We start from the raw sequence: 144,179 nt of genomic DNA, 5'->3' as shown, positions 1-144,179 counted from the left end.
AGCAGCTGCAAAACCGGCGTTCTTTCAGCTTTGCTTAGCTTGGAAGATGGCCTCTACTTCGCTTGAACTGATCTGGCTCATGTGTCTGTGCTGTGGTTACCATGAGAGTAAGCTATTGTCATGTACTCTACATATGTCTGTCCTAAAGACCATTCTAACTCTGTTTGGTACAGAATGCTGCAGCCCAGCTGCTATCAGATGCAAAGCAGAACGTGCGTGTCCTACTCATTCGGCAGGCGCTCCATTGGTTATAGATCAGTTACCAGGTTCATTTCTAGGTTCTGGTTATTGACTACAAAGTCCTGAATGGCCTTGGACCCTCAGATCTGTGAGACCGCCTATGAGACCCGATGCTTCACCACAACAGCTTCATTCGTCTAAGTCTTCTGAAGGTGCCACCCTGTAAATGGATAATATTGGCAACTCTCATTCATAGAATCATAGAGTTGGAAGGGACACCAGGGTCATCTGCATTCTCTGTGGTGGCTCCCACTCTGTGGAATGGCCTGCCTGAGGTGACACTTCTATCATTGTTCAGAACGTGGGAAACAAATGTTCAGGAGGGCATTTTTATAAGGGGGTTAAAGCGATAATATAATGAACAGTTTGCTAAATTGCTTCTACGAGAGACAGTATTGTAGTCAATTGCAGTATTATTTGTTGTACACAACACCTCCCTTTTTATCACCTTTGCAGTAAATTTAGCAAAAGGTACCTGTCGTCTACAGGTACCTTTCTTTGCTATAGTATGTCATGCCTCAGGCAGTTTTTCTTGCCTGACAGTTTTTTGCTTGCATTGTTTTCCAGTTCTAATCCAATCCTACTGCGTTGTTTATTGGAGGTCTTTGCTTTGGAAATTTTATATTTTGTAGTCTGCTTGAGTCTCATTGAAAAAGTCAGGCTATAAATGAAGTTAATAATACTAACAACAGTGCTTGGAGAAGTGACAGAGGAACACTTTCCTTCCCTGTCATGATTGATAACACAGTTGGCAAGGGATGGCTGGCCAGCCAGTTAGATCAGGCAGTAGACCTTGCTACTCCAGTCATGGCTGGGGCCACTGTCTGCCTGGATAATGTCCAAAACTATTCAGGGTCAGGCTCCAGAGGAGACTAAAGTCTGTAACACATCAGCAGAGATGAGTGTTTAAAGTGGCCATGAGCCTAGGGAATGGGTGTGAAGCCTCCATTCCTCTCTAGGTCATAGGCAGTATTTTTTTAAGAGCAGGAATAGCCAGTACACACATCGCTGTTGTGAGTGTAGTGATGCAATAAAGTCATCCATGCCTTAGCACTGATGCTTCTGCCTAAATATGGCACCTGGTGAGGTGTCTCACCTCAAGCTTGTGCAGTTTCCTTTAGGACAAATTCCATGACGCATTGAGCTCAGGCTAAAAGCGGGCAACTGTGTCTTAGTCTCTCTGGTAAGTTTCCACTGCCTTGACCACTCCATCCTGAGTAGTTGGCAGATGTAGCTTGGGGCTCTCACTCTTTGACATGGTGAAATTTTACTATGTCTGTAGCTTGTTGTCCAGAGCTATGCCACTGAGTTCAGTGGCCAAGCCCTGTCATGTAAGATTCAGGGTAGCTTCTGCAAAATGTTCTAGTAGGATAGTGTTTGACCGCAGCCCCCAGTTATCAAACTTTGTTTCAAGAGCCTTCGAATGCATGATGGGAGGATGGAAAAGGTAGCAGCTGACCTTCCCATGAAGATAACAGAGCATTCCTTGTGTGGTAAAGGTTCCCAAAGCAAAGCATTGGTTATTTTCTTTTGCCGCAGATAACCCTTTCTCTACTTTCACAGGCTACTTGGGCCAGATGACTTAATCAAGCTTGTAAATAGAAGTTTGCCTAGTTCCCTATGGACAGTAAGAACAGTGGTGTGCTCCAGTTTATTAGCATGGGTATTTGTGAGCAAATCAATTAGTGACTTGCATGGCTGTTGCAGTGTAGCTGCTACTGCTCCACTGCTGAACAGCGTAGTGTAGCTTGTGCTCACTGTTCCTTCCTTTGCTTTAACACTCTGCTCTAACACTGGCCATGGAGCAGTTGTCTTTGTGCCCTCTTCCTCCTCAATATGTCCAATTTGTTTGACGATTCTTTAACGCTCTAGCTGTGAGCCAGGGAGCCCTTTTACATGAGCATGCCCATTTGGGTACTCACAGGATGCTTCCCCCCTTTTCTCTTCTGTATTCTCCCCCACTATGCCCCAAATAGCAGTCTCTTTGCACTGCATTGCAATTTTTTGTTTTAATCTCCTAGGTAGGTTTTTCAGTCATGTATTGAATATGTCTTCCTTCTTTTTCTTTTGACCGGAATCCTCAAAGTGGTTCATAATATTTGGGGAAAATTGCAACATCTTGCTTTTCAGTTTAAACAAACAACCCCCCTGGGAACCAAATATAAACAAAATGCCCTTCTCACAAATGGAAAACCTGGGGGGAGGAGGGAAAAGTCAAAGGGACAAGTGCAAACTGAGCCAGGAGCAGAAGTGTGCTGTCTTCCTTCCTCTCCTGGCTGTCTGTCGTGTGCTGGAGAGCCATATATTAGTTTCTCTGGACTGCGGCCTTTCTCTCTGTGTTGTCTTAACTATGCACTCGGCACTTAAGTCTTGTGCATCAGCAGCAGGGCTGCTAGAAAAGAGGTGTGTATGTTTTACACTCGTGGCACTTGAGCCTGGAAAGTTTTTACATTTTATTATAACTGGATTCAGAGTTGAATAGAGTTGAAGGTGGGTTTCTGAGCCAGGAATTCCTTGCCTGGCTTTTAATCTAATTCAGAGGTGGGGAATGTCAGGCCCGGGGGCCATTTAAGGCCCTCAAAGTCATTTGGTCTGGCCCTTTGTGGGTCCTGGCAGATCTCTAGCTCAGAAGGATCTAAGACTGGCGATCCTCCCCTCCCGCGGACAGGAAAAGCCTCTATTCAAGGCAGATGTGAGTTTGTTTTGCCAAGAAAAGGAACCCTTTTCTCCCCCTTGCAGAAGAATCGTTGGCTATGGAGCTGATAGGGCCGCCCAAGAAACAGAATGCATGGGGTGGGGGGAGTTCTTAGCCACTGTGTCCTCATTTCATCCCAGCAGGCGGAGGTAGCAGAAGCCGGCTGTAGAATCTGGCCCCGACCGTGCAGAGCAGGAGCAACTCTGGCATGCAGCTGGACGGCTATGCCCTGCTGGTGCAACAGACCATGCTGTGCCACCAGGTGGGCAAGTGTGCCACTGGTTGGATGCCTGCCTGCTTGCCCATGCGGGGGGGTGGGGATCATCTGGGGCAGCTGCCTTCTTGGGGCTTTTAAGTGATAATTTTTAAGTGATAAATTTTTAAGTGATAATTTTGTATGGCCCACAAATGATGTTACAAATATCCAAATGGCCCTTGGCTGAAAAAAGGTTCTCCATCCCTGGTCTAATTATATAGCGTTTGGCTCATTGTTCTTTTCACAGTCCAGTTGGGAGAGCAAGAGTGCTGGCTAGGAATGCATTCTTTCCCTGCATGTCTTTACGATTATGACGAGCATCTGACATCAAAGTGAAAACTGCAAACGCCATTCGTGTCGTAATCTTAGCTCTGCATTCTGTAACTTTGACCCATTTCAGGCACTGCTAGTCAAAATAGTTGGCTTCCCTCCTAGCTAATATGGATTCATCCTAAACCTTGCTCTGTCAAAAGAAGTTCAGTGCAAGGCCACTTCCAAGGGCCGTGCATACGTTCTAACAGGGGCAAGGAAAATGTGTGTCCTTGTGATCAGCAGTCATTGTTCCACAGATTACGGCTGTTAGCCATAACACACAGGCTGGCACTAGATCTTAAATGTAGGCTACCAAAGGTTGTTTTGTTTAAAGATCACGTTTCTATCACATATGGTTACTATAAAACAAAATCAAAACCTTCAAGAAGCCTCCCACACTCCCATCCTTCTATAGAATGCATAGAAAAGAATTGTTCAGGAGGGCATTCTTATTAAGGTAATAGGGTTGAAGTAGAATGGAATTGTTCAGTAGGATGCTTCTGTAAATAGAAAAAGGCTGCAGTTTATTTCACTGTTATGTAGCCTGATCTCACCAGATCTCAGAAGCTAAGCAGGATCGATCCTGGCAAGTATTTGGATGGGAGACCTGCAAGGAACACCAGGGTCATGACGCCGAGGCAGGCCATGGCAAACCAGCTCCGAACGTCTCTTGCCTTAAAACCCCCACCAGGGGTCACCATAAGTCGGATGGGACTTGATGGCAAAAAAAAAAGGACGCCTTTTTTATTGCATGTAAAAAAATTTTTTTTTGTAATCCGCCTTGAGTTTTGGTGAGAAAATTGGCCAACAGATAAGATAAATGAGAGCTTTCTTACAGTCTTTTCAAGGAGTCAGTGCTTCATTGTAGGCTGGTGCTTTGGGTGTGTAATAAAGTTTGAGGTTCCTGCAGTCTGGTAGCTGGGAAACAGTAATTGTAACTGGGCTGTTTAGGTAATAAAACAACAAGTCCTCTGAAACCTTTGTGTAAGTTTGTTCAGCAGACAATCTTCAGCTCCTTGCGCCCTCTTTAACTTCTTGCTTGCTGCTTTTTCTGACAACATGTTTGCAGAGGGAGCTGTGTACTCTTGTAACCACTACAAACCTCTTATCTTGCTTCTAGGCCCCTTAGACCTGTCCTGACCGTGAACGTGTGGAAGGAAACAATAACGTGTGACTATTCCTATACTAGTCTGAGGCTTACGGATACTGTTACTTACTTGGGTAAGAAGACTACATACTTTTTTCTTTGCTCACTGGATGGTTTTAGCATTTCTATATTTGGTTGATTTTGGCATGTTTCTGCATACTGTCATACCAAACTCACCAAAGCAATCATTCTCTTAGTTCCCTCTTCAGGGCTGGTTGGTATGCCCTGTGCCCCTCTGGAGGAGGCATATAGTTGCCTTCTCCCCCTGATGGTTCTTAGAAGAAGCATTGTCAGGTGGTGATCTGGGAGATGTGCATTCCTAGTCTTCTAGTATAATTTAACAAATTAGTCTGCCTCTTTGCTTTCATTTGGGTAGGGTTAAAAAAAAGGTCAAGTATTTTTTATAGCATTCATCTGTTTTAAAACACAGACGATACTTTAGTCATCAACCAGTATGATACTTATGCTAATTCCAATAATTAATTTCAGCTGTTGTTGTGAAAGAACTCTTTTAAAATCTAATCAATTTACGTGAGCAATTCTGTGCAGTGACTGATAACTGCTTGTGTTATTGTTTGCAGAATCCTGTACATATAACGGGACCAATGAGGGGAGCTTTGCTATGATGCTGCTAGGTTTGCACCCAGCTGCTACAAGGCTGGGAGGCCAGCAGCCTCACTCAGGCTTTTGTTTTGTTAACAAATGACAACATGAACTGAATGGGGGGGAAAGGAAAGCTTGCACTAACACAGTGGCATTTTTGGCTTCAAGAATACTTGATAATATTTGACCACAGTCTAGTAATTAATCAATTGCCTAGCAGGCCAGCTGTACTTCTCCCTTTGTGCATTGGGGTTGGGGGTCTTGCTCCCCCTGTCTTGCACTAAGATTGAGCGGTATAATGAGTAAAAAAAGCTGCTGCATATGCTAAATAGTGTGTAATTCCTGCCTTGAAAGCAGGTAAGAACAGGCCTGACAGAGATCAGCAGATCTTGATTTGGCATCAATTCTTAGCAGATCCATTTATACTCTTCTGGTGAAGAGTTGAAAAATAGCCTCCTGCAGACTCACATGCGCAGAAAAAGTTTCTGATGCACACATGCTTATAAGGTAGAAAAATTCCATTTTGCTCTGTTCTCATTTGCCCAGTAGAAATCATACGGTGTACTGATATGCATTGCCTCAGGCCTCTTCCAACTAGTGTGTCCCTAGCCGGATAGGTACTGTGCAATCCTGCTTCAGTGATTTTTGGATTAAAAGCTCCCTTTCAAAAATAGTCTGGAACATAGACCCATCTTTCTGTTTGCACAGGGTGATTCAGCCTGACCTTTTGCAAGCCAACAGCAGCCATTCTGTTTCATTCACCTCTTTCTAATCCAGATGCTTGTACGCGTCTGCAAAGCAAACAAGTGCTAAGGAAAATTTGGATAGCCAAATATTTAAAAGGAGTTTACAAGAATCTACTAGTGTAATGACTGATGTTTTCTGCTGCCAGTATGAAGGAGGCTAGGACGCAACTGTCTCTTAACTTGACGACAGTTTCTTAGTTTTAAGGAGCAAATGCAGTCCTGGCTTCAAGATGTAAGTATCTTGGGATAAACAAAAAGGAATCATGGCACCTTAAAGACTAACATTGCAAGCTTTTGTGGGCTAGAGCCTATTTTGTCAGATGCATTAAATGAAACCTCAGCAGAAAAATATGCACAGCAAAAGGGGGGGAATTATGGATAGTAGGATAAAAGGTCATGAAATTTCTGCGTGATAATTGTTCACAGCAGCTGTGACGATTGCTTTTTGAGTTAAACCGTTTTACAAGTGTGAAGGCTAAGGGACAATCTACACAATAGTCTTTTTCTCCATTAGCATTTAAGGTGCCACAAGGTTCCTTTTGTGTTTGCTGTGACAGACTAACATGGCTGTACCACTGGAATTTGTACCTTGTGAAAGCAGCACAAGGAATAGGAAAGGTATAGAATTGCTGGTGATCTTATTTATGTTGTCCTGGTACTTCGTATATTCAAGGATAGATGCTGCAATGGGGAATCTGGCAGGATCTGGCAACATTAAGGATAGGATACCTCTGATCTTTTATTGGCACAGCCAACGGTTGCCATTAAATACAAGTGTGTTTCGGATTGCAGGGACTGTGATGCAGCGAGCGGCAACGCTGATCCAAGAACACGTCTGTTTCTTTACATTATCGTCATGATGTTTCGGAACACCGGACCCCGAGGACACCTCCTCCAGCTTTGCCTTCTGACTTTTGCTTCTTATGCATGGGCCGGCATAGAGGCCTTGTCACAGCCTCCCATCACAGCTGCCTCCTTCGTGCAGGACCTCTTCCTCCGATATGGAGAAAATGACAAGCTCACTCTGCAGCAGCTTAAAGCTCTGTTGAACCGTCTCGATGTGGGAGTTGGGCGGGAAAACATTACCCATGCAGAGCAGCAGCACAGAAACCTTTCCTTGGTAATGTACTGTGTGGCTGCTTTTCTGTTGTTGAGCCCAAATCATTTTCTTGACCCATCATTTCTTCCTTTGTCATCCTTCAGAGCCCTCCAACACTAACAATGCAGGCTGGCAAATCAGATGGGCATATTACTTACCAGGACACCCTTTTAACATGTATGGGCTCTGTTATCTATGGGAAGGGTGTGTAAAGTCTCCATATTTGGACGGTGTAAGGGAAAATTGTTATGGGGGCAGCTATAAAGCATATGTAGGAACTTTGGGTTGGAGTCAGTGTATTGGTCAGTATTGGACCTGGGCTAGGGACATTTGGCCTTGAATCCCTGCTCAGCCATGAAACTTATTGGGTAATTGGTTCCAAGTTAGCAGGGAGGATAAAAGCAGATAACTGTCCCTGTGTTCCCTGCAGATTTAAGAAGTAAATAATAGAACTTGGTTTGCATGCAAGAATGTTGCTTAGTATGCTTGCTTAATTGTTCATTCCCCCCACCCACCCACCCCTTGCAAATGGCAGGCATACTCGATTAGTCCACTTGGAAATCAGAATCACCTTATTGAACCCAACTGGGTAGCAATCTAGACCATAGCAAGCACTACCTTGTATTTTATTTTTTGAGCCTTTTGTAAGAGCTCATGTACGCACAGTGATTTCTGGGACTCAGCTCTACTTATTTAGCCATCACACTTGTATCATGCTGCCAACAGTAGACTGAATGTTCATGTAGTGTACTGCTGTGGCGGATGGATTCCTGGCTCCTGGAATCATATTGAGTGTTCTGTAGTTCCAATCCCTACTTCCCAGGTAGTCTGCCTTTCCTTTATTGAAAAACCCAAACATTTGCTACCTACAGCTGGTTCTCCTTAGGTGACCAGCAGCCTTATATGAAACTGAACGAGGAATAGAAGAAAGCATGTTATTTACAGGAATCCAAGCCCATAGTTTGTTCTCCTTTCTGTTTGGGATTGGTGTATCCAAATCCAGCCCAGTTTATCTTGATTACTTGACGGTCCCCAAATACAGATGGGATTCCTTTGTTGGCTCTCCTTAATTCAATCCCAGTGGCAGAACTTTTTGGCCACTGGGAGGATTTCATTTATTGATAGACTTTGTAGCTGTGGGACAGGGAGCCTTGACATCTTACCCCATTGTCTATTGGACTGTACAAAATTTCATAGGCATAGAACCATGTTTGTCTCTCCCTTTCTAAAGGATCTGGTTAGCTTTCCAGTCCATTGTAAGCCCCCCCCCCCCATGTAATCAAATCTAATAGTTAGATATGGGCAACCTGATGCCCTAGTTGTATTTATTATTATTTATTTTATTGTTTTGTTAGAATTGTTAGTTCTCAAGACTGTAGTCATAAGAGCAGAGAATAAAAGAAAGAAATGAAAACGCCATATCCTGACTGGTGCCAGATGTAAATCCAGCAGGATTCTAAAGCTTACTTTGTGTTGTAGAGAGAGTCCCTTTGTGTTAAGTATTCAATCTCCCAGGAAGCCATGCGGTCTGGCTTTCTAAAGATCTTGAAGCACATCTATTCAGAACACAACCACAGTTCCTTCAAAAATTTTAATATACTTAATGTCTCCTCCGACTAACAAGAACCAATCTTAAACAGTTCAAGAGACAGAAACCTTGCATTCTGGATTGATTTGAGAGAGTGTCTCTTTAGCTAACAAGAGAGAAAGAAGAGACAGCCAATCACAACAAAGTTAAGAAGGCAACTCTCCGCCAAGTACTTGTGAATGGCTGGGCTATCTATATGATGAAAGCAGGTTTTTGATTGTACATATCAAGTGCAAGAGGGTCTTTCTAGCACCCTACAAAGGATTGGTGAGAGAGATAGGAAATTCCACATGTGAGAGGCTTATGGCTTTTAGACAAAATGAGGTGGAAGCTGGTGAAAGCTAGTTTCTTGTACTGCGTTGGTCACCATGAACATAGATTTCTTACATAGTTCATGTGACAGGAACATTATTTCCATTTATTCATTCAGTTTGTGCAGAGAGGGGAAGGATGGCTGCATGGACTGAGGAGTTGAAAAAATGGTTTGAGAATTGGTCCTTGGTATCTGCCACGGGATGGCAGTCAGAAGACCTGAGAGAATGTGGGTCTGTAAGGATGGCAGGGGAGCCCCAGGGTATGTCCATGCTGCCTACATGCCCAACTTGGGTGTTCTCATCTTGTCTTTCTTTCAATGCTGCAGTGTTTCAGTTCCTCAGAGCTCTTTGCCACCCACAATTTGAGTGAAGGGTCCCAGCTTGGCCAGCGCGAGTTCAAGGATTTCTGCCCAACTATCTTGCAACAGCTGGAGTCCAAGGCCTGCATGTCGGAGAACCTGGAGAATGAAGAAGACGAACAGACAGAAGAAGGGAAACCTAGCTCTGCAGAAGGTGTGTAGTTACAAAACAACCAGAACTAGCTGAAACTACCTCTTATCTTTGAAACGCAAGCTACCTGAGAGCATCTTTCAAATGCTGCTTGTCACTGCTTCCATGAGGCATCAACCTGAACTGTAAATTACTCTTCTTGATGGATTTTCCTCATTCAGCTGCAGGATAGCACTTGCCCTTAAATCCTGTCCTGTTGAAGCATCAACAACAGTATCAAACAAATCATTAGGACTGGGAGAGGCATGGTGGTGGAGCGGGGCTTCTAGACCAAAAGCAACTGAATCTTTCTCTTAGACCTCATAGAGTCCAGTTGTGCCCATTGTTAAAGGTAATAACTCGGTTGCTTTGTATGGTCATAATATACAAGGTATAAAGGTATTTCCAATAAGAATGCTCTAATACTGGGAGAAGGCAAACCTGTAAGAGTGCTAGTTTGAGACAAGGTTCCTTTCGGACCCCCCAAAATCCATCCTGTCAAACTGACAAAAGAAGCCACTGTGATATAAGGGGAAGCCATACCCCCCCCCCCAAATCAGAAGTCTGTTCTTCGTGGGTCAAATAAGCTTTGTCCATGTTCTGGATAGCTTGACTTGGAGGATGTGGGAACGTTTCAGTCATCAGTTTTGGATGTCTTGCAAAGAGAAGCTTCTGGGAGCTATACAGAGTTGAAACCCCTGAACTCCCCAGTAAAAGTGTATGTTCTGTTCTGGAGACACATAAGATAGCCATTGCCTCTCCAAGGCCAGAATAGTTAGTTTGTTTTCCCTCTTGAGGCTACATAGTCATGGCATTTCATAATGCCACAAATATGGTTACCAAGATTATTCTATGAAGAATGGCCCGTCTAGACATTACCCTTGCTGCCGAATATGATTTGGAGGTTTTGTGGTTTTAATTTGTGCCAAGCAATGCATGCCTTCTATACCGTTTCACAGTGCAGAAGCAGAACAGCAAGTCAGCTTCAAGGGATGGTTCGCTATACTTTGAGGCCTCTCGCTCTTCAGTTTTTACTTGAGCAAGAGCAACCTCCCTGTCAATCACTGAAGAAGGTGCCGGTAGCTAGGAAGTCTGTAGTTAATAAACAGCACCAACCCAAGACTTTTATCCAAAGCCTTTTTGCAAATTGCTATATCAGTTGTCCTTTGTCAGCCAATGAACCGTGGCAACTATGATGTGAGACTAGCAGTTGTTTAACAGCTGTATTAACAGAGTTGCCGTGCATGTCAGGGCAGAAAGCAAAGCGATTAAAAATATTATATCTCAAATACATGGGGGGGGGGGAAATATAATAATAGGGTTTTTTCCCCAGAGTTTGGTATTAGCAGGGAAGCCAGTGATTATGATGGATCTAATCTCTTACAGGTGATTGAGTCAGCTGTGCAACGTGAATTACATTTAAATAAAAAAGGGAAGGAAAAGAACAAATGCTGTTTTGGTTTTCAGAAATAGGCACTGATACTGATTAAATATCTGTGTTTTCTTCAGAGTTTACTTGGTGCTGGTGAAACCTTTGAGGTACTGTATCTACTTGGGTTGCCCCATTTCCAGAAAGGTAGAAATAAGCTGGAACTGATTCAGCCAAGAGTAATATAATAGATGTGTATGGCATATGGAAAGGCAGAATCAATTGGTCATTTAGGTGCTGTCCATGCCAGATCCTGTATAGTGCCTCATTTCCAGGGTTGGTTGTTGGAATGAGAGTTCCTTTGTAGATGATTCCCTTTCAGGGGATGTTTTTGCACAATGTCTGAACACATGTTGTGGGAACATTGGCTCTATTGCCTCAGAAGGAACTATGCTGGGGGATCTAATCATGATTGAGCACCCCAGCTTGGTACTCTTGCCCAAAAGCAGGGAGGAATAGCTCCAGCTTGCTACAGGGAGGAATAGCTCCACCTTGCTGTTAGAAGCAGCAGAGTGGAGTCCTTTCCAGCCAGTAGTTGTACTGAGAAGGGATTCCAGCCACAGGCTGCATCCCTTCACAAGGGGGTAGATCAACTGACCAGCAGCCTGCCATTATAAGCAGCAAGCTGGAACCCTTCTATTCATAATTCAATGCTCCCAGTTTGGATTCTTACTGATAAGTAATTATTCCATCCTTTTGAGAGTGGAAGCATGCCTGCAAAGAGCAGCAGTTTAATATTCCATCCCAGGCAGAGACATGGTGGGAATTTCCAACTCCTTAGAAGATCATCATAGGAAAGAACAACATCAGGAGTGTTGAAGGAGGACTAAGTAAGAACGGGCCCAGCATGTAGCTAAAGAGATTTAGTTGGGATATCGCAAAGTGCTTCCTTGAACGGCAGCGTAACAAGTTGGCCAGTGAAGCTATGGAGCCTGTCTGGAGGTTTTTCAGAAGGCTGTGGTGGGGAGATATCTATTGAAATGTGTGAAAGTCCAGGGATCCCTTATTGAAAGGATTACATTAGATTACACTTCATGCTTTGATTTTTCCCCCGAGGACCAGATGGCACCTTATGTAACAGCCAAGAACATGATTACATCATGTATAAAAGAGAGCTATAGTCAGTCCTAGATATGTTCTTCAGAACCTTTCGAATGGGTTGTGTGTGCTTCTAAAGTTACTCTGCCTTCTGGAGCACCTGCCACTGCCTATATGCCCCACAGATGTCCCTGCAGCAGTCTTAGCATTTACATTAGAAGAGGTACAGAACTGGTTCTCTGACCTCTTCCAAAAATCTTGCACAGGGGGCAACTAGGATTGCCAACTGTCTGGAAATAAAAATGGCCAGTCCCTTTAATAGAGGCTTAATTGGATGTTATTTACTAGGTGACATCTATCTCCACGCAATCAAAAGCTTCAGCTGCCAATTTCCACACATTAAGCCTCTTAAAAGGACAGGACATTTTTCTCCAGGCCTGTTGGCATCCCTGGAAACAGGGTCTTCAAAAGCTGCTTCCTTCATAAGTCACTTGAGATGATGCAGTAACGAGGGTGTGGAGGTAATCCCCAAAAATCTCATGTGAATCCATGACCCGCATCTTGGCTGATAAGGTATGAAGGCACTACCTGCCTCAGTATCCTTTCTGTCCTTGGAGTCTGAGAATCATTGGCTTGCCTATAAAATGTTTAATGTTCCAAGCAACCCCAGATAGGTGTGCAACATGGTAAACATTCCAGAAATGAGGGGAAGGATTATTTTCTTATTGTTCTTTGGAGCTTTTAACTTCAGCAACAGAGACTTGCCTATCATTCGCAGTAAGTACCTGTAGGAGGAGGCGTGTTTCTAATTAATGGAAAAACAAGGATTTGAACTTTCTATCTCAAGCATTTGTTACACAAATCACTCTTTGTCATGGTTCTCTGGCTGACAAACTTCAAAATGGCTATTTCCCAAGCATGCCCCCCCCAATTGAGTTCACCTGAATATCAGTGGTTTGTTAGAATTCCAAAGCATCTGTTAATTTTTTTGTCTTGAGTGTCAAAGTCTAATATTTACGCTGCCTGAAATCCTTATTCACAACTTCTATTTATCGGCATTATTATTTCTACCTTGTGTATGCCAGAATAGCTCCTAGAACAATAGCTTGTTCTATTCTGGATATCCAGAATAGCTTATCCTAGAACAATTCAGTAGTGATGATATATCAGCGGAGCTTGTGCTAGCTGTAGCTGTTCTGCAATTGTCCCTTATAAACTCCCAGTAAGGCCATATATCCAGTGGGGTCATCTTAAGTCTTTGCAGCTGCAAGCGTATCTAGAGGGCCCTCCCGTTTTCACTTATGTGGGTAAACTGGCCCTCCTTTCTTCTTGTTTCGCAGTATGGGGCTTTGGCTTTCTCAGTGTTTCGCTGCTTAACGTGGCTGCCCTCCTTGGAGTCTTCATCGTGCCCTGCACCAAGAAGGTCTATTTCGCCCGGGTCCTAACTTATTTCATCGCACTATCCGTCGGGACGTTGTTTTCTAACGCATTGTTCCAGCTACTCCCAGAGGTGCAGTAAAACACACATACACGCTCAGATCTAGTCACAATCACTCCACTTTTTCCAGTTCTTTAGGTAGCTAGGTTCTCTCCTGATCTTTACAGAACTGCTAAGAGAAGAAATAACTTTCCGCCTCCCCATGAGCTCTTGAGGATGATCTTTCCCTTCTGAGCATCAGGAAATATTCTGAAGTGAGCTTAGAGGAAAAAAGAGCAAGCTTTTCATATCTCATGCCCTTGTTCTTCCTTCTCTTCCTGTTAATTCAGCTGCCTAAAAGAACACTGTGTCTACAATGCACCTTGTGGATTTTGCCAATTTTGGTTGTAGCTGGTTGTGATTGTGGTGAGAGTTCTTTTCTTTTGTGTGTGTGGTTATACTGAGAGGATCTAGCCTTTTCATTATTTCTGCTAGAACAGCATTTCTTTGGAAGTGTAGCAAGGCCTGCCTTCAAAGTTGTAGGCATTTCTTTGGAAAATCCTTTTCCAGCCAAACCTTGCTAGGTAAAATGTGTGTTGCTTACAGCCACCTTAAGGAGGAAGTACATGTTAATGTAGATTCAAGAGTGACTCACTTCTGTGGACTGAGGCTTGCTAGCACTCAAGTTTCTTCTGTGGGCTAACTGATGGCATGTATCCATCCACGCACAGATTTTCTGCAGACCCTTCTGATCCTTGGAAAGTTTTTCCCTGATGTTGCAGAATCTGTATGGAGGGACAGCCGTGTGGCCAATGGGCTGGGCTGAGAAGGAACAAGGGGATAAAATCAACCCCTATTCCTTGGTGGGGTGACAAGTACAGAAGAGGAAGGAGTAGCGATTCCATCCCCTTGCTCATCCTCACTCTAGCCCCCCCTCCCCTGCAACCTGCATGCCTATTCCTTTGCATTGGTTCTGTGATCCTAGAATTATCTTTCTGGTAGTTGGAAGGGGTGGCAGTAAGGCTCTGTGTTCTGTGCCAGAGTAGTAGGATGCTGCCTAGTGACATTCAATGGGGAGAAATATGTGGTTGGAGCTTGCAGAGGCTTTTATGGAAGTGGAAGGAAGGAATGCAAATGCAGTGTGTTTGAGAGACTATGCTAGAATTGTAAATTTTTCTCCTGTTTTTTTCTTTTAGCATCTGTGTAATTTGTACAGAAGTTTCCTGTTGCCTTGATGGGCTTTGCCAAATATAATTATGAATTAATTTTTGGTTTAATTGTAGGCTTTGGGGCTGCTTAAATACAACCATGAATTCTACTGTCAACTTTCAAAGTGCTGTTCTGTATTTCCCCTCCACGGTCCTTTAAATTTGCAGGTGTGACACTTGTCTTTACACTTGCTATAATCTTTGGGATTATAAATCCAGTGAGTTCCTCAAACCTCCAAAATGGGAGGCAGAAATCAGTTCATTTAGTTGTGCCCTTTTGGCTTTCTCACTTCTTCCTTTTGGCACAGATAATTTCGGCCTATCCAAGGCATCAGGAGCCCCGTGGCGCAGAGTGGTAAGCTGCAGTACTGCAGTCCAAGCTCTGCTCACGACCTGTGTTTGATCCCAATGGAAGTTGGTTTCAGGTAGCCGGCTCAAAGTTGACTCAGCCTTCCATCCTTCCGAGGTCGGTAAAATGAGTACCCAGTTTGCTGCTGGGGGTAAAGGGAAGATGAGTGGGGAAGGCACTGGCAAACCACCCCGTAAAACAAAGTCTGCCTAGTAAACGTCGGGATGTGAATTCACCCCATGGGTCAGGAATGACTCGGTGCTTGCACAGGGGACCTTTACTTTTTTTTATCCAAGGCATCATTTAGTGCAATCCCTCTTGTAGAATTCTTGGTAATTTCAGTTCCAAAATGGTAACCCTGCTGTGAGAATTAATGTTTGAAAACAAGATAATTTTTGTGATCTAGAATTGGAAATAATTGTATACATTTCACCTCCACTGTAAACCTGCCTGCTCTGAGCATGGAGGCTAAGTGTATGGGATGCTGGGAGTCAAACTGTAGCATTGCATATGGCGCTGGAGCTATGACACTTTCCTATGATGCAAGAGTCAGCTGAAAAGCACTGTGAGTGAGCTGGGCTGAAGACAACCACACTGGCTGTGTCTGGAGGGCAGTGCTTTCAACTCTGCTGCTTTCTGAAAGCTCCAACTCTGTGACTAATGGAGCTTGTGAAGATCCTCTGTTGGATGGAGGTACATGGTATAGAGTGGCGACAGCAACCATTACTCAGCAGAGGGTGTACAAAATCTGAGAAGAAGCTGTTCTTTTCTGAATACTACTTTGATACAAACGTTCTTTGATAAAATATTACAAAAACATCTTATAAAATACTTAAAAGGGCCGAGGTCCTTGTGATGCAAATTACATCATCAGCTGTTAGAGCTACTCGATCGTTGGTTTCATTTGGTGATGTCTGTGTCCGAGTTCCAGAGCCATAGCACATCAGTACACTTCCAGCATGCCTGATTGGTCCCAAATGGATATACAATCGCTAATCGTTATCCTTTTTTCTCTCCCCCCCCCCTTCTGTCTTGTGTGAATTCATTCCTTCACATTCCTGTACTAATTCCGCTCCCTTGGAATTTTTTTCTCTCCTGTGGTTTAACTGGGTTGGGGTTGGGACTTGCACTGCAGTTTGGGGTTACGGTTTCCTCTGTGTGACCGTCATCTCCCTCTGCTCCCTGGTTGGAGCCTGTGTGGTGCCTTTCATGAAGAAGACCTTTTACAAGCGGCTGCTCCTCTACTTCATAGCTCTGGCGATTGGAACTCTCTACTCCAACGCCCTCTTCCAGCTCATTCCTGAGGTATGATCCAAGGGCCTTTAGGCCTTCCTTGTTTGGCTGTCTGTGTCTGTCTTGTGCTGCCTGTGGTTTGAGAAGAAAAGTCAGGTGGGGCTCTGATACAGTCACTTTCAGGGAGAGTAATGAGCAGCCTTTGATGGTGCCTTCATAGAATCATAGAGTTGGACCAGGGTCATCTAGTCCAACCCCCTGCACAATGCAGGAAACTCCCAACTACCTTCCCCCCACACACACCCAGTGACCAGAAGATGGCCAAGATGCCTTCCCTCTCATCATCTGCCTTCGTTTATTTCTGACATGTAAAATAGCTTGGCCTAGATGGGACCCTGATAAATTGTGTGCAGTGCTGGGGTTAAGCTTATAGATGTGTTGCAATCACCTGTATAATTCTTTCCGAAAGGCTTCCATTAATTTGCTTTATAACGAGAGCAGTAGGTACTCAGCCTCTTTCTTTTATCTGAGACTTGAATTCTGTACTAGAGAGCAGGTGCCAGATAAGGCAAGGAAAAGGTTTCATGTGAGAGGTCTGAACTAAGGATGTAAATTTCATTTAATAAAGTAACCATTTAACTATATTCATCATTTAAGCATTAAGCTCGCAATATATTTACCCACATACATGTTTTTACACATTCTCAGCTCAGCTGCTGATTTCTGTTGGTTTTGCATGCAGATGATTAACTGTTAAGGCAAGTAATGGCAATTCACATTCTGCAGCTGCAAACAGTCCTGGAATGTACAGATAACCCTTTGCCATTTTTCCAAGCCTCAGAAAACATTAAGGTTTACAGCAATCTGTACGTGAATCCTTATTTTAAATGTTTTTAAAAAGTGAGAGGCAATCTGATTGTTCTGGAGTGTGCCTGTGATGTGGATTTCTCCAGTGCTTGAGCCTGACCAATTCCAGCTTGCTCGTGCTTGTGGTGTTTTCCATTTGTATTGAAAGTGTCTGATGCAAAGCAGCTGTCTGATCTAGAACAAACAGAGCCTGTTTTTCCTCACTGTATTAGTATAAAGACTATAGCACATGACACCAACATGAACTAGTGAGTGGGGAGAGCTGGAATAACATTTGCAGATACATCAACTGGGCTGCCAAATGAAGGGGCTGGCCAGATGGTTTCTTGCTTTAGAAAGCAAGTGGAATACTTCCAATGTTCTCAAGTATGTAGTTTCATATAGTGGGTAATTTGAATTCAAGGGACTTGCTGCCCGCTACCATCAGAGGGAATGCTTTTGTATGTCAAGTGACAACCTCTGCAAAACATTTATGTTCCCTTTCAGGCCTTCCCTTAGAAAAGATGAGGACAGAGAGCTAAACTGGGGAGGGAGGTCATGTAGAACCTATACACGTGATATTCTTTGTGCTTACCTCCTCTTTCTGCTCTTCCTCTTATAGGCCTTTGGATTCAATCCTCAGGAAGACTATTATGTCTCCAAATCTGCAGTGGTCTTTGGAGGCTTTTACCTGTTTTTTTTCACAGAGAAAATACTGAAGATGCTTCTGAAACAGAAAGATCAGGTGAGGTGGGGCTGGTTCTGAGGGGAGTGGACCATTATCCCCTGGACTGAGAAGATGGAAATTGCTTACTGATGACTACTTTTGGAGAAGATCTCCAGTTCAATACAAATGGTTGCATGTTTGGTTAGCCTCAAAAAGAAATAAGAAAAGCTAAGTGGTTTTTTTGAAGAGTAGCGAGGTAAAGCAAATAGCATTCTGTTTTCCCATCATAATATAGTAGAAATAGGAATCCTATCAGGAAATCCATGTAAGAAGGTGGCTTACAAAATGCTTAACTACACTGAACTCATTGATGGCTGTGGTTAGATGCTGGAAACGTGCCATGAACAAGCCCGAAATCTCGGGACTTGCATATTCCCACCCTTCTTTGTTTGCAGAGCCAAAGTTGACAACCTCTTTGGTTAGGAACTCTTGATTCTAATCACAGTTCGTTGTCACACAAATGGAAGTGTTTGCATCTTTTCCATGAACTGGGATTCTGAATGAAGATTAAATCCATGTTTGTAGACAGGAAGCAAACCCCAATTGTTAAAGGGCCCAAATTTCAATATCACAAAAATTATGGTTTGTTTGAAGACTTCCTAGTTTTGGAAGTCTTCAGTCTCAGCAGCGTATGTGCAAGGAGATGGCTGGGGGTGAGAGTGGGGAATGAGCTCATGAGCTCAAGGATTTCAGATGTTCACAAACAAATTGTGGTTTGTTCATAATTTTATTTATTTTATTTAGAACATTTGTATCCCAACTTTCTGCCCTTTCAAGGGGCCAACAAGGTAGTTAACAATTTAAAACATACATGATAAAAACACATTTTAAAACTTTTCAAACTAACCCCTCAACACACATCATTAAACAATTAAAAACAGAATTAAAATACATACAAAACATAAAGGCAGCAATCAAAACATTGGTTAGGAAGGAAGATGATTGAAGGAATGCCAAACAAAGCAAAAAAAAAAAAGTCTACACACGCTGGTGGAAGGCGGCAACAGAAGGGGATAGACAAATCTCCCTGAGGAGAGAGTTCCAGGGCTTTGGTGTCGTGACTGAGAAGGCCCTCTCCTGGGTTGCCACCTGCTTGTCTCAGAAGGCTGGGGTACCCGAAGCAGAGCCTCTTAATATGACCATAGTGGTCAGGCAAGTTCATAAGGGAGTAGGTGGTTCTTCACATATGTTGGTCCCAAACTATAGGGCTTTGAAGGTCAACACCAGCACCTTGAAATGTGCCGGGAAGCAAACTGGGAGTCAGTGTAGATGGGCCAAGACTAGAGTGATATGGTCCCTATGACCCACTCCTGCCAACATCCTGGCTGCAGCATTCTGTACTAATTGAAGTTCCTGAACATATCTCAAGGGCAGCCCCGCATAGAGTGCATTGCGGTAATCTAACCGAGATGTAACCAGGGCATCTACCACAGTTCTCAGATCTTTTCTGCCCAGGAAAGGAAGCAGCAGGCTAACCAGGTGAAGCTGGTAAAAGCACTCCTGGCCATAGCTGCCATCTGCTAATCCAGCAGTATGCCTGCGTCCAAGAGCACCCCAGATGGTAAACCTATTCCTTCAAGGGGAGAGCAGCCCCATCCAGAGTGGGTGACACCTTAAATCCTGGATCAGACTTTCCGCCTGCCAGTAGCATTTCCTCCAGATCTCTGAATGCCAGTGGTAGGAGTTAACATCAGGCAAAAGCCTTGGCCTCTATACCCTGTTTATTGGCTCTCCAGGACAGCTAGTTAGCCACTGTGTGAAACAGGATTCTGGACTAGATAAACCACTGGTCTGATCCACCAGGGCTCTACTTCAGAGTTATGTACATGAGTTGCTTTGAGTAGGCTACAGACTGGATTGGACCCTTATTTTGAAGTGTTTGATTCAGCTCACCTTATCTCATTTCAAATGTTTGCAGCTCGTAACAATCAAGTCAAAACAAATGTAAAACAACCAGTTATGGGAGCTGAACAAACCACGGTAACAAATACTGGATGGACCAGTTAACATTATTTTTTGCAAAAACAAATCTTACCTCATAAGCAGAATTGTGAGATAAAGAGTTTGATTCAGTGATTCAGCAATAATTGGTTCAGTGAAAAAGCCCTTGATGATCCTGCCAGGATGTCCTTTAAAACCTAAGTAGTCTTAGCACAAAAAAGAATATCCTTTGTGGGTCTGAGTGTAGGGATAGATCCCCCCCTTGTAATTGGAAAGCAAACAAGTGCCCCAAGTTTCAGTATAGAGATCTAATCTTATTTATTAATGATCAGGAAATAGTTATGAACAATGATGGCCAAACTTGCAGATACCGAAATATTTATGGGAGTTTCTTTAACTGAAGAACCAGAAAAGGATTTTGTTTGGTGTCACAAGGGAAGCAGCAGCTCATTATAGGCAACTACAATGATTGACATTGAGAGCTACAACCTAATGGTGATTGCACAGTATGGGTTCTGCTATTTTTTTTTGTAAAATCTGTCTTATGTGATCTCCAGCATCATCATGGTCACAGCCATTACAGCCCTGAGACCCTTCCTTCCAAGAAGGACCAGGAAGAGGGAGTCACTGAGAAACTTCAGAATGGGGATTTGGATCACATGATCCCTCATAGGAATAGTGATCTAGAATGCAAGAATCCATCCGTAGATAAGAAGATTGTTGGTTCCTTGTCTGTTCAGGTCAGTGGATATCTAAACTATTACTGTACGCTGCTTCGTTCTCAGCTGGAAGGAAATTGGATTATTTTAAAGAATGGAGGATTAAAATGGATATTGGTCCAAGGGAGTGCTCTGGTCCAGCTTGATGGGGTCTAGTGTTCCAGAGTGTGTTCTGTTAGGTAAAGGTTTGGGGATCCTGTCATGGTATACATCATGCATTTGGTGTGGTGCAGAAACCTTTCTGGATCATCCTCACTGTGGTCTTGTGATCAGGAGTGTACGCTTCAGGTTCTCCTCTTCCTCTTCTGCAAGTTCCCCCTCCCTTTAACCTCCCCTCCCTTTAACCTCCCTTTAACTAATCAGGTTCCCCTTTTAACCAGCGTTTAAAATGAAACTTTCAACTAGGATTGCAAACCATGGCTATGAAGGAATCTGGTTAGTGTTAACCATGGTCAGTTTTGATATAAAATGCCGTGTAAGTTCCATTGTTAAACTGCGAGAGGAAGAGAAGAGCATGCATGTTCCTTCCTCTCTTCTAATAATAACTAGGAGACTGGGAATGTTACCTCCTATACTAGCCCTTTATAACGTTCATGATGAGTGCATCCTGTTCAGTGTACTCCAACAATATGTTGCTGTATTGGTCAATTGCGAGGGGCCTAGACCGACAAGTACTAGCCTGGCAGTGGTGTGTGGTTTAGACTGATGCCACAATGGTTACGCGTATGCATATTGCTTCAACTTTTCAGATCTGATTAGCTTTTAAGTCTGTACATTTTAATGTTCATTTAGTTAGGATGCTAGCATTTCACTTCTCTATTCCACTTTCCTTTCTGTGAGTTAACCTAGATCTGTGTTTCAGCATCTCCTATCATAAGAATGAGAAGTCATTCTTTTTTTGCTCTGCTTGTTGCCACTCCTGTGGCAGTAGAGTGACCATACGTTTCCAGTGCATTTGACTGTGTGTCTGATCAGTTTGCATGAACTTCAGTTACTGCAGCCTGGGCACAAGGAGGGAGTTTCAAAAGATCTGTTCTACAACTTGCCTACTTGAGCCTTGCCCTTTTGGGTTGGTTACATCTACCCTGAGAGGGGTTGATCAATAGGGACCAATAAATTATAAATGCTTCTTTAAGAGAGGGAATGGTCCCAACTGACTTAAGAGGGGCAGTCAAGACCTCTTCTGAAGTCCTTTGTGAACTCAATGTACACAAAGGCTGGTTGCAAATTTACTCTTTTGAGGTAAAGTACTTGAGTGGGTGCTGAATGACCATGAGTTTTGGCACAGAAACAACCCTAGTTACTGTCACAGCATATATTGGGAGAGACATAGTGATACCCTATTAATTCTGCTGGATCTGTTGGTGGCTGTGGTAATTCTTTGGTTAGTATGCCAACAGTATCCTTTAATGGAAAGAAATTACCTTGCTGAGATTATCCTTGACATTGCCAGTGCACTGTTAGATGACTGTAAAGCACTTTACACGGGGCTACCTTTGACTTCTTGAAAACTTCAGCTTTGTTTCTCAAGAGCTCTTTCATATGCAGATGTATGTAGATTTAATCTGTTAAACTTTAGTCAATTAACTGCATAAATCTTATTTCATTGGATAACAGCCTACATTTTTCAGATACAACATTCATATGAGCAAAGTTGGTTCATTCCAGCCGTGTATTTAAGATATGCAGGATTCTGGGAAGCTCTATTCTCAGTTACTAAGCTCCTGTCTATATGTTGGTTTTTTAATATGCCCTTTCCAGGACCTTCAGGCTTCTCAGAGCACATGCTATTGGCTGAAGGGCGTGCATTACTCTGACATTGGCACCCTGGCCTGGATGATCACCTTGAGCGATGGCCTTCACAACTTCATTGACGGCTTGGCCATTGGTGCCTCCTTCACTGTATCAGTCTTCCAAGGGGTTAGCACCTCGGTGGCCATTTTTTGTGAAGAATTTCCTCATGAGCTAGGTATGTATTCCTTAAATTATACATTGAAACTGAAGGAAATAAACTTGAGTGTGACTTTCAGAAATTCCATTGATGTCTACTGGATATAAGCATGTATGCAAAAATTCCTAAGTGGCAGCATTGTTTCTTAGTAATGGTTTCATGAATTTATAGTTGGGCTGTGGAGGGCTAGGTGTGGGGAAAGAATATATCTGCCATCTTAGAGACGGATGGATCTTTAGCCTTGTGATCCAATAAAGCCTGGGCAGAGAGCAATACTGAAGAATAATACTGAGCAGGTCTTATTAAAAGCAGGGTTGCTGCCAGTGGGAGGGGAAAAAACTTGAAGTTGATTATTTTGAGGCTAAGGTCTTAATGTGGCCAGCTGTTTGAGAAATGAGGGAGGGGCAGCACAAACTGGTAACCTCTACTAGAGAAACCGATGTGAAATAGCGATTTCTAATACACACTTTCTCTAATAAATTATTGTGTCCTGTGCCTGATAGGAGTGCACCTAATGTATTTCTCTTTAAGAGAGAATAGAAGTGTCCTGAATATCTAGGCAAACATCAGTGGTATATAAGTCACAGGGGAAATGAAAGTGGAAAATAAAAGGTGATAAAAAGTGACAGCTTCTTTCCAACTGCCCTTCTTAAAATGGTGTTAGTCGAAACAGATTACTACTCAGGGCTGAATGGCTGCATGAGTCAAATATTTTTAGGGGTGCCAGTAAAAAAAAAGTGTATGAACAGAGAAATGTACTCCAGAATGCCTAGTAATATCAGAGTACTTGGGAGGGGGGGTTACTGGGCAGCTCCCAGATAATATGGCAAAGTATACTGGGGCAGACCTGACTGTACTGTGGAATGTTGGATTGTTAATGCTCCCACCTGTGAGGCAACTGATAAGATAAGCAGATTTAACGCTTGTGTCTCTAAAACCAGGTAACTTCTGCTATTAAAAGCTTGCTCTGTGTACCTGAGATGATGGTAAATCTATCTCTCTTTAAGGCCAGGCAAGCTTAAGTGGTGGCGTAAAGGGGAATCGGACAGTTGCCCCAGTTTGAAGATTTGTCAGGATAATTAGTAACACTTAGCAGATACAGTGTTTCAGGGTGAAGAGACATATAATACCTCCCCAGGAGCAGATTTTCCCACAGTGAGCTGGCTCTGGATCTCCCTGCCCTTTCTTTCTTTCTTTCTTTCTTTCTTCTTTCTTTCTTTCTTTCTTTCTTTCTTTCTTTCTTTCTTTCTTTCTTTCTTTCTTTCTTTCTTTCTTTCTTTCTTTCTTTCTTTCTTTCTTTCTTTCTCTCTCTCTCTCTTTCTCTCTCTCTCTCTTTCTCTCTCTCTCTCTTTCTCTCTCTCTCTTTCTCTCTTTCTCTCTTTCTCTCTCTCTCTCTCTCTTTCTCTCTTTCTTTCTTTCTTTCTTTCTTTTTCTTTCTCTCTTTCTCTCTTTCTCTCTTTCTCTCCCTCCCTCCCTCCCTCCCTCCCTCCCTCCCTCCCTTCCTTCCTTCCTTCCTTCCTTCCTTCCTTCCTTCCTTCCTTCCTTCCTTCCTTCCTTCCTTCCTTCCTTCCTTCCTTCCTTCCATCGACACACACAAAGACCACCCAGCTCCAACTCAAACACTTAGGCAGATGATTGGCATTGTGATTTTCACATTCAGCTAGCACTCAGCAGAGCTAGCTTCCTCTGAGCACAGATCACTTTTGAAGTTTCTACATCATTTCAAGGGGATGGGGCAGGAGATGTAGACTCCTTGCAGGTTCATCACTCTATGTATCTAAGAGTGAAAACGGACTGGAGTTCTGTTTTTGGGCCTGCTGGCTAGCTACCAAGTGACTTGGGGCCACCTTCCTTTTATTCCGCAGTGCTTGCCCAATGTGCGTGAAATGGGTTGATGAAACTCTTGTGGATTTTGAAGTGTATAGGTTATATTTTAAACTGTCAAGAGACATCATCCAAGGTTTATTGTTTGACCAAAAAACAAATTATTGTTTTTTGTGATCTCACAAAAAAATCAAAAAGTATATTAACAACATAAATGCTATAATTGGGCAGGAGACTTCTTTAAAGTTTGATCGTGCTGGCACAGCTCTTGCTAACTTCTTTTGTTTATCCTGACCCTTGCAGGCGACTTCGTCATTCTGCTGAATGCTGGAATGACAACCCAGCAAGCTCTCTTCTTCAACTTCATCTCGGCTTGCTGCTGCTATATTGGGCTGGCCTTTGGGATACTGGCTGGCAGCCACTTCTCTGCCAACTGGATCTTTGCTTTAGCTGGTGGGATGTTTCTCTATATTGCGTTGGCTGATATGGTAAGTGACAGGCAGACCAGGCTGACTGCTTAGCTATTTGGCATGCTTCTTTGCAGCTAAGTCACGCTTCTAAATGGTTTGCTGTGGTTTGGGCTCTGTTGGGCTCATTCTTTCAGGCCGTTTCAAGAAATGTCTTCAGGGTGAAAAGAATTCGTTTGCTGCTTTCATTCCTGAACATTTCAGTTGTGGGGATTAAAAACAGAAATGGCATTTATTTGACAACCCATAATAAGTCATCCCTTGCTGTTCTGGGCATATGCATGCTGCTCTGTGGGGTGGAGCTTCACATGGGTGAGCATCCCTGTGGGTTACTGATATTTGCTTCCAACCTGCTACTGCCATTACTCTCTGCTTTTTTTTTTTTTTTTTTTGCCCTGCCATTCCTGTTATGGTAAATTGTTTCACTTCTGCTTTAAAAAAATCACATTAGTGGGTATTTTCCTAGTAGGTAACATGCTCCTATAAGAGCCTACGTTTGTTTGCTGTTGCTTTGAATTAAGTGACCCCTCTGCAGGTCTACTTGTAATTCTATAAAGCATGCTGACATGCAGTGTCTTGCACTGAGACAATTAGCTGGATTGGGGTCATATTGTCCCAGTCAAACAGGACACCACTCTGCATTCCTTTGTATTTTTGAAGTCATGACTGTGTCCCATGGAAAGCAGTAAAACCAGCAAATTGCAGTCTTGGCCTTTAAAGCTTGTGCATTTGGTCTGTATCAGATCAATTCCTAAATAACGTGGCAGGAAATGCTGTATAGGGTTTGCAGTACAAGCTTGTTGGAAAAGCATGTTATTGTTATAGAAAAAAATGTATAATTTTTTCCTTGTCCAATAAGTTCCCAGAGATGAACGAAGTCAGCCGAGAAGATGAAAGGAACGGCAGTGCTTTGATTGCCTTTGCCATCCAGAATGCAGGACTGCTGACAGGATTCACCATCATGTTGCTGCTCACCATGTATTCTGGACAGATCCAGATTGGATAAACGATTGCCCAGGTGCTTGGGAAGATCTTTCTCCCTGCAGGTATATGGACCATGTAAACTTGCAATGCCAAGGATTACTGAAGAGGGCCCTTTTGTGAAACCTGCTTCATAGACTTCTTACTGACTGACCTGCAGTGATTGATGAAATTCCTTGCTGTGGGATTAAGTGACCTAAGAACCATTTCCTAGCATAGCAGCCCTTTCTTTCATTCTCCTTCACTGCCCTCCGGGTGTTTTTTAAGGGCCTCATCCACAGGAATTAAAATTCTTGCATCCTTTTGGGACTGACAGTAGGCAGCAATAAGCAAAACCCTTTCTGTTCCAACTGGTATGCTAGTCTGAAAGCTGGAGAGCTCACCTCCCTCTTCCTTGTCCCCCCATCTGTTCACAGTTAATGAGAATTGCTGAAGAGAATAATATTAGCTCACAGCTCTATTTAAACATCTATTAAACTGGTTCAAAATGTGCCCTAGTTGAAAAGGTTTACTGGGCAGGTGTAATACAAAATGCCTGCTTAAAATACATTTTCTTAAAAGACTAATTGAATGCCTCTTCTCCAGTGGTGTTTGCTGCTACACACGGGTGCATAATCCCCCCATACTTCCTTTAAAACTAATGTTTATACAGATTTGTATAAATTTAATTGGTTGAACTTGTACAATTAATCAAACCTAAGATTTCTTTTACTATATGATAGCACTAGCTATAAACCCTTCAGGTCCAAAAAGGAAACTAATGACTGTCCTACATGGCCAGTTTCTGGGTCTTTTTTAATCTCCCCTCCTCCCAAGTTACAAGGTTTGTTTAGGAATAGGCTTATTCCTTGGTCACTTATTTCTTTGCCACTTGTTGTGGCAAAATCAGCCTTCCTCTTAACTTCTTTTGTCTTCCTTCAAAAGATTCACACATGTACTGGTCCTTTAAGCTACTTCTGTAGGGTGAATCTGACCAGTGGTGGGTCTCCTAATGTCTAGCAAGTCCTAGGTTATATTAAACAGTTCACTTGTACTTTCTGGGGCCTCCACATCAACCAGAGCAGTCTATGAAAAGGTAAGCCCAAATTGGGGGACCAGGTAGGTTTGTCTTGAGGAGCTTGACTCCAGGACTAGACTTCCCAGAATCACTAGGTGAACTGATGTATTATTATCACATTGATAATATTGAACGCTTCAGCTTTGGTCTCTAGTGAATTAATTATTTTGAGAGTTTGTGTGTGTTGCTTGATCAATGGGAAGCCACAGTTCCTTAGCAAGTAATGGACTTTCCATTCTTTCTGGCTGCTTAAGTTTGTTTGTTTCCCTCCCATGGCAATGTGTGTGTGTAGATTGCTGTGTTCTGGTGCATAAGGGAATAAATATCATTCTTTCCCCTTCCACCCAATTTGGCTTGCGATGCAAGAAACAGTGGCACCACCTCCATTATATTTTCCTGCTATGGAGATGCTGGATAGGAGCTGGATTCCACTCACTCCAGAGCTAGGCCAACATATATAGATGCCTGAGGCAGCATGTCCAGATTGCACCTCTCCATGTCTCTCATTTCCCTTGCCCTCATGGGCTCTTCCAAGAAGTTTTTCTTCACAAATAGAATATAATTTGAAAGGGAGCTATATGGAACCCTTAGTTTGTAACACTTTCTGTAAGGTGCTCCCCCATCAGTCACAGGAAGCTGAAAGACCAGATAATCAGTGTATAGTAGCACGGGGTTCAACATGCCTCTGCTGATGTGAACAAGATGGGTTACCCATTACTTGCCTCCCAAATAATATACTAGTTGGCATTGCTGACATCTATGTAGGACTTGGATGTGATTCTGGGATAGAGCTTGACATCATGAGTGGGGCAATTTAGGGTAAGGTTGACATTTCTAACTTGCATGAGGAAATCTTACCATGGAAGGCTGCTGGGGCATTCTAGCTAGTGAAAATTGAGCCATGGTGTTTCATAGGTTGCTTCTTTATCCTTGTTATTTGTTCTGTTAAGTGCTTCGAGAGATGGTATATGCTCTTCTTTATAGCTCCTGGAGTTAAAATCCCAGAGAGCTGGAGCAGGGGAAAAATATGGTACTGATACTAGAAGGGCCCAAATCCAGTGCTGGGGCTCCCTCAACAATTTATTATTATTTGGATTTTAAAAAATAGCATATTTAATGTCTTTACAGTTCTCTTTCTAAAGAATTGTAAGCGTAGCTGCTGGTGATTAGCTCTGTTCAGATACTTCCACATATACCATAGAAGACATGAACTTTGTGCTTTCTGCCTTGAATCCTGACTCCCTAAGCATGCTCAAAGCAGCCTTTGTAGTGACACCTCCTTAATATTGGGGGCAGTAATTGGAGTTGACTGGTAGGCTACATGGTAAAATGCTACAGCACCACTGGAGCCCCCCCCCCCCCCCGGTAGTATAGTTCATTAGTTTCTACCAGCACAGTTGGCCCTAATACAGTGGTTATAAGGGTCGTGATATGCACACAACAGAACTTGTAATGCTTACTACTTTGTGGCCCTTGTAGCCATTTTGAATAAAGAAGCTTGAAATTATGTTTCTGCATGCTCAGATAGTCGTGGTGTGTTGAACCAACTATCTCAAAAGCCATTAACTCTATTTTGATAAATAATTACCAGTGTTATCACATGGTCTTTTTATAGGCGTCTTATTTATGTTAATTTAAGGAGGACTTTATCTGGTCTTTCTGGTTTGACTCATCTATGTGTTTCTCTACTCAGTTGGAACCCTAACTCAGACATTCTAAGTGTCCACATCTCTGGCATGCTTACAATCATGCCAAAATTAAGTTGGAAATATCAGAAATGAACAGCTTATTAACAAATGTACAATTTCTGTTCTTTGACTGAAGTTGACTAAGTATGGGCTTGGATCCCACTGAAAATCTCCAATGTTAGAAAGATTTGAGCATGACCTGTCTGTGTTTCCCCCTTCTGCTGCTGCACATAATGCCTTCTAAAATGTTGCTCCTAGGGGACAAGGGGACCTGCAGGAACTGTATGAAGGGGAAGTTGGAGGTCTGCTGCAGGAGAGAGGATTGGCAAAATTGTTGTGGATGTTTTCCACAGTGAAAATGATTGGCCGGTTCCAAGCCATGATGTAGTCTTACATGTCAGTTAGTGGCTTTAATCCTGGAATTTACCTTTTTGACCCAAAACAAATTTCCCACATCTTTACTAGCTCCCTGAATTATTGACTGACAAGTCAGTATTTTATCTTATTTCTGAAATTAAACTGGATGACAACCTGATCCTGTTGTTCATTGTCTTCACCTCAGCATACACATCCTTATTCTGTTTTCTTACAGTAATTTATTGTCTGAGTCCTCTTTCAGTGTGGGCCTGAGTTAATTAATTTGTAGAATGATAGAGAAATTGTGTCAATAGGTACTATATACAGAAGGTAACTATAAAATCATTTACAGGAAATTCATGTGCTCTCCAGTCCTATGAATGTTTATGCTAAAGTAAGTCCCACTGTATTCAGTGGCACTTATTCCTGTGTGTCTATAAGTCTGCAGGCTTAATCTGCTTGCCACTTTGGGACCTAAGGAAACTGCTGTTGTAGTCTTTTATATATGTCACTTTAAAGGAGGAAGGAAATAACACCCCTTGCTTGAGCTAGAGTTGTTATCCTTTGATGATAGGGGTTGAAAGAGGGGAAAACCCAAAACTGACCAATGAGCAAGCCTGGGCTTTTGATTGTATTTCTTTTGATATGTCTGATTTTAAAAGGTTGATTTCCCTCCCACCCCCATGTCAGTATTTTAATAACTCAGGTGTTGTAAGAACTTGTTGAGACAAAGAACATGTCATGTGACCTTGCAAAGTTATTTGTAAAATTCCATAAATAAAATATATTCTGTAATGACATCTGAAGAGTGATTTTTTCCCCCCTGGGTATACATAGAGCAGGGCTGCAAAGATCCCTGCTGTTTCTTGCTAAGGCATCTAGAAATTAAGATTCCATTGCCTAGAAATCTGATCTTTCCTCCCAGCTTTGAAAGAAAGACACATCTGTAGTGGCCCACTTGAAGGCCACTGTAATGTAAAAAGTTGCATTAAAAAGGAGTATTCCAAGAAGAATGTACTTATCGAAGTGTGCTGAAGCAAGTCATTAACGGACATGATAAAGCAATGCAAGTTTTATCCACTTCCTAAAAACTTCTGATAGCTCTTTGCTGTCCGCACAGATCTTGACCTCCCAATGCAATGCTATTCTTGAAACAGAAGATGGCAGTGATGCCTGCTATAATGAAATTTGTATGCTCTGGGCCAGTGTTGCTATTCATGTACCCACTTAATTGTGTTTTACATGTTAAGCAGATTCTAGGGGTAACGATGCCAAATTGTTTTAGCAGCTACTGTTATCAAAGTGAAACAGTAAGTCTCATAAGAGGTACCTGTTATCAACAAGGGTTTGGAGCTACAGCGTACTCTCCATTATTTCAGAAAAGGAAACTGGAATGCTTGACAGAGGTCGCTGTCTGAGTGCTTCCCCCATCCCACGGTTGCTTATTGCAGAAGGTTCTCCTCTGCCCACTGTATTCAGTTTCTCTGTGCCAGTTTCTTCTGCACAGATTTAAAAACAAAGCATGTTCTTGTTTAAAGTAGTAGAAAATCGTAATTATCCTGTCATGTTATCCTGAGTTCAAAATGCAGCATGTGAAAAGACAAGCCATGTGCTTGTGTTGTACCATGCATTAGAAATAAGATCTCTATTGTCCCTCCTTTCAAAGTTTTAACTTTATGAGATGCGGAGGACTGAAGCTTTAAGATAAATATGGGAAAGCTACCAGAAAATCAGGGATGTTCCTAGTGATTATCTGAGATTATTTGCTTGGAGTGCTTCCTTCACTCTGTCAGGGTAGCAGTGTCATTCAGAAATATAGCACGAGGAGCCTGAAAATGCAAGGTTTGTCACTAATTCCGCACCCTGCAATAAGGATGATACCGTTACTCTATGCTGTCTCTCTTGTGGTTCTTGTGTCTTGTAGCATAACAAAACAGCTGTTCTCCTGGAATGTTCAAGGATTATTATTTTTAAAAATTTGATTTCTTTCCTGACCAAGGTTGTTCAAGGATTATTTAGTTACTTGTTCAAGGATTATTTAGTTACTTTATTTCTATCTTGCCCTTTCCTGACCAAGGTCAGGCTCAGGGCGGCTAGCAGCAAAAATAAACAATTTAAAACATACTACATAGCAATTATACTTAAAATTATCTTCAAAACCCTCAGTTCTATTAAAAATTCTAGATAGCACCCTTAAAACCTTGTACAATAACGGTAAGCCGGTCAGAGGGGGGAGAGAGAAAAAACAACAACGGCTAACCAGGACAAGAAGATAGGAAATAAAGTAGGTAAAAAATAATATAGGTGAGTTGGGTAGGGAGGCCAGCTAAGATGGAGCCATCACTGCCCTCAACCATAAGCCTGACGGAACATGTCCCACTGGCCCTGAATTGAGCCAGGTCCCGCAGGGCCCAGGTCTCATTTGGCAGATTTATTGCTGGCATGAGTGTTTTGTCAGCTATAGCCACTGTGTGGGCCTATATTCTAGGAAATGCCTTTCCAGCAAAAAGTCTTGTGGTAGCCTTTAAAGACTCCTTTATGCTATGCTGTTCCACTTTCTCCATTGTTTATAGTACACCTTGCCTTAGACTTTGCACTATTTTCAACCCCTGTAATTCTAAACCAATTGAATTGGTCATTGTTTTACAATATTTGATTGCATTGTTTCTTATTCTATAATCTGCCTTGAGTCTCAGTGAGACAGTCTATAAATAATGTAAATAAATAAACACGCGCTGTCAATGTATTTCTGGTTGGCAATAGCCTAATTCCCCCAGTCTGCTGTTCAGTCATGGCTAGACTGTAATTTTACACATATCTTCCCATTCTTTCTCTTTTATTTGTATTTATGATTATCTCATGAAGTGGGTTCTTTGAAGGTTGCTGCTACAATAAATGTAGTACTTAAGGAGCTTTGTTGAGGCTGTAGCCGACTACTAACGTTGACCCTCCAGATGTCACTGTTATTACCTTTGTTGCCAGATGTCACAGGCTGTGCATTATGTTCCTGCATACCGCCCCAGTATTCATATTAAGTGGAAAGAGCGTTTGTCTTCAGCGCTCTTCCAGGCCCGCTGTAGGATACTATAATTCAGGGGTGGGGAACCTTTTTTCTGCCAAGGGCCATTTGGATATTTATAACATCATTCGGGGGCCATACAAAATTATCAACTTAAAAATTAGTCTGCTATATTTGGTCAAACATTTAGCCAAGAGGCAGGACCGGAGACGGCTCCAAGTGTTTGCCACATAGCGCGACTCACTTTTGAGCTCTGCTGTCCCCAGCTGGGCCCAAAAGATTCAGGCAGGGCAGCATCCTTCTGAGCTAGAGATCTACCAGGACCCATGAAGGGCCAGACCAAATGATTGTGAGGGCCTTATACGGCCCCCGGGGCCTGATGTTCCCCACCCCTGCTATAATTGAATGGGTGGAGGGCACCGGATAAGCAGGGCATGTCCAAGCTGCCCGTTTGCGGCAGTTTTCCCGCCTCTAGGCCTGCTGGTACTTTGTACATTAGGGCAGGCTTTGGAGCCGCCTCTCCGTTAACACCCTTTTCTCCCCTTCCCCCCCCCACATCACTTTGCTATCTTCATTCTGGCTCCAGCTGTTCGTTTCCTAGCAACTCTCCTTCCCGTTCAAAATGGCGGCGCGGAAAGGGGGGGGAGGGAAAAGGAAAGTCCATTGACCGCAACTCGGTCACGTGACCGAAGGGAGCGTAGGCCTCTGTTTAGTTTCCCTTCCCCCTCTTCCCACGCGCAGGCGTAGCGACGGCGAATCACACCGCACGGAAGGCGGAGTAGGAAAGGTTCGCTTGGCGCATGCGTAGCGAGCGGTGGAAGTGGGAGGGCGGGCGGCCTCGGGGGGATGAGGGGGTGCCCGCGCCTGCGCCCTGCAATCAAAGAGACGGCGGCCTTGACAGCTTGTGCCTTGTGTGCCGTAGAAGGAGGGGAGGGGGGGAGTGAGTCGCGACGCTGGCGCATGCGTGGTAGCGGGCGGGCGCGGGGGGCTCGGGTGGAGAGAGCCGCCGCCGCCGCCCGGACCCTGAGAGGATTCCCTTGTTCTTGCGCCTTTGCTGCCGTCACCGTCGCCGCCTGGGCCTGCTAAGCCGCCGCCGGAGTCCCGGCCCCTCCCCTGGGGAGGCAGGAGGGTCCCGGGAGCCGACGGAACAGGCGGGACCATGTCCGGGCGCGGCCAGGGCGTCAAACTGCCCACGACGGAGCGCATCGTGAAGGGTGAGGGGGTTGCGGGGGCGGCCATGGGGGAGGGGTGGTTTCCGTTACCTGAAGGCGGGGAGGGGGAGGGGATCGAGGGGGACGCCGACCCGAGCTTCACCCTTATCCTAATCGCTGCAGAGGGGGTGGGTTTTATTATAGGTATGATGGTGGCGGCGGAAACATCTCGTGGCATCCCTCAGGCGGAGTGGGAGAGGCTCAGTGGATATTAGCTCTATAAATCCGCCTTCATATCGCAACTGTTGTTATTTATGAATAGCGGCCGTAGCATCCCGTTTCAGTGAAGCAGAATGGATTTTATAAGGAAGCCAAGCCCATCCTTTTTTTTGCATGGGGCGGGAAATAGGGGGGCATCCTCTTATTTCGGTGGGAGCGGACCAAATTGGGTGGGTCTGTAGAAGACCCAAAGCACGCGGGGTGCGATTTGCGGCATCCTTTCATTGGTAGGTGGGGAGCGCAATGTGCGTTTCCGTGTGTAAGAGAGAGCACTAGTGACAGAGACTGGGAAGGGAAGGTGGTCTCTGTTTAGCCTCAGGACAGAGAGAGGTTAGACCGAGTTGCATTGCCAAGACAAATGGGACGGTTAGTTCTGTGGGTGCAGGAGGAATCTGTGGTCCTGAAAGGACGTTGGAGTGAGGAGATGCATGGATTGAGGGTGAATAATGATGACAGCCTTGTGTTATGACAGTGAAAATTTCAAAGACCTGTCCCTTTTGGCTTTCTTCTGTACATGCGTGTGTGGTTTTCTGGGAGGATGGTGTCTATTAAATGGGGAGGCAAAGGGCTTGATTTTGGAGAACTCCATAAAATATTAGAGTTGCTGTGCTGCATTTGTCTAGGTCAGCATCCTGGTTCTTGCAGCCCACCCAGATGTCTTTAGGAGCTTGTAAGCAGAGTATGAAGGTGATGGCCTTCCTTTATTGTTTTTCTCAGCCATTTCATATACAGATGTATACTGTCTCTATACATGGAGGTTCCATTGGTTGTCATGGAAATATTATAGTCAGTGATAGACCTGTACTCCATGAATTTGATTGATCAGTTTTTAAAGTCATCCATAGGTTTATGCTGTCAGTAGAGAAGAGACCACACATGACATAAAATTATTAGCTGTGTGTCTGATAAGCAGAAAATGACTCTAGGAACTGTAAACTGTTTAATTTATTTCCTCTTGAGGTTATACGATTGCCCTGTGTAGTTGATTGTACTTGAGATGGGGACATTGTATCTCTCATTACCAAGTATTTCATATTTACCTTATTCTCTTTGTGGCCCATAGGGACTTACTTCAATGTTTTTTTTTTAAGAAGCAGCTGTGTGACTTAAACTCTTCTGATTTTATTCCCTTTGCTTGTCTGTCAAATGACTGGTGATCTCCTTGGTCCCCTGTCCACCAGTTTGTTTGACTGAAATGGCACATGCTGTTTTAAAATAGCTGTTGATACTGGACGTAGTTAATAAGCATGAGGGCAGAATGTTAATCGAGGAGCCATTGGATTAGTGGAAGGCTTTTACAATGTAGATTTAGCTGTCCTAATTAATCTGGTGCCGTCTATCATACCCGTGAATTGGAGAAGATCTGTTTTATACACTTGTTTAAATTTTCACTTAGCACCTAGCTATTCAAGATAAACAACTCCAGCAATTATGAAGGCCAAAAGAACTTGGACCTATGAAGTAATTTTACAGTCTTCCAGCTTGGCCTCAATTTGTTCTGTTACAGGTGTTAGCTAGACCTCTGTCAAATTACAGAAGTTTAAATATCTTTTCTGAAAGTTGTTGCCCATCCCTCTGAACCTCTTGTTATGTGTTCTTCTAGTCCAGGTCTGGATATTTTCCTTTGTGTTGCATGCCCAGGTTTAGATCTGTGTATTTTCTTGAAAGATAGTGGCTCCCTGGCATTTGTGGTTTAAGTGAATTTTGTGTTAAATCATTGTTAATTGCACAAAGTCTTTGAGTAAGGCTACTGTTAGGTCAAAAGGAGCCGAATCTCTGATAAAAGGGCATCCTCAAAAAGCATGTGCATTTTTATTATAGACCCTCACTCTCTTTCTTCCGGTGCTTCAGTTCTGTTCTTACCATAATGAAGAGCTGTGTGTATGTATTCTCCTAGAACAAATTGAGACATACTGAAAAGGTAGATTCTCCCCATTCCCTTTGTACTGGTTTATATTGGGAGTTGTGCTTCAAACTTGTGAGTAGTAGTAATTCAAGGTTCATTTGAAGAATATGTACTTTTGCTATGAATGTAGATTTTGAACTCTCACTTCAGCATCTGTTGGAAGAATTGTAGAATTGGGGGGGTAAGAGAGAGACCCTGTTCACATTGATTGTGTGACAAACAGCAAAGAAATTGTAAGAGCTGACGTAATCTGTGTTCAGCGATTTTATGAGTGGCCTCCTACACTGAGAGCTAGTGTGGTGGAGAGGCAAAGAGAATGAACTTTGAGCCAGCAAATCCCCCAGTGTGATATAGTAGGTAGAATGCTAGTGTAGGCTGGGGAGATCTGGGTTGAGCTGTGAAGTGACCTTGGGCTATTCAGTCAGTTTAACCAATTCACAGGGTTGTTGTGAACACAAAATGTTCCCTCAGAGGAAAGGAGGGAGGAAAATGTAACATCTTGGAGTGCTGTATGGACAATCAATAGAAAGGATTTAATACAGATCCTTTAATCAGAAGGACCACTTTTAGAAGTAACCATTGGCAAATAGACTTTTTACCAGGTTTAACCCTACTTCATTCACAGCATATTTGAGCCATACCTTTCATCAGACAAAATAGTATCCCCAATACAGAGATAATCTTTAAATAGTGAAGCCAAGGGGCCATGAAATGCAGGATCAAATATAGAAGATAAGCGCAGTAATCATTCACAGCTGTATTAATTGTCAATACAATATTTCTAATTCTACTGAGCTACTTTTTCTTTTTACAGTCTTAGTTTTGCTATGCCAATTTAACACATGTACAAGGTGAGAAATTCTTGGTCTGTACTTAATCCGAAATGGTTAAATTCTAGATCGGCATTTTCATGCTGGAGGATCTCTTGGAAGTTCCTTTGTTGAAGGATAGTGAGTTACAGGCCAGTAGCAAAGGGACTTGGGAGACTGAAACCTTCTTGCATCACTTTCTGGATATTGCCATTTTTATGTATATCAGATCTGTGTCCATTTATTCTTTTTTCATCTGTATGGACAGAAGGGTACTGCTGGCAGGATATGGGATGCATCATATTGAAGGGTGAACAGGAGAATGAACCCCCAGAATTATGGCTGATGTTATTAGGTTCTGTAATAGGATTGCCTGAGTAGATATGGGTAGACTTGAGTTTGTTTCAGGACCCTAGTCCCTGGGTAGATTTATTACGTGGATTGTTTTGCCTCTGTACAATTGAGGCAGTGTCTGAGATCCAGAAGTTTCCTTATGCTGCTTCCCCTTTTCCGATGGTGAGCACAGTGAAAGACTTAACTCCCCTTCCAGTGCACATCCCACCTTAAGTCATTTTGGGTGCCTGCTGTTCTATTTCTCTTAAGCAAAATGATTGCAAGATAGTTTAATGTATTTGCCGTGCTTTGTTTGAGACCTGAAGATAGAGTCACACTTTGATCACTTCCTGTGCTGCAAATGTCTCCATCTTATTAAATATGAAAAGGCTGAGTTTGGTCCATAGATTTATTTCTGCACAGCCTGTGCAAATATTAACTCTAGTTGGTATGGTGTTAGCTTGAAGCATCATTAAACTTCTTCCTAACTGTGGTGTTTATAACCTTTATTAAAACTGTTCGTCCAACCAATCCACTTGGAGCCCCTTTCAAATCACATATGCCAAACATTGCTCTTATCCAACTTGAATTCTGGTGATTGGTATATAGCTTTGCCAGTGTCTTGATCACAAATGCAATTAACCACTTTGAGGAATATCTCTATGGAAGTTTTCAGGATCTAACTCTGAACTAAATTGGTTCCATGTCCTTGATTTAATTCTTGCTAATTGGATACTAAAGATCCCTGACTTGCCAAACATTGGATACAAGAAAGCAACTCAAGAACAAACTTGAAGCAGATTTTTCTCCTCCATTGGTCAGTAGCATAAATTAGGTTAGGAGCACATCCAAATCATTTATTAGGTTGGGTGGAACTCTAGCATGGTTCCAAAGCTGGTGAAGGCAAAGCGTTAGCCAGATGTGTAAGCCCGTTACAGTGGGTTTAGTAAAGGGAGATGTTAATACCAGTGTGCTTTACTTTTTCAAATACAAAGCTTAAGAAGTGCATCACCTATGAATCTGGTGTTTTTCCATTAATAGTGACCCTTTTTCAGGTAAGGAAAATATTGTAGCAGCCATGGTTTGCAGTCAGTGACTTCAACAATATCCAACCCATGGCAAGATGATACTTGCAGGCTGGTGATACTTGCAATGTTCAACCTAGAGTGACTCTGCATGCCCTTGCAAAAGTTTTCGACAATCCATGGTATGACATAATTGCATAATCAGACTTTTCATATGGGGTGCAGAAGAGAACCAGTAGGTCCAGTAAGTAGTGACATGCTGGGACATTGTGCATTTATATTCTGCGCTAAGCCAGCAAACTCACTGGTTGACCTTTGCCAGTGACTGCTATGCAGCCTAACATAACTCACAGGGTAGTGTGATAAAATAAAATAATTTAATTCTTTAAATAATTAAAAAAAAATTAAACTGCCTGCTACATGAGGAAAAGATAAGCAGGCTTTTGAGAATTACAGACAAAAGCAATATTTATTTACTTCATTTATACCCTGCCTTTCTCCCCAGTGGGGGACCCAAAGCAGCTTACATTGTTTCCTCGCCTCCACTTTATCCTCACAACAGCCCTATGAGGTAGGTTAGAGGGTGTGAGTGGCTCAATATCACCCAGTAAACTTCCATGGCAGAGTGGGGATTCAAACCTGGTTCTCCCAGATCCCATTTCAACATTCTAACCACTATACCACACTGGCTGACAGTGTTGCCTCATCTTAAAGGGTGGCCTTCTGGTGCATTACATCGTCCATCGTATGATTCATTTATTTGGGCCTCAGAGTTCCATTGTGAAACTGTAATTTTTGAAAATATTTTCTGAATTGTTCATCAGAAAAAGTCATTTGCATGGGTGGTTTTCAGTTTCAAGGCATGTGTTCTGGAGTGAGGTGGGAAATTAATGTAGAGAATATTCTGGCTACAGATTTTATATGCAAAAATTTATATCTTGACAGGTGTTCTGGTTAAGTCAAGGTAGGTTCTTAATCTAAGGTTTATATTATTTCTCGGAAGAAATTATATTGCATAGAAGTGTAACTTTCATCTAGGGCCACAAGGAACAGTAGAGCTAAACATGGCAGATTGTCTAACTTTTGGCATTGATTCCTAGTGTCGTGACTAGCAACAACACTTTAAAATTTATAATTGCTTATGTAATGTCCTGTTGTTTTACAAGCACTGTACAGTGTAGCCTGTTTTAACAGTGTGTAGAACCCTTATGTTTATAAAACATGAAATGCAGATTTGGTATCAGTTCTCAAATTATGGGAAAAAGTGGTTTGACAGAATTCTCCAGCGAGCTAGAAAGATCATTTTAGCTGCAGGGATATATAATTTAAAAACAAATAAACATGTGTGCTGCAACAACTCCAAACATATTTGTAATTTAAAAGGTCTCAGGTTGTAGCATTTTCATTTATACCTTTATTTTCCAAAATGTATGAAAATTGTAGATTGTACTAATAGTTGGGTCCTTTGTAATTTTTAGAACCTTTCTGTCAGTTAACCCTTTCTGTGGCTTTTTGTAAATGTGCTATTAGTTGTAAAGATTTGACTGCTATAAGTGACTGCCACATTTATATGTGGATGCTTTAGGCCTTTGGCTCCAACTGTCTATGTTTCCAAGTGCTGCTGCTTTGCTAGTGCAGAAATGTTAATTTGTAAACCTGTCATACAGTCTCCTACATGATGGCTGTAATGCAAATTATCTGCAAGCAAAGCAGAATAGTGCTCTGCAGTACAACAGAGTTTAAGAATTGCTGGTATGTACCAAATAACTGTACAGCAGCAAGTTTCTAATTTCAAGTGACTATTGAGGGGTTCTTGTGGGTTCCTGTCCATGATCAAGTAAGACAGTCTTATGCATTTCCAGGGAGTAGGTGAGGATCCTTTGCATCCTAAATCAGAATGCTCTGTTGCAGAACTAGCTTTTTCTCAAACCTGAATTTTTTTTATCCACAGTGGGTTGGATCTTACGGAAAATTTCTGCTAATAGATGACGTTTGCCTCAAAACCACCCCCCCATGTTTTTCTTGGGATCTTTTGTTTCCCCAGAGGAGCATTCTGGAGGTCATTTGAGGCTGCAGTGGGAAGAGAAAAGTTAGGAAGTTAATTACTGCAGACAGTACCACCTTCTGTAAGTGGAGACGTATCTCCTTTAGGGATGGCCCCATGGTAAATCAGTTTGCTCCAGACCTCAAGGAGCATTGCTACACACCTCAGTGAAAAACAGGTGATCCAAAAGGCTATGTTAGATACATCAGAGGGCTTGCATACACTTAATGGGATTTTTGATCTTTCTGAACAGAGACCCTTTTCGTATCCCAGTATGTTCTTGAAACTCCCCATAAGTATCCAAAGTAATTTACAATGAAGAGAGCAGCTGCTGAAGGTACAAGTCCAAGGTCCCCTTGAGCCAATATGAGGGGGTAGGGTGTTGATTTGTACTGTGGAGACCTAGGAAGATTCCTGCCTAGCTACTGCTAATGTTAAAGTTTTATAGACTGTTTGGTTTTTGTGATTTTGTTTTATAACTATGGTGTGATAAATGCCTAATAAAGGAGGAGGAGATGATGATGATTCTTGCCCAGCTGTGAAACTCACTGGGTGACCCTGAGCTAATCAGTGACTCCTGGGTGAAACTATATATTACAAGGGAAACACTGAGCTTCCTGTTTCCCTCATAATGCTAGTGTGTGTTTGTGTATGCAAATATTTAGCCTTTTCCCCTTTTCCACCAATTCTCCTTTGTAAATCTCTCCCCTAGCCAGGCTCTGAAACTGGATGCAAGTCTGGCTGAGGGAAGGCTAGACAAGAGGGAGATATGCAAAGGACAATTGTCAGACCTGGGCGAAGTTAAGCTCCATTTGTACTTTCTGATCCTCTCCTGTAAGTGCCCACACACCTTCCTGTAATCTCAGCAAATGCCAATTTAACACCTAAGTCTGCCCTTAAGTTCTCTACCAAAGAACAGCTCATTGGACAAAGAGTATAATAAATTGGCTGTGCAGAAGGAGTCATACGGTTCTTTGGAACCTTTCCATTGAAGCTTAGAAGGAATCCCCATGAGTCACATCCAGTGTTCTGCTCTAAAGATGGTCACCTGTGCTCTGTATACTCTATGACAAAAATTCCAGACAGGTTGTTTTAACTGTTGTGGGGAAGGGAAGGTGATTGTAAGCCGGTTTTATTCTCCGTTAAGTGGCAGAGAAAGTCGGCATATAAAAACCAACTCTTCTGCTAAAGAGTAGAAGAGCTGTTCAGTTAGAACTGTGAAGCCCAGAGGGTGCTTTTCAATGTATGTGTTCTGAACTGGAAAAGCCATAAATGTGGATCAGAAGAGGAGGAAAACCCTCCTCCTCTATTCTATCTAATGGTTGTAATGTTAGTGCTGATAGTGTTGTTCCTGCATTTGATTAGATTATTAAACAATCAGCCTTCTTAGGACTTGCTTTTAGGAAACTACTTCCAAATGTTGTGGAATACCGAACGTCTTCAAGCACGGGTAAATACGTGAGTCTGCCAAGTGTATTGCACCTACAAGTTGGCATGGCCTCTTATTCTTATATGCGTCAGATTCCTCCTCTTCTGCCACTTGCAAAAGCCAGTGAATGCTTGAAAACATGAACAATCATTGAGCAAACAAACATGAGAAAAAGTTGAGAAGCTAATTTTGCTTTATGCACACCTATTTTCTGATGGTTATGGAGCTCAAAGTGAAAGAGCTTTCAGAGACTGAGTTTTGCTACACTTTGCAAGGATAGGTTATGTACTGGGATGGAATGGCGTACAAACTAAAAATGCATTTGGGTTAGCTACTACTGTCTGTAGCTCCTATGACACTTGCTGTGACACTTGCTAAAATGATGCCATTTTAGAGCTGAACCTGGCCATTTTAAAATGCCTCAAGGGCCTGATTGGATGCCGTAACATCTAGTTTGACCCTGACCAGGTGGAGTTCAAATCCTGGCTCAGCTGTGAAGCTCGCTTGTGCTAACCACACACTCCTTCAAGAATCTGTTTAAGGATTCTTGAGAGGGTAAAAGAGAGGAGGGGACTCATATATGCCTCTCAGAGCTCCTTAGAGGAAAAGTGAGATAATAATATGTGTATTGCATGTATATTCCCCTCCCTCAATTTTCTTTTTTTCATCTCTTTTTGGGAGTGCAATCCTTGGGTCTTTTCCCATCTCTTCAAAGTGTCTGGAAATGTTATGTGTGTGATGCTCTAAAGATCTCCCTGCTACTGGACGTGTTTCCCACCTCACCTTTGTTTGCTGACCTGAGAAGCTTTGTGTCAAACCTAGATTCTGTACTTTCTTTGTGAAGCTACAAATTACTCTTCCAAATGATGTCTGTTCAGCCTTTACTCAAAAACATCCTGAGCAGAAGCTGGAAATCTCTAAACGGTAAACTATTAAAGCATGGTGAGCTGAAAAGAGGAAATTGGCCAAACAGCAAGCATCTCTAATCATCTGACTGAAGGGAAAGAAGTCCCAGAGACTAGTACTAAATGCAGCCAATGAGAAGAAAGCAATAGGAAATGTCACCAGAGGAAATTGCAAGTAAACAGCTTTTCTGTTTACAAACACATTGATCCATATATTTATGAAAATTCGACAGTCATGGTGTGGCAGTTGTAAAATGGTGCAAGGACCCATTAATAAGTATAGGTTTACTGTATTCTCACCATTGAAACAGTTGTATGGAAAAGTTAATAGGCTAGTGTTAGAACAAATAGTTTCTAACAGCCCATTCCTGAGGGGAGGGGCTGCGCTGGAGGCAGCGCAGTGGTGCCACCTCCAAAGGAGGATTCAGACCCCCCCCCACTGAAGCCGGGAAGCTGCACTTGCTTGCAAGCCCCGTGGAACCGCTGCATAGCATTCCACAGGGCTATGCCACCTAAAAATGGCGTAAATGCAAGTAAGGGTAAGGGGGGTGCCCCCGGCCTGAAGGGGGTTAGGAAGCCACCTAAAGGCGGCTCTGCCCCCGGAACGCTCCCTGGGACACCAGCTGGACGCCAAGCTGGCGTCCTGGGGCTGTGCTGCTGTGGCAGCACTGGAAGGCCGGTATCAATGCCCCAAAGCCGGCGTCTGTGCCAGTTGTGGCGGCACAAGTGGCTCAGACACCAGTGCAAGCAGCGTTGGCATTGGCGCGGGCCCTTTCGCGCCGCCTAACAACTTTCACCCTCCCAGGTCAGGAATGGGCTGTAAGTGTCCTTCCACATCCTTAGTCTAATACCAAAACAGGGAAAAATACACTAGACTAGAATCCATGTGAAGTCTTTAAAATTATGGTCTGAAGTAAGTCTGTATGCTGTCTGTAGTGAACAGTCAAGTTTAAACATGCAGGGTGAAATTACCAGATAGGGAGGATTGTCTATGGGTATCTGGTTAATAGTAATAAAGTCCTTGCTTATGAAGAACCTGTAAAAAAAGTGAAATATGCAATCCTTGTTTCAATTCTTGAAGATAAACTTTCTACATATTATATGCAAACCTAGGGACAAGGACAGCTGAAAAGAGGAAAAATACTTTGAGAATTTTAAAGGTAGTCATAAAGTGGTTTGTTGTGGGGGAGAATATGCAAAGAAACATCAAGCAAGTTCTGGAATAATTTTCCATAGTATTTACTGTGAGTTTAAGCAAACAGAAAACTACTTTAAATTTCAATCATGGCTACATTTGTTATACCAAGAAATGGAACTTGGACAAAGTTCCAAAATATGACTAGGTATGATAATTTATATGATCCTGTAAGAAAACCTGAAAAGTGTGACAGAAAATTGTATTATGGAATTTTTAATTTAACAGGTACAAATGTGGATATTGTATATAATTTGAGAATTGTAAGTCAAAAGCACTGAAAGAATAGAGAATAATTTCTATAGTAGTGAAGCTGACATATTAGGTAAGAGCACAAGAGAAGGGAACATTAGCCCCAGATAGATTTATATTGTGTGACCTGCATGTAGAAAAATAATTATCTAAACAAATATGAATGTCATCTAATGAGAGGCTGAAACCTTTATTATGCCTGTTTGTAGTATATTAATATTAATGTATAAGCCACTCACAGCTGACAATCACCTCTCATTTTTTGTCCCACTGGGATTGTTCAGAGCAGGTGGGTAGCTTGATTTTGGGCTTGTAAGGATGTTTTGATAAGTGTTACAAATTTCCCCAATCTTGATTTTTACATATACTGGGTTAATACGTGTCTGTTCAAATACATGTATGTGAAACTGAAAACCAAGTTGTACATCCAGTTTTGATTAAGAGTGTACCATGGGAGCAAAAGTAGATATTAAAAGGCTATCTCCAAACATAGCCAGTTGCACAGTTCCTAGGTCATTCAGTTTAAATTATAAACTGTTTTTCTAGTTAAGAACAAAACTTTTCAGTCTTGAGCTCTACCAAATGTTATCTTTTATAATGCTGTGTGTTGATCTGAGGTTAATAGTTAAGACCTTGTTTTTCAAATTTGAGGGAACATGCAGGAAGAAATAAATGCTTCAGCTCCGAGAAATTGATGATCAAATGGCGCAACATGGAACAGTATGAAAAGATGAATCTATAATAAAATGAGCTTTGGATTCCTGTATGGGAAGTTCAGATGCTACATCTGGCGGCATAATAAAACCTAGCAACAAATGCCAAATTGAAAGAGTTGAAGATGTTCTAGGTGTCACAAGTTGAGTTCTGATAGAAAGTCTTGATTTTGTTGAATTTAATGATATCCATTCTTGAAATAACTTCCAAAAGAACACATTAGTAATCCAAACCTGAATGTAGAAAAAATGGAGGTGCTAGTAGGGTGCTTTTCAAAGCTAGACAGATTTTTGTCTGTTCTTTGCATGGTAACACAGCCGCCCTTCCCCAAAGGATCAGTTTCACAGCTTTGGATTGCTTTTAGATGCTAGTTTGTCTTTATGTGCTCAGGTAGCTTCCATAACTCATTAGGATATTTGTAGAATTGTCTGCTCCTATATAATCTTGTCTATTCACTGAGGCCATCTTCTGAGGCCCTGCTCTGGATACCCTTGTCAACTCAGTTGAGTTGAATGGCAAGCAGGGAAAGGGCTTTTTCTACAGTGGCACCACAACTTCAGGAGAATCTCTCCCAAGAGATTTACCTCATACCACCTTTACTGCTGCTTAAATGGCACACTTTTGCCTGAGATGCTGGTTGTTTTTGTTACCTCCCCATGTATTGGTACACTCTGATTTTTTTCTGGTTTTATCTTCTTGGTGGTTTTTATGTATTCCTGTGAAATGTGTTTGATCTATGTCTACATTGCTTTTAATTATATGTTTGCTGTTTTTAATTTGTGTGTATTTAATGAATGTTACTTTATTATTAAGTTGCTTTGTACTTTTGCGGAGGGGAGGGAGTGATGGGATACAGATAATTTTAATAAACTATCTTGACCTAGTGCTTGGTTTGTTATAGAAATCCTGCTGAGTCCAGATGATCCACTATCAGGTGCTCTGTTGCAGTGTTAAAAATTGTTTTTCCTCCATATAAATACTGCTTTGGGGAAGGTAAAGATACTTTGTGCATGTACATGTTCATTTAAATTGCAAATGGTACAGATACATAGTGGATTGAGACAGATTTTACGTAGGAGACTTGTTAGCCACATTCTTCAAAATGTACAAAAAAGTAATATCAAAATAAAAACACCAGTATCTCACAATGATCAAACCTTGTCAGATTGTGAGAATCAGAGTAAAAACAGCTGTGTGAAGCACTATAAAAACAGCCCAGGCCAAAAGGTTTCTAATCAAAGGCCACAAAATTACAAGCTTTAAGATAGAATAATGATTCAGTGCAAGGTAATTAATAAAGCTCTCTAAGCATTAAAACAAGTACACAACATAATTAACAAGGGCAAGAGTCCAGTAGCACCTTAAAGACTAACAAAAATATTTTCTGGTAGGGTATGAGCTTTCGTGAGCCACAGCTCACTTCTTCAGATACACATTCTAGCTGTATCTGAAGAAGTGAGCTGTGGCTCACAAAAGCTCATACCCTACCAGAAAATATTTTTGTTAGTCTTTAAGGTGCTACTGGACTCTTGCCCTTTTTGACTACTGCAAACAGACTAACACGGCTACCCACTGTGAATTATCAACATAATTAACAGTGAGCTTGGGCAAATGCAAAGGTTGGCACCGAAAATTTAACTAAGGGCATGGCAAACCTCTGTAGGGAAGGTGTTCTAGAGCTGAATTGCCACCACTGAAAAGGCTCTACCTTTTTCATATGTAAAGATGTTTCTTTTTCTTCCTCTTTTGTCCCAAGTTACAATCCAGTAGGAAGGTCACCTGAGCAAGCATAATATAAATGAATGGGAGCTATGCAAGGGTATTACTACATTCTTGTACAGTTTACGTTGGGTGTGTCTATTGTGCCCCCAATATTTTGTAGAGTCTGTCTTGGAACTGAACTCATAAGACTGTCATATTTTTAAGCATGATATGTATTGTAAATGCTTACTGAGATTTTAAACGTCTGCTGCCTTATCTTGCATGATAAGATAAATATTGTATGTCTTATCATGACTCCTAAAATGAGGCATATACTTTAATGCATTCCAATATATCAAGCTGTCTGGGGCTTGAACTGAGATTCTCATGGAATCTCAGCCTCCTGCTCTGTCTGGGACTCTATCCTCAAGTCTCAGTGCCCTCTTCTGGTGTAGAAGAGAGCAGTGTTGTACATCATTGGCTCCTTTGATTTGCTGACATTATGAAGCTGTGGTATGGCCAAGCGTGATATAAAGACAAAAAGCTCCTTGCATACTAGTTCTGGCTTTAGTTTGTTCCTAATTCTAGCAACTACAGAAGTGACTCTGGGTAGGGATCCCATCCTTATCCCAAGGCTGGATTTGGATACATCCACCCGTGTTGCCAGCTGGGCTTTGAAGCAGCATGCTAGTTCTGAGGGAAGTATGGTTGTCTGGCAGCTACAGAGTGAATTTCCTACTGCTTCCGGATTTGGAGATTCCTGCCTGTAGTTGCCTATATAACTTCAAAAGGTTTCTATCTCTCCCCTTTTACAGCGTTGGAGGAATACCTGACCAAGGTATTCTGAACATATTTTCAGGAATAGCATGCAATAACACACACACACATACCTGAAATGATTTTATATAGCCAAGAAATATGCTGTATCTGGTTCAAGAGATTGAGAAAGGAGGAGAGAATTCCTGTGAAGGTGGCATAAGAGTTTGATTGTGTAAAATTGTACAGTGGGGCATTTGGGTCATCTGACTGTGAAATGCTGCTGGGGAACAAAGTGATTATTTCCCCCCTTTATAGTGGCGAGTGGAAAGGACTGAACTTGGTGTCTGTTGCTTTTTACACTTTTACCCTGCCCTTCCTCCAAGGAGCTCAGCTTGCATAATTCTTACATGCACCTGTTTTTATTCCTTACAACAGCCTTGTTAAGGCAAGGTAGGTAGGCTAGGCTGAGAGAGTGGCTGGCCAGAGGTCACCCAATAATAAGCAATGTGGATTTTTGAATCTGGATATCCTCATTCCAATCCAGCACTTTAATCAGTATGGTATAATGACGCAATTAATGCACAACTTCTAATTTTACAGTTACCATACAATTGGGTAGCTTGAAGGGTTCTATCGCATAACATATCACATGGTGTTGGAATCTGTTTTTTGTTGCTGGAAGATGGTGGTGTGGTATTAGGGATTTTAATTCATTATATAGGTAAATATTGTAAGCTGATTCTCTAGTGTCAGTAGAGATGTGGGATATAAATGTTATAAATAATAATTTGGGGACCCATAAGGACTCATGGGGGTGTGGACGTTCCATCTGTTCTATTCCCTTTCTCTTCTCCCCCACCCTCTGGTTCTCTTTCAACTTTCCCCAGTGTTATCCCTGCTCTCCCCCCTCCCTCGCAATGAGGTAATGACTTGGGTCCTCTAGAGCATTTGTGTGGATAGAAAGATTTCCACCCATCGTCTCTCATTTTCTTGCCTCCTCATTCATGCTACAGAAAATGTCTTCCCGAAATGCTGCAGGGGGCATTTGGGGCTGCAGTGGGAGAGAGGAGATGAGAAAGTCACACACTGTACACAGTGAAATGTTTTCATCTGCAGAAATGCTCCACTGGACTCAAGCATCAATAACTGGAATGTGTTGGGGGTAAGGTATCCCAAATTTGATGGCAAAACCTTTTGTATTTTTCTGCAAACCAGTGTGTTCCCTTGGGTCTGCAGGAACCTGTCCTGTAGCCCCACTTATGGGTTGTTGTTTTTTTGTTTTGTATTTTTGATCCTCACATTGTGGCCACCCATAGCTATTACTTATATGGGTAAGTCTTCACTCATTTCCTGAATATTTGTAAAGAGTGGGCCTGCTAAACCTTTCTAAGGTAAGGAATTCTGCAATGAAGATACCACCACCCCATGGCAGTCATCTAAACATCAGGCTGCCTTACAAAATCTAGTTTAGGATGGCCTGCTAATATTGGAGTCATTTTAATGAGAGACTTCCTTATTCAGTCACATTGATCTCATCATGTGTATGCAATGGCCAAAGTCACTGTGAAATAGGCAACAAACCTGCTGTTTCTCAGCTATCCAGTATTTAGCCATTTCTCTTTACAGAATGAAGAAAGAAAGGCTTGTGGCTTAGGAAGTGAGCCTGTAGGAAGTAGGGCAGGGTGCTCGCTTAAAATAGTCCTGAAGGCTGGCCTGTGTTTGTGATGAACTGAGCTATTTAGCTAAATCCTGGAGTCACGGTGGGGGTAGAACGACATACTGATCTAAAGATATTAGCTAGTAGATCAATACAGTAAAGGCTGGGGTTTATCCCCACTTGCTTTTTGTTGAGGACTTTCCAATACACTTAGGAATACTGAGTGCTCTTGGCTATGTGTTCCCGTTCAGTAAGGTCTTGAATAATGAAGGCATCAGGAATGTATAATATACGGTACTTCAAGCAAAAGGATCAACTTATGTAGAGGCAACAGCATTAAGTTCATAATGCAGCCCCTCTCTCTAGGGCTAGGATGATCATCCAGTGTGGATGATGTGCTGCACTATGAAAACAGTGTGGGCAAAGAACATGGCAAGCATCTCGAAGGAGAAAGGGGTGCTCTGTGTACCTGAGCAGTGGTGAAGGCCTTTGGCAGGAATTCCAAAGCTTGGTGGGATGATGAGATGAAAAGCAGGAGTGGGAGGGAATTTAATGTGAGCAGAAGATACTGAAGGATGTGGCAGAAGTTGGGAGGAGGAAAGATAAAATGTTTCTCTGCTGCTGTTAAATTCTTTAACAAGTAGTGAGTGGGAGTGTTACTTGTGCTATCTAGATTGCTCTTCTGTTTTCCAGTCACTGAAGGGTAATAATTCCCTGACATATCTAGAAACATTGTCTCTTGCTTGAAAGCTAGACTGGATCTTACTGTTTTCTGGGTTCCTGCAGTGAATGCTGCTCCCCCTCCCCCTAAAATACTGACTGGCTCTACTTTTTCATTCCTACTTTTTAATGTACACATTCAAAACCTAACTGAAGGTTGAAGAGCAGACACAGTAATAATCAGGGGCTCTTCTCAAGTTCATCTATAGGAAATTGGTGGTACAAACAATCACTTGCTCATCTCTAGTATGTTGTATTTGCATGAAGGAAGACCCACAAAGAAATATGGCAAATAAATGCAAAGAGTGTACTGCAAATGCCATGTTCTCCAAGTGAACACAATATGCTTCTAGGCATTCATATGAGTCCTGCTAGATCAGATGTCCAGCATCCTTCCTCCATGGCAAGTCAGATGTGGTCAGAAAGCTTTCTTGTTGCTTGTTCCCCAGCAAGCTAGTGTTCAGGTGTATGGCATCTTTGAATCTGGAGGATCCATTTAGATATCAAGAGTAGTAGATATTAATACACTTATTTCTCCCATGAATTTGTCCATTTCCTTTGTTAATTGCACCGGGTCAGTGACCATCACCACATCTTTTATAAGTGAATTCTGCCTTTCAATTTCATTTAAGTTCTGATGTTAGTATTAATAACTGCTGCTTTAAACATTAGTTTAAACATCAAGATTGCCACACTGAATAAGCAGTTCCTGCACTAACTGTGAATATTCTGAGTGTTATAAACAAAGGGCTGGGTTTATTTACTTAATTTTAATTCATTTGAGCTCAGTGTCTGGACTATTATTAGTTTTTGCTTGTGGGGGAGAGTCTTGATTTGACTTAAATTTTGCACTTTATATGTAGAACACTGTCCTGACTAAAAGCCTGTGAGCCTTATTGACATAAGTGCTAACAAATCAATATTTTATTTATACTCTGCCTGTCTCCCCAGTGGGGACCCAAAGTGACTTACATTGTTCTCCTGTCCCATTTTATCTGGACAACAACCCTGTGAGGAGCATGATGCTGAGAATGTGTGACTGGTCCAAGCTCACCCTGCAGGCTTGCATGGCAGAGTGGAGATTCTGCTCATGCAAGTATGACTTCCTGATCCCCATTTCAGGCTGTCCACACTGTTCCTGGTGGTGCACAAGCCCCCGGAAGTATGAATTTGGGGAGCACAGCAGGCTGCAGAGTGAGGGGGAATTCAGAAAGTTCTGATCCAACAGCATAACTGTACTCTCAGTGTATAGGATCAAACTCAAGGTCTTTCATGTGACCATCTTCAAATAGGTACCAGATAGGCCTCCCTTTCTTACACTCTAATGTCCAGAAACCATCTCCCATTTGTGTTATGATTCCTAATTCATATATATTCTTATTGTGGAGGTTCTGTTACATTTTTCATTCTTGCTTGCCGTGTAGATGCAATTATGATTGTATACCAATAAAGGTTGGTCCAGTAGAAGAAATTGTTTTGAACTGACCTTTTGATATGGGTGATCACTTCCCCCCACACTCATGCATTCATTTAAGAATGGCTTTCTCATATTGGATCCAAGAGTACTGCATTAATTGTTGCATTAATTGCTAGTAAATATTTATACTGCTATGGTTCTAATGATTGTTAATTTGGTCTTTCTAAGATAACAGTTTTTGACAGAATTATCCCAGTTCTTAGAGAGCTGGTACAGGTTGAGTATCCCTTATCAAAAATGCTTGGGACTGGAAGTATTTCAGGGATACTCAATGGCAGGAAGACATGAAAGAGGCTTGGAGTACAGGGCGCTAGCCTCCCCCCTAACCTGTGGGGAAACACTCTCTTGCCACTTATGAGAAGCATCTTGTTGTCTCCAGAAACCCCCAGCACCTGGGCCAACAGAGGAGGAGAAGTCCAGCCCTCCCCACAAAACTGTGGACCCTACGAGGCACAGCCTCTCCAACCTACCTGCAGCAGCAAAGGGAGGAGAAAGAAGAGGCTGACGGAGGGAGGAGGGAAGTGCCGCCCACCCTTCCCTGGTGAGCTTGGCACCCGCAACCCCAGGAAGCCAGGGCTGGTGCGGGCAAAAAAGCTTCTGGCTCTGGGCCCAGAACAACCGTGCGAGCAGCCCAGGGGGACAGGAGAGAAGCATTTCTGGTTTTAGATATCCGGTTAAGGGATACTCAACCTGTATAGCATAGAGGCTGGAAAGTTGATCTCTGAATCAAGAAATCCTTGGTTCAGACCTCAGTTCTGCTGTATTCTTACTAGGTGACCTTAGGCATGTCACTCTCAACCCCCCTCTCCTGCTTACAAGGTGGGGACAGTATGGACCTAATTTAAGGATGACAACAGGATTATGTATATGAAGCACTTTGAGTGCTTTAAAGTATTATTTAATAGTTGAGTAGTATTCTTATTGTTCATTTCATTGTATACTTCTGATCCTTATGGTCATAGAGAAAAGCCAGCCAGTATGAATTGCCGCTTCTGCTAACTACCCCAAAGTCCAGCATTCCACAGAGCACAGATGAAGTAACTCTCTGGATCTCAGACAGTGTCATGTTGTGGTAATCACATGGGTCCATAAATGGATTCACCAGGTTGACAACTGTTTCTTTTGAACAGGTAATCACAGTACAGGAGTTGGATGAGTAGCTCATCATTGCAGTTAAGATAGGCTTTAGAGGGGTTTCTTGTGGCTTTCTCAGTAGCTCTGAAGCTTTGTATTGGAGGCATGATCCCAACTTGGGGAGAGGCACAGGTCTTGTCACACTCTGCTAACCATAACTTTTGACTGGCCAGTAAGCCCAGCCAGCATTTGTGAATCCCCGGGTTATACTGTATTTTTGTGAACTATAGTCCCTTTAAAAGCTACGTTGGTTTTTTAAAAATAGTTAAAATAGAAATTGGTCATTTTTAGCAATCTATATTGCTGGATTTTGTCACTGCTCTTTTAAATGTTTCCACCTGAGCAGTAGTTCCATCAGAAGTGATGATTGTTGTGTAGGTTGCTTTTAATTTAAGAGTTTGCTCATCAGGGAACTCTTTCTTGTAGTGCTTCCTAAAGAAGGCAATTTGTTTAAATTAGTGCAGTGTGTCCTGTTGTAGCATCACCTCAGAGAGATAAATTATATAAGTGGTATGTGAGTGTCAGAGGTAGTTTGAAATTCATATACTTCTGTTCCCAATATGATATCAATACTTTAGTTTAAAACTCTTGCTCATCATATGGTGCAGTCCTTCTGAGCTGATATGCTGCAGGAAGTATGAAAGCTCCTCTAATGTCACATAGTTCAATGACTTTTCACAAACAGCACTAACAGGTGTGAAGGCAGTTTGCTCATCCCTGTTTGGTACCTACATAGGTTACTGTTAGTTATACCTACCTGCCAGCATCACATTGCCAGGGTCAGTGGGTCAACCCTTGTTTACTTATTCAGTATTTAGAAGGCACCAATGATGTGGGAAGGACTGTACAGGTGATGAGGTCTCTGACCAAAGGGCTTCCAACCTCCGGACTTCAGACTACAGTCAAAATTGATGCCTTAGTATTTTAGAGGGGTGACATTTCTCTTCTTTCAGGGGGAGAATGTTAAACATTGTATTAGTAAGAGAAATCTTGCACAGAGCATGGGGAAGATTGACAGTACCATAGAATGCTGAGGTAAAAATGATGTATATTTAGGCTACTTCACTCACTCACTGGCTGGGTATTCTTTATGTGCAGTGGTGAAGTGTGCACCCACACACCTAAGCCTCAGGCAGGTGCTCTGTGTAGAGCACTAATTCACAAAACTGTCCCTTTTTTCAATGGAAGGAATTGCATGAATTGGGTCCCCATGTGGAGAACCAATGTGGTGTAGTGGTTAGTGTGTCTGACTGGGATCCAGGAGCCCAGGGCTCATATCCTACGCTGTCATGAAGCTCACTGAATAACCTCAGGCCCATAATTCACACTCAGCCTAATCTATTTTGGAGGATTATTGTGAGGATAAAATGCAGCTCCTTGAAGGAAGGTGGGATAAAAATCTAATAACAGAGCACCTGCTTTATGTATTTTATTAGGCATATGGCAGAAAGAATGTGTGTGCATGCTTATTCTATCATGCAAAAAGAATTACCGCTGAGTGTGTGAACTTGCCCTCATTCCCAGTATTATTGGGTTAGAGATTAAATGTTGTAAATGTACAATATGCCGAAAATAGACTTTTAAAAAACACAGCTTTTCAGTCCCTGTTTGAGGGCCTTAAGAAATGCCAGGCATGCTGTGCCAGAAAGAGGACATCTCCCTTAAGGCTTCTTGAGGGGTTTTTCCCATAAGTTGTCATAGGAAAGCTCAACCAGCTTTTTGAATGTTGCACAGTTAGGCAGCCTCTGAACTGTGAAGCTTGACACATGATCAATGTTTGAGGGGGAAAGGAATTAAGATCTCTAGCTCAGATATGCTGCTATGTTTAAAAAAAAAAGGTTAATGGAAGCCTATTGTGCCACATGCTCGGCATGTTTCTTCAAGGCTTGCAGGCTGGTCCCTGCCTCTTTGCTTCACATTTGGCACTGATCTCTGGAGTTCGTGCTGTTGACCATTGCTTTTGTTTAGGTTGCTTGTACAGAACAGGTCAGTGTACGCTTTCAAGTTGGCTTGGCTTTTATGACAAGTACGCTATGTGCGAGATCATCTTTGCTTAAAGTACCTTTCAAAAAGCACTGTTTCTTCTCTCTCCCCACCCTTGCCCAGCTGCCAGAATTACATTTGCTAGCAGGTGGGGGGAAATTTGTGTGTGACAAACAAGAAGCCCTACTAGGTTTTGTATAAATAATATTAATGATCTATTATTGGGCTAGCTGTCAGCTTGCTAACCTTGTGAAAACAGGTGGTGAGTTTCCCTGGCTGCTAACATCTAGGAATCCCCTCTGGTCTCCTTTGGTTAGCTCCCTTTATAAAGTAGATGCAGCTGTTTACTGTAGGCACTGGGCAGTGTCGTTCCCACCCTCCAAGGTTAAAGAAGTTAGCCAGGGCAAGTGTCCAATCAGATCAAACTGATGAAAGGAAGGTGATGGATTTGACAGTGGCTGGCATGCTGTTGAGTGACTGTTTTAGAGTAATCGGTATATTTTTAACTACTAAAAGGTCTTGGAATCTGTGCTGTTTCAACAATTGTTTTAAAACCATGCTTCAGGGGCTGTTGTGATCTTGTTTTGTTTGGCTATGTTTTCCAGGAGCAGGTGGCAGTTTGCTATCACATCCTAAGCTTTTGAGATACTGTATTTAGGCAGGGGAAGAACCCAGCGGTGATCATTAAAAAAGCTTCATCCCAAAATTCAAAATCATATTAAGACAATATGCTTTTACCTATATGCAATATGTAAAAATACCACTGTAGAATCCTGACCCCTCTGTGAAAAGTACACAAGGAAGTAAAATCAGAGAATTCCCTATGCGGTATAATGTTCTTATTTACAAGTACCACTCAGATTTCTGAAGCCAAAGCAACAAATACTAATATGGGCCTTCAGTGATGACAACTTCATGTTCTGAGCTGTTCTTGGCCTTTTTCTGGGGTGCCCAGCTGTGCTGGCTTTCTAGTCCCTTCTGTCTTTCCTTTCCCCTGTCCTTGTCAAGCAATTCTTTTAGTTCCCAGAATTTTTTTCTGAGTCTGCAAATTTTCTGGGTATCACGGAATTGAGGTTTCCCTGATGAGGGCATTTTGTTTTGGGGTGCAACGTGTGCATAGGTTATTGACCAATAACATATTTCATAATCATCTCCTCCTAAGAAGAGTGGCTTGAAGTTTTGTGTGCAGAGTTTGTGCAGTGCAGAGGAGGGGCAGTGTACTTTGTACTCCTGGCAAATGAGATGTCATAAATCACATAGTAGGCATGGCAGAGTTTTGCATGCTTTCAATGCTGTAGCTGGAAAGACATCAAATGAGCAAGGATATGTTCTGCAATTGATTTTCCCCAAGGGTAAAATGTCCACACCTGCGTTCACTGGAAGATGTCACTCTGTAATTTGTCACTTGCATAAGGCAAGGAGCAGTTACCACCAAGTGAGTGTTCAACTGTTGAACTACAAAATGCTTTGGCTGGTACATATGGTTCCTTTTCTTTTTGTAGCCTCAAAGATCTACTGGCTTGAAGAATGCTGAGGCCACTGTGCAGAAGTCATGGGGGGGGGGGAGTACAAGACAGGCATCTGCCTCCTAAACTGTTTGCAAGGTTAAAAGATTTTGATTGCTGCAGGTTACTTTGTCATCAAATAGAACTTGGAAAGAAATTGCAAGGAAGGAAACTTGGGATGTGGGGGTTCGGGTAGCTGATGGTGGAGGAACACAGGCGTTGTATAGGGTAGTAAAGCTTTTCTTGCTGCTGCTTTTGACTCTTGGGCCTGAAAGCCAGTGGACAGTTCCACAGGCAGGAAAAGACACAGGTAAGCAGGAGGCTAAAACGTACAGAGAAGCAGATCCAGGCAGACAGAGAAGCAACTCTGTTAAGTGCGTAGTGTTTTTTTAAAAAAATATCCTGACCTTGGGCCTATTTTATGCTTTTAAGGTAGTTCATTGTATTAAGACACCATAATGATATAATAAAATGCATAACAATAAACAGTTAAAACTATAAATAGTAGCACCAAATATCTGCCTTAAGTAGGTTGCCTGGAGATGTAGCGTAGAAATTTTCTAAATAAATAAAAACAATTACATACGCCCTTCAACACTGATGTAAAGTCAGGAGGACCATAACTGCACACTTATCCTCTTTATCTAATTGAAATGCAAGGAATGCTGATCTGCAAGTGAGTGGTTTGTAAGAGCTTGAACTTTCTCCATTCAAATAAGGGTAACTTGCTTTCCGTTCCTCAGGTGGTGGTTCTTATGTCTTTTTACTGACCAGCTTTCTTCTACATCTTCCCCCAGGATTGCAATTAGAGTTCTCAAAATGAGAAATTAATGTTTATTCTGCAAACTTACTCTGTATGATTTGACCATGGGGAGAGGGGGAGTATGTATTACTTTGGTACATAACTTAGTTCTGAGTGTGAGTGTGGGTTTAGGAAAAAATAATGTTTGCTACAATAAATCCTAGTGCGTTAAAATGCCACAAGTTTCCCTTTTTGTATTTGCTGTAACAGATTAATGTGGCTTCTCCTCTAGAGTTTAGTAGTAGCTGGGCTGCTGGTGTAGTTTATGCATAGGTACTGTGTGTTGAAATAGAATGTGCCTACAGCCCTGGGCATATTATAATTCAAAGTATACTTTATATTAGCTGGTCTACAAAATAATTGGGCTTTAGGAATGTGGGGGGAATCTCAGTGTCACTGTTTAGGTGTTCTCAGCAAAAGAAGATGTTGGATGAAAATCTTAATCCCTTGCCAAGGCTGCTGGATTATTTACACCCAAGTAAAGAATAGTGGGAGAAACTGTCTTGTAGATTGATCTTTATTTCTTCCTCATAGTCATTGGGAGTAGCCAGTTGCCAAAATCCTGACATCCTCAAGTGATAGAAAACATATGAGCTGGAGGACTTCAAAGTACAAGTTTGGTGTCATACAAAATCTCTTGATTCTTAGTCTGTATGGCATTGTCAGTTCACTTTCCACTGTGCAGGCATAACAACTAAAGCCAGGTTTGTAGGCAGCCACTGGCTTGGTTGCCTATAGGGCATAAGATGACCAGGTAGGGAAACTTTTTTTCTTCCCCCTTTCAGACCATCAGATTGTCAAAAATTACTAACCAAGGTTTGCGTATTCAGTCCAGGTAGTAATAGGAAAACTTTGTGAGCTAGTAACTTTTGTAGACTTCGATGTGATCATCCTTTGAAGAAATAACACATGCTGGGGCCAGGTGTAGCCCACGCTACCCCGATCTCATATCTCAAAAGCTAAGAAGACCCTGGTCAATATTCGAAAGGGAGACCACCAAGGTCACTATGCAGAGACAGGCAATGACAAGCCACCTCTAAATGTCTCTTCCCTTGAAAACCCCACAAGGTCGCCATAGGTCAGCTGTGTATTATGTGTGAAAGAATATGAATTCACGGCTTTTTAAAGTAAGTTCTTCAAGAGTATCAGATGAATATAGGGGCTGCCCTCAGAATAGAAGAAATCTAGCCATTCTACACAGTGACTCTTACTGTATTTACTCAAAAAGAAGACCACCACCCCTAAAATGTTATAGAAAAAGGTTATAGAAAAAAGGTTTTTAGTACTGGACACAACTGTAATTTGAATTTTATGACACCCCCTTTTTTGATGGCATACCTGTAAAAAAATTTAATCTTGCATTTGAGTAAATATTCTGTGTGCTAACAGTTGCTTCGAAAGGTAAAGATTATTCATGGATAGGGAACTCTAGCTATAAATACAACAGCAAATTAAACACAGGTTTGAATCTGATCAGCTTAAATGTTAAGGGTCAGACTGGGTTCAGCTCATTCTTTGAGTCTGGCAGCACTAAAGAACTTAATGTGGTTTCAAGTTCTGCGTTAGCTTGTAGCCCTTGCTAAATATTATGACAAGCTATTGTCTGAGAATTGTTTGAAGAATTGGCTTTTAACAAGCATCTGATTGCTGGGCCTCTTCCATGGCTGCTACATGTAGCTTCTTTTTTATTTATAACGTGTAGCATATTGTAAGATCCAAGATAAAAAAAGAAACATGGAACAAAACAAACAGTGCAAACAGCAAAACGCACCCCATTCTTCCAAACAAAAAGTATACTTTGGAAATCCAGTATGGGGGTTCACTAGACAATGAAGTAAGTCATAGAAGAACAAAAAAAGAAGAAGAAAAGAAGAGGTGTGTTGAGCATACCATTAGCTGTAAAGAAGAGGAAAACCCAACCCTTTATTAAGTATTTCCCTTTGGCCCTAAAGGAGTAGAATAGCCACAAAGACGTGAGAAGAGGATAATAGAAGAAAATCCAGGAAATATAATTTTGCTAATTTTACCGTACATACTAATTTCAGTTTCCCTTTCCATTCAGCTGGGGGTAAAATGAACCTGAAATGCTGTTTACAAAAAAAACCCTACAGGTGGCATGAAACACCACAGGGCAGTTGGCCTCATTAAGGCTGAGGAATACACAGAGTATGGAATTGCAAAAGGTTGAAAGCAAGTTTTATCATTTCCTCCCATTTTTCCAGGTCACTAGGACACCATTTTTGGACTGCTAAAGGAGAGGTGTTGAAAATAGTTACATTTGAATTTGTACTGGGATTCTAATTTTATCTAGTCACTTATTAGCTCAGTAGTATGTAAAGCAACATATTCAGTATGAAGAGAAAGTTTCAGCAGGCATATTCAGGTGTGTATCCTGGAAACCCTACCCCCAAAAGTAAACACTTGCCAAAAAAAAAATGCAAATCTTGCCCAATCAATGGTTTTCTGTTAGTGTCTCTGCAGAGGTGCTAGTTAGCTACAGTAGTAACTGCTTTCAGATTCATTTCAAAATACTAAGCTATGAATTTTTTCAGACCTTCTGCACAGAAAAGGGCCAGTGAAGTCTTCAAAGGGATGTTTACCTGGGAACTCTTCAGGGGGGGTGTTCTCCACTGAAAATTCTGATCTGAGGCATGGTCTTTGCAAGTGTGTGTGTAGAGTATGAAATCTAAAACCTGATGGCCCAAGTGGGATAAAAAGGGAATATTCTGTCTGTTAGATGTGAAAAACATATGCCCAGTATAGTCTGTGTATTGTGATGATAATTTACCATATGTTATCATTTATTTATACATGCTCACATCTTTAGGTATTTTTTCAAACATCTCATATGCCTTTGGTTTCACACAGGTGGGTTTGAAACTTTAGCTTTCTATATGGAACACGCACCTATAATTTCTTCTTATGAAACCCTTGTTCTTCCCTTCAGATATTTAGTTTCCAAATTTCACTAGAGGGGTCTGTCTTGAAAAATCTCTGTCCATCTTACAGATTTTAGTGTTTTGATGGATGGGGCTACCGTGCCAAAATGTTAGAACAAAACATTCTTGGTATGTTGGTCTATGGCCATAATAAATGGTTGATTGATTTTTGGTTCTTCTCCTAGGAATCATAATCTATATAGCTTTCTCAAGTATGACAGATCTGTGGATATCTAAATCAGTAAATCAGGCCCACACTGAGAGAAAGGAGATTTTTCTACAAAGTTGGGGGACCACCCAGTTTTGTAGAATAATCTAATAACTTACCAAAAATGGATGGATTTAAAAAAAAATCTTTCCCCCCTCCGTCAAACCAAGCTGTCAGTGCCTGCACAGAACTGCTGCTTCTCCCAGCCCTACCTCTTCTCAGTAACCTCTGGGGGAGCCACTGGCGGAAGTGCAGCTGGCAGGGGAGGAGGAACTGATGCCAATGTCGCCATGAGCCCTACTATAGTTCTCTTTCCTCACAAGCTTCTAACGTGGGGGAAGGAGAAAGAGATAAGGCAGGAGCCCCTGGGTTCAGCACCAGCTGCAGGCAGAGTCTGGGAGTCATGCTGGGCTGCCTCACCAGCGGTGGATCTCAGGAGCCGCACCGTGCTCAGTAGCTGCAGACTCCGTGAGGTGTGTGAGGGCTGGCTGCACTGGCAGACTCAGGAAGTGCGTGGGGCCCAGACTCAGTGACAGGGGACTCCGGGAGGTTCACATGGCCTGGAGGTGGCTGCAGTGATGACTGGGCTGCAGTGGCAGCAGACCCCGAGAGCCGTGTCAAGCTCTGCTGCAGCAGCTGCAGACTCTGCAAGGTCAGTGGGGCCTAGCTACAGCGGCAGACTCCTGGAGATGCACAGGGTCTGGCCGCAGTGATGGTGAACCTCATGGGGCTCAGCAAGGAAGTGGGGGTGGGCCCCCACATTTGTATCTTTTAATTGCGAAGTTAGCCAAATGTGAGGATACTTAAATCCGGTGATTGGAGCTTTGAACAGACAAGACAGATCTTTTTAAAAAAAAAAATCCATTAGGGGGTTTAAAAAAAAAACCAACATGATAAAAGGAGTGGCTGTAGCTTTAAGAAACGGATGCCTTCAGTAGCTGTTGCTGGGCAGCCACAGCATTCTAGGCTTGGTCTTTGTCAGTAAAAGGCAGGAGGTGGGGGCAGGGCCCTTTCCAGTGAAGCTGACATTTGTAGGAATGGTTAAGCTCCCACTTTGAGAACTCTGGTGTTAAAAAAATTAAAATTTCTTGCAGTTCTTGCTTTGGTGAATGGGAAATGGTTGTGCATAGTAATGCGCGTATGTTATTGGTATGGACTTTGGCAGATTGCTTTGTGTATCTGCCTTGTTTCCCCATCTGGAAAATGGGCATAATATCTCTCAATATGGATTGTTTTGATGAGTGAGAATTGGGAAAGTCATTTGCCAGATTAAATACTTCTATAAAGAAAAGGCTAGCTCGTAATACAAATGTTTTAACAGTGTTAAGCTGCCATCTAATATTTGCTGTCCAAGTACTTGTTCTGTATTAAATACTGCTAGTTTATGTATTGCCAAAAATTTCACTCTCCTGCTAAAACTTCAGGAGGCTTTTATCTCTTTTTCAAAGCAGAGTGAGGTGGGTTAGTTTAAGTTTCCATTTTTTTAACAAGATTCAAAATTATTTGAACTTGGATAGTCACTCACGGCAGAATATAAACTTGGAATTTCTGTGGAAGCAAGAAATCTCAGGATATGGTTCTTTTTTTATTTGTGAGCCCTGACCTGGATGGCCCAGGCTAGCCTGATCTCATCAGATCTCAGAAGCTAAGCAGGGTCAGCCCTAGTTAGTATTTGGATGGGAGACCACCAAGGAATACAAGGGTTGCTGTGCAGAGGAAGGCACTGGCAAACCACCTCTGTTAGTCTCTTGCCATGAAAACCCCAAAAGGGGTCGCCATAAGTCGGCTGTGACCATTTTGATAATAGGTGACTGGTGTAGGATTCAAGCAGAGGAGTTTGACAAATACATATATTTTAGCACACAAAAATAAGGAGTTCTGCACACGTTAAAAAGACAACTTGATTATAGCAGTCCATGTTTCTGGGTCAGTGCTGTGATGCACAACAAGAAATATGAGGCATGTCTTCATAAAACAAGTTTCCTTTTCCTTGGCATATCTGTGTATTCCAGATGAAGTGACACATTGTGTGGTGTTCCAGTATTCTTTCTCCCATTTCTTTTCTATCCTACAGAGTCTGGGGCAAGCTGCATCTGAATAGGAAAACAGTATACAGAGTATATTGCTTTTAAAATCTCATGCATGCTTCCCACCAGCTCCTTTTTTATCTGTAGGAGCAAAAGATATGAGTTATCTCTATTTTCTTCCACGGGCAAGATGATGATTTTGAATTGCAAAACAGGAAGAAGAAGGGTTAGGCAGTTTTTCCTGCTCACCCTTCTTCCACTCAGATGTAGCCTGGTCAAGTTTGCTTGGGTTTTTTTTTTTTTTTATGTATGAAAGGTAGCTTGTGTTTGGCAATGAAAGATGGTGGTCCACTTGTCTGTATAATATATCAGCTACTCTTCAAATCTAGGGGTCCTGTACATTTGTTGCATGATTACATCTGAATTTCAGGGTTGCAAGTTTAGACACAGAGTTGGTGAAATTCTGTATTTTATTGTGTCAGCTTGTTCAGATTTATTTCATGCTTGGTTCACTTACCTGTGTCTGTGTTTTAAAGAGATCAGAGTTCAAGTCAAGTAATGATAAATGAGTGGCTATCAAATACTGACATAAGGCTTAGCTATAATAAAAATAAACAAATAATCCATGAAAATCCAAACACTTAGACACCAAGTCTAAATAACCATGAAAATGGTAAGATTGAAAACCATGAGTGCCAGTAACATTGCCATAACTATGGTCTGCTGGAAGTAAGTGTATAAGAGAGAAGTAGGCCTATGCTGTATAAATAAGAAACACTTCCATTATAGTTAAAAATACAGGAGTGTTTGTTGGGATTGCTCAATCAGATATAAACATGAATTAGAATATAATGTTATGGAAATGGGTTTGCTCTCCCCCTGTATTGGAGGGTAGATATTGAAATGTTTTATACATCTTGTGGTTTTATGTCGATGAAAACTATCACATTTTTTCAAAATGGTAAACTGCAGTTGCTATCAAACTTCTAAGGCAAACTTTCTTCTTGCAGTGCAAATATAGTAAATACTTAAAGTAACCTCTCTGTTTTTTGTTTGTTTGTCCCTTGTCCATGCAGACTTTTAAGATGCAATTCATTCAGCAAACCAAGCTTTGTTATTACAGGAATGAACCTTGGGGTTTGCTCATTCTGCTGACCTCTCTTCACATACAGATTAGAAAGGAATCACTTCTACAGCAAACCAAGTTGTCTTGTATGAATCACAAACTGTGGATTCTTCTCTTACCTAGAAACTGATTTGGAATCCTGGTTTGAAAGGAAGAGAACAAACTGTAGTTTATGTTTTAGGTAAAATAAACTGTAGTTTGCTGTCACAGTGGAAGTGAATGATTTCCTATCCACAAGAAAAGGGCAGAGGAAGTGGAAGCATGCAAGCCAGAATATCTTCACGGCTCATTCCCATAATTACAGAGCATTTTGTGTGTGAGAGCCATGCCTGGGCGTCTCATGTTTTAGATTATGCATTGTACCACCAGTATGTATTTTAATTTGTAAACTGCTCAAACTACAGCACACAGTGGACAGACATTATTATTATGCCTAATTACTACAACAAACTGAAAGAATATGCTGTGGTTGTACAGAGGCAGATCCCTGTTTGGAGTGGCAACACAATATGAGGATAGCTGTGGAAACATTCTACAGTGGTTAAAATCCTCAGCTTTTGACTAAGACAAAAACCAAGTACAAAAATCCTGATTTTACAAAACTGAACTCTGCAGCTCTGGTATAAGCAAACCAGGCAAACTTGAATTGCTTTACATGTTTTGAGTTGCATTTCTACAATAAACTGTTCAATGCAACACATAGAAAACAACATTTTTGTTATGCATAAATAGATTTTTGTACATTTGGACACTTCCTTCTAATCACAGAATTGGAGGATAAAAAAAATTAAGCCTTGTATTACATAGATATGCATGCCATCTGTCTGTCTCTTCAGCAGTGCTTTCCTCTGCTTTCTGTACCAGCGTTGGGGGAGGGAATGTGATTTTTGCACCCTGAGAGAAATAGTTGTCGGATTAGTAATTGGAAGAAGAAATATTATACCCTCTATATGCATGCAGACTGGGTGTGCTGCATGTAGGTGAACTCTGAGCCCAGTCAGTGGGAATGGTAGGCCTAGTGTAGAAAAATTATTTGTTTAAAAATTTGTATCCTGCCAAGGTGGCTAACAATTTAACCCAAACATGATAAAAATCACATTTTAAAACCATTGAAATACATTTTGTGGGGATTGTTTTTTTTTAAAGTAGCAGGCCTGACAGTTTTCCTGAGCAATGTTCGCAGCACAGAGCACCGTGTAGGTGCAATCCCTCATTCAACTAGGAGCTGGGCTAAAGGGGGTGCAAGCTGCTTGCTTCCATCTCCCTTGTAGGCCTTTGTTTTCTTAATGGAGCAGCTCTTCAAAAACAGTCGCAATGGCCCAATGGATGGTTGGTGGGCCCTAGCAGATGCACTGTGCCATTGGGGGAAACATTCTTGGTGCCAAATCTGCATTTTGTCACAGTTAGTGTAGTGGAGTGGTTACATGTTGCTGTGTAATCCTTTATCCTGCATGTTTTTTTCCTTCTATATATTATCAGCAAGGCTGCAGTTTAGAGGGAAAATCGGCTGGGGGATGGCTTCTTTCCCTTTGCCTGGTTTTCCTCCTGCAGAGGATTAAAACAGCTTGGACTGGCAGTTTTGGATGGAGAAGTGAGATGAGGGGGAGGAACTTAATGCCCTCATCTTCCCAGATTTCTTGCAGGTTCAATCAACAGAGGAATAAAATAGGGGAAGTGGTTAAATGTTTCGTGGAATTTCATGTAATAGTACATCCTGATTGTCATCCATGAGTATTGTGAAACCCAACAAGAAATATGGGAAATGTGTCCAAAAGGCAGGTTCCTTTGCCCCTGGGATAGCTATACATTCAGGCTGAAGTGATGTGTGCTGCAAAGTTCCATTATTCTTTCCTACATCTTTCTCTAACTCCTGAGGGTAGAGCATATTTATGAAGTATAGGGAAATTATCTCACTGTAACTTGCTGTGTTAAAGGTAATAAAAAATTTCAATAAATTGCCACCTAAAAAAACCACAAGCTGCGTTCCTCTCCATTGGTTTCAAACATATTAAAACTCTAATGTTTGGAACTTGAAAGTGGGGGGAGACACTGGGGGGGTAATTTTGAGCAGAGAAGCAGTAGGTGGATAAAAAATAAGCTCCTTCTTCCCTTTCTGCCACTTTTATGTTCCATATCACTGAAAGTGGCCTTTTCACTACCAAAATGTTACACGCATGTTTGCGTAAAGTGTATGTAAGCTCTTCAAGTGTAAACTTGAAAGTCATTGGTTCAAATCTCAGCTCCACAGCTATGAAAAACTTAGCTGGCCTTGAGCAAGTGATGATCTCTTAGCATATTGCACCCTCCATTTGCTTTTATGGTAATAATGTAACAGTTGCTTTAGAGGAAAGATTTGCTGTAAGGATTATGGAAAATTTGGATGACACAACAAATTGTGGCTAGATCAAAGATCGCCTAAAGCAGGAAGTCTTCATTCTCAGCTCTGCACCTGACAGGAAGAGTAATGCAATGTACAAGCCCAAGAATAAACCAAACATGTTGTTGTCATAAATAAATATTTGATATCTGAATATAACCTGGATGATCATGCTTGCACATCCCAGAAGTCATCGGTATTTATTTATGCTTCTAGGAAAGTCTAGAAGACAGGCAACACAACTTTCACTTTGTGCGGTGTTGTGATATCATCCTGCATGCTTGGCCTTGATCAGCATTTTATGTTAATAATAATTGTATAAGGACAGAAAAATAGAACAATCGTGTTAGGTATTTGGAATGTCCAATGACTTTAATTTCTATTTAGAGTTAAAAATTGCAAGCAGGCACATTCCATGTTTACTCTAGGGTATGTTTGCTGATACAAATTAGAGAGGAAATGATCACATTCTTTCTAAGGAAGGATAAAAGAGGAACTATGAAATCTAAAAGCCCGTGTGTGTGTGCGCACACTCACACAAACAAAATCATACACAGAACTGAGCATGTAGCACACACACACAGTCTAATCAGCAGGAGTTATAGGTTGACATCTCATTTGGGGTTGGGCACGTGGGGGGGAGATACAGGCAGAGAAGAAAAGGGTGAGGATTATATTGTCAGGTGAGTTAGAGGGAGACCAAATGACTGGTGCAACTGACACATCTTTTTATTTAAAACATTTATTAGCCGCCTTACTACCTGGCAGCACTGAAGGCGGCTTAAGATATAAATAACGCAACAGTTATAAAACACTCAAACGACAACATTTTAAAATCTCAGTTACAACTGCCAATAAAGTTAAATGCAGTCCTAAATAAAACCTTTTTCAGCTGCCCTCTGAAGACCCTACAAAGTTGAAATTAGGGTGGGGGTGAGGGGAGAAGTGATAGTTGCTTGTTTACTAAAGCCTTGTCTCTACAAGGTGTAAAGAAAAAATATTAACATTCATTTTTGTTAAATCCAGGTTATTAACGGTCTGAAAGCCTTTCTGTGTAGGCCAGTTTGTTAGTGATCTTATCTAATTAGGGAATAAAGTGCACCTTTGAGATTCATCTCTCAGATGCAGGGAAGAGTACATTTGAAGAAGGGGGAAGATGCATCTGAATCTTACACTTAGATGCCTGGCTGTCTTAGTTCCTAGAATTGTTATTGGGAAATTGAAATTTGAGCTAGGAATTTGAAATGTTTGTTCAGCTCTCTGAAGGACCATTTCCTTAAAATAAAATTTGTTGCATTTTTCTGAAAACATGTAGTTAGTCCCTAGGAATTGATAAATTTTGTACACCCTTGATTATCTTCATACTAGTTATCACATTAGCTAGAAATGTTGAATTTTATTTTCTTCAAGCCAGCCTAGATCAAAACAGTATTCCGTGTGTTCCTCAGTGCCAAATGTCTTTTCTCTTGCTGCTCAGGTTAAAGAATCAATGCTAAAATCTGATTACAGGTGGGTTGTCCCACTTTGAACAAACTCATTGTTTACTTTTTCTTTGTTCTCTTTCTCTCTAGCTGTTCCATTCCCTCCCACACAGCGGCTAACCCTGAAGGAAGTTTTTGAGGATGGGAAACCCAGATTGGAAGTATTAAAAAACCACTTGGTAAAAGAAGGGCGCCTGGAAGAGGATGCAGCACTGAAGATAATCAATGATGGAGCTGCCATTCTGAGGCATGAGAAGACAATGATTGAAGTAGAGGCTCCAATCACAGGTCAGAGTGTGCTTTCTTGTCATCGTTTTTGCCTTCTGAGGCCCATTACTAGAACTCGAAGCTTCCAAAACCAGGAGATTTCCTGTTGCATGGTTTTTCAGCTCAGGATTTGAAAATTCTTTTGCTACCATGGAAATATGGCGTGCAGGATCTGGATATACAGGAAAAAATTAGGTGGAGGCAAAGTCATGCTCCCTGCCGGTTCTGTGACCTTTATCTTTTTAGCATGTAATCCTATTTTTTTTTTTTTGCTGTCCTTCCTCCCCTAGTGTGTGGTGACATTCATGGGCAGTTCTTTGACCTGATGAAGTTGTTTGAAGTTGGAGGATCACCCAATAACACTCGCTACCTCTTCCTTGGAGACTACGTGGACAGAGGCTACTTCAGTATAGAGGTGACAATTCAACTGAGCCTTTGGGGGTTAGCGTGTTAAAGTCTGGATTAAGCCTGTGGAACTTCTGCCCCTCGTACCGCTTTGAGAGGATGGTATGGTTCTTAAATGTCAAAGGTTCCATCAACAAGTCTTCTCTAAGAGAAAAGAAAATAACCCATACAAAATTACCTTAGATAAATTAAGAATCATGATAGCATAGTAGTTAGTTGGCAGCAATGGACAGCATGGTTCCAGATCTGCCAATCTCGAATGCTACCAGTTCGTTCTGCTGCGAATGGAAATGTGATGTATCAGTTCATAAGAGTCAGAAAACGTGAGACTGAAGTTAATTGTTTCTCATTTGTTTGCCTGTTTGTTTATCATAGATTGTACAGGTCTGAATAACTTGTGGCTGCTTCCAGCATAATACAGTATATAATATATAAGCAGAATCAATCTTTATCGTATGCATTTTCATCCTGGCTATCCTTTTGAATTCTGACACCATCACTAGACTAATCTGAGCTTGGATATAGTTTATGACTTGTCCAAATGGCTCCATGCTTTTTCAGTCCTACAAGTTGGTCAAGGAAGTCAGGATTGATTGTAAACTAAAAGGTCTGCATCTGGGATGTCACTTGCTAGAGCTTGTGGTTCTTTGCAACGCATTTCTCTAGCCAAAGCAGTGCTGGGCAATTGCCTGCTTTTCATTCAGAAAATCCCAAATTCAATCTCTGGCATTTCCAGTTAAAATGTCCAGGTAGCAGGTGATGTGACAGATCTCTGCTTGAGATAGCCATTATCAGTCAGAGTAGGCAATATTAAGCTTGATAGACCAGTGGTTTGATTCAGTACAAAGCAGCTCCATATGGGACTCAGTGAATGGAAAGAACTGGTCAACCTTAACTATCCTTGGTGATAGCTTTCTGTACAGTTGTTGGTTGTGGAGCCCATGCTGTTTTCACGTCAGCTGGTGAGAGAAGTGAGTAAGAAATTGTCTTCTAAGTAAATGTTGCTGACCCCCTAAGGGACTGTGATCTATGTGTACAACAGAGTTGACTAGTAAAGGAAAGCCCCCCCCCCCCAAAAAAAACATTGTATTTTCTGCGACATTTGAAAGTTTTCATAGGGCATAACGGATGGCTGAACCACTGACATCCAGCCTTTGTTTTCAAAAAGTAGCAGAACAGATGTTGGAAAGGCAAAAGGGTTGCACCAGTTCTAGTGGAATAAGAATGAAGTACAAAATAAGAATGAAGTACAAATACACATTTGTGGAAGTCACAGGAAGAGGGACCTTAAATAATCCAGGGAAGGATTCAGGAGGTTGTTTATTGGGATACTAATGACATATTGTGGGAGGGAAGGCAGCATGGTACAGCCCGATCTCGTCAGCTCTCGGAAGCTAAGCAGGGTCAGCCCTGGTTAGTATTTGGATGAATGACCTCCAAGGAATAACAGGGTTGCTATGCAGAGGAAGGCACTGGCAAACCACCTCTGTTAGTCTCTTGCCATGAGGGTTCGCCACAAGTCGGCTGCGACTTGACGGCACTTTACACACAAACAATGACATATTGTAATATAGCAGCTTTCTGATCCCTTACATTATAAAGCTTTCCATGTAGTATAAAGAAATGTAGCCATATTAGTCCATTATAATATAAACAACAATGTCTTGTAGCACCTTAAAGACTAACATTTATTGCAGCGTAACCTTTCATGGGTTTATGCCACAATGAATGTGTTCACATTTCAGGTGCTCCAAGATGCTCTGTTGTATGTATTCTGTCCGAGCCAAAGAGTTACTAGACAAGATGACACACCACAGGCTGGGTTTCTGAACATGGAGCCAGGGGGTGTTTTGGAAGATAGCTCAAGAGACAGTGTGGCAGATATGTGAGAGCAGAAAAGATGCCATTAGGTTGGATACAGCCAATTTGCTCACTCAATCTAAGCCAAATTCCCTTCTTATTGCAGCTCCCTTTCCATGTTGTTTTTGTCCATGCAGGTCTGATGATCCCCAACATAGCCTTTTTGATGATCTAATGGGACCCTTTTCTCCCCTTTTCACCAGTGGAAAAGCTGGTTGGATCCAACCCACTGTGTTTTATTTTTTGCCTGCTTATTTCTTTTATTTTCCATCTCATCTGTTCCCACAATTTGGGAAAGACTGTGTTCCTCCTTGGTAGTTGTGTATGTGGTGGGGAAATTGGCTCAGTGAACACATGATTCACCAGGTGTTTGTGTTGGACAATTTTAGTTAGTTTTTGGTTCGACAGTCCTCACCTTATAGGTGTAGTGGTTAAGAGCGGTGGTTTGGAGCGGTGGACTCTGATCTGTAGAGCTGGGTTTGATTCCCCATTCTCCACATGAGCAGTGGAGGCTAATCTGGTGAACTGGATTGGTTTCCCCACTCCTACACATGAAGCCAGCTGGGTGACCTTGGGCAAGTCGCACTCTCTCAGCCTTACCTACCTCACAGGGTGTCTGTTGTGGGGAGGGGAAAGGTGATTGTAAGCCGGTTTGAGTCTCCCTTAAGTGGTAGAGAAAGTCGGCATATAAAAACCTACTCTTCTTCTTCTTTTTGGTTAGGGTTGTGGTTTTTTGTTTGTTTTACTTTCAGAGGGCCAGCAAGGGATCCAGCCAATAGTGAAATACCATTATAGTGCCAACATAATGTAGCAGGTCTGTTACCTTGTACTAGTTAAAGAATAATTCTGCAATTTAAGCACGTGCAAAACTTACCTAAAAATGTCACTGCGGTTGGACTTCCCTCAGAACTCCTTCTGACGTTTTGCTTGAGAAGCCTCCAGATTGCTTTCTGAATTTTACTTCAGGCAAATCCTGTGACAACCTAGGAATGTGAAGAATCACTGTCAACCCCAGCCCTAACCCCGCATCTGTGATTCTTTAAGCGAAACTCTCTTGCCTTCCCTTGAAGTTCCTCAGTAATTTTGCCAGAAAAGGAATGCCCAAATTCACTTCAGATTTTACTGAAGGTAAATTTTCAATGGTGACATTAATTGTGATGGCTAGAACTTCTTTTTAAATTAAAATAAAAGCTAAAATTCTCAGGATTCAAAGAACTGTAGGTTTCACAAAGCTTCCCTGGAGGAACCCTGCATGTTTCCCACCTACTTTACTTACGGGCAGGAGGACAGATTAAAAAGGTGGTTGGGGGTGGGGGGAGAAAATAGTGCTGAGATGCTTGAAGTGCCACTCAGAAATTTTTATGTGATGTGGTACAAGCAAATTCATCCAACTTATTATAGGGTTGTGCTGTAATAAAACTAGCATTTCCAATCCTGGAAGTTGCTCGGAATCACCATCTTTTGTATGCTGCCGGCATGGAGCCCTTTCATGCTATTTCATGACCCCCTTTCCCTTTAAATCCACAATGGAGAGAGAGCCATGATATGCTCTTTTTATTCCCCCCCCCTACTGAGCAGGCATTCATCTTTCACGAAGCAGGGTGGGCTTTGATTAGTACATGCGGGGGTTGCTCCAAATGTCACTGATAAAACAGAATCGAGAAGCTTTGCTTTGGTTGAGTGCATGGAGATATGCATTGCTTCCTACTTAACCACAAAACATTTCTGTATGCATTGAAACATTTCTGCGAGAGTATGCTTGTTGTAGGCTTAGAAACCAGAAAAGTGTATTGGCAAATAGAAGGCAATATAGCCCAAAAATTTAGTTTGTGATCAGTGTAAGACAAAATATAATCAGCGCTAGTTTTTTGTTTGTTTGTTTTAATAAACAGCTAGTATCTTTTATATGGAAGAATCTCACGTTGGCCGTCATGGCCTCTTATCTTAGAGTTTCAAGGGCTTCTTGTATTTAGTTTCCACTGTTGCTCCTTCAGTATTTCACGGAGGGGGAGAATGCAAGCATCTATAGGGCTTGGAATCACAGTGTGAGCCTGCACATCTGGGTTGGGGATATTAGGGAGCATCTGCCAGAGCAGTTGATGTTAATGACCTTTTAACAGAATGGAATAGGAGGTAATTTTTATAATTGCAGCCAGGAAACAGGATGCAGAGCCGGGGGTGAGGGGGTTACGACCAGTGTTAATATTGTTAGCACAAAGCGTAGTTACCTGCATTGACATGAGCATTTCTGTTAGGGTGTTATGATCCCAATAACTGAGCTTTCATTTGGGAGAATCAGATTCAAATCCACATCAGCCATGAGGCTTAGTAGCTTGCCTGAGGTCACTAAGTATTACTCTGCCTAGCCTTGACTCAAACAGTGGTTGGGAAGATAAAATGGGGTAGCAGCATTTACATAAAATGCTTCAGTGTGCTTAAGCAGTACTGTGCCCTGACCTTTTCCCCTACAGGGATACCCATCCATTATACAGTAGCCGCTTTGTTATCCAGCACTTTATTATCTAGAACACTCAGTTCACTAGCATCACCTAGAGAGCAAGCTCCTTTCTCTAAGCCCAACATATAATCATAGAGTTGGAAGGGACCACCAGGGTCTTCTAGTCCAACCCCCTGCGCAATGCAGGAAATCCACAACTACCTCCCCCCACATCCCCAGTGACCCCTACTCCATGCCCTTGCATCATCATGTGCACATGCACCCCACTCTCACCTCAACAGCCAGCTTGTTGCCTTCAACCATTGCTAGGTTTCTGATAGCAGGCACTGCCAACTGACCAGCCTCAGCCTGCCTTGAGATGTTAGGAGCCAGCTCCGCCAGAGACATCCAGGCAGCTGGCCCACTTGTCTGGCTGCTGCATAGGAAGAGGAAGGGTCCCACCACCAAGTGTGGTGGGTGTCACCATGGCATTTGCAGTGGTCTGGGACTTGGTTGCTGCAGATTCCTCTAGGTCAAGGGTGGGGAACATCAGGCCTGGGGGCCGTTTAAGGCCCGCAAAATCATTTGGTCTTCGTGGGTCCTGGCAGATCTCTAACTCAGAAGGATCTAAGACTGGTGATCCACCCACTCCCACAGACAGGAATAGCCTCTGTTCAAGGCAGATGTGAGTTTGTTTTGCCGAGAAAAGGAACCTTTTTCCCCCCTTGCAGAAGAGTCGTTAGCTATGGAGCTGCTAGGACCGCCCAAGAAACTGTGTTAACCCTTTCCCACCTGGGCCATGGAGAAACGTATTGGTCGGCTAATTTTTAAGTTGATAATTTTGTATGGCCCGCGAATGATGTTATGGCTCTTGGTGGAAAAAGGGTCCCCCACCCCTGCTCTAGGTAGGAGGTGAGACAGAGCAGTAAGCTTGAATATCCAGCACATTTGATTAACTGGCAACCCCCATTCTCCAGGAGTGCCAGATAACAAAGTTTTTACTGTGTTGGGTATTGGTCAGGACTCATCTATCAAACAGTTACTCCTAGCCACACTTACCCGCTCTCTTTAGTGGTTTCTGATTCTTGTTTTGTAAGATTCTTGTTTTGTAAGTGGACCAGTGATAGCAAGGGTGGGGGGAATTGAATCATTAACAGGAAGAAAGTTTAAAAAATGTAATTTTTTGTTTCAAAAAGAGATTGCTACAGTAGGAATTACAGCAATTTCCAGATAGATCTAATTTCTCCATGCAAGCTGTTTTCTTTCTCTCCTTCTAGTTATATAAAGGAGGTGAACTTTGTTAGGATTCGCTTGTATCTCAGTGGATAGCCATTAATGAAACTTCTGTTAACCAATGACACTGTTAAAACCAACCAGTCCCACCATTATACATACTCAAGTGGAGACCCGCAACAAACTTGCAGGAGCAGCTATTCCATTCCACACATCTTTGCTTCCTCCCCTCTTCCCCTAATTCTCTGTCTCTCGCTCTTTCTCCATCCCGGCACCCCCTTTTTTTAACTCTTTCCCCATGCCCGTCACTTTCTCTCTTTCTGCCTCCCCACTCCATCACTCTTTCTTTCTTTTTGCCCCAACCGACCCTACCACTCTTTCTCTTTTTTTTTTGCTCCAGCCTATCACTCTCTCTTTCTGCCCCAACACTCTCCCAGCCTCCCACCTGCTTCCTCCCCCACCCAAAGCAGCAGTAGCGGCACTCATGGCCACTCATGTGCTTCCTCCCCTCCTTTACAGCAATAGCGGCAGCAGTGCTCCTGGCTGCCTACCTGTCGCCCCCCCACCCAGCGGTGCTCAAGGCCCCCCACCTACTTTTTTCCCCACACACACACATCGGCGCAGCAGCACTCCCAGATGCCCGCCTGCTTCCTCCCCCCTCCATTGGCAGTGGTGGCTCTCTTGGCCTCTTGCCCACTTCCTCCCCCCAGCAGCCATGGTGGTGTTTCTTTGTAAGCATGGAGAGGTGAGTTTGCAGGTGTGTGTTTTTTTAAACCACCCTTTCCCAGTAAGCTTTTAGATTTTTCTGCAAACTCGATCCGCAGATTTAAGTATCCACGGATCAGGACAGAATTGGCTATTAGATATGTAGATATAAGAACCAAAGCAATTTAAAAATTGATAAGTCCTTATTTTATCTTGAATGCCTAGGGCCAGTCTAGACGTCACCACAGGAGATCCCTGAATAGATATCCCATAGCCGAAGAGTTTGAGTGGAGAGGGTGTTCACCCTTTCTGATTCTCCCGCATGCTGTTATTTGCTCTGCAAGGGAAAGACATAGGCACACATGGATACTTTCCTCCATGGGGCACATATCAGTTGAGGCTATGGAGAATTTGCATTGGGATAATGGTATAGAGGGAAAGGTTAAATCTTCCCCTTCCTGGTAGCCTTGACTGAATTGGTCCTCTCCTTCCCCACAACCGTTTTTAAAAGGTGGTAAACATATGACTGGGCTGTGCTACTTCAAACTGCAGGGTCAGCCTCATATGACTGAATGCTCTTCCACCTTGAAAGGTAACCTATTGGGGATAAAAGTAGGCTAGAACCTTTCTTTACTGACATGTCAGTTTTCTAAATGGAAGTATTTTTCTTTAGACTTGTAAGCTGTGCAGACTGAAGTGGTACAGCCAAGAAACATTGAGAACTATACCGTAGGGCTTACTTAATTAGGCAAGACCTTTGAAGATTAATGAACAGGTCTATCTCAGGGTTTGGAATGGTAAGTAGCAGCTGGGGGACATTTGGGTTGGAGTTGCAGTGCATGGGCAAAAGTTTAACCCCACATACTCTCTCTTCAATCAGTTGCCTGTATTTTCTCCCTCTACCCCCTCATTGGAGTGAATAACAACTTGGGGGATGCAACAGAAGTCAGGGAAATCATTGCAGAGAGAGGTTTTTAATTCCCACACATACTTCATAGCCCTGAGTAGAATTGGAGGTGGGGAGGAAAGGGACAACTGCTGTTTACCATTTTTGAAAACCCAAGGGAACCGCTAGTTTGATGCTTAGTACACAGTGAACAGTGTGTTACCATAGTTTGTATACTGGCTGAAGTGAAAATCCCGTTCCATTGTTCAGTATCATCAATCTGTGTTGTCTTAATTTTTGTGAAGAGGCTGTAATGTTTGCTCTTGTATTCAATATGGTGAACTTTTAAGATGAGAATGGGCTGCCTTTCTACTCTTTCTAGTGAAGAGGGGTGAGAGGATCTCAGCATAGACTCAAGGTGCCCCATACACAAGACTTTTTCAGGAATATTTTGTTTATGTAATGGTGTCTCAGAAGTAAGTATTGTTGTCTCACTTCTGCTTTCTTTATTTTTACTCCATTTATACCCTGCCTTTCTCCTCACTGGGGATCCAAAGTGGCTTGCACCCTTCTTGTCGCGGTTCGGGCCGTTAAGTGCCTACACTCTTAGAAAGGACCCCTTCCTGAGAAGGGATATGTTATCTTATTCAGCGAGACACCACTAGACCGGTTCCTAGAACGAATCAACGGTTCCTAGAAACTTGTTATTGCTCCTAGGACATCTCTTGAACACGCCAATAAATTTATAATAATGGACAAGAGTAGAAGTATATAAAAAACACATTTATTTACATTATATAATATATGCTTTCTGGTTGCAAAGCCTTAAAATATAATATAAGGATAGACATCGTTAGTCTTAAACATGTTTATGTAGCAAGTAATCATTCACATTCTCTATGCCTCCATAAAGGAGTATTTTAGTCAGAATATACTCATAAAGTATCCTTAGTTCAATGCACTTTCATTCAGAATATAAGGTTACAGAAATCCTGTCAAAATATGGTTAATTCTTTGGAGAAAGATTTGGTTAGAAGCATCCTAACTTAAATCATTCAAAACATCATAACATTTCTGTACAGAAGACACACTATACCTTGCTGTGTCATCTGTGTCATCTGAAGTCCTTTAAGAGTCTAAGCTCTATGAGAACATATGAAGTTATCCCAGAGTATCTGTATTTGCTAAGTCTTGAATCCTTTAAAGACTTCTATTAATATTCTTAACTGATCATCATTAAGATCAGGCATTGTGTATGTACATGCTATGCATGCTCTTTCTAGTTTTAGACAGCAATGCTGAATATATAAATACTATGTGTTAGCTTAAAGCTGTTTACAGTCTCTTTGACTGTGCCAATCTGTGTATGTGCATTGTGCATATCTCACAGAGTACAGAGAATCTCCTTTCCCTTCAGGAACTTCTCTGGTCTCTTGCTCTGAGGAGGTTCAGAAGTCCCTCTGTTAAGTAGAGGACGTTCTGATACAATCTCAGAGGTCTAGCTATTAGCCCTGTATTCAGGATGCTTCTTAGCATTGGTAAGCCAAATAGGCTTAGTTTGTAAGAATCCATAAATCTGATGGACTCTCAGTGTTCCAATACATGGAAAGATCACTGCACTTAGATTCCTATTCAAAGAATAGGAATTCTAAGGGTCTCTATCCTCTTCTAGGAATAGAGCAGTCTCACAAGAAGACTGTAAGTAAGATATGTTGAAATATCCAGATCTTGATACTTCAAGATATCTGAGAACTACTGTCCACGCAAGGACAGAGTTTCAATGTTTTACATCTCAAGCCTTTTGAGATGGAGAAGTGTTACTTCAGACAGCTGCAGTCTGCCAGCTATAACACTCTAAAAGTGCTAGCTGTTCTGCAGCTGTATTTATGCTGTTTCTAGACCCATTAAGAGTGTTCCTTTATCCCCTCTTCCTTATCCTTCAAAAGGGTACCTTTAGTCTCTCTTATCAGATACCAGGAGCTTAGTGGCATCTGCTCCTGTCCTCTGATATCTTATTGTCCAAATATGGACATCCTTCCCTTTCACTCCTCTGTGCTTAAAGTATAAACCCTCATTTCTGAGGTACATGATCACGTTACATATTTAATTTCTATACCATCCTCTTCGTTAGGACTATACGCATTAAATGAGACTACTTAGAAATCTGTAGCACAACGTTTAACTATATAACTCATGAAACACAATTATAGCTGACATTGTCACTTGCAAAGTGTCATTTGTTTACCTTTGGCTGCATAGCCTTCAGAAGGCAAGAAAGCATATTACTCTTATCTTTGAGAGAACTTTAATGCCTCAATAGCACAGTTTCAGCTATTGAGACCTTGAAAAGGCCCTCAAGATTCTGACATCTGGCAGCTGAGTCAGAAAGGTGACTTTACGCTGCCCCTTCAAGGGAAGGTGCTCAGCTCTGCCCCTTCAAGGACAAAGCCAGAGTAACTTTAGTAGTTAGCTTTGATAGAGCTAACCTTGAGAGTAGTCTGTCAGCCTGACACAGAGCTAGCCTGTCAGCATGACACAGACATTCATTATACATTACACAATCCTCTATAGTGGCTCAGTTTGCATGATGTGTTTAAGCTCTATATGGAATTAATTCTGCACATGTTCACAAAATATCATGATCATGTCAGAGACTGCTACATTCTCTTCTCCATTTTATCCTCATGAGCTTCCATCACAGAGTGATGGGCCTCCCAGATTTTAGTCCAGTGCTCTAACCAATATGTCACACTGGCTGTTTCCTATGCATCCAGAAATAATATTTGGTAAATTAATAGCTAGATGTTTACCATGATGGTTGTAGATTGTTCAGATGATATGAACAAATATGATCTTATGTGTAATAGCTTCTGTATTTTCTGTGGATGGAACATTTGTATAAAAGGTTTTTTAACATGATGTGGAAGTGCATTGCACTGTGCTTACAGTAGATTCAGACAACCCATTTGCTTTCCTTTGAAAGCGGTTCTTGTGCTTGTTCCATCGCATGATGAAGACAGCATGATTTTGGTCTTGTGAATAATTCAGTGCGTGTTTTGATGAAACAATGAACAAAGGTTGGACTTGAAGTGAATCTGCAGGAGATACATATTTTAAAACTGTAGCTATGGATGAAATTGAGGGAACTGGTCATTCAGCTGAGGGAAGCTGCATAAATGACGTTTTTGACATAATAGCTGTATAATCATTCTGCTTTCAGTATTAATATCCATGCTGTAGCCAGTGTGTACATCTTTTATTTCCTTTGGAATGAGTTACCGTAAATGCTACAGCTGTACACATCAAGATAATGCAAACCTTAATATTCAATGAGGTTATCTTTGTAGCAAAACACATTTGAATTAAATGCTTTTTATGAAAAGATTTTTCTCTTACTCAAATGTATAGTGTGAAAATGTTGGAGGATTTTATTCCCTGCAAAAGGTTTTATCATATGCTGCCTTCACTCTCTCTCTCTCTCTCTCTCTCTCTCTCTCTCTCTTTTGTAGTGTGTTCTGTATTTATGGAGTTTAAAGATAAACCATCCCAAAACACTTTTCCTACTCCGAGGGAACCACGAGTGCAGGCACCTCACAGAATACTTCACCTTTAAACAGGAATGTAAGTCTGGGGCACCATACCTGCAGGTGGGAGGGGGGGCAAGACTGTGGATGTAATTGATCGTCTGTCCTTGCCCTTCTTCAGCTTGCATAGAAGTGCCATTTAAATCCCTTTTCGGAGAGGGAGACTGTTAGCGCTGCTTCTGTCTCCCTGGCAGTCTGATTCCCTGCAAGCCTCCCCTCCCACCCCCATCAGCGTAGAGACCCAACACCCTGTAATTACTGCCAAGAGTTTTCAGATCTAGATTGTGCAGCTGGTATCAGAACTGGAAGGAAATCAAGGACTTCCCCCTCTAATGTGGGTTCCTGAGTGAATCCTTGCCTCTTAACTTTGTGTGTATGTCTGTAAACTTTAAATTTACCAACATAAACTGAGTGAAGAGGGTGTAAGAAGAAAGTCTGGTTCAAATGCCACCGCTAAAATAATCTGTAAGGTTCCTATTGTCTCCTTTTTAAATTTTTATTTTTTTGCACTAGCTCACTGAGTTTACCTCCTTGCCTCTTTACATTTAAGGCTGTCCCCACCTCTCCTGTTACCCTTTTCAGTTCTTCATACTCATCCACATTCTGCTTTGTGCCTCATTAGTCCTGCTGTTCTCTGTGCTTGCAACAGTCAGGTATTGCTCCTCAGTCCTCAGTTATTACCTTGGAACATGGACTCCTCTGTGAGACCATTTGAACCTTCCTTCTGTCATCCACTCCCACCTTGCAGTAGCCCCTATAAAAGTAGGCAGGAAGATTCTGCTAGCCGGTTGGCCAGCCACCCCTATTTGATAGCTCTTTAGCTGTTTTCTCACTCGTCCATTGCCTGCGAGGTCTGTGTGCCTTTAGCTCCTAGGTTCCCTCCAGTCCAGATATTCTGTCCACATTCTGTCCTGGCCCTGTGACTGCAGCAGTAAAAACTATAGTCCCCATGCGTACCAGAGCCTCTACAAATTGAAGCCCATCTTATCACACGTGCTCTGGAAATAAGTATCATTAATAGTCCACATTCTGATTTCAGTCTTTCAAAGGCGTGGTACTGAAACAGTGGGACAATTATAAAATTACAATGTTGTAGTTGGAAGATGCAAGGCCACAAACTTTGTGTGTACACTGGTTGATTGGTATTCCGTTTTCATTATTTTTCTGCAGCAAGAGCGAACGTCAGTACATCCTATGTCTGTGAACTTTGCAGGTTGTCAGTGTCTTTCTTTTCAGAGCTTCAGTTGTTTATTTTCCTTTTCTAATTCTTGTGATCTGCAAAAGGAAAAAAAAGACAATTTCCCTATTCCCTTTTAGCAGTGCTTATGATCTTCATATGTCCGCTAGCTTAGCTTTTGGCAAGGGCTGCTTTTTACAGCAATTTTAAAGATACACACCCACATCAGATGAGTCATGAAGAGGCAGCACGACATGTATTATACATATCTAGCTTCGAGAGGAGACCTGTGAAATTTAGAACTGTTTCCTGAGACTGGCCATATGTGAGTCCTTTCTGCAAGGAAGCTTAGCGGCAATTTTTCAAACTGTGTTCCTTGGTAGCTTGTAGCTTGGCGGGCACTCTTTAGTGAGAATATCCATAATGGCACGCAGGCTTCCTTAAAGAATAATCCGCTCACTAATATTGACTTTCCCGTTCAGTTTGTTGCTGCAGGAGAGTTTTGGATGTATTTTTAAGGAGACACTCTCAGTTCACACAAGGCAACAGAAGGGCCCCAAAGGTCTGATCGGTGCTCTGTACAGTCTGATTTTGTTCCTTAGTGTTCCCTGCACAACACAGGGGTCCTGCAACAGGTGTTCTGGGGTTCTTCAACAGGCAACTCTGCAGGAAATTAAGGGTAGGAAGCTTGTAAACACCTGTCTTAGGGGGGCAGGTACTCTATTCATTAAAAAAAATATATTTAAAACATTTCTGTCCCGCCTTTCACCACAAGTAGATTCCAGGTTTCTGGAAGCCCTTTGTGTGGTTGCACAAGTCATCATGTCCGTTGAAATTTTTTTGGCCTGTGTAGATAGTTGGGCCCTCTGGTGAGTATCTGCAATTCCACATCCTTTTTCTCATTTCTGCTTCCTGCAGGTCGAATTAAGTACTCAGAGCGAGTGTATGATGCATGCATGGATACATTTGACTGTCTTCCTCTTGCTGCCCTCTTGAACCAGCAATTTCTGTGTGTACATGGAGGGCTGTCTCCAGAAATCTCGTGTCTAGATGACATTAGGAAAGTAAGTGGTTTCACCTTTATGTCCGTCTGTCCTCCCCTCTCCCTGGTATCTCAGCTGTTGTGTGGGTTTAGTGCCAGGAAGATACAGCAGAGATCATGTCTGTAAAAGGTAAATTGTGTGCAGGTTCAGCCATAATCTGGATTGGGGCTGGGCAGGAAGGGAAGAGGGGGTTTAATTGTTCAACCCCACTTGCTTTTGCTGATCTAAACCAGGCTATTACTAGCATTTCATAGGAAAAAGGGTTTATAAAGGACACATTTTTAAAGTTCTAATATCATGCAGGAAGCCAAGCTTCATTTAGCGAAACCAAAAGGGTTTCCTTCCTGCACAGCTTCAATGTGGAATGTAGCCGCACATGCACAATTTACCCTCTCCAAATGGATGGAGATTTGTGATCTTTAATGTCTGTCTGCCCTTGGTTGTGGATTTAGCCAGCCTCATTCCAGTCACTTCCTGATACAGGGGGGATTTCAAGATGTTGATTCTGGTTTTATGAAGGCAGTGGATTTCCACTGTGCATTTTCTTCCTGTTAAAAGTCAGTATTGTAATAGCTGTGGCCCTGTTAAGCAAGATCTTAAAAGTCCATTGTTGGCAGTTCACATCCTGAGGTATGAATATCAAGTGTAGATGAATGGTGGTTGGAGATGGGTGGCCATACATACAGCCTTTGGGCATTGTTATCTTTCCCCAGAAATCCTGGAGCCATCAGTATTAGTTTCAGGGGATCATCAGAAGCCAAAGTTGAATCTCCACTTATCAAGCACCCTCTAGTTGATTTCAGCTAATCATCAGACCACCACTGTTGCTTTATGTTGTGGCCATAATATGCATTGTACTTTTTTCCAGGTGGTTAGTGTGTTCATGTGTGTTACATACATATAGATAGAGCATAGTAAGTACTGACCCTTTCAGTATAAAACTCAACAGCACAGTGAATTCTGAACCCCACAGAATATAATTGAATTTCAGTTGATGGTATTGATGGAAGCAGTGGTGTTTAGCATGAGGAATGTTTTAAGGTCGAGATTCCTGAGTTGTGTGCCTTAGTCCCCCCAGGAAAATGCTGTGAAGCAATTATTCAAAGCCCTTTTTGCAGCCTGTCCCTTGTAGCCTCTGAATACAAAGAATCCCATGGATCTGCATGCAATTATCTTGTTGTGTGTGTGCCTTCTAGTTAGACAGGTTTAAGGAGCCTCCAGCCTTTGGTCCAATGTGTGACCTGCTGTGGTCTGATCCATCAGAGGATTATGGCAATGAGAAGACGTTGGAACATTTTACCCACAACACTGTTCGAGGTTGCTCCTATTTCTACAGGTGAGAAATGTTTTAGAGGGGCAAGCAAGAACTTTCATGAAATGAAAAAAGAGTAATGTGACGTCCAAGCTGCTGTGTTGTATCCTGTCCATATCCAGTGTGTAGTATGATAGTGTTTTTTTTAGCAGACAAGTGAGTGTGAGTTGGACCTGTGGCCATTTCTCTCTGAACAGAACAGCTTGCTTACTGTTGAATTCCCTGTGGGTTTTTCTTTCTTAAAATTGCAATACCTCAAATGCTGTTTATTGCCTCCTGAGATCCTGGAATTTTGTACAGGACTGTAGAATGGTTAAAGCACATTTACTTGGGAAGACTAAAACTTGCAAGTTGGCAAATGAAGTCTGAATGCCACTCCTGCGTGCTACACTAGTTCTTGTGATATATGACTCCTTACTGAAGTGAGTCATGAGCAAAACAGCCAGTTCCATAGATGTCAACTTAATTTGTAAAAGCTTGGCACCCCTCATATTCCATCATTGTTCTCATAATTCATACCAGCTGTTGACTCAAAAGATCCGAGAGGGACAGGCATAGTATGGTGCAGCCGTTTTCAGCTTCTCTGACCTGGGGGCCCACCTTTAACACCCAGGCAGCAGCATGAGACCAGCTGAGCTGCAACCAGAGTCACATGACATCAGTAGCATCCTATTGCATTATCTATTGCATAGCCCATCCTGTTGTTTGTGTTGACTTTGTGTAATTTGCCTTGAGTCCCAGTGACAATAGGCAGACTATAACATAAATAAAATAACATGAAAGAAAGAGGAAGAATACAGGGAATACTGGCAGATGAAGGGGTGAAAATAGAAAGGAGGCAAAGGAGAGCTTTTATTGCAGGGGAGATGGGGTGTCTCTGAAGCTGTTTCTGCTACCAAAAACCCACTCCATGGCTTAGTAACCTTGCTTTGTTGTGCACACATGCAAATAGGGGCGGGAGGGGTGGCACCCTTCCTCTCTGCAGATGCACACTAGCAATGTCAGTTCTAAAAAGCACCAAAGATAAAGGTGCTTGTGACCCAGCAGGTGGGCTCCACAATCCACCTGAAAGTCCTCGTCCATGGACTAAAGACCAGTGGTACAGTGGATAAAATATTGGGCTTGACCAGGGAGCATTGTGTTCAACTCCCCACTTAGCCATGAGAATCACAGTGTGATCCTGAAGCAGTTGCTATATCTCACCGTAACCTATCTTGTTTGGTGGTTGTGAGAGTAAATCAGGATGACTCCTTGTATACCCAGAGCTCCTCAGGAGGATGGGATTCAAATGCAGTGATGATGAAAAGAGCTTTAATGTTGTGTTAAAATATTCTTTTTCAGTTACCCTGCGATTTGTGAATTTTTGCAAAATAATAATTTGTTATCTGTGATCCGAGCACACGAAGCCCAGGATGCCGGGTAGGTTATTAGTAGCTGGTCTCAGTTCAAGCACTTTGTTAGGCTTTTGAGTTGTATGTTTTGCAAGAATCATCTGCCTGTCTTGCATTATTCTTTGCAGATACCGAATGTACAGGAAGAGCCAAACAACAGGTTTTCCATCCCTAATCACAATCTTTTCTGCACCAAATTATCTAGATGTCTATAACAACAAGGGTAAGACTTTGATTCAGTACTTTGAATGCCAGTTCTGGACTACTAATAATCCTCCCTCTTTTTTCTTGATAGGAACTTTCGCTCATGTCATAAAATTTCACTTCCTCAAGTTGTGGTTGTCCTTTCCTCCAGGAATTTTGGGACCCAACAGATCTCCAGAGCCACCCTTATTCTGTCACATCAGGGTATAAGGCTTATCTCATGGGGCCATCTGCCCTTCTTCCCTTATTTTGTTTGCCTCTCTCTCCCCTAACTGTCACATTTTTTTCTCACTTGTCTGGGCCTGAAATTCTCTCCTAGCCTGGGAAGCTGATGCATAGATCTGACTTGGGAAGTGTAAGGGATCTTCCTGAGCTTCTCCCTTCCTCCTTTGGAGGAGCAGCTTTTATTCTAGCGTTTTTTGTCCCAGTTGAGCAGCATCTTTACAGCCCTCTGTAGTCCTTGTTAGCACTGTGTGATATTCCTAGGCAACAGACAGCCACATGCCAGTCACCATCTCTCATCCTCAGGTGGTTGCTATGAGGAAATGTGATGATGAAATGTACATATCTGTTAAGAACCTCTTAGCTGGCAGAATTAATTGTATGCAGTTGAATATGAATTGGTTACATGTGGTACATAGTTTGGGAACTGTGCTTGTCCAAAAGCCAAGTTATTGTGCTACTTTCAACATGCAGCTTTTGTCTTTGGGGTGAAGATGAATTTTACCCTTGCCTCTGTTATGCAGGATCTCTAGTTAGTAACAGGGCTCTTTCAATGGTGGCACCTCACCTTTAGAATGCCTTCATTATAGAAGCTGCTGTGGCATCTAACAATGTTGTCTTTTCAGCTTTTAACTATGGTTTTTTATAGCTGTTTTTTATGGCCTGCTTCTTAGTCTGTGGTCTGTTTTTACCTTTTTTGATGTGATGGTTTTCTGCTATTTTTAATTGCTGGTTTTTAACATTGATAATTTGATTTTGTGGAGATTTTACTTCTAAAGTTCCTTGAGCAGGCCCTCTGGAGAGGCTGCATATAAATTTCCTAATTTGGGTACAATAAGGACTACTTTACATTGTGAATTTTCAGGGCCAAACAAACTTGAGAAGCAAAGGCAGGGCTGGTGCGCTTGTAACTCTTCTCTCTTGTTTCATTTTAGCTGCTGTGCTGAAATACGAAAACAATGTCATGAACATCAGGCAGTTCAACTGTTCTCCACACCCTTACTGGCTTCCAAATTTCATGGATGTTTTCACATGGTCTTTGCCTTTCGTAGGGGAAAAGGGTAAGAGGGAGAAGGCACTAAAAGTTCTAGAGTTACTGAATATCATAGGAGCAATTCATCCCCACTGCCTGAACAGTATTACTGCGTATTGCTACCCTTAAGTATTTCTGAATTCTGTGGGCTCATTCACTGCTGAAGCCAAAGAACGCTAAGCAGAATTTGGCCTTTGGAGAATCTCTGCTGTCTCTGTGGGATGGAGAAAACAAGCAATTTACTTTCCATTACTGTTAAAGAAGAAAAATAAAAATATCTTGTGTCTCTGTAGTAGCCTCCCCCAAACCCCCAGACACTTGTGCTGTTATCCTTTCCCCCGCTATCTAATCTCTGCTGACTTTCGTCGCTTTTGTTCTTCTTCCTTTTTGCCCACTGCCTCCCCATTCTTGTCAGAAAATTGTGAATTCCTGTAACGTTTTGTATCGTGGAAGCATCCTAAATTGTTATGCAAAACCATTTTATCTAAATCACATGAACACATGAAGCTGCCTTATACTGATTCAGACCCCTGGTCCATCAAAGTCAGTATTGTCTACTCAGACTGGCAGTGGCTCTCCAGGGTCTCAGGCAGGAGTCTTTCACATCACCTACTTGCCTAGTCCCTTTAAACTGGAGATGCCAGGGATTGAACCTGGGACCTTCTGCATGCCAAGCAGATGCTCTACCACTGAGCCACGGCCCCTCCCCATTAAATCGTATTTAATGTAGATTATTCTTAGATCTCCATATGTATTTCTTTGGCACAGAATTTCAGTATTAGAAAGTACAGGTGAACTTGTGGATCTACAGGTGAACTTGTGGATCTACATGTAGGAAGGGTGGCAGCTGGACTGTGGATCTGTACTTTTTGGTATACTAGGGCTTTGGTGAAAGACCATCTACAGTAGCCATTAAAGCTGCTCTCTGGCTTGAATCACACTTTCCCTTTTCACTGCTGTTTCCTGGTGTTCCTGTCATCTGCTGAGGAAAACCAGCAGTCTGGTCCTGCAGAGACTATTTCAGGCCTGGTTCCAGGAGACTGAGTTTAAATCTCAGTCAAAGCCCTTTATGGCTGAGATAGTATGAATCCTTCTAAATTTCCGAACCTCAGCTGTATAAGTTGATGGTGTGTGCCTAACTTGAGTGGCTTTCAAGATAAGGTGTTGTAAAGCCCTTTAGAATTTCTTCGTGATGTATCTGACTGCTGTTCTTGAGATTTTCCGTTTTTTTAAAAACTGGAATATCTGTAGATCCCTCCTAAAATATACTTTTTTAGCAGTTGAGCCAAAGCCTGAGCCCAAATATTACATTAGAAGAACAATCAGTTTGTACTGTGTCAGGTTGAATATGCATAAATATTCATATATGCAGTTACCTGGACTTTCCGTTGGGTATGAGGACTAAGGGGCTCTTCTAGCATTTGTTTTAAATCTGGCTTTGATCTCATTTTGTTTGAAAGTTTTATTTGTGTGTTGTAACACATCATCCCAGTTGAGTCTTACTGACTTGATATAGAAATTTGTATATAGACACTTGCATATCACCCAGTTTTCCACCCCAGTTTTTTTCTAATCCCCTCCCCCATTTCTCACTGCTTCCTGCAGTTACAGAGATGCTGGTTAACATCCTCAACATCTGCTCTGACGATGAGCTGATTTCAGATGGAGATGAAACATTGGAAGGTAACCAAACTTCTTTATTTTCAGGTTGGGCTATGTGCAGGGGGCTTTCAGGCAAATCCGGAGAGACTGACATTCAATACTGGATGTGTAGCCTGGTCCTTAGCATACTTTTGTTGCCATCTTTTTTCATTCATAATTTAAGCTCGCTGTCTTTGGCTGGATGAGAGATGATTATTTCTCTGAAGAAACGAGCAGTTTCGCTCCCCACACGTACACACAGTGGCAGTAGTAGCCTTGATACCTGATTGGGTAGATTTATCTGTACTGTGTGAAAAACTGAAGAAGGAAGAGCTATAGAGAACAAGCCTGACTGTGTCAGCCTTTGTTCCATGTTCCAAATTTGTCATTGTTGCTATTCCTTAAGCCTCAATACAAATTACTGGAGCTTTGAAATTGACTAGACCAGCTGGTAATCAATTCCTGGTCTAATCAATTTAACTGGTACCGGAAGCTGTACTTTTTTTTACTATGTAAGCATAAGTAACTATGCACAATCTGTTATATACTAAAAGAAATTGGTTTCTGAAGTGTTCTGGGCATTGCCGTCCAGTAGGCGCCCACAACAATCACCACAAAATGTACACATCTGTTGCAGTGTTGTTCATGCTTATTTGAATTTCTCAGCTTCAAGCATGTAAAGAAACTGCAAAACCAGCTTAGAGTAAATCCAGCTGTGAAAGGCATAAAAAACAGTGAACAGGCGTGCCATGGGTAATTAACAGCTATACTATTCTGTCACTGAAAAACTATTGCCTGTGTGTAATTTTGTGATAAACCAGTGTGTGCAAGGTATGGTAACACAACTCCTTGTCAGCTGAAACTTTAAGCCAGTTTCCACTGTTGTCTGCTTTGAACACTTGTTAATTGATGGCAGAAACATTGGTGCTTTGCACTGCTACAGATTGATGCTTTAAGGCTTACTCTTTGGATTGGCCTCTCCATCCTTTTTGTATAATCTTTAGCCTTACTAGTGACTTTTACATGATGTATTAGGGAGGCAGAGAGAGAGTTGCTTTGTTGTTCAGATTGGAGTTAGGCAAGTGAAAATGAGAAGAGAACCAGCGATGGTCCAGACTGAACCCGTTTGTCCCATGGCGTTTGGGTTTTTTTTTTATTCTTCCCTCCCCACCCATGAAAATTAAATTTGTTTCTTCTATCTCTATCTTCATCTCCTTGTTACTTGGTGTCTCCTCTCCCTGAAGATAACTACATTTCAAGCTATCCGAAAGGTACCCAGCTAGAATTTGCTAAAAGCTTAATTCTCACTGCCTGTGCCACCAGATTCCCTTGGAGTGGATTTTGAATAGCTGACTAGTTGGACAATACCGTCATTCCCTCCTTCTCCCCCCTTCAGTTTTAACATGAACGTGGTGCGTTTTGGTTTTTTTTTTTTTTTTTTAACCCTGTTGTGTTCCACCAGGAACCTGAACGATGGGGGTCACATTCCTCTTTGACTTTTGAATGCAGCCACCTTATGCATGGCTGATCCATTGGTGCATGTCAGATCTCCAAGTTTGGCTTGTCCTGTTTTTACTGCGTTAGTCGGGTCATTTTTTTTTAAAGTCTCTGCTGAGAGGAGATGTATCTGTCGTTCAGTTTACAGTTGAGCTCCAAAAAACCTCCATGCTTTTCTGTCCATGTGTGGTCTGTGTAGTAAAAGGGAGCGTCCTTATCCCTGGCACACGGTATTGAATGAAGGTCAAAGTGAAGCCGTAAGGTTCCAGCCATCCCTTTGTCTGTGTCTGTGCCAAAGGTGGTGCTTGTGTGATCGCTCTCCCTTCTGCAAGCACAGCCCAGCATCCTGATGTATTCACCTCACTTGGTCTTGTCACTGTGTTCTTGCCTTGCCAAACTGTGTCTGTATGGCTGTTCATGTTACATCCCATGTGTCAAACACATTTTCAGAAGGCGGAGAGGTCTGCCGCTCTGATCAGTACTTGTCTTACTACTTTTAGTGGTTCTCCTTTTTTCTTTTCTTTTTAGACTTCTCATCTGTGTGTCATTCTGTCTGTTACCTGCTCTCCCGTCCATTCTGATCATTTCCCTTCCATGACTGTGACTGATGGAATTTAGCTGTAAATTTGTAATCCGGTTTCTTTTTCCTAGAGCCAAGCAGATGCTTCATACTGGCATCGCCTGAGCCTTGTGAACGTTTCCCACCCCGTCCTTTTAAAAGCTTTTGATTTTTCTTTCCTAAGGAGGCACAACTGTCCGTAAAGAGATCATCAGGAATAAGATCAGGGCCATTGGGAAGATGGCACGTGTCTTCTCAGTTCTTCGGTAAGTTTTCTGTTCCTTTAGTAGAGAAAGAGGGGAAAGTAACATCTTACTTTCAGCTTGAACCGCTTGCTCCAATAAAGATAAGAAACGTTAATTATCATCATTCAAAAAATTCCCATAATAATCTATGTGGGGAAAGGAGTGATGAAAAGTCTTGCATTTGCACATGTTGTTCCATTTGACCCAACATCTATGTTTCATGAAAAGTTTCCAGTAGCTTGCTAATAGATGTACCCTTCAGCACATTACAACTCTGTGGTGGGAGCATTTTTTCCCATGGGGTTATCTCACAGCATGTTTCAAAACCAGCATCCCATAAGCTCAGTGCACTGCAGTGTGCCAGTTCCTTGGCAAAGACCCACACAATCAGCCCTTGCCCACATGGTTATTGAATATGTACTCATACTTCTAGTAAGGATAGTCCTCTCAAATCAGATCATGGATGTGCTACACTTAAGAACAGAAGAGCCCTGCTGGATCACACCAGTGGCCTATCTAGTTCAGAATCCTGTTTCACACAGTGGCAAACCTGTTGCTCTGGAAGGGTCAGCAAACAGGGCATAGAAGCTAAGCTTTTCTTCTGATGCTGCCTCCTGGCACTGGGTTTCAGAGGTTTGCCTGTAGATATGGAGGTTCCCTTTAGTCATCATGGCTGGTAGACATTTATGGACCTGTCCTCCATTAATCTGTCTAATCCCCTTTTAAAACCATCCGTGCTAGTGGCCATCACTTCATCAATCAGCAGTGAAACCCACAATTTAATTACCTCAGGAAGTACGTCTTTTTGTTTGTCTATTGAAACTGTTGCCCATCAAATTCATTGAGAGCTCCCATGTTCTAGCACTGTGGGAGACGAAAAACCTCTCTGTCCACTTTCTTCTCCACCCCCCATTTATAATTTTATAAACCTCTATCATGTCCCTGCTTAGGAATCTTTTTTCTAAACTGAAAAGCCCTAGACTCTTTAGCCTTTCCTCATAGGAAAGGGGCTCCTTAATCATCTTGGTTGCCTTCTTTTTTACATTTCCCAGCTGTACAGCATCTTTTCTGAGATGTGAAGACCAGAACTGTACACAATATTAAAATGAGGCTGCATCATAGATCTGTACAGAGATATTACAATATTGACTGTTCATTTTCAGTCCCTTTCCTAATAATCCCCAGCATGTAATTTGTCATTTTTACCATTACAGCACACTGAGTCAACATTTTCATCAAACTATCCACTAATACCCTGCAGTCTCTTTCCCTCTCAGTCTCTACCAGTTCGTATCCCATCAACATGTTTTTAAAGTTAGGATTGTCTGCTCCAATGTGCATCCCTTTACATTTGCCATGTTGTTGACCACTAACTCAATTTGGAGAGATCCTCCTGGAGCTGTTCACAATCTGCCTTGCTTTTTACCACCCTGAATAATCTGGTATCATCTGCAAACTCAGCCACTATACTTTTGACCCCCAATTCCAGATCATTTATTAACTAGTTAAATACCTCTGTTCCCAGTACTGATTCTTATGGGATTCCACTGGCTACTTCACTGCAAGGACGATCTATTTATTCCTACCTTTTGCTTCCTGTAACCAGTTTTTAATCAATGCCTTCTTATCCCATGTCTGCTAAGTTTATTCAGGAGTCTTTGTTGAGGGACCTCATCAAAAACTGTTTGGAAAGTCCAGTCTTGCTGTATTGCCCTCATTTACATGTATGCTAACCTTCTCAAAAGAACTTCCAGAGGCTGGGGAGGCAGGACCTCCCTTTGCAGAAGCTGGGTTGATTTTTTTCCCCTCAGCAGGCTTTGTTCCTCTAGATCAGTGATGGCGAACCTTTTAGAGACCGAGTGCCCAAACTGCAACCCAAAACCCACTTATTTATCGCAAAGTGCCAACACAGATAGAAGTCCACATGGGGCTAGGGGTTGCCAGGTCCCTCTTTGTCACTTGCGGGAGGTTTTGGGGGCGGAGCCTGAGGATGGTGGGGTTTGGGGAGGGACTTCAATGCATAGAGTCCAATTGCCAAAGCGGCCATTTTCTCCAGGTGAACTGAAATAGCAGATCTCCTGCTACTACCGGAAGGTTGGCAACCCTGCATGGGCGGCCGAGCAGGGGAAGGAAAGCAGCTGGAGCATAGCCCCCACCCCTTCAGTTTGGTTCTTTTCCCAACTGTTATCTTCATACAAATTAAAAAAGACTGTTATGCGGGGGGGGGCTGATAGTGGGGACAGCCCTCTGCACGTGCTCAGAGGCACCTTCAGTTGCATGAACGAGCAGAGTGGAAACCCGAGCTAAGCAAAGGGCTTGGCTCCAGCACAAACGCCAGACGGGCCCCAATTCGGCCCTCACCGCCAACCCCCTGCGCTGCAGTCACCAACCAGCCCGCCGCAGACGGCGGCCCAGGCATCCCACTCCTGGTCCAGCCCCGTCCCGGCTCCGCCTCTTCCAGTCCTTGGCAGAAGGCTCATCGTTGTCTTTACTTCCGAAGCGCGCAGCCGGCGACTGCGGAGAAGGCACTGGGAAGGAGCCCGGCGCTTCCCGAAGGAGCCGGGAAGGCACCGCTGGAATGAACTCAGGCAAACTCTGTGCTGGGGCGATGGCTTGTGTGCCCACAGAGAGGGCTCTGAGTGCCACCTCTGGCGCGCGAGCCATAGGTTCGCCACCACTGCTCTAGATACTTAATAATTCTGCCTTTAACAGTTTTTACTAATTTACCCGGAATGGGCATTAGGCTAACTGACCTGCAATTTCCTGGGTCCCCCTTTTTAGAAACTAGTGTAACAACTGCTATTTTTCATGGCCTTTGGTATGGAGGCTCGTTTAGTGTCACTGGTGAATATTTAACGGATAGGATATAGGAACTGCTAGTTGGGTTTTGTGTCTGTCTTCTCAGTAAGATACTCGGTGTCCCAGTGAAGCCTCAGATCTGCAGTTTTCAGATGATGATAGCGCAGTGCACTTTACAGCATAGTGCACTGTTGCTGGGAGGTGCCTGAGGTCCATGAGCCTTGGCTTTTCTCTGTCTTTCTTTCTCTTGGTTGGGCCAGGGTTGCCATAGGTAAACCATTTCTCTGTTGGTATTGACCCTCTATTGGCACAATAGGAATAAACCATTCTCTGTTGGTATTGACCCCTTATTGGCACAATAGGAATAAACCATTCTCTGTTGGTATTGACCCCTTATTGGCACTGTAGGAATAATCTAGCCTTCCCTATAGTGTAATGAGATGGTGGTTTGGATCCCATGTAGAATTTCCATGGGCACAAGAAGGAGTGGCGGTTTTAGTTGATTCCCTTCTCCTTTGGCAGCCCAGATACTCCCCAAAATGCTGTTCCTGAGGGATGGGGAACCCCCCGGGAATAGCTTGAAGGTGAGAACCAAAGATGACTATGGGAAGAGGGAACTGGCAAAAGCTGTCTCCCTCCTTGATGCCCACATAAATTTTGGAGGGTTCCCTGTATGTGAGGTCTCTTGAACATTAGAAATTAACTACATAAATGCAAAGTGTTAAGATTTCTGCCCTAAATAACTCTTAAGATGGTCATGGTGCATAAATGTCAGCCAGAACTCTTTAAATATCCTTAGTGCAGGTGTTCTCAGCAGATCTGACACTCAAAAGCCTCTCCACCCTCTGCACAACCTCAAATCAAAGTTGGCAACCAGCCCATGCTTGATGAGGAGCTACAGCCAGTCCCAGCTCCATGTCGGGAGTACCTTTATGGTTCATTGGTCTGCAAAACAACTGCTGCATACGTATCTTTTTGTGTGTTTTTAAGCAATTTATCCAAACTCCTAAAATGATGTGTGTATTTGTATGCTGGATCTAACGGGCTCCTTTATCTCTTTCAGAGAGGAAAGCGAGAGCGTGCTGACGCTCAAAGGCCTCACTCCTACAGGGACTCTTCCTCTGGGAGTCCTCTCAGGGGGGAAGCAGACTCTACAGACTGGTGAGTGCAAGAGAAGCCATGCTTTTTGCCTCCAATATTCTTGTGCCAGATAGAAAAACAAGGAATGGGATCAGGGGCTGTGATATGCCTTAAGGGATACGAGAGGGATTGGACAGGGTGGGGGTAGGGTGTGAGGGGACAGACACAACTGAGATTTCCCTATGCCACATTTTCCTTCCATTTATAGTATTTAGGTATTGGCCACACAAAAAAACCTGCACTTCAGAGATTCCCCAAGATATTGTGGTTACAATCCCTTGGCTTCATCTCTGATGCCTCAAAGGGGACTTAGAACTGAAAATACAGAGCGGAGCTGAGGCTTCTTCATAGAAACTTGGCGGGGAGATTTGAAAGAGGATCTCCTCCAGGGCGTTTGGAGAATGTCGCCCTAGCTGGTGATCTTGCTAGGGATAGAGACTTGTTATATGTGGAATGCTGCTGGTGTCTGTTCTTTGTACCAGCTCTTCAGATTTCATTCCATGTAATGTTGCCCTTTTTACTTCTGCTGCCGTGTAATGGTGCATATGACTGCTATCAGACGCTTTTTTGTTCTCTCCTGTACTAAGTTCATCTGTTGTCACTGCTAATATTAAAATCTCCCAGTAGGTGGAAACAGCTGAGATGTTTGAAATTCTCTTTCTGAGTAGATATTTAGAATTAATATTTGTGGTGACCCTTCAACTTGAACAGTTTGTTTATCCTTCTGAGAGTTTCTCAATCTAGTTACCTTGGAACACTGTTGAGGGTGCTGTTACATATTATTTCACTTCACTATTGGGTCTTGCAGCCCAGAAACTAATATTTATGCATTCATGCACCCCTCCCACAAAACCATTTCCTTCCAAAATCACAAACTCATTCACTGAATGTACATAGTTCCCTCCATAAGCCCTTACAATTCTATACCAATTGTTGAATTATACAGCAGTTTCTAGCTGCAGAGAATTCTTACTTATTCTTTAGGTTTGGGACATAGGTTAGCTTATACTGAATGGAAAAAGAAGAGGAAATTGGCTGAGTGTAGATAAACACAGGCGGGGTTGTTAGAATATCTGCCCTGCATGCAGAAGGTCCCAGGTTCTCCAGTTGAAATGATCGGGTTGTAGGGGATGTAAAGAACCTTCACCTGAGACTCTAGAGTTGCTGCTAGTCAGAGAGACAATACTGACCTTGATAGACTAGTGACCTGAGTGGGATAAGGCAGCTTTGTGTATTCAGCATCAGAAACAGAATTAATTTGCCATTTAAAAAGCACCTCCAAAATGGAGCACAGGGAATCTGGACAGCAGTGAGGAACACTGAAATACTTCTGTCCAGATCAGTTCCTCTAAATGCCAAGGCCTAAGTTTGCTGGTAGTCTTGAACTAGCAGCTGGAGGGAGCGAGACAAAGTAATCAAGGTGTATGCCCTCCACCCATCTCTGGTCAAAGGAGGACACTGCAAGGAAGCAAGCCACAGCAGCCAAGGAATGCTCTTTAATCTGAGGGGTGTGAACAGGTCAAGTGGTACTTGATCCATATAAGTCAGGCTTGCCTTACTAATATCTGCAACCAGGGCTTTTGCTCTTGCTGCTGACTGTGGGGCCACTTTCTCTTCATCTTGCCTTAAACTCAAAGGAACTCAGAGGCTGATAAAAAAAAAACTTGCGTGTCTTGGTACATGTCTTTGTAGAAAAATGTGCAATGCAGTGAATCATCATGCTGTACAGTGTGGAATATGCCTTTGCATGTGAATATCAGCAGCATTAATCATACAAAAAGCTGCCAGTCTGGATGCACCCTTAGGGCCTCTTCACACATTATGTTTTCTGTTCACTTCCCTGAAGAAGAAAGCAAGAAACAGAACAGTGTGGTGAAACTGTGCTAAAGCTGGAACGCGTTTGCTCCTTCAAATTCTCGGGGGATCTTGAAACCAAATATTTACTGGATGTCTGATAGTGATACTTAACATCTTGAGATGCTTGATTCAAGTGTTAATGTTTAGTTGCATTTCTTAGCTGATGTTCAGAGGCATTTCCATAATTTCTACCTTACCTTTCAATTCAAAATGATCCCCAGAGGCAGTGCAAAATAATACCTTTAAATGGCCCACGCTATTAAAACCATTCAGTGAAACTCATGATTGAAACCATCTTCATCTTTCCTCCATCTTTTAGAGACGGTTGTTCCCTCTCCGTTTCTTTTAGTATCTAACAGCTCATGACTACTGAGGTTTTGTGTTTGGTGCCTGCCAAGGCCATCAAGCAGTGCCAGTCAGTCTGAATTGGTCAAGTTTCATATTTTCAGGTGGAAATGTGCATTCGGAAGTGGATATGCTTTGAAATATTGGTGAAGCTCTGTATGTTTTGCAAGTATTTCAGCTCTAGCATGTACTGCCCTGTTCTTCCTGTGGAAAATGCAATCGCGGTTCTCTTCTATACACCCTCTTCTATGCAAGGAAGTGATGCTGTTTGGGGGGAAATTGTCGTAAGTGAAATATTTCTAAAAAGGATCAGAAAGATACTGTTAATCTTCTGAGGATTGCACTGATCAACCTCGCTGTGAATGCAGGCCAGCTTCATAGGGAATCGGGACTGGCTGGAGATCAGGAAATGAGTTACAGTAACATGTGTCTGTAGAGGGAAACCCTGTAATCTAGTGTTTTAATCCTTTTCTGCTGCCAGGCTTTCAGCCTGGCATTGAATCAGCCTGATTTCTTTTCCCATCACTATTAGGTGACTTCTGGCGTACCACAAAGAGGTTTGCTCAGGCACTTGAAATCCCTGATTAAATTTCTCCTGTGTGTGTGAGAGAGGACAGTATTGTAGCAGAATCTTGCGTGGTCCAAGAAAGTTTTTCTAAGATCAGGTGCTTGGTTTCACCAAGGAGAAGAGCAGACTTCATTTTACAGTGGGTTGAATTTGGTTTGATTTTTCTCTCTCTAATAGGAAACAGAATAGGAAATCAGCAGGTGAAGATGTAGGTGTTAAGAGCTGCCTTTGCACCTGCTTTATTGAGCTTTGAAATAGACCTGGCTTAGGGAACCATATGCTTCAGAGACTGAATACTTTTCTAGCAACTCGGGAGACTATTAAAATTATGGCTGTGTGAGGGTTCTGTCTTTTTAGAAACCCTCCAAAACTGCTTGCACTAAAGCTTCATTAACCTGCAACTAAGCATGTGAACTTTATTGTAACTTTACAGGATCCCTTTGAGCTTTAATAAAGGGAGCAAAAACCAGCTAGACCACCCTATCCTGTTGACTTTCTCATGTTTCATCCTCAAGCATACATACAGGCTTCATCTTCTGCATAAGTTTAGCTTTCCTTGTCCTCCAACCATTCCTTAACTCTATAGCTCCCCTGCTTTTGACCTCATTTCCTGGACTCCGTAGCCTTGTATATCTTCCCAAGCATCACTCCTCGTTCGTGTGTCCCACTTGCAGTTCCATTGCTTCCCTTCATTCATATCACTCTTTTGTGTTTGTAACAGCTTCTTAGCTAATATAAGCTGAATAATCTCCCACCAAAATAATAATGTCTAAGCCCTACTGTTCCTAGAATAGCTGCAATTTCTATGCACTTCTGTTATGCAGAGGCACTGCCTCTTATGTAGCCTCATAGCATGAGGTAGAGGAATGTTCCTGTGTCGCAGACGGGGGAACCAAGGTGGCAGGCTGACTACTTTATCCAAGGCTGTGCAAAGGAGTTCATGGATGAGCAGGGACTTCATAAGCTTCCAGGTCCATCGTATTGAGGAATTCTGCATATTAAAAGCTAGCTCCCTTTTGTTTAGTCTTGGGTTGTAGGACACATGTATTTGCCTGGCTTCCTTCACCATTAGAATAATGTCTTAATCCTGTGGGCATCTTTTTAAAACGGGGTCCACTGAACGTTAAGCTGCTGCTGCAATCCAACTGCACCAGAATCACAGCAAGTAGAATACCAAGCCTCTGAGTTATGTCCTAACAAGCTGAACAGCCTCTCACCAAAGATATTTTGGTCAGGTATAGGAATTGTGTGCTAACACCACCAGCGACCACAGTATTGAGACGAAGCCCAAACAAAAAATGTTTGTAATACCAGATACACGGTTGTTGTTGTATCCCACCCTCCCCCAAAGTGGGGCTCAGGGTGGTTTTCAACACAACAGGCATGGCCTCAATTGTTGAAGGATCTGGATATGCCAGCTCTGTTCGGAATCAAAGCTGCCCTCCAGTTTATGTTTGTCTCAACTGGGGAGAGCAGGGTAGTAAGTTGAAATAATAAAATAAATAAATAAATGTTGCGGGTATAGATCCAGTAGAAAATGATGCTGAATGAATGACATGGTTACTGAAGAAAGGATCAGAGTGTCTCAGACTTAAACTATTTCTAGTTTGTGACTGCGTTGCAGTACTTATGCAAACTGGAGTGATCCACAGCTGGATCCTGCTAGAAGGACCGAATTGTTTACTCTGAATTCTTCTGATTACATTCAGTGGAGTTACAGCTGCAGCTCTGATTTTTCAAAACTAGGTACATATTGCCTCTTTACCCTCACTCCCCTACTCCATGGTTACAAACTCTAGAGGGTTAGTTGTTGCAGCAAAAAACAGAAAAGAGCCTTAAAGATTAATTAGAGCAAATTCTTTCATGGGCTAGAGCCCCTGTCAGCAGAAAATAATTTGAATAGCAAGATAAAAGACCATGTATTGCAAGATGTATACAGCCTGTGACATTTCTTTGTGAAGCTCGAAGTATGCAAGATAAGCACAATGACCATTTATTACAACTGTGATAGGTAATGACCAAGTCCGCCTACTTAAGTTAGGCAATGTCATGGCCTTTTAACCCGCTGTGCACAACTTTTCTGTATATTTATATCCTGCTTACTGAGAATTCCCTTCCTACATTTACTTCTAGCCTATGAAAGCTTGCACTTTAATAAATCGGTCTCTGAAGTGCCACAAGATTCCCTTGTGTTTTTCTGGATCCTGAGCACTGACTCTGGATCCTGAGCACTGACTCTGAAATGCATTGTTATGCCACAGGAGTGGATAACAGTGCAGTCTGGAGACATGGCTCATGAAGGCCATGCTTTGCTTTAGCATGAGCTGCACACTTGTTTTGTGCAGTGCCTGTTAGTAGAAATTGCAGTACTCTAAAAGTGGCACCCTTTCAGAACATGCCGTTTTGACACCATAATGTGGCTAGAGCATCTGAACATTGCAACAAAGGTATAAGGCCAATGGGGGTAAGAATTTTAAGAACCGCCCTCCGGGCCAGCATTTTGTTTCTAACAGCATCCTACCAACCACCCCAAGGGAGCCTCGCAAGCAGAGCATGAAGGCAATAGTTCTCTTCTGCTGTCCCATCCTCCCTCCATACACAAAAAGCACTGGATATCCTGAAGTATGTTGTCTCTGGATGTGGAAGTTTCACTTTAGGCTGATGTCAAAATGTCTGGTGCAATTTGCTTATGCCTGGGATGGCCAACCAAAGTTAACCAGACTTTTTTTTTTTTTAATCTCGCCTAAACTTATTGTAGGGTAACATGCAGTAAAATAACTCCTTACAAACATACAGATCACAGAGCATCAAAGCCAATTAAAAGGCACTCTACTAAAGCACATGCTAACCAAAATGTTTTGCATTGGTTCTGAAGCACCTGTCAAAGATCAGCTGTTTCCAAAGAATAAGGGCCACAACAAAAGGGTGGTATGGGAGGCACACATGCTGTCTCCTGCTGGTCAGATGGAAGTAGAAATACTGTACTAAACTACTTGCCTGATTCGGAATCCTGCTGTGAAGGTGTAGCGGCTCCTCTTTGGTGGCTGAAGCAGAGGATTTGGTCATACTGGTGTTATTGCATACAGGTAATGCTCTTTTGGGAGGTGGGATTGATGTGGTATTCGTTTGCCTTGACTGAGGGCACTTTCACACAGCCCAAATAATGCACTTTCAGTGAACCGTAACAATCTTTTGCAAGTAGATTTTGCCAGTTCACACAGTAAAATCCACCTTCAAAGTGCACTGAAAGTGGATTGAAAGTGCATTATTTGGGCTGTGTGAAAGTGGCCTGTCTGGGCATGAGATGTGGACAAGGCAGATTCTGTGCTGCCATATTCTCATTCAGTTATAGGGGGAGTGACTTAGGATTGTCTGCTTACCGCCATTTTATTTTATGGTTATTTTTTCATGAAGGCAGGCACTTCTAAGATCTTCCTAACTCCAGATACTTGCCATCATAATGCTGAATTCATGAGTGTGAGGCAATGGGAGCACATTGCTCCTTGGTCCAAGCACTTATGGAAGACGCTGTCTCCAAGATCAGAGGCCCTGGTCTTGAGAGCCCACCTCTGCTTTGTTTTCATTGGTCTCAATGAAACGGCCCCTCACTGCCCATCCAACTAAGAGAACCAAGGCTTCCTTCCAGCTGTCAGCCTCAATTACTACCCTTCTCTGCCCAGCTGGTCTTTATTGCAGTCCTCTCCTGTTGGGCCTGGGAGGGTTTTAGATCTCAAACAACTATAGTTGATAAGTTCACTCACTCTTTTCTGTCTTCATTTTTGCATGCCACTGTTCCTTCTGTATTACAGCCACAGTAGAAGCAGTAGAGGCACGGGAAGGTATGCTTAGAATCTTGTGAGAGCCTTGATGATTTGTGTGTTTGCTATTTTTCCCCCCAACAACTTTTATTATCAGCAGTATGAGAGCTTTTTTAAATTCTTGCATTACCAGAAGTGGAAGGGGACTTAAAGGGGAAGGGGGCACAGGCACACCAGCCACCCCCTGGGAGCACAGTCAAGTAAGAGTACAGGGGCTTCCAGCACTACTTCTACCTCTGTTGCTACAGTCTTTGCTGGTCAGTCTTCATTGCAGTACTTCCCTGTTGGAAACAAGAGAGTGGCAGGCTTCAAAGAGCCACAGCAATGAAAACTCCATCCGGAGGCACTTCTGTTTCTGCTAACTGCATCTTTATTGGCCATTGTTCTGTGTTAGTTTCTGGACCGTCATATGGGATTGGATCCATCCTTTGGTACTCCAAACAATGCTGAATTACTATAACAGAAGGTTACAGGTTAGGTTCAATGGTTGCCTTGTACAGTGGCTGTTATATTAGAAGCAGAATACAAGTATCAGTTTGTATGTGTTTTTGGCACGGCCAGCTCGCTGCAGAAACCGGAAAATGCCCCAGAATTTTCAGTACCATCAAAATGACCCTGGCCATGTTGGGGTAACAAAAACTCTGAACTAATGCAATGGCAGTTGTCTTGCAAAAAATGTCACTGTTGTTTACGGCATGTTGTTTAGGGAGTAACACAGTTACGGTGTGCATGTCCAAAACATAGAATACATCCGCCCTGGTCTCTTGCTGTACAGTGTTGACCTCCCTCCCCCCCCCCTTTAGATGGGCTTATTAAAAGCATAATACAGGATTAACAAAATTGTTCTGGCTATTCCCACCGTGTGGTGTGGCAGGGCAAAATGGTATCTGGAGATTACAGTCTTTAGAAGAATGTATACTTGGCCACAGAATTAGCCATTGTAAATCCAACTAAGTTATTGTTCTGAGAGAGCAGTCTGGCAGAAGAGGTGTTGTGCTTGGACCCTGAAGTGATGGACAGCACAAAGTTGTACCAAATGGGTTACAGGCTCTGCTGCACGTAAAGCTTCTCCTGTATTCAGCTTCTGGTCATGCAAGAGGGGAAAAAAACATATATACTGTATTTTTTGATCCACTGATTAAGTTTGTCCCTTTCTTTGTGGTGTTTTTTTTTGTGTGTGTGTGTGTGGTGGTTTTGTGTTAAGAGTAAATGGCTTTGATTTAGTCCCCACTATTATTTTGGTTTTTATATTTTTCAGCTTTCAAAAGTATGCTGCTGTTTTCACTGCACTGATGTTTCAGATTATCGAGCATATGTCTGACTTGTTCCTGGTTCCTCTCAAGATTAGGCCCAGGAGCTTTTATGGGCCACTAAGAACCCCTTGCCCTGACCTGGATGGCCCAGGCTAGCCTGATCTTGTCAGATCTCAGAAGCTAAGCAGGGTCAGCCCTGGTTAGTATTTGGATGGGAGACCACCAAGGAATACCAGGGTTGCTGTGCAGGCACTGGCAAACCACCTCTGTTAGTCTCTTGCCATGAAAACCCCAAAAGGGGTCGCCATAAGTCGGCTGCAACTTGACAGCACTTTACACACACAAGAACCCCTTACTGTATTTGAGAAAGTTGAAAGCAGTTTGAGAGAAGCCTCTTTCCATGGCACACATTTCTTTTGATCCACTTTCACTCTTAGCCAAACAGGTCTTGCAGGATTTCAGCCAAGTTAATTTTTTCAAAGGTCCTGTCCAACCTGTTTACCAAAGTATGATGAGGGTACATATCACAAGCAGTCTTGGACTTAGGGATAAAAACCACGTACATCTCCAGCCTTGGCTTAAAGGATGTCTTTTCATATCAATGAGGTAATAGTTTGAAGGGCCCGATGGTAAAACAGCACTCAGCGTCACTGGCTGCCCTTCCAAAGTCAGACACATGCTCCATCGCCACAACTCCACTTAGTAGCAGAACAAACAGCATGTTACAAATATTGTTCAGCTGCCAAACTTAGCTGCTCCCTCCAACGCCTCTTCCTCTTCTTCCCCCTTTTCCCTCCTCCCCCTTCCAGCCATCCGTGGATTTTCACCGCAGCACAAGATCCGCAGCTTCGAAGAAGCCCGGGGCCTGGACCGCATCAATGAGCGCATGCCCCCACGCAGGGATTCAAAGCACCCCGATGGGCCGGTGAACTTAACCTCAACAAACTCTGCGGACAAGAACGGGACGGGGAAGAAAGCCCAGTAATGGTTCAAAATGCCCAGTCTGTATCCAAAACGAAAGGATCCAAAACTTAATGAATTTTATTTATTTATTATGAAGGGGGAGGGGGTTGGGGGGTGAAACCAACTTAGCCTGGAGGCTCGTCCATAATCCACTTTACATTCATTCTGTAAGAGAGGTGGCCATTTTGTAAGTTTTTTAAATTTTATGTTCAATATATGAAATGTCATCTTTTTTTTTAATTTAGGGATGGGTCTAAATGCTAGTGCATATATAAAGTGTTGTCTGTACAGGTGGCCCATTTCTGACATGAGGGAAGGAGACTTTGTGGGGATGGGGGAGCAAAAAAAAAAAAAAGGCAACTCTGGTGCCTGATTTGTTGAAAGAGCTCTTAAGTTAGCCTTGGTGGGGTTATTTTTTTTTTGGTTTTTTTTTGTTTTGTTTTGTTTTGAAGTGGCATCTTTCATTTGAAAGTGGCATTTTCTCCTTGCAGCTGAAGCTGTTTTTTCTTCTATTTCTCACTGCATCTGATGGTCCAGCAGTTTACTTCCGTTAAAGGCATGTTGCATAGGGCAATTGGTAAATGCTCTGCTTCTTGGAACGCTTTTATTAGAGGCAAATGTTGAAAAAGATCCAGCTCCAGAGCAACTGGTGGGAAAGTGTCTCCCTTCTCCTCTCGCCCCCATCAATGTCTTCATTGCTATTCCTTCAGAAATGGGGGGTCTCTTAGGAATAAACTAGTGGGTGGGCTTTGAATGGGGTCTCATTATATTAGAAAAATGAGTTCACTCAGCTGGCTGCTTGCTTTGTTCCAGGCATGTAACCATAGTTGACGTCACACTGGTGGGATTTGTGTCAGCTTCTCTGGCATTGAAGCAACCTCTGCAGTTTGTCACAGAGTCCTTATATGAATGTGAGAAATTCTACAAGATTCATATTTTGAAAAAGAGCCCTCTCTTTCCACATCTTGCCCAACCCACAGACTGAATAACAATAGCTACTTCTATTTTATGCTGGGGCTCACCGATGTGTGATTTAAGGCTTGTCCATTCAGGGGACTCCTGCATTATCATTTTGTTGCATTAGAAGGAAACCATTGTCTTGGAACACAAACTGTAGGAAGAACGTGCGAACACCATTTCCTTTGTCTCGGCTGGACCACCCATACGCTGCCCTTTGTGTATCTTGCATTTGCCGTGAGGATGGGTGGATGTCATGCTGTCAATAGGTGGCCATTATTTGGGTCAGGGGAGGTCTGATCAGGCAGACGACCAGACCTAAAAGGGTCTCTTGCTGATCTTCTGCCAGTAAACTTCCCGGTTTCAGTCCCCATTACATTACAGAGAAAAACATAGTCTTAAAATGTGACACTATAGGGGTCAGCAGTTTGACCCTCAGGCTGAATTCCAGTGATTGTATCAGCCTTTTGCCCATGTTGGCTCAAGGGTCTGGCTTTGCACAATACCACCTTTTTATCAACCCCGTGCTCCTATGTTGATCTGACCTAGCAGTGTGGCTTGTCTCTGGAAGAGTTCAGAAATATTGTGGTGAAAGTACTGCCAGAGCTGTGGGACGGGAGGCTCCACAGCTTCCTTTCCTCTCAGTGCTCCAAGCTCTTAAAGTAACAGCGTGAGAGTCATTTCACATAGCAATACAAAATGTGCCCTGCATCCATTGTATGTATAGGGATGCCCATCACACTTTGTGACTACTGTTGGAAACACCAGTACAGCTGCAACATGGATAATTATCATGTAAATTGTGAAGCTGATCTGAGCTTCTAGGTTTGCATGCAAACCTGCCTTTTTCTCCGAGCCCAGAAGGGCTTTGGGGTGGTGAATCATTTACGTTTTTCTCAAAATGTCGTGAAAAGATTGTTTATCGGACAGCACCTCTAAATCTTGTTCCTTGCTGAATACTGTAAAATCATTGCTGGGTTTTACACTACGTGAGAAAAAAAATGTTTACTGCAAGCTTATCACAAGGACCCGGAAGAGTGGTGGTGATGATGTGCCTGATCCATAAAGCAGGCCGTGTGTTTCCTCTGCTAGAAGTAAGTCGCACACCCTTGTTGCAGCCAGGTGGGTATTGCAGGAAGAAAGTTAGAGGGGCAAAGCTAGAAGAGAGCAAGGAGTGATTCTATTCTCTTTGGATACAGAAGTGAGCCACCACAGGACAGCGCACAGGGTAATCTGTGTAGATTTGTAACCAGTTTATATGACACAAAAATGGAAAGCTCTGCATTATTCTCACTGGTTTGTTCTTACATGCTTTTAATGATGTCAAAATCATCTGGGTCAATGATGACTAGAGTACATACTCTGTAGTACTTTCCTCAAACTGTTCCCAAACTCAACATGATCGTCACTGTAGTGCTGCGTGCCAGTTTTGGCCAACATAGTATAATACTCCGTTGTTTTTTTAAATTTTCTCAGACCAGGACAGATGCTAGCTAGGATGACCAACTTAGGTTTGCCGTATCACATCATTTCACAGTCTGTTTGTATCCCAGTACCTATTTACCACTTTTCATAACCAACAGAAGCCTGGAGTTGATGGGCTCTAGGGACCTTTTCATCTTGGCAGCCCCCCATCCTTGCAGCTTACATCAGGCCTGCCATTAACTGAGAGGCACCTCCAAGCTGGCTGCTAAGGCAACAAGGAAAGACAGGGCAACCTCTGTCAGATGGGGAAGGGAGGATTTTTTAGAGTAACAGTAGAGATTGTCCAGCAGCTGGTGCCTCAAGAATTAATTATTTGAAGGAAATTTGTTTGGAGCCAGAGTTACAAGCTGGGGAATTGTATTTTAAAGTGCCAAAGAACAGCGACTGAACAGATGTGTTGTGTTTTGAAGCTGGGATCCCCATGTGCAGAGTTATAAGCCCTGGTTAGTTTTCTTCTTACTCTGACAGAATCCAGGCGATGGTGTGTTTCATTTTGTTTTGAAATAGTCCAAATGTTATCACTCATTGAAAAAGAGGTGCAGATTCCCTCATGCTGGAGTTACCTCAGTTCAGTTCAGAGCTCCCTCCTGGCTCTGGTTCTGGTATGTTTGAATCAGTCTTCCATAGACAGTTCATACTTCCAACCTCTTCGAACTTAATGGCTTAAGCAAAAAAAAAAAAAAGGACTTTCAGGAATCCCTGGGCTGTTCTCCAAAAGAAAAAAAAAAGCCTCTTCATTTTTTTTTGCTTTGAGCTTAAGGATTTTTTAAAACTTATTATTTCAGAATTGTGAAATTGGCTGACTTATCTACATTTCAAATTCGGGGGTACACCCTCTTACCACCCTTTTTTTAAAAAAAAGTGAACATGTGTTTCTCTGGAAGCTCTGTTCTTCAAGAGAGTTCTCTTGCTAATTGATGCCGTGCAGATGATTTGATCTCGACTAGAGAATCACCCGCAGTTTGTAGCTCTCAAAGTTTTTTCAGGACACATCAAGTGAGGGAAGTTGACACCCCTTTTTGACAAGGAAACACAATTGCTGTCGTGCCTCCACCATTCTCACCATACTCTCCCAGAATGTGTAAATTCCATCCATGTTGTGCGTTCTCGCGTTTTTACATAAATGCAAACAATGGATCCCCCAAAGGTGTGGGCGATCAGTCATTTAGGTAGAAGTCTTTCTGTACATGCACACCAGAGAGCTGTGTGCAACCAACTGCTGGGGCCATAGCATTGTGTCACCACAGTTGTGTGCAAAGGAGAACATCAAGTCTTCTGACCATGCAACAGGGGTAATGTTTGCCTAGCAGGATCTTCCTTCGCTCTTGCAATGAAGATGGTACTGCCCAGATATTATCTCTGTTCATCACCTTGGAAGCTTAATTCTTGGCTACAGTGTACATGCCCTAGTTTGCTTATCAAACACAACTGTAACTTTGCATATGGGCTGAGAACTAGTAAATGGAAGAGTCATTTGAAGCCCTCTTGGTTTTGCTATTTCCTCCCTTCTTTCATCTTCCATGCCTTTGTTAGCTGATCTGCTTTCTTGGCAGAAAAACTGTTCTTTAGAGCATATATGCTGCTCTGCATATCTAGCACATTTTTTAAACGTCTTCTGGTTGGAGTGCTGTGCATCCAGAATTCATCCGTGGGGAATCTCCCATTCCCACAAATAAGGTACACAGACTGTGATTGGCTCATGGCTGTTTGCCAAGGTGAAGGAGACACAATTGCTCCTGAAATAAGCCCAGCTGAGTTGCTCCCAGTCATGTTAGGGAGGCCCAAATGTTTAGGATGGGGCCCCATTCTCAGTTGGCCAGCTACTCAAAACAGACACAAGTTTCGTTGGGGGACAGGAAAGGAGAGATAACACATCCTCAGGCAGGAGTCCTTGGTTCTTTCCCTTTCAGTGTAATTCTGGCGCAGTGGCAAAAAAAGTATTCCATGTTCCACATTCAATCGCATGCAACTAACTCGCTGTCAGGCCAGACCTAGGCGCTGGTTGCCAAGGGAACGCTGGCATCGAGGCCTCTTGTTTCTTCAGCACAGCATGTCATGTTTGTGAGGGGTTGAGCAGCAATGGCACAGTTTAGGGGAGAGTGGGTGTTAATTACCCCCTGATTTGCTAATGCTCATTCCTGTAACGCTCTCTGAACCGGCTTCCTCTTTCCAGCGAGAGAGTTCACTTTAATCCCTGGCACTCTGAAAAGAGGAAAGGGGGTCGGTCGACCTTGGTCTAGAATAGGAACCCGCTGTCTCCCACCTTAATTGTCCAAGGTCCTCTTTTAAGTTTTCTGCCCCCTTTTTTAATCGCCATGTAAGCAAATGGGAGTTGGGAATACATCACTGAAACCAGCTTCCAGTATTAAATATTGGAGGGGGCTCATGCTTTCTCCCCGCCCTCTTCTTTTAACCTGAAGGAGCATAACAGTGATGGCTGGCTTCTCTTAAGGCCTGGTGCCAATGTAACATTTCTTGACCTCTTGGCTAGGTACCCGTAATCAGGATTTGAAACCCGAATTTGAAGCAGGTGGTGAGGCAACCCCGGTTAGTGTTAACCATAGCGGAGGTCAGTGCCAATGTAAGTTAACCATGGTTAAGATGGGGGGGAGGGGTATTTGGGAAAGGGAGCACATGAACTTTTGACTTCTCCAGATCTTTTTTTGGGGGGAGAGGGGTTGTCTAATGAGAGACAGTTTCAGAAGGAACAGCCATTAATCTCATTAAAATGTTGCAGCATTCAGTGACTAACTCCTATTTCCTCTGTTATAGCTGTAAAGGGGAAGGGGGGTTCATATATATATATTGCCTTCTCTTTCCCAACATAGAAATCTTTCAAACGTACTTGGGCCACCAGCCCCCACCTTCTGAAAAACTAGCTATGATTCTGTCTGAGAGCTGTGAAGGGTTCTTGTCTCTGTTTTATTTCCCCACCCATCCTTCTCCCATTCTCCCCTGTTTCGTTCTGCTTGTTAAATCCAGGAGCAGACCTTTCAAGCAACAAGAGCTGCAAATAAAAATTAAAAGGCCAAGAAATACCCCACCAGCCCATGGGACTCCAGAGTATTAAACGCAGCGTGCACTGCCCCCCTCTCTGTGGAGTTGCTCTGAAGCAGCCTAAAATGATTGTTATTATTATTTTTAATTTGATCTTGCATGTTAAAAGCAAGGTGCATGTAACAAGGAGGGGAGTCCACAATGGGTTGTCGAGGCTTCAGGAAGAAAGGTGCTTTCACCCCTTTCAGAGAACCATTTTCTACTGTGGGGCCATCCGAGACTGCCACAGACCACTCGCCCCGTCCCTGAGTGACCTTGAACTAGCCAGATTCTCCCTACTGGGGCAGCACAACAGCTTTGCTCATCCTGTCCGAGGTGGAATCGCAAGCCCTGGGAATGCGTGGTGAGGACTTGAGGTTCTTGGTTCTGAAGTATTGTTTGCCCATTGCCTGGAGCCTGCCTCCTTTATTTTTCTTGCTCTCTCTCTCTCTCTTTTTTAGTTATGTTTAAAGAAGAATGGTGAAAAATGTTATTTATTGGCAGAAATTATTTAATATAATTTCTCTTTTGTGAACAAGGAATGAATTTGTTAGAACTGTCTTAATGTAAATTGGAAAGTCATCTTTAAGAAAAAAAATTAAAAATTAAATAACAGCTTTTGGCTCAAAGTGTCATTTTTTGGGGGTGAATGTTTATGCAGTCCTAGACTTTCTGAGAAATAAAGATGAATGTAGCTCGGTGACAGAGCGTACGCTTTGCAGGCAGATGGCCCCAGGGCTCAGTGTTGGCATCTCCAGTTAGATGAGCACAGGTAGCAGGAGTAGGGAAACACCTTTCTCCAAAAGCCTGGAGGAGCCAGAATGGACATTTCTGAGTCAGGTGGACCAGTGGTCTGACTTGCTATCAAGCAGATCCATATGGTCATAGGAGATAGCCAGGCAACAGAAGTACTTAGTTCCTTCCTCTTCCAGCTGTGTTTGAATGTCTCTCAACCTTGTGAATGGATAACACAACACAATGAAAAGCAAAACAGTTAAATAGTACTGAAAAGGAGATGTTGTCAAAATATTCAAGTGCTACATTTAGGCAGCTTTGGAGCAATGGAGAAATTCAGTTTGAGAAACATCAAATAAAGAGTGGTTGGAATCCGGCAGCTCCCCCTTCCCCTGGAGGAATTAGTGGGAGCTTGTTGCAAGCCCTATAGGAAGATACCTTCTGCTCTCCCTCAAGTTAAAGCATGCACTAGATCTCATCAGATCCCAGAAGCTAAGCAGGGTCAGCCTTGGTTAGTACTTTTGACAGGAGACCAGCAAGTATGTCTAGGGTTGCTACGTAGAGGCAGGCAGTGACAAAGCACCTCTGTCTCTAGACTTGAAAACCTACTGGGTTGCCATACGTTGGCTGTGACTTGACAGCACTTTCCACCAGCAGTCAGGGTTGAAGTTTGGATCTTGTGCTTAGATAAGAGACCCTTTGGCTACCCTTCCCAGATCCATTAATCTACCTGGAAGCTCCTGTTCATTGTGGAGGATTCTGGAATTTGTTCACTTCCCATTTGGATCTTGTTGTTGCCTTGCATAAATGAAGGTTGACGTGTTTTGCCCTCTTTGGATTGAGTCCCTTTTAATTCAGTAGAACTGGCTTCAGTCAGAGGATCAGTTTTGAAAAGGCACCATCAATGCTCTTGCCATTTGTGCACACTGCAGATAGGCAAACCAATTGATGGGTTGTCTTTGAGTGAAGTTTGGTCACCGTTAAGAAGATGGGGGTGGAGGTCCTAGAGACACTGTCTGAATTATGATTCTATGTCGGGTGCTCTAGGCTGATCCTGCATTGAGCAGGGGGTTGGACTAAATGGCCTGTAGAACCCCTTCCATCTCTATGATGCTATTAATTAACCAGAGTATGCATTTCTCAGCTGCTGTGGTACTGTGTGTGTGTGTAAAGTGCCGTCAAGTCGCAGCCAACTTATGGCGACCCTTTTTGGGGGTTTTCATGGCAAGAGACTAACAGAGGTGGTTTGCCAGTACCTTCCTCTGCACAGCAATCCTGGTATTCCTTGGTGGTCTCCCATCCAAATGCTAACCAGGGCTGACCCTGCTTAGCTTCTGAGATCTGAAGAGATCAGGCTAGCCTGGGCCATCCAGGTCAGGGCGCTGTGGTACTACAGCCTGTTATATTGGACAGCAGTTACAGATGGAAGCAGTGATTGGGGGCTCACTCATGGGAGTTGAGTATCAACAAGCCATTCTCTTTGGGTGGCTGATTTCAAAAGGGATACCTAGCCTCCAGTCTCACTCAGGATCAAAGGAGGGGCGTCACTTGGACTATCAAGTGTGAAAATGTCTTAAATTGGCTGGGTTGGTACGAACCCGTTTTTGGAAGCAATGAGATTTGGGTCTTTTAAGTTGCTGTGGTGGTAGTGGTATCAGACAAAAGGATATGACCTCAGGATGTTGCTGGAGGCTACAGGCTCTTGTGCAGTCCATGTTCACTTCAGCAAGGCTTGCACAGGAGAACTGCCCAGAGAGTTGTACCGCATGTTGATTACTCAGGAGGGGATGGTATTTAGATTTTTCAGACTTGGGTGACAATGTAACTTGGACTGGCACCAATGTTGTAAGTGGAAAAGTACAGAACCTGGGAAGGGAACATTAAATCTGGTTAACATACACAGTATACGGTTCTTGAAGTTTATAAAATCTGCAGGATTCCTTGAACCCGTCTTCAACCATGGTACTAAAGCAACTAACTAAACATAGTCATACACACAAACAAGGCACATACCCTAAGTATAAATCCTTAACTGAAGTAGATAGCCCTTTTTTATAAAATAATGTTGCCTACATGAACTGATTTTCCAGGCCAAATTGCCTTGGCTGAATTATCTCCTTAGCCTTTAACATGGCTAAAGAGAAAGTATGCTGGGACTACAAATGTGGATGGTAATTCAAGTACTTTCCTAGAACGCCACGGTGGTACCAGCAAATCACATTGGTCTGATCCGGATGATATGCAAGAAATCCATAATTTCCTTAAGAAACAAATTGTGAATGCTACTTTTGAATAAGTAGCCTTCCTCAGCCCGTTTAAGTGGTTGAGATCTCGCCAAGCCTAGAGGGTGATGCTTCTCTTCAAATCTAAAAGGCCCTCTTCACACACTAGTAGACAGTAATCCAAGTTTACTACAGAATGTACACTGGGCAGGGAATAGCAGTCAATCCCAGCTCCCTGGCTGGTGAAGCTCCTATGATGAACCTATTTGCCAGCACATGTTCATCTTATTCATGCACTATGTTTTAGATCAGGGGCCTCCATCCTTTTTGAATCTGTGGGTAGCCATGTTGGTCTGCAGTAGAACAGCTAGATTCGAGTCTAGAAGCACTTTAGAGACCAACAAGTTTTTCAGGGTATAATTTTCGAGAGTCAACGCTCCCTTCGTAGCCAGCTCAAGGTTGACGCAGACTTCCATCCTTCCGAGGTCAGTGAAATGAGTACCCAGCTTGCTGGGGGTAAAGGGAAGATGACTGGGGAAGGCACTGGCAAACCACCCCGTAAACAAAGTCTACCTTGGAAACGTCGGGATGTGACGTCACCCCATGGGTCAGGAATGACCCGGTGCTTGCACAGGGGACCTTTACCTTTTTACAGTAGCAGCCTTACTACCATTTCACCAGCAGAGGGAACTGTTGGCTTTCTAGATGGCGGGTGGTGGTGGAAGAAGCTGGTTTGGTTTTAAACTACAACTAAATAAATCAAGTAGTCATGATAAAAATCACTTAGGCCCATGCATTTCAGCAAGGTGCAGGCACTGGTATCTGCTTCTTACACAGCAATAAGGTCTCAGGGCGTGTATTTGACAGTGCACTTTTAAACCATGATTTTCTAGAAGCGCGCGAGTTTCAGCAAAAAGTCCTCTGCAAGTGGTTGCATAAGGTGCACTTTGTGCTTCATTCATCCCATAGGTATGACCGTTGCTATTACTTTAAGGCCTCTCTGCCTGTCTAGTCTTCCCCTTCCTCTGGATTGGTCCCTCTCACACACACACACCCCGATGCTTTTTAACCATCAGAGTTAGTTTGCACAGAATTGCAGCCTTAAGGTGCTTTTATTTATTACTCTTATACTCACCAACTGCTCTTGATGAACCGGTGGCGGTCGTTATGCAAGAGCATAATAAGTCTCTTCTCTTTTTCCTGTTCAACAGCTCTTGAATCTGTCTTGAGCTAGTGCCGGTGTAGTTGGCAGCACACATTTCAGACACAAAGGGCAAAGTCCAGGTGAGTCATGTTACAAGTTCTAGGAAAGAAGAAGAAGAAGAAAACAAAGTCACGGTGCCAAAGGGAGGCGGAGCTGCGTTTGCGGGCGGAATGAAATGAGGACACGGGGTGGGGGGGTGCTGCCAAGCTACAGCCTTCCCATTCATTTCAAGGGGTAGGAGAACCTCCTAGTGGGTTGTGTCCGTGTTAGTCAGCCGGAGGGGGAGCCAGTGTGGTGTCGTGGTTAAGAGTACTAGTACCTGGGAGACTCAGGTTTGAATATTTTTTTTAAACCTTGGGCCAGTTGCACATTTTCAGGCTAACCTACTTCACAACGTTGTCCTGAGGATAAAATGGAGTAGAGAATAATGTAAACTGCTTTGGGTCTTCGCTGAGGGAAAAGTTGTTTTTTATATGCCGACTTTCTCTACCACTTGAGGGAGACTCAAACCGGCTTACAATCACCTTCCCTTCCTCTCCCCACAACAGACACCCTGTGAGGTGGGTGGGGCTGAGAGTGTGTGACTTGTCCAAGGTTACCCAGCTGGCTTCGTGTGTAAGAGTGGGGAAACAAATCCAGTTCACCAGATTAGCCTCCGCCGCTCATGTGGAGGAGTGGGGAATCGAACCCGGTTCTCCAGATCAGACTCCACCGCTCTTAACCACTACACCACGCTGTAGTGTAAATTAAGTAAATACATTGTAAAATATGTTAATCGTAGCACACTCTCTGTGCACTAAAATGTGCCTGCTTTTGAGATGAAGAGTATGGGCACAGTCACTGGCAGTACGTTACAATCCCTCACCTCATCCCCCAAGCCAACAGTTTCAAGCAGTGCACAGTCTGTGGGGAAGTTTTCTTGTAGGCAGGCAGGATGACGGTGATATTGCAGGTGGTATAGCAGCTTCCACAGAACTGTTGGATGCTTTGCAGACAAGTCAGAGAATGTCACAAAAGCAGGACAACCCTATGTATGATCAGTTTGCTCACAGATCTTTTTCTTCTTAAAATGCTGCTTTCTGTTTGGGTGGAACTTGCATACGCTCAGTGGTACTCAGCCCCTTGGTGTCAGAATCTTGGCAGACAAGTGACAGAGAACCAGGAAGGATGTAGCAGTCAAAGGCCTGTGTGTCTCCTCTGCAGAACAACCTCCCATGTCACCTGCACACGTACAGAGAATAGCTTTGTTCTTCAACCTGTTCCAACTAGTTTCCATGTCTCCTGTGGCCTTTTCAAAGAAAAGGTTAAACAAACACTCTCTGGCTCCCTGTTTCTTTTGTTGGCCTAAATCACTGCCAGGCAGCAGGGACCTGCCTTCTCGGCTTACCCCTGCAGGTTTGGCTTCTCTTTCAACTCCTGTTATTTCCATCCTTTCTCCCCTCCCCGCTCTACCACCATTGCCAGTACAAACACCTTTTTGGCTAAAAGGGATCTGGTCCCAGTTTCTCTTGGTAGTCACGTGCCCAAGCTTCCTGTAGTCTGCACAGAGGAGATTAAGTACACACTTGGCCTTAGTAACACCTTGCAACAAAATACAACATAATTTAATTTTTAATTTAATTTAGGGCAAACACATGGAGCCTGTAAACATAGTTATGTTCCTGGCTGCCACTGCAAATCCTTCCTCCCCCAATGTGAGACCAGCTGAAGCATTCGAATGCAGCACTGCAAAGTACCTACATTTTATTTTCTGTGCTGCTTGGCTTGCTGTATGCTGGAGTTCTGGCTGCTGTTATGTGTCAGACATTCAATACTCCGGCTTTTTAAATAGATTGGCAGTCTTGACTAAGTGTGCGCCACATGTTGACTGCCCTGTAATGGATACACCACAGGATGTTGTTATGGGATTCTCCATCTACCCCACATGACAAAAAAAGGAAGGGTAACATGTCTTAACAATTGTAAATATCTCTTCAGTGGGCCTTGAGCATCAGGAAATAGTTTTGTCCAAGTGCCCATCATGGTTTGGAAGAAGTGAGCTTCATACCTAATTGGACAGAGCAGATTCAGCAGTTACAGGTAAGTGAAACTTTGTTTGATTGTCTTTATGAAATGGAAGGGCAGTTTTAAATGATCAAATGGATTGAGAGAGAGGCAGAGTCGGCAGACAATCACTACTGGAGCTGCCTGAAGTTCTCTGGGGGCACAGGATTTATCCCCCTCCCCTGGATCTAAAGTGAGGTGGCTAATCTGCTACTTCCATTTTTCCACCTGTTTTCTACCTTGTATCTTTGTAAGCAAAAACTACAAAAATGCCAGAAATCTTCAGTTCACTTGCTCTCTCTTCCAAAGGGAGCCAACCCCAGTAAGCTGTAGACCCTGGAACTTCTTGGCACTTGGAGAAGTGGCGCATGTGTAAAATTATCAGTAGCCCTATCAGTATTCCCACGGCTTTCATCAGCATTCCCAGGGCTTTCCCCTTGACTAGGATCTGAGAGGCTCATATTCAATCCCACTCTGCCATGGAAGCTTGCTGGATGACCTTGGGCTATTCACATGCACTCAGCCTAACCTACCTCACAGGGTTATTCTGAGGTTAAAATGGAGGAGAGGAGAATGATGTAAAGCCACTTTGGGGGCCCACTGGGGAGAAAGGCCAAGTATAAAATAAGTAAGAAAATAAGTAAATAAAAATCCAGAGAAAAATAAACGCTGTTTTTTTCTCCAGGTGAAAGGAGGAACTGTAGGGGGAGCATCCATCTGGCTGTTCTACCCTCTACCCATAGTCACCATGAGGAGGAGGAGTAGAGGTAAGCTTTACTTTTAAAATGGTGTGAGACAGCTCACTACATTCCACCCCTCCAGTGAAGGGAAAAAACGATGTGTGTAGGCTGTGGGGAGGGAGGAGGGTTGCCAGTCTCCAGGTGGTGGTGGAGATCTCCTGGGATTACAACTGATCTCTAAGTGACAGATCAGTTCACCTGGAGAAAACGGCCATTTTGGAAGATGGATCCTATAGCATTATACCCCACTGAAGCCCCTCCCCAAACCCCACCCACCTCAGGCTCCACCCCCCAAGTCCCCAGGTATTTCCCAACTTGGAATTGGCAACCTTAGGGGGTCCCAACAAAATTGCCACCATATCTGTGCTTTTGCAGATGAAAAAGGGAGAGGACAGAGGCACAGAGGTGGGGGTGGCAGCGACAATGAGCAGCATGTGGATGCTGTTCTCACCTGCTCTCACCCCGGTTGCTGATGCTGTGACAGGTACACACTTCCATGCTCTGAAGCCAATAGAACTTCCCGTTTCCAGCACGATACTTCTGTGCTCCCATCTGCAAGCAGCCAGAAATTGAGACAAAAAATCCCAACTTATATACACTGATGGGATCTGTGCTGGCAGCGACAGACCAAGAAAGGGATCTTGGGGTGGTAGTGGATAGCTCAATGAAGATGTCAACCCAGTGTGCGGCTACTGTAAAAAAGGCAAATTCCATGCTGGCTATAATTAGACGAGGAATAGAGAATAAAACTGCTGATATCATACTGCCCTCGTACAAATCTATGGTGAGATCACACTTGGAATACTGTGTACAGTTCTGGTCACCACACCTAAAAAAGGATATTACAGAGCTTGAGAAGGTGCAGAAAAGAGCAACCAAAATGATTAGGGGACTAGGGCAACTGTCCTATGGGGAGCGGTTAAGACGCTTAGGGCTGTTTAGCTTGGAAAGAAGGCGGCTAAGGGGAGACATGATAGAGGTCTATAAAATCATGCATGGTTTGGAGAGAGTGGACAGGGAGACGTTTTTCTCCCTCTCCCATAATACTAGAACACGGGGTCATCTGCTAAAGCTGGAGAGTGAGAGATTCAAAACAGATAAAAGGAAGTATTTTTTCACACAACACTTAGTTAAATTGTGGAACTCCCTGCCCCAGGATGTGGTGATGGCTGCCAGCTTGGAGGGCTTTAAGAGGGGAGTGGACATATTCATGGAGGAGAGGGGTATTCATGGCTGTTAGTTAGAATGGATACTAGTCATGCTGCATACCTATTCTCTCTAGTATCAGAGGAGCATGCCTATTATTTTGGGTGCGGTGGAACACAGGCAGGATGGTGCTGCTGCAGTCGTCTTGTTTGTGGGCTTCCTAGAGGCATCTGGTTGGCCACTGTGTGAACAGACTGCTGGACTTGATGGGCCTTGGTCTGATCCAGCAGGGCCTTTCTTATGTTCTTATCTAATCCCATCTCTCCCTTCCCCAGCTACAGCTCCAAGGACTTCCGGAGAGAAAAACAATAAGAATTAAAACAATTTAAAAGACACACTCAAAACTAGACATAGGAAGGTATCTATTATTCTCTCAGTCCAATGCATTCCTTAGAATTTGCCAGCATCCCTCTTATAGAGATCCTAAGAGGTCTCTGAATCATCGAATTGGAAGGGACCACTAGAGTCATCTAGTCCAACCCCCTGCACAATGCAGGAAATTCACAACTACCTCCCCCCACACCCCCAGTGACCCAGAAGATGGCCAAGATGCTCTCCCTCTCATGATCTGCCTAAGGTTATAGAATCAGCATTGCTGACAGATGGCCATCTATGAGCCCTGACGTTCACTCACTCTTCGGCCACGAGAGATTTCTCTTCACTGTTTTCCTTCAGACAGGATAAGGTCACCGTTGCCCAGCTGATGGGGCTGACAATTCATGGTAAAAGAGAGAGCAAAGAGGCCCACATGAACTGTCCTTCCCTGAACAAAAAGGATACTTTGGTCCCTTTAGGCACATTCCATCGGTGGCAGAAGAGAGCGCTACCTGATCGGACCAGGCAGGTCTTAGAGACCTGACTGCCTGCCACGTCGGTGCCAAGCCAGGGAAGCATTCAGCCTCTGGTTCTGTGTTAAATATTTTAGTGCAACCTAAGAGCACCACGGTGGGAATTCAGCAAGAGAGGCTCTGCGGCTGCCAGACGAGGATCAAAGACCACATGCGTTTCGGTGACGGGAGGAAGGTGAGCTGGTGGATGTGTTGGATTCTTAGTGTCACAGTTGGGGGGAGGGGGGAAGGGGAAAGTATTAATCACAAAACAGAACCCATTTTGGTTGCTGCATGCATATCTTTGTGATAAAGGGGCTGGGGGTTTGGGGAATGGCACCTGTTTGCAATAAATATAATCCTCTTTCACCTTGTATTCTGGGAAGATGGTGCATGGAAGCAAGGCTGTAGCAGCAAGGCCCGTACTGACAGGCATGCTGGCTGGAGTGCATGTAAGGATCCAACATGTAGGGTGCTGTCCTTGAGAGATGGAGCTCTGCTTTTGCAAGGTTCTCAGTCATGCAGAGAGGTGCTGCATCAATGGCAGGCCCTGCATCCTTCCATTTAAGGCCCATAGAGTGAGGGTGAAGTTTTCCACAACAATCCACCTCTCATTCATTGCCCCCTAAATGTTGTGGGAAGGACCCTATAGGCTTACCTTCTATTTATATCAATGTAAGGTTGGAAGGAAATAGCCTGAATAAGAGTATGTTCCAGCAACTGCTTTGATCTATGTTAAGTGACAGACTGTGTTTTTACGAAGGTCGCCAACCTCCAGGCAGTGGCTGGAAATCTCCCAGAATTACAACTGGCTACAGAGATCAACTCCCCTGGAGAAAAAAGGCAGATTTGGAGGGTAGACTCTATGGCAGGGGTAGGGAACCCTTTTTCCGCCAAGGGCCATTTGAATATTTATAACATCATTAGCGGGCCATACAAAATTATCAGCTTAAAAATTAGCTGACCAAGCCCCAAGCAGATGACTGCCCCAGCAAGGGCAAGCAACCGGTGGGCATCTACCGGCATCCAACCGGTGGGCACTCGCCCACCTGGTGGCACAGGATAGGCTGTTGCACCAGCCGGGTGTAGCCGTCCAGCCGCATGCCGGAGTTGCTCCTGCTCTGCATGGTCGGGGCCGGATTCTACAGCCGGCTCCTGCTACCTCCGCCTGCAGGGATGAAATGAGGACACATGAATTTTTCCTATAAGGACCCAGCTACTGAAATGAAATGCCTGTACTGTTTTGGTTTTATTAGTGATAGTAAGCTCAATAAGTTGGTTTCAGGTAGCCGGCTCAAGGTTGACTCAGCCTTCCATCCTTCCGAGGTCGGTAAAATGAGGACCCAGCTTGCTGGGGGTAAAGGGAAGATGACTGGGGAAGGCACTGGAAAACCACCCCGTAAATGTCGGGATGTGACGTCACCCCATGCGTCAGGAATGACCCGGTGCTTGCACAGGGGATCTTTACCTTTTTAAGCTCAAGAAGGAGAGGTGATCTTACTAGGAAGGAAGGTCATGAGGTGGATTTTAGGTGCTGTAAAGGACTACTGAGTGAGATACAAATTTGGCTGCCGAGTCGGAAACTGATCTATTAGGTGAGGACCATTGAAATAAATGGGAGTTCAGTGAGGTTTGTGCAGAATTACCTGCTGGGTTGTGTGCTGGGTTGATTTGTGAGAGGAAGAGTGGCATTTTCCTCCCACATTAGGTGTGAAAGTGTGCTGGAGTGGCCCTGGGAAGGAGTGTTTTTGAGAGGCAAAGTCTAGCAACTGTCCCTTTTGCTTATTACTATGAATGCCAACAGTTGTTAACACTGGCTCTTTGGGACAGTGAAAGTCCACCATCCCTGCTGTGTGGTTTAAGCCACCAGTTTCCTCTTTGCGTTTTGACTGGTCGGTGTCCCGAGTCAGTTTTCTTGTCTTCCCGCCCTAGCAAAATGTTGCCTCTGCTTGCTGTGCAGACTTTGTTAGGGAACTGTTTACTCAGTGAATGAAGTTATTCATCTCTTGACGCTGGATCAAACGCTTGCCTGAGATATCATGCTGGTGTCAGTGTGCTGCTTTCCAAACGTTTGTTGTTACACAATCTGCCCTGTGGGGGCCAACCCTGAGACCATCAAGGCCTCGCCAGGGCCTGTGCCAGTGTCAACAACCAGTTTCTGTATCGGTGCTGAAGCTGCAAGATGGTTTTCTGTTAAAAAGGGGTGGGGGTGGTTATAGGGCCAAGCCCTTCAGAAGCTGGTGATGCAAGTCTTCTCCACACACACAAACTTATCAGTGTCACCTGTGTTTTCAAATTAAAAAATGGTTAGCCTCTTCATACATTATGGGGTATGCAGGCTGAATCTATAGGGTTGCCAGGTCCCTCTTTGCCACCGGTGGGAGGATTTTGGAGCGGAGCCTGAGGGTGGGGTTTGGGGAGGGGAGGGACTTCAATGCCGTAGAGTCCAATGGCCAAAGCGGCCATTTTCTCCAGGGGAACCGATCTCTTGGCTGGAGATCAGTTGTAATAGCAGGAGATCTGCAGCTACTACCTGGAGGTTGGCAACCCTATTTCTGCCTCTACATACATTATGGGGTATGCAGGCTGAATCTAGGTCCCTGAGTTGTTGATTCTCTTCAATTCCTGCGCATGTGGTACCTGGTTAGGATCAGTGCCAGAGTGCATGTGGAGAAGGGGCTTCAGCCTTCTTCTCTGTGCCATTTTCCCAGCCTGAAACACTTCCAGGAGAGTGGTCTTAACCCTGTTGAAGAAGCCCATGTGTATTCCAGAGCATTAGTTTGTTTCCCTAAATAGTGAGGAGGAGGAGGAAGAAGAGGAAAGAAGGGTCAGATTCGTGCCCATTGTGAACAATCTAATGCCGGGTCATTGTATTATCGGAATGGAAGTGCCTCAACAAACTGGAGTTCATTTCTGTCCCAGGAATAGGGTTGCCAACCTCCAGGTTACTAGCTGGAGATCTGCTATTACAACTGATTTCCAGCCGATAGAGATCAGTTCCCCTGGAGAAAATGGCCGCTTTGGCAATTGGACTCTATGGCATTGAAGTCCCTCCCCTCCCCAAACCCCGCCCTCCTCAGACTCCGCCCCAAAAACCTCCCGCCGGTAGCAAAGAGGGACCTGGCAACCCTACCCAGGAACCAGGATTCCAAACCAAGATTAAATTGTAGATAAGGATCATAGTTACTAGGAAAGATACAAACACCATTTCAAGACATTCTGACTAACTGGTGTTGACTGAAGATGTCTCTCTTCAGTCTTGCTTTGCTCAGCGAGGGGCAACTTGGCATGGAGGAGGGATAGGAGTGGGCGCACACGCCCAACAATTAAATCAGATCATGCCTGTCTTGAGCACACTCTGGGTTTGTTAGCAACATCTGAAGGCCTGGCACAGCCAAAACTGCCAAGAGTCTTGTGATGCCTTAAAGACTAACAAACGTGTCGTGGCTTAAGCTTTGATAAGCTGGAGACTGCTTTGCCAGAGACAGATCTGTTTGCCTTATGTTTTCAGCCTTACCTCTTTACTACAGAAAGCTTGATGTGGTACTGTAGCTGAGGACCAAAACGGTAGACAAATTAGACTTTTTCTAATTTAAGATGTTATTTTTCTTTTAAGATGAAAAGCAGTCAGTAGAATTACTGCATTCTATCTGCATCTCCTGCTACCAGCGTGGTGTAGTGGTTAAGAGCGATGGTTTGGAGCGGTGGAGTCTGATCTGGAGAACCAGGTTTGATTCCCTACTCCTCCACATGAGCAGCGGAGGCTAATCTGGTGAACCGGATTTGTTTTCCCATTCCTACACACGAAGCCAGCTGGGTGGCCTTGGACAAGTTACAGCTCTGTTTGAGCTCTTTCAGCCCCACCTACCTCACAGGATGTCTGTTGTGGGGAAGGTGGTCGTAAGCTGGTTTGAGTCTCCCTTTAGTGGTAGAGAAAGTCAGCTTATAAAAACCAACTCTTCTTCTACCTTCTGCTGCCTGTGTATGTTGGCTCATGTCAGATAGCAACAATAACATTTGGAAGCTAGATAAAGCTTTTGAGTATAAGTGTCAATATTCATCACAACCACCCTGTCACATAGGCCAGTATTATTATAGATGGGGGGGGGGGGGGCTAAGAGTGAAAGAATACTGGCTTGCTCTCTGACATCTTGTGAGTTTATGGCAGAGATATGATATCACAGATTAACAATCTTTTAATGACCATCCTTTGGTATAGTATGAGCATAGTGTGGTACCACGACAGACAAGACCTGCTGTTGTTCTACACCCTCTGGGTACTTCCTGGAGACGTTGTGCAACTTTCAGTCAAGGCCACCTTCTATTCATACCTCCCCCTCACAGACAGTCAGGTTCCCTTGGTTCGTTGTTTTGTACAGCTACTAACTCACCAAACTGTGGGTGAAGGGATGCTTTTTTGAATGCTCTCCTAAGTGAACCAGTCCCTGCAGATATAAACCTAGCAAATCAGAGGTGATGGTTCTAGACCCTCTTGCGCTAGTTTTCCGCTTGCAGGGAGTTTTTCACTTAAGGGGGTATTTTTAAAAAAAGTGATTTCCCCCCCTATCTATAGTATGGAGTTGTACTGCTCGTTCAGAACTCCACCGCTTCATTATGCTGTGTGCACGAGAATGAGGTAGTAGAATGGGTGACACCGCTTCAAAAAGTTGGGGGAAGATGATGAAAAATCACATTTTGGAATGTCACCTTTATATTATGGTAAAAGGCAAAGGTCCCCTGTGCAAGCACCAGGTCATTCCTGACCCAAGGGGTGATGTAACATTCTGATGTTTACTAGGCAGACTTTGTTTACGGGGTGGTTTGCCAGTGCCTTCCCCAGTCGTCTTCCCTTTACCCCCAGCAAGCTGAGTACTCATTTTACCTCGGAAGGATGGAAGGCTGAGTCAACCTTGAGCCGGCTACCTGAAACCGCCTTCCATCGGGATCAAACTCAGGTCCTGAGCAGAGCTTGGACTGCAGTACTGCAGCGTTACCACTCTGCGCCACGGGGCTCTTCACAGCATTTTTGGAATTTACCTTTATACTGAAAACTGTAAATAAAAAGCTAGCACAGCTCCCATTTTTGTGCTAATTTTCTGTTGGAATGGAGTGTTTTTTAATGGGAAAACATTCCAGATTGGAATCCCCCTCCTGCAGTCCTGAAATGATCTTCTCCATTCTGCCACTTCATTCTCCTGCATCTATGAACTAGGCGGCAGGGGGTGGGGGCTGAATGTGCAAGGAGGCATGACTTTGAAGAGATGCATAAACTTTCGCCCTTCCCTCTTGTGCGCTGAGGCAACTGTTCATTTAGGGGGTCAGTTCAGAGAACCCTTGGAAGTGAATGCTGTGTTCAGTTAAGTGATAATGCAATAGAAGCAGGTCTTGTGACTTCCATTTCCACATCTGGTCAAGATAGTTCTTTTTTCTTTCTTTCAGGAGCTTGCATGGGGCATCTGTCAAAGGCTAGTGAGGATGCTGCATTAGCAAGGGAGTGCAAGCCCCTGGCCTGATGCCCCACGGGTGTTTTGCTTGGAGAGCCCCTTGCAACTCCCCCCAGTTGTAAGGCCATGGTCAGCTGGAACGAGAACACAGGGAAAGAGGAGATAATACTGGCTCTTTATAATAGCCCAGCCAATCAGCTCCGGCAATTTACTGTTCTGTTGTCTCATTTGTTCCATGCATGCAGTTTAGGAAACCTCTCAGCTGGGACAACAAAGCTGTAGCATTAGGCAGAGGAGGAAACGAAGGGTGGGTACTACTCTGTGTATTGGATCCAAAAGGCTTGCCAAATTTCTGGAGGCCTGGGGAGGACATGGACCTCAGTGGGCTACAACGCCATAGCATCCAGCCTCCAAAGCATTTATTTCCTCCAGGGGAACTGATCTCTGTAGTCCGAAGCTGGCATCCCTAGAGGCAAATCTCTAATTATCCACCTGAAATCTTCAATTCAACAGGCCTGGCTTGCCTGTGGCACAGCTGTTCATCCCTCATGGTCATGGGAACTGATTGCCAAAACTTGGTAGTAAGGGTATCTCAGCTCATGGTCAGAGGCATAAAACAAGACGCCTTTGCGCAATGAGAAGGATATGAAAGAGGTATACTGTACCTACCCTCAGATGCCCGCACATGGATTCTGTGTGTATGCGGTACATTATCCTTGTTCCTTCCTTTCTTTGAGTACATGTGCATGCATTCTTTGCAAGCTTGTCTCTGTGTATATAGTTATATGGAAGTATTTGTGGGCATATGTTTGCCTGCCTATCTCTGGGTGCATGGTAATTACCCATGCACACATCCATACATTCCTGTAACCTCTCTGTGATAGTGTGTTTCATAACTAGAATGACTGGACGAAGCCAGGATGCATGTGTGTGTGCACGCACGCGCAGGTTCCAGTTAATGATTTCAATGGTTTGGCTCAGTGCCTCCGTTCTCTGGAACACAGCCCCCCTCCCACACTCCGGACATGTCACTGGAACCTCCTTTTGCAGTCCCTAGTTTGATTTTTGCTGGAACTTCTCAGTACATCAGAGAGGAGGCAGAGAGGATTTGTTCCACCTACTGGGTTCACTGAAAGCGTTGAAAACAAACAGCAGTTCTTAACATTTGCAGCAATTGAGGGGGGGTAGGGTTGCCAGGTCCCTCTTTGCCACTGATTGGAGGTTTTTGGGGTGGAGCCTGAGGAGGGCGGGGTCTGGGGAGGGGAGGGACTTCAATGCCATAAAGTCCAATTGGCGAAGCGGCCATTTTCTCCAGGTGAACTGATCTCTCTCGGCTGGAGATCAGTCATAATAGCAGGAGATCGCCAGCTAGTACCTGGAGGTTGGCAACCCTGGGGGGGGGGGCATCTCAGTCATCTCTACACTGACTTTGTAAGGTAGTCCGGTGTTATTGTCCCCATGTTGCAGAAGGGAGAGGAAGGCTGAGAGAGTAATCTGGCCTAAGGTTTGACACCCGCCCTTAAGGCACAGGCTCAGAGGTTCAGTGCCTGTGCCTGAAATACCAAGTGGCACCTCATTCGGTATACTTATTAACATGGGTCACAATCCACCAAGAGGTTCTCCTGCACACGGGCTGCGTAGCACAAGAGAACTTCGTTGATGTGATGCATCTTCTTGTTCTCACCTATCTCCTTCCATCTGGACGTAAGAGTACCCAAAATTTGCTTCCTGGGGGCGGCCACTTCTCTGCATTGTGCTAGGGCCAAGGGTGGCATGGCATGTGTGCCCCAAAAGCACACCAGACATTTTGCTTGGCGCCTGGATCCAGATCTCTGCCCAAGCAACCAAGGCACCGGTATGGCTGCTGGGGCCGGTGGTTCAGGAGAAAGCATGGCTTATGCCCACTGTCATCCCCCAGACCTGCAGAGCTACCAGCCAAGTCCAAGGCAAATCCTTGAGATGCTGGCAGGACCATTGGGGCTTGGCTCGCTCCAAACATGTCTGGCCAAGTACAATTCTTGTCTCCCCATCCCATGTTGTTTGCCAGCTCATCTTCACAAGTAGACATTGTATTTTTAAAATTTAAACAATGTATTTAAACTATTCTTGCCCTGCTTTTCTCCCCATCAGCAGGCTTACCTCCCCACCCCAATGTTTGGACCAAAAAGGTTGCCTGCTACCCCTGTGCTGTAATAACTTCTCCTTTGCTAAACCCCGCCTGCTGTCACTGGCTGAGGAATGTCGGATTCTTCCAGTCAGTGTACCCTGTTATTTGCTGCAGATTTCTGACATGTTCTGGAAGAGGCTGTGGGAATCCTCTAATGCTTGCAGACTGGCAGTTGAGTGGCATGCGCAGGGGTCTTTAACACACACACACACATCCCATGAGTGCTGTGAGGTAAGGGGAGCCCTCGGAGTCCTTCGTGCCCTGGTCAGGCAAACCATTTCCATTCTTTGGCATTGTCTTCCTTTTACGTTTTTGCGTATGTGTGTGTGTTTTTTCCCTGTTGATTTGCTCCCCCTGCAGCTCACAGCATGAATGTTAAACACAGGCGCGCGCACACAGACGCACGCTCTTTCAGCCCAGCGGTGCCCTCCCCCTTCTTGCGGCGCTCTCTGCCTGCCTCCTGAAGCTAACAGAGCACCAGTTTGCATTCTGAAACTTTGCCATGCTCAAGAGGCATCCAGCCGGGCACTGAGGCTGTGTTGACACAACTGCAGGGTATCGCTCCCTGGGCCAGCAGCAAGGAACTGGGATTTATTTATTTATTTCTCCTCCTGCCGGCTCTCTCAGGGAAGGTAGGAAATACATCTGCTAACTTCAGCAGTGAGGGTTTGTGTGAATATTGTGTGTGTGGGGGGTAGGTTCTAATCTAGGGGAAGTCAGAATTCGAACCATCCCCCTTGCAGGTTTGGGGAAAGGAGCATAACAGATGTCTCCCTATCTCAGACCTGGTGGTTAAATGTCAGGATTCCTTTTCGCTGTCCAGGACGGACACTGGCAGAAGGAAAGCAAAGATGTGGATTCCCCCAGGAGACTGCCTGGATTGCTGCTAGCAATCCGGTGGCTTCTGCGGCCGGGAGGCGCAAACAAGTAGTCCAAGGGTCAAGATTTCGAGGGGTGCCGTAATGGCAGTGAGGAATCGTGTAGCAACTGGTTTAATAAGCTGAGGAGGAACTGTGTTCTTCTTCCCAAGGGTGCATTGTGTCATTTACATCCCCCACCCACCCGACTGTATCCAGACATCTAGGAAGACCCCAAGTCACTGTTTGAAAAGGGAATGCTAGTGAGAGAGTGGGGGCTAATGGTTAGAATGTGACAAGTTCATGCTAAGTTCCCTAACCAAAATAGTTTTAAGTCATCCTTGGGCTTTTGTTTTGCTTTATGGCACACGCTTTTCTTCCCTCCACACCTCCAGAATGTAGGCAATTCGGCAAAGATGTATTTGCAAACTTTGCATGTTTTCATTATTTTAAAACGGAAAGGGTTTTCTCCCCAAAAGAGACAGCAGTGTAGTGGTGGAATGTTGGAGTTTTCTGGTTAAGGAAAGATGGGGGGGGGGATAAAATACAGCACAGCTCTAACCCTGTCACTGGCAGGATGTGGTTCTTAGAGTTAAGTGGAGTTGAGACTGAGTGAGCACGTGGGAGTAATGGTACGGGGGTCAGAGCTTCAAGAGTTGATTGAAAACCAGGTTTCCTAGGTAGCAATTTTAATATCTGGAAAAGACCTGAGTTCTTCTGGGTCCCTGGTCAACAGAAGGTCAAGCATATGTCAAAGAATCAAAACCACTCAGTTGGCAGTATTTTGGCGTTATTTTTTCTTTCTTTATTTTTTTTGCCATTCATTGCAACAGACTTATGGCGACTCTGTAGAGTTTTCAAGGCAAGAGATGTTCAGAGTTGGTTTGCCATTGCCTGATTCTGCATAATGATCCTGGTATTCCTTGGTGGTCTCTCATCAAATGCTGACCAGGGCCAACCCTGCTATCTCGACTGTGGCTTGACTATATTATTGGGGGGTGGGGGTTGGCAGTGAATGTGACTGGTCCTGTAGCCCAGTGGTTTCTATAATTTCTAAATTCAGAATTGCAGCATGAGGAGGAATTTTTATTTTTTTACAGTAATATGTAACATGTCACTCTCTCACTTATAATAATTCCACATAATAATTCCAGAGGGGTGGCCATGTATTGCAGTAAAATAAAACAGCATATGGCATTAGGGTTGCCAACCTCCAGGTGGCAGCTGGAGATCTCCTGGTATTACAACTGATCTCCAGCCGATAGAGATCAGTTCACATGGAGAAAATGGCCGCTTGGACTCTATGGCACTGAAGTCCCTCCCCTCCCCAAACCCTCCCCTTCTCAGGCTCCTCCCCAAAAACCTCCCGCCAGAGGCAAAGAGGGACTTGGCAACCCTATATGGCATGGAAAACCCTTTAAAGAGATTTTTTTTGAACCAACATCACAGAAGGGAAAGAGATTAAGTCAGCTCTTGAGTCACAAAAGCTTATACTGGAATAAACTTTGTTATTCTTTAATGAGCACTGGACTTTTGTCCTGTCTTTCTCTCTGCCTCTTAAAACGTAAACAAAACAGGATGGTGTAGTTGCTGATGCAACAATTGGCGACCAGTGATCTAGGCCAGTGTTAACACAATATTACTTAGTAGTGAACACACATGAACACATTAAGCTACCTTATACTGAATCAGACCCGTGGTCCATCAAAATCAGTATTGTCTACTCAGACCGGCAGTGGCTCTCCAGGGTCTCAGGCAGGGGTCTTTCACATCACCTACTTGCCTAGTCCCTTTAACTGGAGATGCCAGGGATTGAACCTGGGACCTTCTGTATGCCTAGCAGATGCTCTACCACTGAGCCACAGCCCCTCTGTGATGTCATGGCACGTTCATGAAGAAAATGGTACACAATAAAAAGTTCCCAAACAGTTCAGACCGGGATGGACTGAGAAGTTAAAATGGCCGTGGATCAAGCCAAGGCGAGAGGGCCCCTGAGGCATTATAAGCCAGCAGCACTTCTGGGCTACTCAGCTTGGACCGGGCCAGCAGTGCCAACTATGGGTGTTGGCTCACCTGTTGACATTGCTGCCAATTGGCAGAGGTGCAGGGAGGAGGCAACTGCCATGTCCAAGCATCAGAGGCCGCCTCACTCTCCCCCTGAGTTTCCCTGTATTTTGCCTGCGTTTTGAAATTTGAGATAAAACAGGTCCTTGAAAACGTGGGCAAAACATGGGGAAACTCGGGGAGAGCGAGGCGACCTCTGTCAGAAATGGCATGCCTAATCTAAAGACCAAAAGTCATCAGAAGGGTGACAGCGGGTGAAACAGCCATGCATAGTGTCAGTCTTCTTGTGCCCATTATTTGTAGAAAAACTGAGGTACTCAGCAAAGTAGAATTCAGAAAAAAAGGGTCATCAAGGAAACTTGACATCAGACCAAAAGCAAATTTGTGGCATAGGATCCATGAAAATTGCTCCAGTTTCAGAACTTCCCATGAACCACAAAACAAACAGAACTCTTGGCCTGACAAACCAGATAAAATTCAGTGAAGGTCTGTAGAGAAGAGAGGGCCAGAAGGCGAACCATAGAAAGAGAAGTCTCAGAGGCCGGTTATAACTAGCCAAGAAAAGGGGGAAATCCAAAGAGAAAAATGCGGACAGATTTTGAATATTTAATGGATGTCAGAAGGAAGGAAGAGAACAGTTTCTCATCATAATCACTAAGGAAATTAGAAGAAGCTATAATGGTTTCAAAGAATAGTAAAAAGTGGATGAAATGAAACATATTTTTGGGAGGGGAAACCATACAGCATCAACGGCATAAAGTACTAGGGGAGGACATGGAATCTCTTCTGAGATTTTCAAGGAAAGGCTGAATAGCTTAGTGAGGATATTTTAAAATGAGACCTCATTTGGGGCCCACGAGCTACAACAGCCTTGTTATGCCTCTTTTCCACTCATTATTGTCGCCCTGACATTATTGTTGCCCTGACCTTTACTACATCCAGCAGCCGATAAGGTTGCACATGGGATGCATTTATTTAGAAGATTTGTCCTCTGCCTCTCTAGAGCCCTACGCAAGATGGCTCGCAAAGTAAAAACAAATACGATCAAAATCAGAAGCATAACCATGAAATTATCAACATTAAAACATGTCCTAAAACAGCATTAAAACGACTAAAATTATATCCATAAAACAATCCTCGGGCTAGAAGCAAACCATAAAACCGACTTAAAAATCGGCTGGAGATCAGTTGCAATAGCAAGAGATCTCCTGCTAGTACCTGGAGGTTGGCAACCCTACTGATTCAGTATAAGGCAGCTTCATTTGTTCAAGATCAGCTAGTGGGGGGTGGGAAAGAGGAGCAACAAGCAACACTGAATCATGTATATATGAGAGGCTAAAAACTGCCTGTAGCAGATACAGGCAGTTTTTAGCCTCTTATATATACATGATTCAGTGATACTATCTTTTTTGAGGTGTATAATTTTGGCTACTGTGAGAGACAGGATTCATTGTAGGCTGGACGAATTATTGATGTGATTCCTTAACAGCTTGTTTGGTTTAGTTTCTCAGTACCCCCCCCCCAACCCCCAGCATTTCCTTTATCTACAATTTGAGAATTTTTGAATAAGAAACATCCAGGATGTAGGCAAACTGGGCAGTTATTAACTTTGCTCAAGGATAAACATTAGCAGTGCCATCTGGGATGCAGAGATGAGAGGAGAGAGAACATTTGGGCGGGGAGGAGTGGAAATGTTTACATGGAAAGCTGAAAGGAACAACACGGAGTTGGCTGTAACAAGTAATTGAATCCAGAACCCCCCCCCCCAATACTATGCCAGCATCCCTCCAGGGAGATGCAGAAACTTGGCAGCAAAGGTGGGATGAGTAAAACTGTGGGCAAGGGCATGTTTCTTGGCACCTATGTTGGAATAATTCCCCACCCCCACCCCATCATAAGTGGGATTGAGGGAGGAAATGAGGCTTAACGCTCAGAAGAAATTTGAAAGAGGGACGTGGCACTGCTGTAGGGAATAGGATTGGGTTTTGGCACCTTGCAAGACAGCGCTGGGAGTGGCCAGGGAGCTCTCCAAAGCAAGGAACGACACTGCAAACATCTTCACGTGGCTGAGACACACATTGATGCAGCCCCACGGCAGCTGTTTTTCTTCCTTCTGGCATATTCTCCACTAGCTCCTGTTCTTTCCAAAGAGTGTAGTTTTCCCCAAGGGTTAGATAATGGGCTTGACTTAAATGAATGGAACCTTCATGTTCAGAGGCAGTATACCTCTGAATATCAATCATATTGGGGGGCAGCAAGGGGGGATGCTTTGGCCTCTGCTTGTGGGCATTCTGGATGACCACTGTGGTTGTGCTAGAACGTTGTGCTAGAACGTTCCATTTCGGAGTGATCCAACAGGGGTCTTATGTTCTAGTATGTAGATTTAATTACAAGTGACAACTGGGCAAGGGAAACTAACTTGTGGCCACAAGTTTGCTGATTCTTAAAACTTATTTGAGGTTGGGATGATAATATATCTTTATTGAGCGAAGGCACGGTATCTCTGTACCAGGGCAGCAATCGGTGGCTTAATAGCATCATTAAGGAACAGCGCTTGTTTAAAAGCAATAGCTAATGGCATCTTTAAGGAACTAAGATCTTAGCCCCCTCACTTGAACTGCCACTGCCCATATAATTTCTGCTCTGTCACCCAGCTGGCATCTCCCTCCCATTCTGGATCAGTTGAAGGATAAGCGGAAGAAAAATTAGCTGGTGGGATGAAACGGGTTGTTGTTTTTAATTCTTTGCAAAAACTTCCATTCCTCCTCCCACATATATGTGGGGAGCAGCTGTGGCTCAGTGGTAGAGCATCTGCTTTGCATGCAGAAGGTCCCAGGTTCAATCCCCGACATCTCCAGTTAAAAGAAGAAGAGTTGGTTTTTATATGCTGACTTTCTCTACCACTTAAGGAAGAAACAAAGCGCTTTCAATCACCTTCCCTCCCCCTTCCCACAACAGACACCCTGTGAGGTCGGTGGGGCTGAGAGAGCTCTAAGAGAGCTGTGACTAGCCCAAGGTCACCCAGCTGGTTTCATGTGTAGGGTGGGGAAACCAGTCCGGTTCACCAGACTAGTGTCCACCGCTCATGTGGAGTGGGGAATCAAACCCAGTTCTCCAGATTAGAGTACACCGTTCCAAACCACTACACCATGCTGGCTCACCAAGTAGAAGATAATGTGAAAGACAACTGCTTGAAACCTTTGGAAAGCCATTGCCAGTCTGAGTAGTCAATACTGATTTTGATGGACCAGAGGTCTGATTCAGTATAAGGCAGCTCCATGTGCCTTTGCCCTTCCCTCCAAGAAAAGTTGCCTTTTATGGAACAACAAATTGAGAGTGGGGCCTAAGCACTGGAAGGGGAGATACACTTTTCTTGGGGTTTAAGAAGGTCCAAGCTGGAAGGACCAATACTATGATATGGACTTTTTATGACATTTTAGAAATTAAATGGAAATTTTTCTTTAATGACTCATGAAACTGAATATGTGTGTTGGAAACAGGGAGTGCAGGCTTGTGCTTCAAGTCTTTGGCAGCTCCAGAGAAATGATGCTTGGGCTGGAAGGAAAGGAGAAGAGGGTTTTTTGAGTAGGGTTGCCAACTCTGGGTTGGGAAATTCCTGGAGAATTGGGGGGTGGAGCATGGAGTGGGCAGAGTTTGAGGAGGGAAGGGAGCTCAGCAGGGGTGTGATGCCATAGAATCTATCTTCCAAAGCTGCCCTTGAAAATCAGTAAGCTGATGAAGAGTCTTGGTGACCTCAAAAGCTCACACTCCATTATGTGTCATTTAGTTGATGCTAATAAAAGATGTTATGTGGATTGGGTTCAGTAGAGAAATGGAACATGCCTCAGTCAAAAGAGCATGAATCAGTCTGTGTGGGAGATAATACCCAGCTGATACTGAGTCCAATGTGGTGTCGTTGTGGTGTTGGACTAGGATCTGGGAGAACACAGGTTCAAATCCCCACTCTGCCACAAAAGCCCATTGGATGGCCTTGGGCCAGTTATATATAGGTTTCAACCTAACATACCTCACAGGGTTATTGTGGACATAATGGTGGGGGAGAGAATGATATGTAAGCCCTTTTAACTTCCTATCGAGGAGAAAAGCATGCTATAAATATTTAAATAAATAACTCTTTACTTTACTTAGGGAAGCCTAGGAACTTGGCAAGGGCATTATCCTCTGACACTGGAGGCATTATTATATAATTTTGTTCGTGTACCTGAAGTCTCACGTTGCCTCCCCTATCACATCTGCAAGATTAAATTTCTCTTAACAGAAGCATTTTCAAGCTGCACTTCAGTATATGCATCACTCCATCAGCCCCAATCCATTTGGGGGAGTTGCGTACAAAATCAGGCTTCTGCGCATTCAATTGGAGTGAATCCAGATGTGCAACCTAGAAACTATAGTCCTGTGAAGTTGTTCTTGATTTCCAACAAAAAGAATTCTCAGCCTTGGCAAATGGGGCGCTATAATTCTCAGGCTTCCTTTGACAATCATTAACCCATTTCATACCAGCACCGAGCCTGTTTGAATTTGTAGAGTTTGAGTTAAGATACATGAGCCCTTCTTCTCTCTGGAGATTGATAGAAGACATCCCCCACCCCCCGCACTCTCCTCATTTTATAAGCAGGGCATTTTCCTGCTTTGCTCATCAAACTACCTAACTCATTGCTGGTACAGATACACCAGCAATGCACAGGATCAGATTGTGAACTGGTGGGTTTTCCTTTCCCTTCCTTTCTGTTCCTGCTAAGGCAAGCGGCCAGCCCCTTCCCTCTCTCCTGACCTGCCTTTCTCTGAAGTGTTTGCACTGCAGGGTGTGGAAATGTTTGCAGGCTGGCACACAGCAGTCCTTCAGATCCTTGGTGACATTACCTGAAATCTCGGTGCCGCTCTATAAGCTGGCCTCCAAGCAAGTTTGGCTGCCTGTAGGTTGAGGGAAGCACCTTCATTCACACAGCTCTTTAGGGCAAGGAGCAAGCATCTCTGTTTTGAGCCCCCTACAACTGATCCCAACCCATACATTTAATCTGATGAGTCATTAAAGAAAAATGTCTTTTTATTTTTGAAATGGCACAAACCCGCCTTATCTTAGTAATGGGCTCGCAGCCCAGACTCGAGCCTCCCTGGACCTTCGTGTGCCAGTAAAAGATACCCATTCTTTTACTCCTCCTATTGGGTCCTATTCAGGAGAAATGACCTGTGGTTTTACAGTAAAAAAGTAAAGGTCCCCTGTGCAAGCACCGGGTCATTCCTGACCCATGGGGTGAGGTCACATCCCGACGTTTACTAGGCAGACTTTGTTCACGGGGTGTTTCGCCAGTGCCTTCCCCAGTCGTCTTTCCTTTACCCCCAGCAAGCTGGGTATTCATTTTACTGACCTCGGAAGGATGGAAGGCTGAGTCAACCTTGAGCCGGCTACCTGAAACCAACTTCTGTTGGGATCGAACTCAGGTCGTGAGCAGAGCTTTTGACTGCAGTACTGCAGCTTACCACTTTGCGCCACGGGGCTCCTTTGGTTTTACAGTAGCACATCCCAAACTCATTGCCATTCTCAATCTATCTTTTCCCATCTGCGTGAGCTCATGGGATGAGTTCAAGATTCATTACCTGTGTGCAGCATGTTGCACAGGAGTAATTTTATTTGTGAATGGCTTGCAGAAGGTTAGGAATGGAAGCATAGCTCACTCTGGTAAAAATAGGATCACCAACTCTGGATCTGGATATAGTGCATGTACCTTTTGAGAGTAATTGCTCAACATGTGTACCAGCTGTTGTGTTTGAGATTATGGTGAAGAGAGAAGTCCAGTCTCTCCTGGATGTTTTGATCTGCGATGGTTCATTCAGATGTTCAACACCTGATCTGATCATCAAGTGACAGATCAAGCATGTGTGAACTGGCTCCAGGAGTTTCATGGCAAATAGGGTATGGCTTAGCTGTGGAGGCCATGCTTTGTATGCAAAAAGTGCCCAGGTCAGTCCCTGTTATCTCCGGTAAAATAACTTCACTTGGGAAAGATCTATCTATGCACAGCTGCTGCCAATCAGAATTAGGGATGCCAGCATCCAGATGGGACCTGGGGATCCACTGGCTTAACACCTCATCTCCAGATTACAGAGATCAGTTCCCCTGGAGAAAAACAGATGCTTTGGAGGGTGGACTCTATGGCATTGTACCCCACTGAGGTCCCTGCCTCCCCAGGCCCCATCCCCAAATCTTCAGGAGTTTTCCAGCCTGGATCTTGCAACCCTACTCCTCCATCCCCTGCCGGTGGACATGGGGGGGGGGGACCTGGCAACCCTAGTCAGAACAGATGATCAGTGCAATCCTGAACAACTATCCCCTTCTAGACAAAGAGACTTAATTGGATCTAGAAGGGTTCAAGTCTGTTTACGATTGTACTGAATATTAACTTGGTTTAGGATTGTATTGATGACATCATGTCTGTACTCCCAAAACAGTACTACAGTAAGGAAACCAAGGCAAAGCAAAATGTCTATGTGGTAGCAGCCCTGGATGGATTAATAGTCTGACTCCATATATAGCAGCTTCCTATGTTCACAGATGTTCCACAGATATGGGCAACTTCTACTAACTCTCATCCTTCCCAGGGGCTCATCTTCCCAATTCTTCTCCTTTTTGTGTGTGTGTTGTGAAGTCATGGCTGATTTATGGCAACCACATAGGATGTTCAAGGCAAGAGATGTTCAGAGGAGGTTTTCCATTGCCTGCTTGTACGTAGAGACCCTGGAGTTCCTTGGAGGTTGCCCATCCAAATACTTGCCAGGGACGACCCTTCTTAGCTTCTGAGATGAGATAAGGAGGACTGTGGATGAGGTAAATGGGTGTGTGGTCTGTGGAACCTCTCCCTGCCTCAGGACACTTGAAATCGCTACAAATAAAGATGCTAAATCATTTCCTCTCTGCCTGGGGCTGAGTGGGAACTGGCAACAGTTTGGGCGGCAAAACCTAGTGTCACCTGTCTCCTTTGCTTCCCTTCCCACTCTCTCCAGAGCTGGCAGAAAACTACCAACTTGCGAGAAGATAAAAAAGGAAGGCTATGGGTCCCCCCCCATAAGACATTGTGAAAGTGTGACAGATATAACCACATGATCCAACAAACATTAGACTACCTTGGCATCTTTCCTCTTTTCAGTTGCTATTCCAGATTTTTATTTATAGCAGCGTGTTTTAAACTGTCTTCAGGGAATCCTCCCCCCCCACCCCCCGCCACATCAACATGTCTTAGCAGAAGTTTTGTCTTAAAAGATTCTGGGGCATTTTCTAGGCCATACACACAACTCATACAGGACCCTGGTAGACAAGCCACAATTTAAAACATGTCTTAAAATTCATTTAAATATATGCTCAGGAGCAGTGACCGTTTTCTTTCTCCAAGGAGAAGTAACAGCCACCCTTCATTCTGGATGTGTATTTAGCAAAAAGTTTAAAGCTGTAGCAAGAGGTACAGCAGGAACGAGGAACTGGGGTTCCTGGGGAATTGGGTAGCTTTCATGCAGGGGGCAATTCCCCATTTTGTTCTCAATGCCTCTGCATGGGAATTTTCCCTATGCTTTCCCCTGGCACTCACCATTCCCTGCTTTTTGGGAAGCTTTTTGCCAGATTTTTTAAAAATAGAAGCAATAGTAGAAGCAGAGGTGCTGTGACCTTGATGGCCCAGGCTAGCCTGATCTTGTCAGATCTCAAAAGCTAAGCAGGGTTGACCCTGGCAAATATTTTGATGGGAGACTTTCAAGGAATACCAGGGTCATGACGTGGAGACAGGCAATGGCAAACTACCTCTGAACATCTCTTGCCTTGAAAACCCCAACAGGGGTCATCATAAGTCAGCTGTGAATTGACGAAAGAAAGAAAGAAAGAAAGAAAGAAAGAAAGAAAGAAAGAAAGAAAGAAAGAAAGAAAGAAAGAAAGAAAGAAAGAAAGAAAGAAAGAAAGAAAGGCAATGGCAAACCACCTTAGAGCGTTTCTTGCCTGGAAAACCCTACTGGGTCGCCATTGTTGGCTGTGACCTGACGGCACTTTCCACCACCACCATATTGCCATAGTGTTAAGACTATCAAAAAGCCTGCCATTTTGAGTGCAAGGAAAGATCATACCAAAACAGGTTTGGGAAATTGCAGAGCCTGAAAAAACCCAGCTGGTGAGCGAGTGTACAACCCTGTCATGAGGAAGCCCCCCTCAAATCCACTGCCGTGGAGGGGTATGGAGTAAGACCTCCGTGTGAAAGCAACCTTGGTTACAAAACTTGAGATTTTGCCTCTGTTCCATCAGCTTTTGAGCACAGATAAACACTCTATCTGGACTGGACAGTGGCCATAGTGTTGAATAGCATGGGTGTGGTGCCTCCGTTTAGCCGTGCTTGGAAAGCTCTGCAAGATCCCAAGATCAACAACCATAAAAAGAAAAGGGGAAAAGAAAGCTCACGCCACCAAGATACAAACAAGTTCTGATTTGAGTGGCAGTGACCTTCTCCCATAAATAAATACTATTTTGATTGCACAATTGTATTTTTTATACTAGGATTATTTGTCGCTTCAACATCAAGGGCCTTTCTATTTGATCGGTCAATGTGTGCCCTGACCTCATGTGTTCTTTTGCATGGTGTTCCTGGAAGCCCTTATCCAACACAGGTTTAAAACATTATTTGTGATGTGGAGAAAGTAGATAGGGCTTTTTCTCCCTTTCCCATAATACTAGAACTTGGGTACACCCGATGACATTGAAGGGCAGTAAATTCACCATGGACAGAAGGAAGTTCTTCTGGACCCAATGCCTAATTAATTTGCAGAACTCACTGCCACAAGATGTAATGATGTAACTACTAGTGAGGCTGCCTTTAGAAGAGAATTTGATAGATTCATGGAGGATAGCTCCATCAATAGCTATAAGGCATAGTGGCTAAATGGATCCTTCCATTCCAAAGGTACTTTACTTATAAACACCAGTTGCTAGGGAGCAAAAGTAGGGGAAGGTTGTAGCCTCTGTGTCCTGCTTAAAGGTGTTTTGAGGGTGTTGGGTTGACCAATGAGGTATAGGATGTTGGATTAGACAGGCCTTTGCCATACCATCTATTGAGCAGGGTTGTTCGTCCTGATGACAGCAGCACCTCATCCTATCTCAAGTAATAGATAGGGGTAGGGGACAGGCTCTTTAAAAAAATGGCACAATGGAAATCCCAAAGGAAGGAACCCTCAAACCAGTACAAAAAATAGACGGAGTGCTGAAAGGAAAATAGTTTTGCTTTTCTTTTTTGTCTTGCTTGATGAGATACACAATGTAAATATTTTACTTTGAAAGAACTAAAAGTTTTTTTTTAAGTTTTCAAAATGGAGAAGTCATGAGCGTTGCTGGGTGGGAAAGGAATGAATTACTCATCCCTACTTACATCACAGGAAATACCCAATAATTTTGCGTGATTCTCATGGGTTGGCATTCTGCAAAGCTAGAGGAAGAAAATGTCATGTTCTCTCTGGGACAAAATATTTTTTATGGATGCTTGGAGACCTTCGTTAAGTTGAGTTTGCAAATATTAGTTAGAGAAGATTGGTTGAAATTCCCTGAAGGGGAGCTGTTGGAGATACTTAGGCAATCCACCTACAGGAAGTAAGTTGGTTTTCTGCAAGTGTGTGTATATGTAAGTGCTGAATTGAGTTCAGTGCAGGGAAAAAAATGATATCCCTGCAATAAATGCATAGCCTTGAAGGCAAGGCTGCCTGAATGCCTGGTCAGTGGGTAGAAGGAGAAAAATAGGGTTGCCAGGTCCCTCTTCACCACCTACGGGAGGTTTTTCGGGCGGAGCCTGAGAAGGGCGAGGTTTGAGGAGGGACTTCAATGCCATTGAGTCCAATTGCCAAAGTGGCCATTTTCTCCAGGTGAACTGATCTCTATCGGCTGGAGATCAGTTGTAATAACAGAAGATCTTCTGCTGCTACCTGGAGATTGGCAACCCTAGAGGAAAATGATGTGACTAATCTTGGGGGGTAAGGCCTGCTAAATTGTTGGAGGTCAAAAGGTAAAACCAGGTGGATTTTGGAACGACAGGGATAGGGCTTGAGAGTCAGGGTGGAGTAGGGTTGCCAACTTCCAGGTGGCAGCAGGAGATCTCCTGGTATTACAATTAATCTCGAGCCAATAGAGATCAGTTCACCTGGAGAAAATGGCCACTTTGGCAATTGGACTCTATGGCATTGAAGCCTCTCCACTCTCCAAACCCTGCCCTCCTTAGGCTCCGCCCCAAAAACCTCCCGCCGGTGGCGAAGAGGGACCTGGCAACCCTAACTCTATGGCATTGAAGTCCCTTCCCTCCCAAACCCCACCCTCCTCAGGCTCCTCCCCAAAAACCTCCCATTGGTGGCGAAGAGGGACCTGACAACCCTAGGGTGGAGCTAATTAGATTGCCATGTACTGGGGGGGGGGACATAGTCTAATGAATTGGGGTGTGGGATCAGTAGAAAAATGTTTTCAACCTTTTGGCTCTTTATGTCTGTTTTATTAAATTAAATATCAAATTGGAAAATAACTCTAGCCGCAAATCACATGCATATCTTTCTCTCCTCCATCATTGCTACACCAAGCTACTTGAAGTCCCCTCCAGCTCCCTTAGAGTGAAGACAGACCCAACTATGTTAAAGTGTGGCAATAGTAGTTTTGAACACACATGTACTGCATAAGGAGGCAGTCATTTTCGGGACACAAAACGTGCATTGCAATTATTTCCATCATGCTGAGGTTGAAGAAAGAACATATTTTAAGTATTTGAACATTCTCTGTCTAAAAACAAATGTCTCAAAAAGCTGCAAAAATAGGCCACAACTGGGTTTGCCAGCCTCCAGATGGTGCCTGGAGTTCTGGAATTACAAGTTATCTCCAGATTACAGGCATAAATTTCCCTGAAGGAAATGGCAGTGCCAGAGGGTAGGCTTTTTATAGCATCACATCTTTGCTGAAAGCTCTTTCCTCCCCAAATTCCAGCCTTCCCAGGCATGACCCACAAATCTCCATGAATTTCCCAACCCAGAGATGGCTACCCTAAGACAGGAGAAAGATCAGGATTTCTGTCCCTTGTTCAAAGGTAAATTACAAACATTCACGGCCCCGATTGGATTTGGGCTGAAAGGAAAGGAGAATAGGTTTTTTTTTACTAGGGTTGCCAACTCTGTGTTTGGAAATTCCTGGAGATTTGGGGGGGATGAAGCCTGGGGCAAGCGGAGTTTGAGGAGTGGAGGGACCTCAGCAGAGTATAATGCCATAGAGTTCACCCTCCAAAGCAGCCATTTTCTCCAGGGGAAGTGATCTTGGTCATCTGGAGATCAATGGTAATAGTGGGAGATCTCCAGGTGCCATCTGGAGGTTGGCAACCATACAGGAGCCCCATTTCAATAAGTGCAACCAGTCAGGAATTGGAAGGTTAAGTCCTCTGTTCCTTCTGTGTGTCCCTGATTTGTGCAGCAGCTGTGTGAGCAGTTTATTTTTTCACAACTCTGACAGATGTGTGATCTCCATCATACCTGGTTTGGCCCTGTACAGTGCAACTCCCGCCCACACCAGACACCCATACAGTGCCACATCCTTCCTTCCTCAAATCTCTCCTGTGAATCCCTCCCCTATTAAAATAAAGTCAATATTACCCCATGTTCGGAATATCTTGGAGATTTGGGGGTGGGTGGGGTTTGGAGAGGGAAGGGACCTCAGCAGGGTATATAATGCCATAGAGTCAACCCTCCAAAGTAGCTATTTTCTCCAGGGCAACTTTTTAGTCTAGATCAGTTGTCATTCTGGGAGATCTTCAGGCTTTACCTGGAGGTTAGCAACCCTACCTAGCTGTGTTTGCTGACATTCAACCTTTATGGCTGTCATCTCCCACCCCTTCCTCTGTTATATTCTCCTTTCTACCATATAAATGTAGAGTGGAAGTCTCTCATGACTGGGACGTTGCATGCCTATGTGACTCTAAGATGTTCTATGCAAGCAGATGTCGATACATAAATATACACATAGTGTTTCTTGGGCAAAAATCTGATTCTGCAGGAAGGGGCCTAGGTGAGGTTGTGATAGAAACCATTTGATTCAATAGAAGGGTAAAGGGTCCTAGTAGCAATTTCCTCCAGTCTTTCTCTGTTCTCATCCTAGACTTCATTGTGTCTGTTTGCCTCCCTCTAACTGTGAAAGTCAGTGCTATTGTGGGTTATGTATACAAGCCGTTCTGAAACTTGGGAGATGATTTTTGTCTTCGTGCTGGAGGTGCTGACTGGCAATGTTCTTTGGCCAATCATTTAACCTACTAGTTAATGAATTCTGTACGAGCAGCAAGAATGTAACCCCAGAGAGAGCGGCTACATCCTTACTGGTTGGAAATGCTTAGGACCACTATATGTCCACTATTTAATTGGAGGGATTTGGGTGGGTGGGATCTGGCTGTGAAAATGCCTAGTGGAAGTTTAATGAAGGATGGAACAAGAAGCTCATTTTCTAGCATGCCCTCTGCTTTTATAAGTACTAAAAGTAGTAGAGTGGCCCAGTTTTGACCAGCCTGTATTCCCTGTGACTGTTTGTCTAGCAAACTCTTTGCCAAGAGAAAACTGATAAAAGGCTTCCTTACATGTTGCCTTGAGACCAATCCACTTTGGCGGCAGAGTAAATATTCTGTTTGTAGGCTGAACACTTTCCCTCTTTAGTCTTTTAGCCTTTTTTAAAAGGCCATAAATTAAAAATGCAAAACAAAAATCACAAATCTAAGTGGCTTAGTAGTAGCCCGTGTTTTTGATTCAGAAGGTCCCGTGGACGTTCAGTAGGTGATCTTAGGCAGATCACTCACTCCCAGCATAACATATAGAGTGGCCTCTTCACCACCAGCGGGAGGTTTTTGGGGCAGAGCCTGAGGAGGGTGGGGTTTGGGGAGGGGAGGGACTTCAATGCCATAGAGCCCAATTGCCAAAGCAGCCACTTTTTCCAGGTGAACTGATCTCTATTGGCTGGAGACCAGTTGTAATAGCGGGAGATCTCCTGCTAGTACCTGGAGGCTGGCAACCCTAATAACATACCTCACAGAGTTGTAAGGAAAATATGTAGGAGATGGATGCAAACTACTTTGGGTCCTCCCTGCAGAGAAGCATTCAGTATAAACATCTAAATAAATAAATGCAAGTTTAAATTGCTTTCTCCCTACTCTGCCCATATCCTTTTGAAGCAAAGCTACAACCTCCACAGATCCAGTATGTGTAGACTGGATATTATGGTGTTGCTTTTGGATGTATCTGCATTAGAGGGTTCAACCTGTTTAGTAATTATTTCATCTCCACAGGGAATCCTAGAAACTGTAGTTCTGTTTGTATGTTTGAGATGGAGTGGGATCTAATAGTGACTCCTCAGCATCCTCACCAAACTACAATTCCTTTGGGGAAAGCCACAAGAGTTAAAATGCTTTAAAATCAATAATAAGAGAAGTAGAAAATGGCCACCTTGGCAATTGGACTCTATGGCATTGAAGTCCTTCCCCTCCCCAAACCCCACCCTCCTCAGGCTCCTCCCCAAAAACCTCCCACCGGTGGTGAAGAGGGACCTGGCAACCCTAGCCTGCAGTCAGATTATTTACATGATTGGATAATACCCTGGTGCCTCAGATGGTTGAGATAGCCCAAGCCTTAATTTGAGCTGTAGATGATTGCTAAGGCAGATCTCATGACAACAGGGTTGATCTTTGGTCCTCCTCCTCCTTCAAGTTAAGACTCCATGTAGTAGTTAGATTTGGGCTGGAGAGACCTAGGTTCAGATCAGCTGTAGATCTTGCTGGGGCGATCTTGGGCCTGGCATTTGTGTCAGCCCGAGCTACCCCATAAAGTCCTTCTGAGGATAAAATCAAGAAAGGAAGGAAGAACCCTGAACTCTTTGGAGAAAGAGTAAGATATGTTTTAATTTAACCAATTCAAATTGTTTGGAGGGACAGGAAGGAGGCAGTGCAGATTTTCTGAAATCTTCTAATGCACAGGATGGATTGGCATTTTGCATACTACTGCAAGTATTTGAAAACATACTCAGTAGCATATGAAAAGCCACTCTGTGCTGGGATCCACATGTAGTGTTAGCATTCCATGGATGTGTTGCCATGCAAACATGTTAATTGGTCACAGAATCTATCTTTGCACAGAAATCTGAGGTATCTTGGTGCAGAATTTTCATATCCCCCCCCCCTTTAGCGTGGAGCATGCATAGTTCTGGCTGCTGTGTAAGCTGCAATTCTGCATGAGCTCAGAAAAAAGCATAGAATGTGGTTGCAAAATTCAGCTTCCTGGAAATCTTGGCTTTTATTTTAAAGCGGAGGGTGGGAAACAAGTTTCTAGGCCTTCTGAATTTGGAAACGATGCCTGGTGAATGCAGAGGGATTGCAAAATAACACTGCAAATAGCTGTCAGAAGATAGGGATTCAGTGTTCTGATTCGCTCCTTGCCCGTCCCTCCGATTTGCAGAATCAAACTAAATTGTGCAAAATTATAACATGAATACCACTGGTGACCTTTGTATATTCCCCTTTATGTCAGCCTTTGGTGGGCTTGGATAACTATGTCATGTAAGGGTTGTCAACCTCCAGGTACTAGCTGGAGATCTGCTATTACAACTGATCTCCAGCCAATATAGATCTGTTCACCTGGAGAAAATGACTGCCTTGGTAATTGGACTCTATGGCATTGAAGTCCCTCCCCTCCCCAAACCCCGCCCTCCTCAGGCTCCACCCCCAAAACCTTCTGCCGGTGGCAAAGGGACCTGGCAACCCTATGTCATGTCCTCTTTTCTCTATTTCCCTTTTTTCTATGCTAAACACTTTTTGATAATGCACTTTATCTTTTTTTAATTGTTTGTTGATGGATACTTTCCAGTGCTATAGCTTCCCCCCCCCTTTGTTTAAAGCGAAGGATTGGTGGAGGAGATTCCCACTGCTGCAGGTTCAGTTAATGTGAGACCTTGCTTGTTTCTCATTTTGGCATCGTTGCAGGCTTGCATCTCATGGTTCCCAGTTCCTTTCACCTTCCTCTGTCTGCAGGCTCCATCCCCTTAGAGATTCTTGACTCCCACTCTATTAAACCTTTGCTTCCTCTCCTGCTGAATCCACTTTTATACACCCCCGCAAGTACGCAGCCGTGCAGTAGAACGAACTGTAGAGTGTTGTTTGAGACTGAATTAATGCAAAATGATTCGCATTGTGATAGCAGTAATAAAAGGCCAGAAAAAACACCCCCCTATATTGGCAGAGAAATGGGGCCAGGCGGTGACCTCGCTGTGGGCAATGCACCAGCTGCCGAAAGGAGACTTTGTTTCTCCAGTGTCCAGCGGAGAGCAGTGTCCGGCGTGAATAAGAGATGAGACAGTCCTGCTATGTTAATCTGGGAGCAGTTAGGGGAGTTGGAAGTTTCCTTAAACTTACCTGGAGAAAGATCAAATCTGAGATGCGGTGGAAACAGTTGATCATCCTACCAGATCTGTGACCTATCAGATTCTCATGCTCCTCCCATTTGCTGGATTTGGTTTGCTACGGGTTGGTAATTGGATGGTGTCTTCCAATTACCTTCTTGATTCAAGAACAAAAATTATGACTCCTTGCGCTACCTTGCATCCTGGTGTGTCACAGAGCCACTGCTGAGGCTGTTCAGATGGGGCCGATGCTTGCAGCCCCACTGGGGCTTGGCTTGCTCCAAGCACGTCTGTTCTAAGATTTGTGCTATAGCACCATAGCAATCCAGTGCATCCGAATGCTGGTGATATAGCAATTCAGTTCTATATCACCAGCATTCGCATGCATTGGATTGCTAGGGTGCTATAGCACAAACATCAGAATGTTAAAAAATGGTGGGAAAGAACACACTGTGGAAAATGGCAGGGGGGAGGAAGCACTCTAGACATTTTAAACAGCACACTGCAGTGATCTAGAAGCACATGGAAAAACTGAAGACTGGAGAAAGCAGTTTTCATTTTAAAAAAAAATGGCTGAGCCCCGGGATGCCAACAGGACACAAGCGGCTTTGTCTGAAAAGGTTTAAAAAAATCTGTTAGCAGCCAGGAGCCGTTGTGTGAAATGACACAAAAAATCTGTTAGCAACCGGCTGCTAAAACGAATTTTAAGGGCAGTTTGAAAGGAGCCAAAAACTTCCTAGTTTAGGAAACTGAGGCTTAATCCCAGTTAAATTTCATGTTCGCGGGCAAGAAACAAATTGCAGTTACATTAAAGGGTCATGCATGATGCAGATGTCATGACAAATTGTGGTTAGTTTTAAACCAAGAAATCTTCAATTTGGTGCATGAGGAGGAGAAGAGGGGAGTAGAAGAGAGCCAGAAGCTCAGAGAACTTCAAAGTTATGTATGAATGCAGTTGCAATCATCCTTCTTTTATTAAACAAAGAGATCTGTGCTTCAGCCTACAGGCCTAGTAATAGGGCCATGTAATTTTTCATAACGATGTTAGACACTCGTGCTTTTAAACAAAAAGATATATGCCTTCATGCATGCATACCTAAGACACAGCCATTTAATTGTTTGTAGAAATCTTAAACACTCAATTGTCACGTACAGACATTATGACAAAACCTCTGTTTATCTGTGACGAGAACAAATGCCACTCATTGTCATGTTTATATATTCCCCTCCATTCATGCGTGGAGTTCAATTGAAGGGGTCCTGGACTGGGAGCCTTGAATCAAACTCCTATTTGTTGTCGTGTCAGAGGCCTCAGAGGAGTTCCACTTGTATTTGAGATTTTGCACCATCAGATTATATCCAGTTCTTGCGTGGGCACAGCTGGCTGGCACCAGGTTTACATCCCTATGGCATCATGCCAGCCTTATACCAGCAGTTTTGCTGGCATAAGGGGCAAAGGATCACCTTAGGATTGTGTTGAGAAGCATGCCTTTATTTTTTAAGGGTGTGTTGGTTAAGGGTATTATACTAGATAATGAAAAAAATAAATGAATGGTAGCTATTGTTTATGGAATTGTTTACAAAATTCAAGAGGGCATCTGTACAATTTAAGTAATATGTATGTTTCTTCAAGATTAATGAAGTGATTAATGAGATAAGCATTCTGTAATCGGTGCCTCCTGAGAACTGCAAAGATGATGACCAGCACTCGCTCTTAACTCCAGGTGACCTCATGTGCCACTAATCTCTCTCTTTCCCCCCTCCAATGCCAGCTAGAAGACACAACTCTCTGTATGTGATCGACAGTGTTGGATACCTACGTCTGGGATGCTTCAGCCTCTGAATGTGAGCTCGTGATGACTTTGCTATTATTGTTTTTACCGTCACTGTGTTGTGTCTTTAAATAACAGGAAATGTTTCTGAACAGATTGCTCTGGGATGTGGAATAAAGATCCCAGGGGAGCTGTTGATGCCTCTTGCAAACAAGGGCAGGGATTAATCCATTGCTGGCTGAGGCCCTGGGACTTCTGATCAGGCATTTGTCTAGGAGCCAAAGGGAGGCATTCCTGTCTCATATTCCCATGGAAGAAATACTGTGACGTTTAGAACCATGTGTGAGGCATGATTAGATAACATGTACAAAAGCAAAGGAGTGGCTAAGCTGTGGTTTTTCCCCTGGATTCCCAAGCAAAGAAGTCCCAGTCCCCAAGGCAGTCTCAGATGGGCTTCTCTCTAACATATGCCCATGCAGGCCTGGATTTTGTATGTAGCCAGGTGTGTATGTCTTACCATTGTCTTGCAACCTGTGCCACCATCACTATAGTACCACTGTGAGCCCTGCAGACTGAGCTCTTTGTGCAGCAAGGGGGCCGTTTAAGCTGCCCCTGACCTGGATGGCCCAGGCTAGCCTGATCTCGTCAGATCTCAGAAGCTAAGCAGGGTAGGCCCTGGTTAGTATTACGATGGGAGACCACCAAGGAATACCAGGGTTGCTGTGCAGAGGAAGGCACTGGCAAACTACCTCTGTTAGTCTCTTGCCATGAAAACCCTAAAAGGGGTCACCATAAGTCGGCTGCGACTTGATGGCACTTTACACACACACACTGCATGACTACACAGTTAACTGATCCTTAAGGACCAATGCCTGTCCACTGGGCCATGTAGAGCCTAGCCTCAATTATTGTTCTTCAATCTGCATAGCTTGTCTTTGCAGGCTACATCATGTCTGAGTTCCTGCCACAATGCCTTTTGGATGTTGTGTGTGTGTGTGTGTGTGTGTGTGTGTGTGTGTGTGTGTGTGTGTGTAAAAAGTGCCCTCAAGTTGCAACCAACTCTGGTTTTCAAGGCAAGAGATATTCAGAGATGGCTTGCCTGTGCATTCCTCTGCATAGTGACCATAGTGGTTTGGAGAGAGTGGACAGGGAGAAGTTTTTCTCCCTCTCCCATAATACTAGAACACGGGGTCATCTGCTAAAGCTGGAGAGCGAGAGATTCAAAACAGATAAAAGGAAATATTTTTTCACACAACGCATAGTTAAATTGTGGAACTGCCTGCCCCAGGATGTGGTGATGGCTGCCAGCTTGGAGGGCTTTAAGAGGGGAGTGGACATATTCATGGAGGAGATAGGTATTCATGGTTATTAGTTAGAATGGATACTGGTCATGCTGCATACCTATTCTCTCTAGTATCAGAGGAACATGCCTATTATTTTGGGTGCGGTGGAACACAGGCAGGATGGTGCTGCTGCAGTCGTCTTGTTTGTGGGCTTCCTAAAGGCACCTGGTTGGCCACTGTGTGAACAGACTGCTGGACTTGATGGGCCTTGGTCTGATCCAGCAGGGCCTTTCTTATGTTCTTATGACCCTGGAACTCCTTGGTGGTCACCCATCCAAATACTAACCAGAGCTGACCCTGCTTAGCTTCCAAGGTCTGATGAGATAGGGTAGCCTGGGCCATTCAGGTCAGGACTTTGGATATTTTACCTCCTGTCTTATTTGCCTCTGACTCTTCTAACCTTTGGGTTTGGTTTCTGGAACTTGACTCTTGCCTGGTTTGGACTGTGCTACTTACCACTGACCACTCATCCTCCACTGGACTGGTCGCTGGCTTCCATGAAACATGACCACTAGTGCCCATGCC

The 144,179-nt window shown here is 43.4% G+C and overlaps 2 protein-coding genes across 5 annotated transcripts; both read left to right on the top strand.

The window, feature by feature from the left end:
- Window positions 1-6,855: 6,855 nt before the first annotated feature.
- On the top strand, window positions 6,856-25,930 carry SLC39A14 (solute carrier family 39 member 14). Its single transcript, XM_056860399.1, has 8 exons — window positions 6,856-7,119; window positions 9,327-9,513; window positions 16,066-16,235; window positions 17,632-17,754; window positions 20,235-20,417; window positions 22,158-22,365; window positions 24,475-24,659; window positions 25,498-25,930. The coding sequence occupies exons 1-8, from the start codon at window positions 6,856-6,858 to the stop codon at window positions 25,642-25,644; spliced, it is 1,467 nt and encodes a 488-aa protein (XP_056716377.1). The 3' UTR covers window positions 25,645-25,930.
- Window positions 25,931-32,748: 6,818 nt separating this feature from the next.
- On the top strand, window positions 32,749-100,454 carry PPP3CC (protein phosphatase 3 catalytic subunit gamma). Of its 4 annotated transcripts, XM_056860510.1 has the most exons (15): window positions 32,749-32,954; window positions 65,769-65,966; window positions 66,236-66,360; window positions 76,981-77,092; window positions 79,151-79,296; window positions 80,472-80,611; window positions 81,929-82,006; window positions 82,107-82,201; window positions 83,340-83,465; window positions 85,043-85,120; window positions 86,323-86,349; window positions 87,319-87,400; window positions 91,242-91,339; window positions 97,898-97,927; window positions 99,969-100,454. In XM_056860510.1, exons 1-15 carry the CDS (start codon window positions 32,900-32,902, stop codon window positions 100,142-100,144), a joined length of 1,566 nt encoding a protein of 521 aa, XP_056716488.1. In that variant the 5' UTR covers window positions 32,749-32,899; the 3' UTR covers window positions 100,145-100,454. The 4 variants fall into 4 exon arrangements, with proteins under 4 accessions (XP_056716488.1, XP_056716489.1, XP_056716490.1 ...); XM_056860511.1 differs by lacking the exon at window positions 86,323-86,349; XM_056860512.1 differs by lacking the exon at window positions 97,898-97,927.
- Window positions 100,455-144,179: the final 43,725 nt, after the last annotated feature.

This window comes from Euleptes europaea, chromosome 14 (assembly GCF_029931775.1).
Source record: "Euleptes europaea isolate rEulEur1 chromosome 14, rEulEur1.hap1, whole genome shotgun sequence".
NCBI classification, from domain to species: Eukaryota; Metazoa; Chordata; class Lepidosauria; order Squamata; family Sphaerodactylidae; genus Euleptes; species Euleptes europaea.
Note: the sequence above shows the minus strand (reverse complement) of the source record. Positions and strands in the feature narration are given on the sequence as shown.

Excerpts from the sequence above, each read along its gene's own strand:
- SLC39A14 (XM_056860399.1), top strand. The coding sequence starts at position 6,856 with ATGATGTTTCGGAACACCGGACCCCGAGGACACCTCCTCCAGCTTTGC. Across the intron at positions 9,514-16,065 it reads GAAACCTAGCTCTGCAGAAG|TTTGGGGTTACGGTTTCCTC; the intron begins GTGTGTAGTTAC and ends CTTGCACTGCAG. Across the intron at positions 22,366-24,474 it reads AGAATTTCCTCATGAGCTAG|GCGACTTCGTCATTCTGCTG; the intron begins GTATGTATTCCT and ends TGACCCTTGCAG.
- PPP3CC (XM_056860510.1), top strand. The coding sequence starts at position 32,900 with ATGTCCGGGCGCGGCCAGGGCGTCAAACTGCCCACGACGGAGCGCATC. Across the intron at positions 32,955-65,768 it reads GACGGAGCGCATCGTGAAGG|CTGTTCCATTCCCTCCCACA; the intron begins GTGAGGGGGTTG and ends CTTTCTCTCTAG. Across the intron at positions 85,121-86,322 it reads TGGAGATGAAACATTGGAAG|ATAACTACATTTCAAGCTAT; the intron begins GTAACCAAACTT and ends CTCTCCCTGAAG.